The 110,824-nt window shown below is 35.9% G+C and overlaps 6 protein-coding genes across 14 annotated transcripts; 2 read left to right on the top strand and 4 right to left on the bottom strand.

The window, feature by feature from the left end:
* Window positions 1–2,036: 2,036 nt before the first annotated feature.
* On the bottom strand, window positions 2,037–21,899 carry LOC306872634 (kelch-like protein 2). Its single transcript, XM_079421284.1, has 15 exons — window positions 21,587–21,899; window positions 21,164–21,289; window positions 19,720–19,826; window positions 19,272–19,393; window positions 14,066–14,228; window positions 13,824–13,933; window positions 12,144–12,260; window positions 11,906–12,055; window positions 10,477–10,594; window positions 6,335–6,532; window positions 6,053–6,154; window positions 4,627–4,755; window positions 4,413–4,553; window positions 4,176–4,319; window positions 2,037–2,211 (listed from the first exon to the last, which is right to left on the bottom strand). The coding sequence occupies exons 1-15, from the start codon at window positions 21,601–21,603 to the stop codon at window positions 2,183–2,185; spliced, it is 1,773 nt and encodes a 590-aa protein (XP_079277410.1). The 5' UTR covers window positions 21,604–21,899; the 3' UTR covers window positions 2,037–2,182.
* Window positions 21,900–25,943: 4,044 nt separating this feature from the next.
* Window positions 25,944–64,693, bottom strand: LOC306872628 (rap guanine nucleotide exchange factor 2-like). Of its 6 annotated transcripts, none has more exons than XM_079421274.1 (29): window positions 64,021–64,693; window positions 48,598–48,668; window positions 48,460–48,516; window positions 46,060–46,143; window positions 45,893–45,968; window positions 45,642–45,809; window positions 45,221–45,238; window positions 41,839–41,961; window positions 41,209–41,386; window positions 40,967–41,103; window positions 40,716–40,874; window positions 40,231–40,383; window positions 39,517–39,681; window positions 39,319–39,426; window positions 39,009–39,212; window positions 38,284–38,392; window positions 37,954–38,197; window positions 37,580–37,740; window positions 32,872–33,112; window positions 32,398–32,781; window positions 32,011–32,222; window positions 31,795–31,918; window positions 31,133–31,156; window positions 30,231–30,448; window positions 29,739–29,867; window positions 29,485–29,586; window positions 28,493–28,649; window positions 27,836–28,365; window positions 25,944–27,021 (listed from the first exon to the last, which is right to left on the bottom strand). In XM_079421274.1, exons 1-29 carry the CDS (start codon window positions 64,087–64,089, stop codon window positions 26,996–26,998), a joined length of 4,431 nt encoding a protein of 1,476 aa, XP_079277400.1. In that variant the 5' UTR covers window positions 64,090–64,693; the 3' UTR covers window positions 25,944–26,995. The 6 variants fall into 6 exon arrangements, with proteins under 6 accessions (XP_079277400.1, XP_079277399.1, XP_079277402.1 ...); XM_079421273.1 differs by having other exon boundaries at window positions 25,950–27,021; window positions 29,485–29,589; XM_079421276.1 differs by lacking the exon at window positions 31,133–31,156 and having other exon boundaries at window positions 25,950–27,021; window positions 29,485–29,589.
* A 12,461-nt stretch (window positions 64,694–77,154) lies between these two features.
* Window positions 77,155–85,238, bottom strand: LOC306872639 (neuropeptide Y receptor type 1-like; the record flags this gene model as incomplete). The annotated part of the gene is made up of 2 exons (XM_079421294.1): window positions 77,155–77,571; window positions 84,513–85,238. The coding sequence occupies 2 exons, from the start codon at window positions 85,236–85,238 to the stop codon at window positions 77,155–77,157; spliced, it is 1,143 nt and encodes a 380-aa protein (XP_079277420.1).
* Window positions 85,239–93,802: 8,564 nt separating this feature from the next.
* LOC306872642 (mediator of RNA polymerase II transcription subunit 28-like) lies at window positions 93,803–95,718 on the top strand. Its single transcript, XM_079421297.1, has 4 exons — window positions 93,803–94,050; window positions 94,383–94,449; window positions 94,536–94,648; window positions 94,806–95,718. The coding sequence occupies exons 1-4, from the start codon at window positions 93,889–93,891 to the stop codon at window positions 95,001–95,003; spliced, it is 540 nt and encodes a 179-aa protein (XP_079277423.1). The 5' UTR covers window positions 93,803–93,888; the 3' UTR covers window positions 95,004–95,718.
* On the bottom strand, window positions 95,290–100,217 carry LOC306872638 (transmembrane protein 144-like). 4 transcript variants are annotated; one of them, XM_079421292.1, is made up of 12 exons: window positions 99,960–100,217; window positions 99,713–99,874; window positions 98,774–98,896; window positions 98,595–98,694; window positions 98,429–98,509; window positions 98,207–98,285; window positions 97,705–97,781; window positions 97,317–97,435; window positions 97,121–97,240; window positions 96,572–96,669; window positions 96,432–96,485; window positions 95,290–96,330 (listed from the first exon to the last, which is right to left on the bottom strand). In XM_079421292.1, exons 1-12 carry the CDS (start codon window positions 100,036–100,038, stop codon window positions 96,247–96,249), a joined length of 1,176 nt encoding a protein of 391 aa, XP_079277418.1. In that variant the 5' UTR covers window positions 100,039–100,217; the 3' UTR covers window positions 95,290–96,246. The 4 variants fall into 4 exon arrangements, with proteins under 4 accessions (XP_079277418.1, XP_079277419.1, XP_079277417.1 ...); XM_079421293.1 differs by having other exon boundaries at window positions 95,459–96,330; window positions 99,713–99,871; window positions 99,960–100,188; XM_079421291.1 differs by having other exon boundaries at window positions 96,156–96,485; window positions 99,713–99,871; window positions 99,960–100,186.
* A 4,747-nt stretch (window positions 100,218–104,964) lies between these two features.
* On the top strand, window positions 104,965–108,930 carry LOC306872641 (membrane-spanning 4-domains subfamily A member 4A-like). The gene is made up of 7 exons (XM_079421296.1): window positions 104,965–105,009; window positions 105,480–105,651; window positions 105,846–105,959; window positions 106,035–106,091; window positions 106,583–106,696; window positions 107,919–108,056; window positions 108,528–108,930. The coding sequence occupies exons 2-7, from the start codon at window positions 105,493–105,495 to the stop codon at window positions 108,534–108,536; spliced, it is 591 nt and encodes a 196-aa protein (XP_079277422.1). The 5' UTR covers window positions 104,965–105,009; window positions 105,480–105,492; the 3' UTR covers window positions 108,537–108,930.
* Window positions 108,931–110,824: the final 1,894 nt, after the last annotated feature.

Below are 110,824 nucleotides of genomic sequence, written 5' to 3'. Positions count from 1 at the left end.
GATCGTCGTCGTCCGAGAAACCCCCACTCTAAAATTTAAAAGACAACTGTATCATTTCTTATATAAAGAATTGAAATAGTATAAAAAGTATATTATAAATATGTCTATAATATTATTTGGATAATATTTAGTGTCTATTAAGTTAACTTATTACGTTTTTTTCCCCTACTCATCATAGTACTGTAATGTTATAATGCTGTATTTATTTATTTTATAATATTCTATTATGCATTTTCTTATTTTGTATATTTTTTCAAATGTGAAAAATGTAAATAAATGTCAACTATTATTTGGAAAAATGTAGCTTCTCTAATGTAGAGTACTTTTATAGTACTGTATTTTATTTATATATTACACACACATACATATATATCTCATTTATTTATATATTTTTTTATCCACCCATTCATTTATTTTGGACAAATTTTTATTTATTTGTTTTAATCTAATCTATTTATATCTTATGCGTGTTGATTTATTTACTTTATTCAGGGCATTATTTTTGTTCATTTATTTTAACCTTAATCTTTCACATTTATTTTTTACTTTTTTTTTTCTAAAAGTGGAGTGTTAATAATGGTCTAGTCAAACAAGACCTTCTCTCACTCTCATTTCCTCGGCATTATTTAATACAAAATACATAACTTAAGTTTTTTTTTTTTTTTTTTTTAGTTATTTCACACATTACTCTCACATTATATTGTATTGTGCTTCATGCAAACAGACTCTCTCCCACATACACACACAAAATCTTAACATTAGGCGTTATTTACTAGAAGCATGTTTATTATTAATGATATAAAACAAGTTATGAAACTTCAAGAACACAACATTCCTCTTGACTGACAATTAATAATACACTGTTGTATATATATATATATATATATATATATATATATATATATATATATATATATATATATATATATATATATATATATATATATATATAAATATATATATTCATTAATAGGCTTGGTGACAGTAGTTAAAGAGAGTTAAATACTAAACAGCAAGAGCAGAACAGAGAAAACCATTAAAGTTACAGAAAACAAAGACCGAAAAAAAAGAGAGTGAAGAGGAAGAGAACAAAAAGAGAGTGAAAGAGAAAAGAAAGTAGTACCTTTATACCTCTTCAGTGTTCAATACCGCTAGTACAGAGAGCACGTCACGTTGTTTAGTGAGTACAGCAGTAGTTTAAAGATGGCACACAAACATCAGTATTTAGAACCATGCAAAGCGGTTTAATACCAAGCAACCAGCATCAGTCCACAGTATCGTGCATGCCGAAGCATTCATGTTAACGTTTCAAATGTCAAAGATCGCAATTCTCCAACGATTAGACCACAAGAAAAAAGCCAGAGGATATTAAAAGAAAAAGAAACAACAACAGAGTTCAAACTTTAAGACTTCAAATGTTGTTCGGCAAAAAATTGAAAAATGTAAAAGTTTTTTTGTCTTCAACAGAGACCCTTAAAAACGAAATTAACATCATCATCATCATCATCCAATCTTCATAATGAAGACGGAGTCCAGTGACTTCATAAACATCCTTCCAAGAGGCAACAAAGTGCTGGTCCGAAACTAGACACATTTTCCCTCAAACTTTATTCGAATAACCAAAAACCATCAAGAGGCTCCTTCAGATCAAAAGATCAAGCAGCAAAAATCACTGGCCATCCCCTCGGCGCAAACGCAGGAACGCTTTGTACACGTCACAGATGCGCTGGCCAAATATTTGCACCAGTCTTTTCTCAGAGTGTTTCGATTCTGCTTCGTCAGTGCTCCTCAAAGTGCAATAAACGTCATCATTGACTACTCTCAAACAAGAGAAACAGAAAGAAAAGAGATACAGAGTGTGTAAGTGTATATACTAGAGACAAAATGAGGTAGTGTGTGAATGCTTGTAGTTACGTATCTGAATGAGTGTGTGAATGTGTGTGTGAGAGAGAGAGAGAGAGAGAGAGAGATACAGACAGAGAGAGAGAGAGAGAGAGAGAGAGAGAGAGAGAGATACAGACAGAGAGAGAGAGAGAGAGAGAGCGAGAGCAGTATTCTCCAGGCCACGTCCATGGTGAAGCAGTTCCAGGATGAAGCCTCAGCCGTGGTAAGAGCTTCAGTGTGAGCGAATCCTCTGCTGTACGTCAGCTTCAGCTCTAGTGTTCAATAACTCCACAGCTTCTCAGAGAGGCTTATCAATGACGGTCACACCTGCAAAATTGCCAAATATGAGTCTATCATGCCAAATGATTGAACGTTTGTGTTCTATTTGGTACAAATTCCACTACACTACACAACCACTAGAAGGAGCTCTTCCCCACTGTTCTGTTCATATTTGACCCATTCCATAAAAGAATTTTAATTAAGCACTCTATGATAGTGCTCTTAGAAGGTGAATGTTACCTTATTCATAACTGATGAACGGATGATATTCTAAACGGTTCACTAAAACGGTTCATAAAAGTTTTATGACTCATTGATTAACTAGTAATAAACAATGTTAAAATATATCTTCTGCTGTTTTTCTTTTTTATTTGCAGATGTATGCACAAAGAAAGTACTTTTTTATACATATATTTTAATATTATATCATTATATTAAGATGAAAAATAATATTTTTGTTAGTTGAATTGGTATTTGTACTTAGATTTTGAAGACTTTAATTGCATTCCCCCTCTACATAAAAGAGTCCAAGTCAGAGTTTAAGACAAGTAAAAAGAGGAGTTGAAGAGTATGATGGTCTTGTTGCAAACCACACATAATCATAATTACACAAATGCGTAAACATAACAGAGAGACTGGTTCGTTTTTTTAATATTACTGCATGATAATTTTTGTAGCCAGACAAAGTTTGCCGGCCAAGTTGCATAACCCTAAATAATCAAATATACAAATGCTTAAATATAACAGAAACACTATAATTTATTATTTTTATCATATTACTGCATATTTTATTTTGCATCCAGACATAAAATCGTAATGCTTAAATATAACAGAATATACACTGTATTTGATTATTTAAATCATATTACTGCCTATGCATTATTGGTCAGTCTATCAAATCACAAATACAATCATTATCTATAAACATTTGAATTATCTCTCAGAGGCAAATATATATATTTAAATAATTTCCCAAACAAAAAATGCACTGCTTAGTACAACAGTAATATTTACTTTTCTGCATGTTTACATTATTCTGCAACTCTAAGTAAATAGGGGATGTAAAGTATAATATATAAAAAAAGTATAATATATAAAAAGTATGATAATAAAAATGATATATAATATACCATTATATAATAATAACATATTAAGATGAAAAAGAATATTTTTGTTAGCTGAATTGGTATTTGTACATAGAATGTCTAGAATTTAATTGTATTCCCCCTCTATATAACTGCTGATTTCTGTTTGTGTTTTTCTAAATAAAATCTATAAATGTTTTCATATTTCACTGTCATATCAAATAATTAAGTCAAATAATAACCTTGCTATTAATCAAAATTACATTACATAACTGCTCAAAAGTTTGTTGTCAGTAGGTTTTTTTATTAATTTATTTTAATGCGTTTCTTATGCTCACCAAGGCTGCATTTATTTGATCAAAAATACAGTAAAAACAGTAATACTATGACTGTTCTCACACTTTAAAATAACTTTTTTTTCCCATTTCAAAATATTAAATTTTTTTATTTATTCCTGTGCAGCAATTACTCCAGTCTTTAGTGTCACATGATCCTTTAGAAATCATTCTAATATGCGGATTCTAATATGATCAACAAACGTTAATGTCAGTGTTATCATGTTTTATTGTGTTAGTTAGCTGTATTGTTTAGTTATTTTTCAACCTAATCAAAATAACCCAACTGCTGTTTGATTGATATATATTGGAATGTACAATGAAAAAATAGAGTTTGTATCTGTTTTTGCAAATGAACTCTTCAAATATTTCTTATTATTATTAACATTAAAAACAGCTGTGCTGCTAAATTTTGTTTTGTGGAAACAATGATACTTAAAAGAAATTACTGAAAAATTAACTTTTGAATAAAGAGTACACAAAATATATGAATAAATGAATGAATGAATGATTGGAGGCATTTATATAGCGCTTTATTTTATACCACAAAATGTAGTGGTTTGCCATTTTGAACATAGCCTCTTTCTCTGACCTGCGTAGCTGCGTCCTGTGCTCATGCAGGTGGGCAGCAGAGTCCATTTATCAGTGTTTGGATTGTAGAACTCCACTGAAGCCAGGTTGCATGAGCCATCATCGCCACCAATCACATATAGCAGGTTATTTACGGCACACACACCTAAAACAGACAAATTTGATTGAAACATCACAGCTAGAATTTGTGTGTGTGTGCGCGTGTGTCAGCTGATCAGCAAAGATCTGACCAACTCACCTGCGTTCCTTCGGCACATATTCATATCAGCCACCTGTTTCCACGTGTTAGTGGCAGAGTCATAAACCTCACAGCTCTTTCTAACCAAGGGGCCGTCATGCCCCCCTACTGCATACAGGAGACCTTTTAACACACCTACACCTGTCCAACACAAATATTTGTGGTTTACACAGACATACGTTGCCAGCATACATGAAGGTATTGTGTGTGTTACCTGCACCACTACGGCGGGTTCCCATCTCTGCTGTATAAGACCATTCATTGGTGTTGGGGTTATAGGCCTCAACTGTGCTCAAACACTGACGAGTTGCTCCGTCATACCCTCCGACTGCATAAAGCAGACCTAAAAACATAAAATATATAAAAATGCATTTCAAAAAAATATTACGCTAACTTCATCCAAAGCTAAAATGATCAAGCTTAAGTTCAGGTAATGTTTGATTATCAATCCCAAATTAAAATGTATTAAGTACAATGATATGTTTTAAATATTAATAATGTACACCTAAAGCTAAAAGTTTGGTAAGATTTTTTTTAATGTTTTTTAAATCTATTATGCTCACAAAAGATGAGTTATTTGACCAAAATACACTAAAAACTATAATATTGTGACATTAAATACTATAAAATATATCCTAAAATGTCATTTATTCCTGTGATGGCAAAGTAGAATTTCCAGCAGCCATTACTCCAGTCTTCAGTGTCAGAAATCCTTCTAATATGCTGATTGGTACCCAAGAAACATTTCTTACTATTATCAATGTTAAAAACAGTTGCACTGTGTAATATATTTGTGGACACTGAGATACATTTTTCGTTAGGATTCTTTGTTAAACGAAGAGTTCAAAAGAACAGCATTTACAAGATTTTTTTCACCCACTAGCACTTGCACTCTATTCTATTTCTGTTCTATCTACTTGTTTTCTCTTTATTTATTAAAAACATTACCCTTTAATACTAACACTCTCTATTCTATTTCTATTCAATCTACTCATTTTCTTTTTATTTATTAAAAAATTTGACCCTCTAACAGTAACATTCTCTATTTTTATATAAAAATAATAATAACTTTGCACTCTAACACTAGCTCTTCTCTATTCTATCTACTTTTTATTCTTTTTATTTATTATTAAAAAAAAATAAAAAATAAACCTTGCTATGTGTATTGTGTTAGACTAACCGGGACTTGTCACAGCACTTACATTTTGTTGTCTTTTGTAGGTCTGATTGCTTCTATTGTCCTCATTTGTAAGTCGCTTTGGATAAAAGCGTCTGCTAAATGATTAAATGTAAATGTAAAAGTCTTTACTGTCACTTTTAATCAATGTAATGCAACCTTGCTGAATCAAATTGTTAATAATGATTTTTATTTTATAATTATCCATCTTATTTTAATAGCTTTACAATGTAAGCACTAAGCAGCATCAAAACAAAATAGGCAAATACACTAATATGGCAATATACTCGTTATTACGAAATTTGTGCAGTATATAATGGGGTCTGATAAGGTTGAAGACCCCTTTTTTAGGCCCTTTTTTAAACTCAGAATTCATCAATATCAAATGCAGAACAGCCATGCACGTCTATTGGCTGTGGCTGTACATATACAGACGGAGATTGGCTTCTTGGCAGTCACTAACCTCCAACAACGCCAACTCCAACACTGCTACGTCGCGTGTTCATGGGACTCACGTGGAACCACTCATTGGCCTTAGCGTTATATGCCTCTACAGTAGCTAAACCTGCAAACCAACATCATCATAATGGTCACAGATGTAGGAATACAGTACATGTACCTCATTCCAGGTTTCATTAGTATCTTCATAATAATGATAATAATGAGCATTTTTACCAGACCAACATAACAGCTATGCACGTCTCCACGTAAATGCAAGATAATGCAAGATCAATTAATATATTACCTGTGCTACCATCAAAGCCCCCAACAGCATAAAGCAGTCCGTTGAGGACAGCGGAGCCAAGAGTTGACCTGCGGTCTTGCATGCTGCTGACACAACACCACTCGTCTTTTACTGGGTCATATGCGTCCACCGTCCTCACTCGTAATGACCCGTTAAAACCCCCGACAGCATACACAACACCACCCATGTACACCACACCTACACATACATAAAAGAAAAAAAGTGAACTCTATCTTTCAAGCATCTAATATTAAAAATCAAATAATCAATTTTTTGTAACATCTGTTGGGTAAACGAGTCGATTACATTTTCATTGAGGCAAGTTGTCACATGTCTTTTAAATGTTATGTGCTTATATATTTATTAATTACATTTATTAATTACAAAAAAAGGTTAATTAATTATTTTGTATTTCATTATTGATTTTAAATTTTGTCAGAATATACAGTACTGTTCAAAAAGATTTTTTTTAAAGGGGTCATATGATGCGATTTCAAGTTTTCCTTTCTCTTTGGAGTGTTGCAAGCTGTTCATGCATAGATAAGATCCCTAAAGTCGCAAAGACTAAAGTCTCAAATCCAAAAATAAATTCTTTATAAAAGACTTGTCCATGCCCTCCTAAAACGGCTCATTTAAACACGCCCCCACATTTCCACATCACGGAGTGTGAAGATTTGCATAACACTGCCCAAATGTATAACCAAAGAAAGAGGGCGTGATTTTTATTCTCGCTGTAGTACTGTTGCTGCCGCCGGCACCATGTCCTGGAGATGCTCGGTTTCGTTGTGAAAGCGAAAGTACTTTGTTTGGGCTTCCAAAAGAGGACACAATTAGAAATCAGAGGTTACGTTTTATTTACAACACTGTTCCAGAACAGTTCAACCCAAATATTAGAGTGTGTGCAGCGCATTATACGGAGGACTATTTCCTGAACCTGGGAGTAGCCTGCCAGCTGTGCACAAAGGCTGTTTCTATAAAATGGGGCAATTCCAACTTTGCAAGGACAGTCTGGTGCTTCTGACTCACAGCCTGTAATTATGTTTTCATATTTAAAGAATTTGCCACTGACTATTAAAACGCGAGTTTTGAGCAGTGTAGAGTAGCACTTGTTGTTGGTCGTTTCTCCACTCACAAAGGCAGACATGGTAATGTTTACACAGCGCGTAAAAAGACAGTAGAAGTCATTATAATAAGTAAGTATGTCCCCACTGGATGCAACAAATGCCTTGTTTATAATGGGTTTTATTGTTTTGGTCTCGTCACGCCAGGACACGGCATCACAATACAGTAAGGGGCGTAACATTTCCGTCGCACGCTTGAAGTATTCGGCCAATCACAAAGCACTGGATAGCTGGCCAATCAGAGCACACCTCGCTTCTAAGAATGATGAGCTTTGTAAAAATCGATGCGTTTCAGAAAGGCGAAGCATAGAGGAGCAACAATAATGTACAGTATGTGGAAAATAATGTTTCAGTATGTGGAAAATAATTCGTTTTTTTTTACCTTAAACCACATAAACACATTGCATTAAACTAAATACACAAAATAATGTACTTTTAAGCAACGTCATATGACCCCTTTAAAGGAACACTCCGCTTTTTTTGGAAATAGGCGCATTTTACAAAAGTGAACCAGTTGAGTTTTACCGTTTTTGAATCCATTCAGCCGATCTTCGGGTCTGGCGGTAGCACTTTTAGCTTAGCTTAGCATAGATCATTGAATCGGATTAGACCAATAGCATCTTAGCATCTCAAAAAATGACTAAAGAGTTTCGATAATTTTCCTATTTAAAGCTCGAGTCTTCTGTAGTTACATCGTGTACGGAAAATGAAAAGTTGCAATTTTCTAGGCTGATATGGCTAGGAACTATACTCTCGTTCCGGCGTAATAATCAAGGAAATTTGCTGCCGTACCGTGGGTGCAGCAGGCGCAGTGATATTACGTAGCGCCTGAAAGTAGTCCACAGCTAGGTAACTAGTTATGATATATTTGGGACTGCTTTCAGGCGCTGCGTCACCCATGGTACGGCAGCACATTTCCTTATTACTCTGGAACATTCTAGATGTCTTTATATGTCACTTCTTTTCAATTTAGTACATTCTTGATGAATAAAAGTATTAACTCCTATTAAAAACTAATCAGTAACACTTTAGTATAGTGAACAATTTTCACTATTAACTAATCACTTATTAGCAGGCCTATTATTAATATATTTGCTGTTTATTAGTACTTAAAAAGCACATATTCCGCATCCCTATTCTTGCCAAATACCTAAACTTAACAACTGAATTACTAACTTTTAATAAGCAGCACATTAGGAGTTTAAGGCAAAAGTTGTAGTTAATGGTTTGTTAATAGCAAGAATTGGATCTTAAAATAAAGTGTGACCAATTAATCTCTTAACTTGACCCCAAACTTTTGAATGGTAGTGCATGTTGTCACCAAATGTTGTGTTCAAAAACTGTATCCTTTTTTCTGGGACAATAAGTAGTCAAGACTTACAGTATACAAATAGTTAAACCCAATTACTCCAGCACCCAAATTCATGTTTTCTGTATAAAAATATTCATGCCACATAAAAAGTCTATGGGGTATATATTCCACTTAAGCCACATGTGTGATGTAAGGATATCACTAAACTAGGGCTGGACCAGAATATTAGATTATTCAGTAATGATTATTCGAATATTCGTTCGGTGGGTTGGTATTCGATTTTCAATTTTGAGATTCGAATATTCTTTTTTTCTCTCTCTCTCTCGAACACCTGGCATCCCCCGCGAAATGGTTCTCAACTTGTCCGCCTGGCTGAACATCACCAGCAACAGACCGTTCACCAATGAAAGACGTTCGTGCTGACCTATAGCATGCATATATGAGACCGCTTCTATTATGAGCGCGCTTGCTGCACATCTACATTTGAAATAATGAACTTAAGCGCGCAAAAGATGCGACATGTGAACGGACCCGCTGCAATCACAAAACCGAATGCGATGCATGCATTTTCTTTCTGTCAACTGTCCCGAGATGCGAGCGAAAGTCTTGGGTCAGCGTGCAGTAGCTCTTGTAGTGCAGACAAGATGCACCGATGTGAAGCCGCTTTGAGGGAGTGAAAGAGAGAAGACGCGGTCCAGCTGAATCACTCACGCTGTTTTCAAATGACTGATTTAATCTGATATTTTATGTGGATTTCTTTACTCATCTAACCTACATGATATATTCAATAAATGTTTGCAGGAATTTCCCTCATTATAAACTCAAAAGCTGCGGGAATGAGTAAAACTATGCGATATACACACAAATTCAGGACCTGATTAAATATAACTGTGTTGAGATTTGTGAAATAAAATTCCATGACTTCTACAAAACTTTTCCAGGCCTAGAAATTGCTTTTTTAAAATTTCATAGCTTTTCCAGGTTTTTCATGACCGTCCGAACGCTATAAAAGCAACTGCACGCTTTCAATCACTAAAAATTGGTCCACTCCCTCCTCTAATCACATACCGGATCCGTTACCCCGCTTTATTCCGGGACCTCTCAATTTACAAATTAAGCACTGGGCTACCTTATTAAAAGTATTGCTCTTAACAGACCTGTGTGTTTTGTATCACTAGTGCAGTGTCCGTTCTTGGAGCATATAAGCCCTGCCCGCGTGAATCGCGCCGCTTCCGGCCTTTATTAATTATGAACGTGTCGCGTGTCCATATTGCACCAAAATGCAACACTGCACTCCCTTGGGTCCGCAGCAACACACCTGCCATGCGTGAAGTCATTGGATGAACGGTTCTCAACCGCAAATGCAAACAGACAGACAGACGCACAGAGATTCCTGCCTTTATTAGAGAGAAGAATATGTTCAGCCCCTCCCTCCGAAGCTTCGAATATTTGGTGCTGATTACTATTGAAGCCTCGAAGCTCAAAAAATGGTATTCGGACCAGCCCTACACTAAACATTTTATTAGGGTAAACAGCGACATGTTTTTAGCAGCATACACATCACAACAGATTCTTCAGCAAATAACATTCAACGCATCCAAGAGTCTCCATTATTTTCAGTTTGTGTTCTAACATGCAGAGCTGTTGAATGTGAGATCAGGGTGAATCATTTTGCCAGTCATTGTGAATGATATGAGTGTGCAGCTCACCTGCTCGACATCGTCTAGAGGGTAATTCTGCCACTTGGAACCATCTCTCCTCCTCGAAATCATAGCACTCCACACCGCGGATGGCTTTAGGGGCCTGTCCCCCCACCACCATCATCACCTTTAACACACATGAGAAAAGACTCCAATCAAAACCCTCTAGAACACGGCTTCTCAAACTTGATCTAGTTTTTAATAATTTTGTTAATGTGGTTTAAAACATGTACATACTCTATGATTTTTAAACTATAACACTTTTACTAAAAGTTTAAATATAATAGCTGTACAAAATGTCACGTGTTGTCCATCAAGTAAAAATAATGTAGTATCTAAATTACTAAATTGTAAACATAAATGCATAAACTATATGCACTTTTTGGGGAGCTATGTAATTTTTGTATAATTTATATGCTATTATATTTCAAATTAGTTTTTTATATATTTTCAGTTTTCATTTTAATTACACCTTTAACACACACAAGAAAAGACTCTTAGACACTGCTTCTCAAACTATTTATCTAGTTATTAATTATTTTATTAATGTGGTTTAAAACATTCCAAGTTCTTAAAAACATACTCTTTGTATTCATGTTTTATATGAATGGGAGCTTTATAATTTTATATACTATTATCATTTTCTTAATGTTTTGAATTAGATTTTTATTTTACTAATTTCAGTCTTCATTTTAACTTGAATTAAAGTGACCTTTAATACACACAAGAAAAGAGTCCATATAAACACCCTCTAGAAGCCTAATCAAAACCCTCTAGACCCTCTAGACTCTCAACCTTTCTGACCTCAAGATATTATACATTTGTTATACATTTATATGACTTTTCAAAGTTTTCCAGACTAGGTTATATATCCTGTTTCTTCAAATTAGAAAAAAAACAAAAAAAACAGTTGTTGAAGGGGTGAATAAAATATATATAAATAAATATATATATATTTTTTTTTTTTTTGTTGTTGTTGTTGTTGTTTGCTGAGGACCCCTAGTTGATCCAGGCAGTTTTTTCATTCAGATTTACTTAATAAATATCTGTCAAATCTAATTTTCTTTTTGATGTAGGTATAAGCTCTATTTGTATAAACATCTATTTAGAATGTTTATCAATATTTTAATGACATTTGTACATACCATATTGATATTATGGCATATGACATTCATTTTCTTGAAACCAAATAACATTTCAATTGGTTGGTTTAATAAAAAAAAGATGACTAAAATGTCTACAAAACACATCAGAGACATGGACAAGAGATTTGCCACCGTTATTAAACATTAAGTTGAGCCAAGATGCTCAGATGTGTGACAAGAGTTTGAATCCGGCTTACATTATATTCCCCCATCTCCATCCAATGACTTCCAGCTCATTACAGCTAATGAAAATGTAAAAAAAAACAATAATAATCAAGACTGTCCAGACAAACCTTTGGGTAGCTGATGGGTGTTCTCACTCTGGTGCGGATGGTCTTCATCATGGAGCGCTGCTCGGCAGGCAGCAGGTGGTACTTCATGGCTTCAATTAGGTAGTCTTTACACGCGCTGCTGTTCTTCACTAAAGTTTCCTCCTCCACCCTCTATATACACACACATACAATTAAATTACAATTAAAAGAACTTCAAAGCAAATATTCACTAATGCATTACTCATGCACGCACATGTACCTGTACGAGGTATTCTCTGGAAAGAAGAGGCAAGCGAACATGTTCCATCAGATGAGCCATGTGTTCCTGACGCACATCTTTATCATGCGTGACCCAAGCTATGACCGCTTCAAACACCTATAAACACCCAGGGAAAGTTTAATACCCATTTCATCTGTTATACCTGCGATTCAATCACAAATCATCAGCATGAAATACAGGTGTAAACAAGTTACAAAACATTATGAGATGTGATAACTGCAATCATAGGTATATGTATAGGTAGATGCCACATTCGACCGCTCCAGACATGCTGACGCATCTGCCATCTGGGAACGGTCTATATGTTATCATTCACGATAAAAATCAATGAGTTTCAAGATGCAACAACACTGCGCAGCATCTGAAAACTGACTAAATTTAAATTCCTGAAGAAATTGGATGAAGAAACAGCCTCTAATAGGGCATGCAGCTATACATATCTATGACTGCAATCACATACAGAGAGTCAAAAATACATATGACCGCATCGCATTAGTTGTAGTGTAATGTGAACACTAATACATCAAAGCACCACCCACTCATCTGTCAATCATTCCCTTGCACTGAGAAATGCAAAATGGCTCCACAATAAAGAAAATAAACTTCAAAATAACTTCAAAAATCTTGTTTAAAACAAGTGGTAAATTTTTAGAAACATACTCTTTGTTTCTGTTTTGTATGTTTGTTTAATTTTACCATAACAATATAATGATTCTAAAAAAAATGTAATGTGGAGCAACCATCAAGTAAAAAGTAATAACATATTTCCATCATATTAACATATGTTTTTTGCTTCAATTAGAATTTATATTTCCAGTTTTATGTTTTTAATGTTAGTAAGTTATGTGATTTTGTCATTTTAATTAGTTTTTGTTTTTTAACATTTACTAATTCATTGTATTATTTAAAATACAGTTGCCGAGGCAAGTTTTTCAACTTATATTTACATTCATTTTAATTCAGCTTTATTTCAACAAAATTATAACAAAACTTATTACAAATTTTTTTTTATTAAATAGTTTTTGGATTAGTTCATGATTATAACACTGTTGAGTAGTTGCATAACACAAACTAATCTTATAACCTGAATTAATCTTGCCTTGTAATAACAAGGTCATTTATCAAGAGACTTATTGATCTTGACACATAGTCATTAGAGTTTGCAGGGTTCTTCTGTAAGATATTGTTTGCTATTATACGCTTCTTTTATTCAGAAATAAGCATTCGTTCAAAATTGAAATGCATGTAGTCAAAATTAAAAGCATTCTCAAAATCTGTACACAAGTGATCACAGGAGATGTTTCTGAGATGCGTGTCAATACCAGGTTTAAAAAGCATTCTAGAGACGGATGTTAATAACAGGTGGAACAAGCCAGCCATAGAACTGAAATGAATAAATAAAAACATAAAAATATGATATCTTTAGAAGCTGGTGTTGCCATGGCAAAAAAACAGCATGGTGCCCACACCTTGCATCTTCCAGCTCCTGTTTCCATGGCGACCAACAAACTCTCATCAGCAGCTACAGCTATTCCCATAGTAATATTGTACCAGCAGTATGTTACCTTGGCAACAGAGCTGCTAAAGTCTGCATGATAAAAACACCTGTGTGCTGCTATAGTTACAGCAATACAAGCCTCTCATCAAACGTGATGCTACCTTTTCTTCTGATGGAATGGTCAGTTTGTCGCTTGCTATGAGGCTGCACACTTGCTCCATGCCCAGATTGAGGAACTCTTCACTCTGCACAACCTCTGAGAAGTGTTGCTCTGTGAGTGTCGATGAGTGGGAGAGAGATTGAGACTGTCAAACATTACAGACACACATCCAATAAGGAACATAACTATTATGACTATCGTGTACATGAATTTCTCAGTTTTCTTTTATGGATGGACACACACCTGCGTACGTGTTGGCGAGATTGAGCAGCTCCGTGCAGGCGTGCAAATCAGCAAAGGCGCGGATACCGAGGCAGTTGGTTGGGTGAAGTTGAGTTATAAGAAACTCGCAGCAGGCCTTTTTAACTTCCTGTAGCTGTAGCAGACCTGCGGCGGGCAAGAGCACCTGAACACACACACAAACAGAAAAGACCTCACACACGGCTTTAAAAGAGCCCTTTAAGAATTTTGTCTCCTGTATTTTATATAAACCTATATACAGGCGCTGGTCATAAAATTAGAATATCATGAAAACGTTGATTCATTTCAGTAATGCCATTCAAAAAGTGAAACTTGTATATTAGATTCATTCATTACACACAGACTGATATATTTCAAATGTTTATTTCCTTTAATTTTGATGATTATAACTGACAACTAATGAAAGTCCCAAATTCAGTATCTCAGAAAATTAGAATATTGTGAAAATGTTCAATATTGAAGACCCCTGGTGCCACACTCTAATCAGCTAATTAAGCCTTTAAATGTTCTCTCAGTCTAGTTCTGTAGGCTACACAATCATGAGGAAGACTGCTGACTTGACAGTTGTCCAAAAGATGACCATTGACACCTTGCACAAGGAGGGGAAGACACAAAAGGTCATTGCTAAAGAGGCTGGCTGTTCACAGAGCTCTGTGTCCAAGCACATTAATATAGAGGCGAAGGGAAGGACAAGATGTGGTAGAAAAAAAGTGTACAAGCAATAGGGATAACCGCACCCTGGAGAGGATTGTGAAACAAAACCCATTCAAAAATGTGGGGGAGATTCACAAAGAGTGGACTGCAGCTGGAGTCAGTGCTTCAAGAACCAACACACACAGACGTATGCAAGACATGGGTTTCAGCTGTCGCATTCCTTGTGTCAAGCCACTCTTGAACAAGAGACAGCGTCAGAAGCGTCTTGCCTGGGCTAAAGACAAAAAGGACTGGACTGCTGCTGAATGGTCCAAAGTTATGTTCTCTGATGAAAGTAAATTTTGCATTTCCTTTGGAAATCAAGGTCCCAGAGTCTGGAGGAAGAGAGAAGAGGCACATAATCCATGTTGCTTGAGGTCCAGTGTAAAGTTTCCACGGTGATTGATGGTTTGGGGTGCCATGTCATCTGCTGGTGTTGGTCCATTGTGTTTTCTGAGGTCCAAGGTCAACGCAGCCGTCTACCAGGAAGTTTTAGAGCACTTCATGCTTCCTGCTGCTGACCGACTTTATGGAGATGCAGATTTCATTTTCCAACAGGACTTGGCACCTGCACATACTGCCAAAGCTACCAGTACCTGGTTTAAGGACCATGGTCTCCCTGTTCTTGATTGGCCAGCAAACTCGCCTGACCTTAACCCCATAGAAAACTTATGGGGTATTGTGAAGAGGAAGATGCAATACGCCAGACCAAACAATTCAGAAGAGCTGAAGGCCACTATCAGAGCAACATGGGCTCTCATAACACCTGAGCAGTGCCACAGACTGATCGACTCCATGCCACGCCGCATTGCTGCAGTAATCCAGGCCAAAGTATCCCCAACTAAATATTGAGTGCTGTACATGCTCATACTTTTCATGTTCATACTTTTCAGTTGGCCAACATTTCTAAAAATATATTTTTTTGCATTGGTCTTAATTGATATTCTAATAGATATAAAGATACTGAATTTGGGACTTTCATTAGTTGTCAGTTATAATCATCAAAATTAAAGGAAATAAACATTTGAAATATATCAGTCTGTGTGTAATGAATGAATCTAATATACAAGTTTCACTTTTTTAATGGTATTACTGAAATAAATCAACTTTTTCATGATATTCTAATTTTATGACCAGCACCTGTATGTGTGTGTGTGTGTGTGTATATATATATATATATATATATATATACATATATATACACATATGTATGTATGTATGTATGTATATATATACACATATGTATGTATGTATATATATATATATATATATATATATATATATACACACATACATATATGCATATATATATACATATATGCATATATATACACATATATACATATATATATACACACTCACCTAAAGGATTATTAGGAACACCATACTAATACTGTGTTTGACCCCCTTTCGCCTTCAGAACTGCCTTAATTCTACGTGGCATTGATTCAACAAGGTGCTGAAAGCATTCTTTAGAAATGTTGGCCAATATTGATAGGATAGCATCTTGCAGTTGATGGAGATTTGTGGGATGCACATCCAGGGCACGAAGCTCCCGTTCCACCACATCCCAAAGATGCTCTATTGGGTTGAGATCTGGTGACTGTGGGGGCCATTTTAGTACAGTGAACTCATTGTCATGTTCAAGAAACCAATTTGAAATGATTCGAGCTTTGTGACATGGTGCATTATCCTGCTGGAAGTAGCCATCAGAGGATGGGTACATGGTGGTCATAAAGGGATGGACATGGTCAGAAACAATGCTCAGGTAGGCCGTGGCATTTAAACGATGCCCAATTGGCACTAAGGGGCCTAAAGTGTGCCAAGAAAACATCCCCCACACCATTACACCACCACCACCAGCCTGCACAGTGGTAACAAGGCATGATGGATCCATGTTCTCATTCTGTTTACGCCAAATTCTGACTCTACCATCTGAATGTCTCAACAGAAATCGAGACTCATCAGACCAGGCAACATTTTTCCAGTCTTCAACCGTCCAATTTTGGTGAGCTCGTGCAAATTGTAGCATCTTTTTCCTATTTGTAGTGGAGATGAGTGGTACCCGGTGGGGTCTTCTGCTGTTGTAGCCCACCCGCCTCAAGGTTGTGCGTGTTGTGGCTTCACAAATGCTTTGCTGCATACCTCGGTTGTAACGAGTGGTTATTTCAGTCAAAGTTGCTCTTCTATCAGCTTGAATCAGTCGGCCCATTCTCCTCTGACCTCTAGCATCAACAAGGCATTTTCGCCCACAGGACTGCCGCATACTGGATGTTTTTCCCTTTTCACACCATTCTTTGTAAACCCTAGAAATGGTTGTGCGTGAAAATCCCAGTAACTGAGCAGATTGTGAAATACTCAGACCGGCCCGTCTGGCACCAACAACCATGCGACGATCAAAATTGCTTAAATCACCTTTCTTTCCCATTCTGACATTCAGTTTGGAGTTCAGGAGATTGTCTTGACCAGGACCACACCCCTAAATGCATTGAAGCAACTGCCATGTGATTGGTTGATTAGATAATTGCATTAATGAGAAATTGAACAGGTGTTCCTAATAATCCTTTAGGTGAGTGTATATATATATATATATACCTATACACCTATATATATTAACACATACACCTATATATATATATATATATATATATATATATATATATATATATATATATATTTTTTTTTTTTTTTTTGTATTACAAAAACCTTTACAAAATAATTAATTACAGTTCAATAACCAAATGTTTTTTGAATATTCTGTTTTACTCATAAAAATGTCAAATTACATAAGTGCAAATTTAGTTTCTTGACGTGCAAACACAGGACGCCCTGTGAACATTTATTGGACATGGGGTGGGCGATATGACCAAAATCTTATATCACAATACGAGTAATTTTATGTAACAATATATATCTATATCTATATATATCTATATATTATGATAGTTATTTTTGCTTTAAATAAAGATTTTAGGATATCAAATTTTAGATACCATAAAAATTTCCTAATTCTTTTCACCAGTGTCAATATAAAAACAAACTAATACTAGCCCAAATTAAAAACAAAAACAAATAAAAAATAAATAAACAGCCAGCGGTTAAATAAGAATAAGATAACAATTACAAGCAATAGGACAAATAATACAGTAGAACATATAAGAAATGCTACATAAATTGTATAAAGTAATCAAATGTATAAAAACACTGCATAATCTTCACTGTGTAAATTAAATATATATTTCTTCTTATTAAAGTTACAAAAGTGATTTAGTCAAGAGCAGTGAGAGATGATTTCTCTGTTTTGTTGTTTGATTAACATGAATGAAAGACAGCAGGAATATCAGACAGCTGTCACTTTATGAGCTGCCCGGTTCTTTGTGTTTTCTTTCTCAGCTGTTTGCTTTCACTTAAGACCTAAATTACTGTGCATACTTGCAAAGATGGGCATTTTGACACATACAAGTGTGTATTTAAAGGTCCCATGGCATGAAAATTTCACTTTATGAGGTTTTTTAACATTAATATGAGTTCCCCCTAGCCTGACTATGGTCCCCCAGTGGCTAGAAATGGCGATAGGTGTAAACCGAGCCCTGGGTATCCTGCTTCGCCTTTGAGAAAATAAAAGCTCAGATGGCCCAATCTAGAATCTTCCCTTTATGTCGTCATACGTGGAAAGGTTCCCTCCCCTTTCTCTGCTTTGCCCGCCCATGAGAAAATGAGCTACTAACGTGCGAGGAGAGTGAGAGACACACCCACCCTCCACCTTGCCCCGCCTCTCTCCTCATCATTAGCATTTAAAGCTCCAGACGGCTCGTCCTAAGGAAAGCTCATTGTGGGACTGGCTCGTAGTGGCTGAAATTCTGCACCAAGGCTGAATTTCAGGAACGAGACTTCAGATACAGTACTAGGGACCACTTAAGCCTATATAAAAGCATCCAAAAAACAGCATGTCATGGGACCTTTAACAGTCCAAACCCTATAAAGCAGCAAAAGTAACTCTATGAGCACCGTCTTCACATGCGCACACCTCTCTTGACAGCGTTCAGAAACAGTCTCAGACAATGCGTGCATATAGGGAAATGAGTTCTCTTTCGCTGCTTATTGCGTTTAGTGCTATCAAACGATTAATGCAAATGCAAACTGAATTGACAGCATTAATGATGGACCTAGCAGGTTATGGTACCATCAGGGTCATTCTTATTGTTAAGCCTTGCAGCAAAGTTTGGATTCGAGTTCCTCCCATAAAAATTCAGCCTCATTTTAACACCCTCCGTCTAGTCAACTGTGCAGACATAGACATAAGCTACTGACACCCACCCACACAACACACACACGCACACATCCTGGATGTGATTTTCTGTCCTCTCAGAGTAATACCAAAGAACATACATAAAAAACAAAAAAAAAACAAATTCAGTCAACTGAGTTTTAGGTCATATTTTTATAGCATGCAAAAAACAAATGTGGCGCTCAAGTCACCCACACACACAGTTACCTGCACATTCTCCTCCGTCACTTGGATCTCAGCAGTGTAAACATAGTCGATCAGCATTCCCAGAGTCCAGCCGTCAATCTCTTTGATTCGAACCTTCTTCTGACGGCTCTCAGTCATCTCTCCTACAATCACAAATATATGTATATATAATATTTTATAAAAATGCAATGTACTGGTGTTTTTGTGTTAGTGGATACTAAACATTATAATCTCCATTCACAGTATGAAAAATTTATTTATAAGCCTCAGAGGATAACATTGGGAAGAGTACAGAATCTGAGTGACTCATTTCATATTTGACTTCTAGTGTTTTATGCAATTACACACTCAAACATAAGATATGTATAAGGCATTTTTTTATCCCCAGACTCTAACTATAGCCCAGCAGCAGATGGACTGCCCTAATGTGACCCTCCACTGTAGTGAATATGTGTGAGTGTGTTCTCACCTGTAAACATAGCGTGGAAGTACGGACACCCCGCAGCTAAGACGACTCGATGAGCAGCTATCTCCACATCCTCCGCAATGATGGTGACATCACACAACACACTCTGACTGCAGAGAGGGGAAAGATTTCATACGTGCACACTGATCAGTTCTTACACACAAAACTATTTGGCCACACAAAACTATTTGGACTAAATGTCTGAATGACACTGCATTAGACATTACAAACGCCAAATACAGGAAGTAAGACCACAGAACTAACTTCACTTTTGTGATTTTGCAATGATTTTTAAGCAGCTGGTGTCAAGGTGATTTTAGTGGATTTTTCTTAAATTATGTATCCAATCCAATAAGCATGTGTGTAAGGCATTATTTCTAGATAATTACTACGTTCCAGTGACTCTGAAAGGATGAGCAGCCAGTCAGTCTTCCAAATGTGAGCTTCCACTGATTTGTCTTTATTTTTACCCATATACATGCTGTTTTATATTTTGAAACTCAATAAGTTTCTGAAATATTTAGCTTGAAAATTTGGGGTACAATTCTAAAAACAGAAATATTTTAAAATATGAATACGATTTAAAATAACTGTTAAACATTTTAATATATTAATAAATCATAACAATAAAATGTCATTCATTCCTGTGACCGCAAAGCTGAATTTTCAACAGCCATTACTCCAGTGTCACATCTTTCAGAAATCAGACTAACATGCTGATTTGGTGCACAAGAGACATGACTTATTATTATCAGTGCTGAAGAAAATTGCACTGCATAATATTTTTGTGGAAACAGATACATTTTTTCAGGATTCTTTGATAAATAGAACATTCGAAAAAACAGAATATTTGAAATAAATATCTTTTATCACTTTTGATCAACTTAATGCAGTCTTGTTGAATAAAATATTAATTTATTTCTTCAAAATAAACAAAAAAATCTTTGAAAAATACAAACAGTTACGTATATCGGTGGATTTCAAACTTGTTCCTCGGGACCCACAGCTCTGCACATTTTGCATGTCTCCCTAATTTACACACCTGATTCAGACCATCAGCTCATCAGGAAAGAGCTCCATGAACTCAAATGAGTGTGTCAGATAAGGGAGACAGGCAAAATGTGCAGAGCAGTGGGTCCCGAGGAACAGGATTGAAAACCACTGACGTATATTGTAAATAAATGCCATGTGTGGTCTGTGATTTGATATTTTGCTCTAAAATGCAAGGTCTTTTATCTGTTTTTAAGTGTGGTTAAAGCATCCAAATACTTTCTGTGGCAACTGTATTATTATAACTCTAAATCAACATTTTAATACACATAAGAGCAAAGAGCATGTCTGTTTACTCATCCTCGTATCATCTCAAAATTCTGTGACTTTTAAAAACAGTAATTAGCTACTGTTATAAAGAGGCACTGCATGATTTCCACCAGCATCTCACACACACCTGCGGAGCTCATTCATGATCCTGAAAGCTTTCCTCATGTGACGTGGATTGATGGAGACTGCACTCTGTTTCTCACACACATCATCCTTCAGCTCCACAGCTTTATGATGGCAAAGCTTAGTGCATCTGAAATACAAACACACACACAGTGGTACATCATCACACACCATAGTACCATTACACAAGAAGTGACCATATGGCATAGTCAAATCTGATATCAGTTCCTAAACATGTGACATAAAGAGTGTTGGAGGTGTGTGGACAAAGACAGAGATGTCATGTGATCTTATGGCTGAACAGATTTACTCTTTATTGACATTACAGTAGTGTGAGCACAAGCATGTCTCTCTCTCTCTCTCTCTCTCTCTCACACACACACACACACACACACACACACACACACACACACACACACACTCTTACAGTGGATGAATCTCCATAGCGCTGGTTCCGTTCACATCAGTCTGCGTCTCTCCATCTCTGGTCGGGCTCTGTCTTTTAAATCCCCGCTGTGTCCCGTCCACCGAACCGAGCCGAACCGGGCTGGACTGGGTCCTGGTGTGCGGGTCCAGCTCCGCTAATGAAAATAAAAGAGAAAAGCGGCCCCACAATCGGTGTCAGTGTGACGGACGTGACCGGATACTGAGCGGTAGACAGGTCCGTTGTGTGGGTGAGGACAGGACACATCCAGAGACTCTCAAACAGTACAGCTCACACACAAAAACAAGAGTGAAGGAAAGACTGACACACTCCTTCGGCGACAAACAAAAAACACAAGCGGCCCCACAGCGCCCGCTTCTGCTGGAAGACCTCATGACAGACTACTGAGAGACGGTCATGTGTGTTTGGTTATATTTTAAGACAATAAATAACTGCTTTGAGTCAAAGTGTATTTTAAAGAGGACATCCTTTTTCTAATTATTATTTATAGTATTATACATTGGGGTCGGTAAGATTTAATGGTTTTGAAAGAAATCTATTATGTCCGCAAAGCTACATTTCATAAATATAAATAAATACAGTAATATTTTTACACATAACTTTTTATTTTTAATACATTTTAAAATGTAATGAATTTTCAGCAGCCATTACCGCAGTCTTCAATGTTTTCCTTCAGAAATCATTGTAATATGCTGATTTGGTCCTCAAGAAATATTTCTTATTATTATCAATGTTGAAAACATTTGTGCTTCTTCATACTTTTGTAGAAACAGTGATAGAATTTTTTTTTTAGGATTTTTTTATATATATAAAGTATATATATATATATATATATATATATATATATATATATATATATATATATATATATATATATATATATATATATATACACACAAAAGGACAGCTTTTATTTGAAATAGAAATCTTTTTCTAACATTACAAACATACTTTCTGTCACTTTTGATTAATTTAATGTATTCGGAGACAGTAATATATTGGACCGTTGTTACAGCACAATAAATAATGCATATCGCTCCATCCCTAGAGCAGCTTTGGGGCTCTCTGATCACTGTTTAGTTCATCTTATACCGACCTACAGGCAGAAACTGAAATCAGCTAAACCTATATTAAGGACTATAAAAAGATGGACTTATGAAGCAGAGTGGGATTTATAAGTTTGTTTGGACCTCACTGATTGGAATGTTTTTGAAACTGCTACCACTGATCTGGACGAGCTCACAGACACTGTAACATCCTTTATCAGTTTCTGTGAAGATATATCAGTTTCTGTGAAGATATGCATTCCTACCAGGACCTATTTAACATACAACAATGACAAACCATGGTTCACTGCAAAACTCAGACAGCTCTGTCAGGCCAAAGAAGATGCTTAAAGGAATGAGAACAGAGTCTTGTGTAAACAGGCCAAATACACACTGGAAAAGGAGATCAGAGTGACAAAGAGGAATTATTCTGAAAAGTTAAGGAACCAATTCTCTTCCAGTGGCTCTGCATCAGTGTGGAAAGGTCTGAAAGACATCAACTACAAGACACCATCCCCCAGCACTGTGGAGAAACAACAACTGGCAGACAATCTGAATGAGTTCTATTGCAGGTTTGAAGAAACACCATTAACATCTCCAGCAACCCCCCTCTCCTGCACTTCAGATCAGTGAAGATGATGTGCGTCAGGTCTTCAGAAAGAACAAGAGAAGAAAAGCAGGCTACACTTTATTTTGATAGTCCACCAAACTGGTGCTGGCTTATCTAAAGGACATCACTGGACACTATACTGGACCCCCTGCAGTTTGCCTACCGAGCAAACAGGCCTGTGGATGATGCAGTCAACATGGGATTGCACTACATCCTGCAGCATCAGGACAGACCAGGGACTTATGTGAGGATCCTGTTTGTGGACTTCAGCTTTTAACACTATCATTGCAAACTGACAGGAGGTTGAGCAGCTGGCTGTTTGGTGCAGTCTTAACAACATGGGGCTCAACATGCTCAAAAAAGTGGAGATGATAGTGGACTTCAGGAGAAACCCCCCCACTCAACATCATGGACAGCACTGTAACAACAATGGAATCATTCAGGTTCCTGGGTAAAACCATGTCTCAGGACCTGAAGTGGGACATTCACATAGACTCCATTGTGAAAAAGGCCCAGCAGAGCTTGTACTTCCTTCGTTAGGAACCAGGAAGTATGACCATATTAGCCCGGTTCTCGCCGGTTTAACCTGGCTTACACATAACACACTAGTACACTTCTATTATTCAAATCCGTTAAAGGATTGTTAGGCTGCATTAATTAGCTCAACCGGAACCGGGAACACACGATGTACTCATTACACTGAAAGAAGAATGGCATCTATGCTAATATTTGTCTGTTTCTTTCTTATTATGTTTCTCAGTCCGTGTCCGGATCAGATGGTGGATCGGCGCCAGGAGATGATGTCTGAGGCCCTGATTGTCGGCGGAGGCCAGGACACCTGGATGAGCCCAGAGGACATATCCCCAGTGAAGACCTCAACTTAAAATACAATAAAACTAAAAATAAAACAAAATAACTAAAAATATAATAAAAGACCTAACTACATAATACTATTATTGTTAGAAATTGCAACAATATATTAAAATAGAAATATAAAACATTTATACATTGAAAATTTTAATTAAAAGAATAATATATATGAAAAATGAATACATTTTAAAATAATAAATAGTATAATATATATATATATATATACAACAGAAATATATTAAATGAATTAAACTATCAATTAAAATGATAATTAACAAACAAATATATATTATAAAAAGACCGAGAAACAATAAATGCATTAAACTATACATTACAATTATAGCAAATGAATAAATCATATAAATGAAAAACTTAAAATAATGAATAAAACACAAATATAACAAATACATTAAATTATAAATTAAAATGCCCCATCGGGACAAGACCATGGGAATCAGATAAGCCGTTTGCACAATCTTACATGGCTGGGGTTGGAAGTGAACTGCGGGTTTCGTCTGGCCAGAGGAGAACTGGCCCCCCAACTGAGCCTGGTTTCTCCCAAGGTTTTTTTTCTCCATTCTGTCACAGAGGGAGTTTTGGTTCCTTGCCGCTGTCGCCTCTGGCTTACTCAGTTTGGGACACTTAATTTCTAGCAATTATCGTCAATTTGATTTCACAGATACTATTTTAACTAAACTGAGCTAGACAATGACATCAATGACTTCAACAACGAAATGCCTTTAACTGAAAATTGAGTGTTTAATGTGTAATAAGATTACGGACACTCTATCCTCCAATTTGATACTGTTAAGTGCTTTGACACAATCTGTATTGTTAAAAGCACTATATAAATAATGGTGACTTTGCCAACTGAGGAAGTTCAACCTGCCACAGGAGCTGCTGAAACAGTTCTACTCCGCAATCATTGAATCCCTCCTCTGCACTTCAATAACTGTCTGGTTCAGCTCAGATACCAAATCTGACTTCAGAAGACTGCGTCGGATAGTCCGGACTGCTGAGCGAATCATTGGTACAACCCTCCCTACTCTTCAAGAACTATACTCATCCAGAGTGAGCAAAAGGTCTGGCAAAATCACTGTGGACCCTTCACACCCAGCACACTCCCTCTTTGAACTGTTGCCGTCTGGTTGACGCTACAGAGCATCAGAACGGCCAGGCACAGGAACAGTTTCTTCCCTCAGGCAATCCATCTCATGAACACTTGACAATAAACGTGGTACACACGACACTATTATACATTAATTTAACACACATACTTGTTTACACTTCAAATTTGCTCCCAACATACTAAATTGTCTATTTTGTATATTGTTTTTGCTATTTTGCACATTGTCTATTCTGTATATTATTCTTTTTATTATCTGTGTCTTGTCTTGTCACTATCATTCTGTCGCACTGTGGAGCTTGTCACTAAAACAAATTCCTTGTATGTGTAAACATACCTGGCAATAAAGCTCATACTGATTCAACACATTTTATGAAATAACCAATTATTAGGTATTAAATTTCAATTACCAGGCATAACATTTCCCCAATAACTGAAAGGAATCAATAGAAATAGGTGTCCTAAGGCACAATAATTTTTTTGTAAACGTAGCACGACATATTCCGTAAAAAAGCAGAGAAGAATCTGATCACAGACCACATGTTAGCCAATCAGAAAACATGGAGGCAGCTCTTTCTGCCAAAGGCGTGAGTGTTGGGCGGAGTTACCTGTTTCTTAAAATAATGTGAAAATACTTTTTATACAACATTAAAGCATTAAAAGTAACAAAGTTGGAGATGAGACATTAGATTTCATTGCTACAGTGTTTATTTTCCCTCAGTCATTTGTAGCTGAATTGTCCAATAAACAGAATAAGTCTCTGAAATTTTTAACAAAATATAACCAATATTTACAATAGTTGTATTAAAAATACAAAAGTAGTTACAGACTTTGCCAGTTGTCTTTGTAAAAGACGTAGAAATACATGTGATTCTTATAGATTTGGCTGGGTAGAAACACAAGCGATACATTTGAACTATCACAAACTCATGACATTCTAAGTAAAATATACTGTTGTAACCATTTACTGACCATATTATGACCACCTATCATCTATGTAACAACTATAATTTATATATTCTTGACTACAATCTCTTGCTTCTGAAAATCTGTGCAACAATTCATGATTTGTGCCATACACTCGAATAGTCAGAAACAATGCTACTAACAGATAAAATTAAATAAAAATACAAAACATAAAATCTTTTCAAACAGAAACGTGGGAAACATTTGGAAAGTTTTTGGGGACATGATCAGATGAGAAAAGGCATTTTAAAACTGTCATATACTCATGAGTAACAAAAACACTGATATCAGCACAGAGAAGATGTTTGAGACTACTGAGGTTTGTGAGAGGCAGCTGCTCAGTCTTTTCTTTCCGTCTTCAAGTGTCCGAAGAGAACTACGTCTCCCTCTGTGATTGATTTCAACACTCCCTCTCACAAGCACAACACACACACGCATAGAGTGTCTTTAACACGACATACTAAAGTAACATTGCATATTAAAACTTCTAATGAAATAATACTGTTTCTATGGTTTTGTAACACTGATCTTGCATCATGTGCAACACCTCTCATCATGCTATAATTAAAATGAGACTGTGACTTCCATCTTGTCTTTGTTTTGCAGAGCTTATGTTAAAAGTGCCAACACTTTATCTGCTCCTGTCCTCTTTCACAGTGATCTCTATGAAGGTCCGAAATGCTTTGCTGTAGTTCAGTACATGGCCATGATTCCATATCCACTGCCATATGAATGTTATCCAACTTTGGGAAAGAGATACGAAGAGTCTCTGATTAAACTGCAGATATTTGCTCATTTTCTGTAAAGAAATAGACAAAATAAGAGCTTGACTTATTTCCAAACATTTCAAAAAAGTTAAAAATAATAAAAAAAATATTAGTGTGAAACAAACTTATATATATATATATATATATATATATATATATATATATATATATATATATATATATATATATATATATATACACACATACATATACATATATACATACACATACATACACACACACACACACACATACATATATATATATATATATATATATATATATATATATATATATATATATATATATATATATATATATATATATAACATTTTCATTATTTGAAATAAAATAAACAATTATCTGAGGGGAAAAACAAAAACTATATAGATATACATAAACTATAGAAATGACAAAAATTATAATAGTTTTTCAGTGATACTAAAATAGCACTGCTCATGAACAATACAGATTATTTTCATATTTCATTTTACAATTAGCAATGTGCAGAATTGCTTTTTAATCATTTTTCCTGTTCAAGAAACTATAGCAATAAACTCAAAATATGAATCAGACATTTTATTTTCTGTGCAAATATTTTAAGCCATGTAATTGTTAAACTACATATTTCTTTTTTGGCTGTTATTTAATAAGTTGAATGACTCTCAAACAATAAATTAAATAAAGGTATGCATACTGGTAAAAGTATAAAATTAAAAGTATAAAAGTATTATATCTCTAGCAGATTTTAACAATCCAGCCATTAGTTTTAGCCTATTTCATTCATTTATTTATTTTTTCTTTTATTGGATTGGATTCATTTATTATTCGTAATCAAATACTCACCATCTGGTTGTGGTCGTCGTGGTGACTGGCAGTGGTTGTATGCTGGCAATCTACTGGATGGGTGAAGTGGAGGAGGATCACATGACCTTTTAAGGAATCGAGACCTCTGCAGAGCCGCCGTGTAGTCTGGTGGGCGTCGCCCATGTGCATGACTGTGACTGTCTGCCTCAGCCAATGACAGAGCAGTATAACCAGGTGGCGTGGGTGGTGGCTCTCTAAAACGTCCCTCCCTCCGACTCGCAGTATTCTTGTTTATGTTTGGAGTTTCATCTTTTCCACCTCTGCGTTTTATCGTTCCTGTGTCTCCTTCCAATTCATCAGCCCAGTAACCAGTAGGTGTGGTCATGTGACTACGTCCCATCCCTTCTGACAGCGTCTCCCAGCTGCGGTTGTCATAATAACCCACACGCTGTGGAATACTCTGGATGTTATCATGGGAACCACTGGAGCAGGACGTCCAGCTGCCACGGCCACTGTCTGCTGCGTCCAATGATGCACGGTCACACTGATCCTGAGTCAAGCAGTAGGATCTGAGAGAAAGAAATATAGAGAGACTTATAAGAGAAATAAGGTACTAAACCAATTGTATTGACTGATCGACATCTTAGACCAACTTTTTAGGTACTTATATGCACATAGGTATATAAAACCTCTTACCCCAAGCTTATTTGGTCAGGTTCAGATCTCCGTGTGCTGAGTGGGAGTGTAATAGTATGGGGTTGAGCATGCGTGTGGTCATCAACCAAGATGAGATCAGAGGAGGAGGAGCTTAAACTCAGTTGATCTGATGCTTCACTCACCACTAACTGTGGAGCTATAAAAAAAGCATAAATAACCAAACAATTAAATACATCCAAGAATTTATTACTCTTTAGAAATGTGAATCTGAGTTCATTTTGAATTGGTTTTCAATTTTAAAAAATCCCATTCAACACATCTGAACAGGGATTCATTTCTTACACTGATTCATTAAAATATGCATTTCTTTCTTTCAATAACTTGTTAAATAATGCAACAATCAGTGTGATACGATAATCAAGTAAATCGTTAAATCAAGTAAATCAATAAAAATTGAAACATTCACAAACTAAAAATTATATAACCAATTCCAAACAGAATTTCCTATAATTTCATGCAATCTTGATCAGATCATACGTTTTTTTTAAAGCTTCATTTTTTTAATTTTGAAAGCCATAACTTATCATATTTAAACATTATATGCCAAGTTAACAAAAACTTAATTGATTTTATAGCATTTTACTATAATGCAGTTCCTTTAAAACAGTCAACAGAAAAACATCACTGCATCAAAAACTCATTAATTAACTACATGTACTTTCTATATGGTTAGGGTTAGGATTTGCCTTAGGATTACTTGCATGTAATTACGCATAATTTATTCTTATTATAACAGTAAGGACACCTTAAAATTAAGTGTTACCTTATTTTGCAGTATGTGCACTTACAGTGTACTTAAGAAACGACTGGGTAACAAGGGAAATACTTGGACTTAAAATGGTTCAAGGTTATGTTCAGGTTAAGTACCTAGTTATTAAATAAAAAATAAAAAACATGTAGAACAAAACACTGTAAAATATAGTGCAACCCAATATTCTTAAACTGATTCAATACACATCATCAGTGCATACCTTTTCTAGGTGTGCTGTGAGGCGAGGTACGCGGAGAGGAGAGGAGAGATGAAGCATTTGACTGGCCGTCCTCAGGCAGCTTTCGTTGTCTGTCCCGCCCTTCTTCTGAGAGAGACAAAATCTTATGAAGAGACTGGGCACAGACACAAAAACTTCATCTCACTGCAAACAAGACTTAAGTCACCAGCAGAGGGTGCTCGAACGACACAAGAATTCAGATCATTTGTGAAAGTAAAACGAGAGAAAGCTCTTACCAAATGGTGGTAACTCTTTGCCAAGTGATTTCTTGCGACCGTGATTTCCATTAGTCTGCTGTGGAGTGGTGCTTCTTTGACTGACAGGAGATGCATCCACTCGTCTCCTCTCACCTGAGTTCTTCAGAGCTGAAATCACAAGCGCACACATAATTTTTTTTACTATGCTATTCATCACATTTTGGTGTTTATACTAAATTACTTATAAGACTTATTGAGGCTTTCATGTAGCTCAAATAGTAGAGCATGGCACTAGCAACGCCAAGATCATGGGTTCGATTCCCAGGGAAAGCAAGAGCTGATAAAATGTAAAAACTGTAACTTGAATGCAATGTAAGTCGCTTTGGATAAAAGCATCTGCTAAATGCATAAAATGTAAATGTAAGACAACATAACAACAACATTAATAATAATTACAACAACATGCATTATTCTAAGATGAAAATTGAGAACATAAAAGATGATAGTTTTCAAAAAATGTGTGCTACTCACTGGAATTGTGGGCAGGCTCACACTGCAAAGAAAGTTCGTGGAGCTTCTCCTCATCGCTCTCGTGTGTTTGCGTGTCCAGATACTGCCGCACGCGTCTGCTCATCATCTCCACCTCATAGAGTTTCTTAGCATTGAGAAAAGAGCTCCGCCTCCCCTTCCTCTTCCCACCCATCGTTCCAATGTCAGAGAGAGAAGAGCTGCTCACCTGACTTAAAGACCTACACGCATTACAAAACAAAAGACACAATCAATGTTGATGCAAAATGTTATTCCTGAACATGTCAAGTCAACCGCAGAAGTTAGCAAGACAACTAGATAAATCAGCCAGAGAATTTTGCTGGGGAATTAACATGAGCATTTTTAACATGCATGAAGAAAATGATTGAGACAAGTGACTATTTTAGAAACCTACAGGTTAATGAAATATTTACATGTCTAGAAAAGTAGGGATGTACTCATGTGCAGGTACTCATTCTGCAACTTAAGCAATCAACTATTAAAATACTAATCACATCATTTTTAAATGTTTTTATTTTGCACTAACTGGAAATAAAACTAAACGGAACTAAAACCATTTAGTAATATTAAACAAAAAAAAGTCCCTGCAACCATTGAGAGTACTCCACTACAATATTACTCAATGCCCATTCCTACTTAAGCAGCAAAAATACTTTTATACAACCATATAAATCATCATTGAAAACACTCATAAAAATTCATGCCTTTCTAGAGAATGACAATGAGCATTCAGTAGAAGGAAGTGAAAGATGAGATTTGACACATGCAGCACAACTAAAACAAGCTAGACTGCTGAGGGAAGTGTTAGTGTTATTTAGTATCATGCAGCAAAAAAATAGTTAACAGAAAGTGAAAGAGAGAAAGACAGTAGCAGTCCCACTTACCCAAGACTTCTCCACTTTTTCTTCCTACAACAGAGTGCCACGAAGAGCCAGAGAACAAGAAAATTAATAGATTGAGTAAAAGGAGGCATAAGACACAAGTGCTTAGACAGTGAAACCCACAGAGCAAAGGCCCAAAAACAAGAAGTCCAGTAAGACACCAAGCACACAAAATGACTGTGAACAGAAACAATCAGCATTGGATATATGCCACACTGTGCAAGAGATTAGCTCGGTTCCAATCCCTAGTGAGCTGCCTACATAGGAAACATCTTAAGGCATCAAAAATATGTATCTAAATGTTGCTGCAAACCCAGAACACTTTGCCACAAATGGAAAATTCATTCAAAAATTTGGACAAGGTAAAAAATAATTATTTTTCATTAAAAATGTTGAATAAGGTGAAAAGATTATTTTACCCTATGTTTGTTTGTATATGTATTTTATGCTTTACATCGAGTGTCTCGTATGGAACACTATTTGAGTGGCATGCACTTGCCCATGTCGTGCATTTCAAATTGGTCACTAATAAGGTTGCATTACCTGTGCTGCTCAAAAACAGCTAGTGTGCCTTTGTAATTATGATTTTATCTCAAGGTTTTATTGAAGTCATGTGTTTGTGTTTATGAAATATCATTGCTGAATAAGTGTACAAGTGAGTGTACCTAGTCTTAAAAAGCAATGCAGGGTCCATGGTGATGGAAGCCATTCGAACCACGTGTCTGATCTCTCGTGCAATCATCCTCAACTTCTCAAAATTCACCAGACCGTCCACCTTGGAGTTATTGCCTGCAAGCACACAGGTTTGACAGATTCATACTACATTTTCAAACCAAATTCCAAATTTTTAGGCAACAAGAACAGAGAAAGGTGTAAGTTACCCTCATGGAGGAAGGTGAGGTCTTTCTTAATGACAGGAAACAGAGGGATGACCGGCGGCTGCAGGTTGTGCTTATTGAGGAGGTTGCGGTATTTGGCCATATTACGAGATGGGTCAAAAACGTCCTGTAATTCTGCCAGAAGCTTCTCATATTTTCCAGGCAACCGTTCCCATGTAGATCTCAACCGAGCGACAGGTGCTAGATTGAACCCACTGCAAAAGATACACAGATACACTTGACATTGTACAGTGGAGAGAAGATGGACTACTCCTAGCATTAGCAGGAACAAACTTAACAAAATTTTGCAAGGAACAAAAGCACACTGACATGTTTGTATGGTAAGAAGCATGGAAACACACATTTAAAAAGATGGCACATAAACTCTACCTGATTATGGCGAACATGGAGTTGAAGTTCTTGCAGTCACGGCAGTGAAGGGCAATCTTTATAAAGTGCTTGATGATCTTCACTCGTTTGGCCAGGTTGGTTTCTTGTACTACCTCTGTGGCGACCCAGAAGGTCTCCTGGTTTACAAGACCCTCAAAGTTCCGTAGGTTGGTAGGAAGCTCTTGTGGGTGAAGCTTAAAGAGGTCACTGATGTAATCTGTTGGTTCAATGCTGGAGAAGAGCAGATAGTTTCGTGCTGACAGCTGATTGGCTACCTCCATGGAGCTCAAGGACAACAAAGGGACCACAGACTCTCGCTGCATCTCCTGTGCTTCTACATCTGAACACAGCGTCTCTGTCTCCATGTTACTCTTCAGGTAGTACCTGGCAAAGCAAGCAGAAAAAATAACCATCACATAAGATTAAACCACAAAATTGCCAATTTAACTTCTCAAATTTAGCTCAACACCAAACCTGGCACTCAGCTGTATCCTGTCAGCCAGTTTAGAGAGTTGATCGGGTAGTCGTCTCTGTTTGATAACTCCCTCCTGTGTGACTGACACCTCACAGAGCGAATAGGCTTCAGGACTTGCCGTCAAGCCAAACTCTCGCATCGCCTGATTGGCTGCTTCTCTAGCTGTGGTGTCTCTATTGATCAGTAAGTAACGACTTTGTTGGTCTGCCTTGAAAACACGCAGCACCTGGTCTTGCAATTCTGTGGATGAAAAACATCAACAAACCATAAAACAACTGTATATAAGTAGTATGTAAACCTCAATCAGAACTAGGATCCAAACATTCCTGCATAGCACAGATTACATGCAACTTCTAGAACTATATTAGGTAAACAGACGTGGTAGATGCCTATGAGGAAGATGTAACAAGTCACAAGTCAAATGAAAAAGAGATGAAAGGAACTCTAATAACAAAGACAGAGGTTAACTGGAGATCCAGATCAAGCAGAAGTCAGAGGACATGTCTTATCTTATGCAGAAGACAAAACTTTCAGAGTTTTATTGGAAAGTAGAGCTGTCAAAAGTACAGGTTCTTCAGTAACAAGTTAATACTAAAATAAAAAGATTTTCCGACTACTATACAATTTATTTTTGCTGGTCGATGATATAGTTTAAATTATCTGATGATATTAGCAGTCAAGCAGTTTATATTTGCTAAAAGTATATCCATTTACCTGATATAAGTGGGTAAAGTCGTATATACTTATAGTAATTTTGGTTCGGAAGTGATAATTTAAGTGGTGATATTAAAGGGATAGTTCACCCAAATTTTTTATTTTTTTTTTCCCCATTCACTCACCCTCATGTCGTTCCAAACCTGTATGAGTTTCTTTCTTATGTCAAACATACAAGAAGGTATTTTGAAGAATGCTGGTAATCAAACAGCTGATGGCTCCCATAATATTTCTTTCCTTACTATGGAATGGGGACCAACAACTGTTTGGTTCTTCAAAATATCTTTTGTGTTTAACATAAGAAAGAAACTTATACAGGTTTGGACGACATGAGGGTGATGACTAATGACTAATTAGTGATGTGTATCACGGCCACAGGTAAATTAATTTGATAAATTACAGGGTTAAGATTTCGATCATATAGCCCACCCCTCAGCATTTTAACTGAGGAGTTAATTGGAAGTCATGACAAAATAATTTTTTTTTTTATTGACAAAATTCAAGTTGTTTTTACTGAATAGATAATATTAGTCCCCTGTAAACAAAACAGCTTTGGCTGTCAATATGCTACTCAATTGTTCAAACGTCTTGTAGGACTTTCTTCTTACCATCAGCGATCTTGGTAATTTAGTCAAATCTGTTTTCAGGTATGATGATCAGACAACCATGAGTATACCTCAAAGCATTACAATTAACCTCGGGATAAAAAAAAAAATGGTGTGCAAAAATAAATTATCTAAATATAACTGATTTTTTATTTTAAACATTCTAATTTGTATCTTTGTTTTACTACTTACTTGAATAATTACATTAGAGCTTGCAATGCTTAATTGAAAACATTGAGAACCAATGTTTTCTTTCGGAAACCCTTTCAGACAAAGCTAAGCATGAACAGAAGCAACAGAAAGAGAGTTGTACATAAAAAGACAAAGCAGTAAGAGTAGTATATCAAAGTCTGAAAAAAGAAAGGTAATTTAATTACATGACCTGGCCCAGTGGCAAATGGCACAAAAGTGTATTAATCAACACAGACAGGCCATTGAAATAAACCAGAAACAACGTAATAAAATGTGTATATAGTCCCACAGCCTTAAGGCGTGTTTAATTTGACCCAGAGCATGAGTCAGGCTTGCCAGACAACTCGCAAAATACAGTCTTAAAAAAAAAAAAAAGACAACAGATGCTGCTACATCTTACTTTCATGAAAATGAGAACTTCCCATAAGTCTTTTTTTCTTTTTTAATCAGTGACAGATTATCCATGATGATGCCATCAAAGTGAAACTGTTGCCACTGACTCAAGTTTGCAAAGATTAATAATATCTGTACAAGAACGATACTATACATGGATAAAAAGGTCAGCAGAACAGAGAGAAGGAAATACAGTCAACTAGATAAAAACTTTATTGCAGATTTTGAGAGAGAGAGATAGACAGGCAATTACACAAGACGGGTATCTAGGAAGACGAACAGCTAATCTAGAGAGACGAGTAGAACTATACGTGAGGTGTCTAAAAAGACGAGCAGAACCGCAGCAGTGCACAAATACTCACGAGTGAATCCAGGTGCTGTGAGCAAGGAGAGGGTAGCGGGATCATTAGTACAATCGCACAAATATAACAAAAGGAAAGGAACAAAAGAAGCAGGAGTAGAGTGGAATGCATTTATGAGCAGAAAATTATAGTGAAGGTGCTGTATGTAGAATATAGCCATGTCATGTGCAGCATTATATTGTGGGTTAAAAACAGCAAACAGTTATTAGGTTGTGAAGTTCCGATGTAAATGAAAATCATTATTTTTGTGTCTATATGTATTTTGTGTGTATACATGTACATACACATATACATACATACACATATATATACATACATATACATACATACACATACATACATATATATATATATATATATACACACACACACACATATACATACAGTTCCCTTCAAAAGTATTGGAACAGTAAAGTCAAAATTGCTCTGTTGGCTGTGGAGTCAAAACATTTACAAATATGATTAAAAGATGAATGTAAAAATGTGGAGAAAAAAAGGGAACTGCAATGATCCCAAGCATACAGCCTCATCTGTAAAGCATGGTGGAGGTGTTGTCATGGCATGGGCATGCATGGCTGCCTCTGGAACAGGCCCTCTCATCTTTACTGATGACTTAATGTATGATGAAGTGCTTCATATTGCATCAGAACAATGACCCAAAACACCCTGCCAGTTCAGTCAAGGAATTTATAAGGGCAAAGAAATGGAAAGTCTTAGATCGCCCAAGTCAGTCTCCAGATTTAAATCTGATTGAACATGAATTTCATCAGCTGAAGAGGAGAGTAAAGGCAGAAACTCCCCAAAACAAGCAACAATTGGAATTGGCTGCATTAAAGGGTGGGAAAAGTATTTCAAAGGATGAGACCAAGAGTCTGGTGATGTCTATGGGTCCCAGACTCACTGCTGTGATTGTGTGAAAGGGATCTGCAACTAAATAACAGCTTTTAATCTTTTATATCTGCCTTATGTTCAACTGTCCCAATACTTATGCTCACATCAATGAGTGGGATGAACTCTAAAAGTGCTGTTCTTTTTATTTGGTAAAACGTGTGTGTTGAAATGGCTAATAATAAAATGTGACATTCTGTAGTTTCTTCTCATATTCATCTTTTAATCATATTTGCAAATATCTTGACTAGACATACACACACATACATACATATCATATCGCCAGCCTGTGAGATCGCCGATACACACTATTATCATGCATGGGTGGGTAGGGGCAAGGGGACCGCGTGTCCTACTGTGACAAGTTTGCTGCATCGGCGCGGAAGTTATCAGTCTAAAATCAGTCAAGGTGAAAATCAAAAGTAGATTGATTTTAAAGACCAACAGTTTAACACTAAATATTGGACATAAACGAACACGTTAAAGATAAAAGTATTTTCAGGTAAGTTCATATTTTTGGAGTAAAGTTAAATTAAACGGATAAATCAGTCATACAGCGTTTCGGAACGCGCGCCCCATGACGAACCCAGTTTTAGACTGATAACTTATTAACTGCGTATTTTTTTTATAATAACGATGATGAAGAATAAGCATCGATGTTTATTGTTAATGTGCTGTAAAGAAAACGGTGCAGTTTCGTCATGTTCATTCATAGCTCAAGTCAAGTCACCTTTATTTATATAGCGCTTTTAACAATACATTGTGTCAAAGCACTTAACAGTATCAAATTGGAGGATAGAGTGTCAGTAATCTTATTACACATTAAACACTCAATTTTCAGTTAAAGGCATTTCATTATTGAATTCAGTGATGTCATTGTCTAGCTCAGTTTAGTTTAAATAGTATCTGTGAAATCAAATTGACGATAATCGCTAGAAATCAAGTGTCCAGCTACGAGCTGTTCAAAAATATGTCTCTTTTTGCACTCTTGACATAGCCTAATTTGTAAATAATCAAGTTATCAAATAATAAAATCAAAGTTCAATTTTGATGTGGGCTTAGTTTTAGAGTCCGTTTTTAAAACATTTCCAGTTAGGAGAAGCCTAATCCTCATTTGCGCGTGTGTGTGAAGTGCGACGCTGAGCTGAAATAGCGGGGCAATTTGATAATACTAGCCCAATAATAATAGGCCGCCTAATAATAATAATAATAATAGTTTTATACATTAATAGGAGAATGAGCCCAATATCATCTTGATTATCGACAGACATCAGCTGTCGGCGATATCTCTGCCTATCATCGATACACGATACCATCGTCTATCGGCACAACCCTAACACACACACACACATATATAGACACACACAAACATATACACATACAGTATATGCGCACACACACACACACACTACTGATATATATATATATATATATATATATATATATATATATATATATATATATATATATATATATATATATATATATATATATATATATATATATATATATATATAGGAGCACGCATTTGTGTATTCTGGATGCATATTTACCTGGTGGCTGTGTACTGTAGTCAATGATCCTTTGTTGGCCTTGGGCCAGGTCTGGGTTACTGGATGAGAGATTTCCACCGACTGCCATTGTGGGCTGAGTCTGTTTGTTCTGTCTTAATCCCACAATGCTGTCATCCTGAGTCTGCCCTAACCCGAGGTCACTATACAACAAAAGCACTATGACTCAGCATCACTCAGTATGAGGTGAACATCAATAAGAATTTAACATGCGTCTAAAGCAGTGGATGTGAAATAATGCCCTTCTGTTTATGAAAATATCACTAAGATGACAAGATTCGTACTGATGTTCTTTCTCTTTCAGGACTCTTAAAGTCAGCAATAGTGTCAGAAGAAGAGTTTGTGTGCTTGTATACCTGTAAGGTTTCTGAGGTAGGATGCTCATGCGTGTCTTGTCTAGAATCTTCATGAGTTTATTTCGGCCGCCCACAGTATGTGCTTTGACCTTCTTGCTGACCTTTTCTTGACCTATTACATCAGAACCAGCCCCAAGTTCAGGTACAGAATAACGGCTATTTTTCTTTCCGTCACCAATCTTTGGAAGATGAGGAACGCCATTTTTTCTTTCCTCTGCCACCCTGGCCACCAGCTCCTTGAAGACTGAGAAGAGTAAAAGTGAGTAAAAAAATTTGATATTCATCAACAGCCTGTGTGTATTGGAAGGTGTTTCCAGGTAGGAATCTCACCCAGGAGGTTGGTTTTGATACTCATACAGAGCTGTGTGTTGTTTTTGAGAATTTCAGTTGCTTTGGACAACTGCACATTCTCAAATGTCTGCCCATTCACCTCCAATATCTGCACGAGTGTGAAAAAAATGATAAGACAAAAAAAAAAAAAAAAGTGTGTGTAAAGAACATGTTTTAAAGGAACACTCCACTTTTTTTGAAAATAGGCTCATTTTCCAACTCCCCAAGAGTTAAACAGTTGAGTTTTACCATTTTTGAATCCATTTAGCCGATCTCCGGGTCTGGCAGTAGCACTTTTAGCGTAGCTTAGCATAGATCATTGAATATGATTAGACCGTTAGTTTCTCGCACAAAAATGACCAAAGAGTTTCGATATTTTTCCTATTTAAAACTTGACTCTTCTGTAGTTACACTGTGTACTAAGACTGAAGGAAAATGAAAAGTTGCAATTTTCAAGGCAGATATGGCTAGGAACTATACTCTCAATACGGCGTAATAATCAAGGAACTTTGCTGCCGTATTATGCTAACGGTCTAATCCGATTCAATGATCTATGCTAAGCTACGCTAAAAGTGCTACCGTGAGACCCGGGGATCGGTTGAATGGATTCGAAAACGGTAAAACTCAACTGTTTACCTCTTGGGGAGTTGGAAAATGAGCCTATTTTCAAAAAAAGTGGAGTGTTCCTTTAACACTGTTTTATACAGATGTTTGAAAGGTGTCACCTGGTCTCCACGCTTAAGCCCCGCTTCCTCTGCTTTGCTTCCAACTTCCACGCTGCTGATAAAGAGGCGCGTTCCTCGTTCAGCTCCTCCAATCAGTGTGAAGGGGAGGGACATCTCTCGAGCAGACCTAGTTATAGTAATCACTCTGGGTTTGGCTTTAGCTGCACAAGCTATGTTGAGCAACCGCAACTGACCTGTCATTTTCTTTTTAGATAAAAAGAGGAAGTTAATAAAGATGCTTGTCTGATAAAGTGATGAATGACAATTATTTTAAATCTGTATTAAAGTAATGCTTGAATGCTGTTTATACCTCTCTTTCCAGATTGCTCTGAAATTCCTCCAAAAAACCGGTCATATCAGGATCTCCTTCAAAGTCACTGAAGTGATTGTTAACCCATAACAACACAACTCGGGTTACCTGATTAGAGGAGAGAGGGAGAACTGTGAGTACCGTTCAGCTGAAGCTTAATGTAGGTTTCTTTAGAAAAGGTTGATTCAGTCACGCTACCTTGTCCCGTAAACTGGGGTCATTAAACCAGTCCAGAAGTCTCTGTCCCAAAATCAGAGGACTGGGCAGGAAGGTACGATAGGTCAACAGGAAGTCCTCAATATATGTAGGGTCGACAACTGAATGATCCTCCACTAAGTGCTGCATCAGCCTTTCAGCAGTGCCCTAAAAAGTGTACATCAGATTTTTCTTTTAAATGACCACCTAGTGTACTAAAGTACTAAAAACCACACATTTTAAATCAAATTAATTTAGATTTTTTAACATTTCTGAAAGTAGTATCCTATTCTCCCCAAGACTAAACTTATATGATCAAGATTGTGAAATATTATTACAACTTACATTAACTTTTCTTTTAAAATATATTTTTAAAATGTAATTTATTCCTGTCATGGCAAAACTGATATTTCAGCAGCCATTACTCCAGTCTTCAAAGTATTTAATGTCACTTTGGATCAATTTAATGCATCCACAATTTGAAAAAAAGAAAAGAAAAGAAAGATCTTTAAAACAAAATGTGGAGGGGATGTTCAATTGTTAATTCTCAAAGGCATGTTGTACTAGTTCTATGGGCTATTATATTTCACATAACATATAAAGTCAGAGATTAAAACAGATCAGATTCATCAACTTCAAGACTGTAAAGCCGAAATCTGATTTCTCAGTGGGAGTACTTTTTCAAGTCAGTCAGATTTTTCCAAAAAACAAAATTACCTTAACAACAATGTGTCCCTTGCGGGTGCCCGTCCGGTCGAGTTCTCGGTGTTCTTTTACCATGACGATTTCTCCTTCCTCTTCCACTCGCTGTGTGTTCTGCTCAACCTGATTCAGAATGCAGCAGTAGTCCTGCTGGGCAATACACACAAACTACACACACACAAATAATAATGTTAACTGGCGTTTTTTGCATCAACATTTTATGCATTATTTGCCTTACAAATAAAGCTTGAACAGGGCTTTTTATTATATACACTATCAACACCTTGAATAGGTATTCAATTTGAATTAAAGTGCATTTCTAATCTAAGATACTAATGTTTACAAAAATAAAATCTAGATTAAATTTACAGACATAAACAAGCTGCTTGATGACTAGTTCACCATTATGCCTAGTTCACCATTATATCTTTACTATAAACACACTTACCTGACAGTTATCACTAGTTCACCATTTATATCTTTACTATAAACACACTTACCTGACAGTCGTCCACTTTGGTCCTCATGACTCCAGTCATCAGCTGTTTTTCCATGGAAGGGGAGACACCAAAACTTCCACCCATACACACACTCTCACTGCCGCCATCTGGATAGATCACCTCTACTGCTCCATTCAGAATGACTGACCATGAGTCCAGCTAAAACACACACACACACACATTTGCCTGTTATCAAGCTGTTAACACAAATGTAGAGATGAAATGCTGCAAAAGGACCTCTTCACTCTCACCTCTTCACCGTGGTTGAGCACGATGGTTCCGGCCCGTTCCACGACCGCAAACACCATGACGGCACAGAGCTCCCTCCGCACCGAAACACTCAGACTGGCAAATGCCGGAAGCTGCTGCACAAACTCCAGCAACTGCTCTGTTTACAGAAAGAGAATGAGAAAATGAAAGTGTAAATGAAACTTAAAATAAAAGTAGCTTAGTGAATTTCCATCACTGAACAATTCAAAGCACAAAAGTGTACCAATGTCATCATCTGTACGGTCCATAGGATCTTTCTCCAGACAGTCTCTCACAATATCTCGACTCATAAGAGGGTCCGTTCCCCTCCCTACGTCCTCAACATCATCATCCTCATCCGAGTCCACTGCTGTTTCAGGAAGCCCACTCAGATCCATATCCCCACATTCACTTTCAGTGGCCTGTAAAATAAATAAAATTTTCAGCACATTTTTGGATAATTATGTTCCATAGACATTTAATGGCTTTCTGTACTTTGTGACCCACATTTACAAACAGACAAAGTGAATCACGTGAATATGATTGTGTGTGTACAGATGGTGTGTCAGTACAGAAGTGTGTGTTGGCACTCTGAGACGACTGTGTTTGTGCATGCGATGGATGTTTGTGTGTGCGTGTGAAATGCTGATCTGTGGATCAAAAGGTATGTGTGCTTGAGGACTGACATGAATAGGTTATGGAGAGGTGACAGATGGACCACAGAGGAGGGTGGGGGAGTCCTCTACAGGATTTAAGTGTGTGTGTGTGTGTGTCCCAGATGTTCACAATAAATCTCTGTCAGGATGCGCTTCTGTTGCAGATTGTGTAAGGAGATTGCTTTATAGAGGGATAGAGACTCAGAGTCTCTTATCACCTGGTAAATATCTGATAGGCTGCTACTTCCTGAATCACTGGCAATGCTGGAACGTGATTGGCTGGAAGTCATATTGGAGTGGCAACTGTCGGAGGGGTGAAGCTTTGAGAAGTCGGCAGGAAGCTGCAAGAGAAACATACACTGTTACAAAAAGAGTGATAAACAGATAAACAAACAAACATGTAAAAAAAAAAATAGATCTAAAAAATAGTCTAAAAAATAAATATGAAATATTAATAGGATTTTAGATAATGTATGTAAGGGAAATTTAATAGTTTTGGTGCTGTAATTGGTCATTTATTTTTTTATATACATTTTAAATACCTTTACGTTAATCTAAATTGTACTGCCATGACAAATACATTTTTAAAAGTACAAATATTCCACACAGACTTTAATTAATATGAATTAAACTAATATAATTGTACTGCATGTATAATTATATTTAAATTGTTCAAAATAGTTTTAGCTGGAGTACTGCACGTCACATTACAAGACACTGCTGTCATTGCTTTAAATGTCAACTATGTATATACATAAAAACAATATAACAATTCTTCCCTAACACAAGCTTTTGAGCATTTGTGCGAATAAAGTGTTTTTTTCCCTTCTAGTTAATCAGGAAACCAAGGATTAATTTTAAACCCCTGTGTGAGTGTCGGCACAATTACGTTAGTGGAATGGATAAAGTGTTGTTCTCACAGGCACAAGTTCAGCTGAACAGTGGCATTTAAAACATCTACTCTGAATCATTTTAGTCATTGGTCGATAAAAATAAAATAAAACAATGAAGTATTATTGCTAGCATTGTGGCATGTGTCCACCCTTTCCAGGCCTGACAATCACAATTCTTTTATAGAAACAAACACACAGTACCATAAAAGGGTACAAAAAGTAAACAATTTAATGGATTACTGACTGAAGTTTATCACATAATAAACCAAAGTAATTTTTAAATCTGCTAACACACACGCCCTTACCAATACCCTACTGTACAACATTCCCTGAGGCTTACTACAGTAAAGTTGATGGGTTCATGTACTGATGTCCTAGATCAGATGGCCTACATACAGTGACCCTACAACAAAATCACATGTAGAATATACACACGCAACTCAAACTCAATAATGTAACCCCTTAAACAAATCACTGATATGACTACATGTAAAATGACATGTATTAAACAATGACAGGAAAACAACTGCAAAAACTAATAAAAATCAAATAAAGTATTAAGTTGAATAACAATCAAAAACAAAATGATGCAGATTATCAATGTGAATAGAATTAATGGAAAATAATCCATTTTAAATTAAATTTAAATGGCACAACAAAACCAGAAAAGCATGTAGATTAATAATTAAAACAGAATTCATTAAAAATAAAATGATAAATATAACTAAAATTAGATTGCAGACCAAAACCAGCAGTCCAATTATGCATATAATTTCAATAAAATATTTTATTAAAAATAAATTAGACTTTAATTAAAATTACATTGACAAAACTATAATTCTCTACCAATTCAGAATATATATACATTTGTTCACCAATTGCTCAATTCAAACTAATACTTGTCTGCTTGTATACTGTTAATGTCAAAACTTACTACACCCTTTAAATTCAGCTGCTCCCTAATATGCATAGCTGAACAAAGAATGCATGCATTTTTTTTTTTTTACAGTTAATGCATGCTTGTTATTAGCCTGTCGTTGCAAAATAATTATGCATGTTTTAAAATATGCAGGCCTTTGTGTTTCTCAAGAGTGTGTGTGTGTGAGAGAGATACTCACAGTCCTGGTCTCCTGTCTCCTGACTCCATAACCATTAGACAGGACTAGCTGTCTCATAGCCTGCAATACTGAATGCCCAACCATCCTGTGTGCATTTAAACTAACCTTTAAAACACTATCAGTCTCTTTCTGTACCACACTGTTATAACTGCACCTATTTACTGTTCAAATATCTATCTCCCCAATGCACTCGCTCAGAGAGCATCCCTCTCTACTGAAATCAGCCCATCACCACAGTAACAAACATCACTCTGGAAGAGAGTGATGTTTCAGCAGACACAATTTTCATCAGACCCTGCCCCTCTGTCCCATTCACTCACACACACCAATGCGAGATCATGGGATTATCAAGAGGCTGGTATTGTTTAAGCAGAGGGGGGTGGGGGATGGTTGACACCCACTGCCCTACTAAACCAGTCACCAGGGTCAACCCTGCAATGACTGACAGCTCACTGAACAATCAGGATGGCACATATATCTGTTGAGAGCCCGCCTTCCTGCTGTCAATCATAACCAGGCCTGTTACAAGTCAGAGGATAATAAAAAAACGAATGCAGAGAGACAGAGACTATAATGCTCAAAGTGCCACAAGGGAGAAACAGAGTGATAGAAAAGAAGATAGGGAAGCTTTTACCAGATTAGATTTGCTAAGAATGTAGCAAAGACTATGGCTCTGTTCCAAAACCTAGCGATTGCTATCTACATAGGTTATTTTCTAAGGTAGCACTCTCTAGAGAGCAACTCTGTGGGACAAAGGCCCTGCTTTAACCAAGTATATTTGATGTTTTTGCGGTGCTCAGCCGAGATGCATTACCATTTGCTCTTAACATGCATTTTAGGGTATGTTTGCGTGACAAGAATGTACAAAAAACTAAAATATTTTTCCTATGTATTTTTGAAAATCGCCCATTCACATGGATCCCTGAAAATGTCTAAAATCAATGTATTATGCATTTTTGTTAAGAAACGCTAAGTGCCTGCCCACAGATGCATTCTTTAAGTGCTCATGCACACCTACAGAGTGTGCATGTCTTCACAGTTTAATGAGTTTTCGACTACTTTTGGAAGTGGACAACCTCAAAGCGTTTTCGTGTCTTCATTTCTGATCAGATTTATGAAAATGTCTCTTAATTAGGTGTAAACATGGCCAAATAGAGCTCCTAAAGTGAGATTGTCTAGTGAACCTGTGTTTCGGAGTGTTCAAGTCACTCTAACATGCACTAATGTCTTCGCAAAAGTCTGCATAAACACAAAAATTTGGGCTGCAAGCAGACAAAGATTGAGGACACGAGCAGACTGTGCTGATGATGAAAATGACATCACGCAGACTGTCAGTGAGCCAGTGTGTACTTTTCTGTGTTTCCATCAAAATAATTGAGAACGGATGTTTTCAAATCTGAGAACTTGCATCAATATGCCTGTATTAGAACATTGTGCTAGAGTCATTTACACCTTTTGAGGGAATCAACATATGAATGGTTTACTTAGTTGTTTTTTGCATGCTGACAGAATATAGCCTTTTAACAAAATAAACAAAAAAAACACAAAGTAGCTCTGAAGATATTCGATAGTATTAAAAGGTAAATTACCTGGGATTTTGAGCTTTCCTGCAGCAAAACAAAATTAAAAACAAATTAATATGCGTTCCACATGTTTTTTTGATGATTAATAAGCTCCATTTTGTGTTACGATGCACATGCTGGCATTAAAAATGAAATAATGTGTATTAAAGTGCTATGGTGCAGTCACAATTAACTATGTTTGGGAAATTTTCATAAAAATAGAGTAATTTTAATAGGAATCTAATATGCTAGTGAATGAAAGATTTCACAACTGGTTCAAGTCGGTCACACATGTCGCTGCACCGACCAAAAGAAAGCTTTCTCTATGTGAGAAGCTTTGAATGAGAAATTTTGCTAATGTGACCGCACTTTAACAGTTGCAACTATTTGTATATTCATAATGTAATCAAAAGGGCAGATTTAAAATTGCATATATGTGTGAACATACTGAGTGGTTTCCTGGTGGCAGAGGGGGCTTGCTGACTGGATAATGATCAACCGTATCAATTATAGTCTGTCGCTCTCCACGCTGGTTTATCTTGCGGAATCTTCTCCTGGACTGCCGATGAGATGCTTGTCTTTGGAAATACTCATCGTTGTCATCCATGTAGTCCACCTGGCAGAGACAGAGAGTGGTTAAGTGTATCCCCATCTAACTGATACTGGATTATTGCACATTTACAGGCCTGTGTAACTCACCACAATCATTTCTGAAGCCTCAAGGACGATACACTCACAACCACGACGTAAACTACCCGCAGAACGTTTACCAAAACTGAAATAAAATGGCATACATCACACAAAACACTGAACAGGACACACAGAGGAAATAATGGGGCAAATCAAACACAAACAAACACTCATACCTGCTGCGGGGCAGAAACATGGACTCCTTTATAAAGACTGAGCCAGACAGGAGGATATACCAGCAGGTCCCAATGTCATCAGGACTAAAACACACAAAAGACATATATTGCACTACCCACAAAGACACAATGCTTCTATTTTAGTCCATTCTTACTATTATATTCCGGGTGGAGCAGTGACCTAACAACACACGCCACGTTGGGCAAAGGAAACAAATGTAATGAATCATACAAATGTGGGCGAATGTCTTGGTAAATTCAGTTGTTTCCAGAGCAAAGGGGCACCAGTGGTTTGCTAGCCTCGTGTAGCCAGACTTTTAACTAGGTCTTGCTGCAGAACCATCCAATTAGACAGGAAGAGTCCATCTGACCAGCATTTAAAGTGACCAACCACAAACTTCTTTATGGATGCAATATCAAAAATCTGTTTTAGAAAGAACGGGTGTAATCTGACAACACTTTAAAGCATGTCTCATTTTTAGGACAACTTACATTGCACGCTTTTCCCACATCAGGTCACTGAGTCTTCTGTTGTTGTTTTCGATGTGTTTGCAACAAAGTGTATCTCTTTATAAATTGATGGGAAAATGTTCAAATATGTGTACTGTTACACCCTGTTACAGTATAAATGTGTTATGTGATCTGAATTTCTCTCCAAAAGTATTACATTCGGGATATACACTATTGTTAAAAAATACTGTGGATTTTTCAAATGCTTTTGAAAGAAAGTTCCCACGTCAAGAACACAGTAAAACAGTAATATTTTGAAAAGGTATTACAATTGAAAATACCTGTTTTCTATTTTAATATATTTTAAATTGTAATTTATTCCTGTGATGGCAAAGCTGAATTTTCAGCATCATTACTCTAGTCTTCAGTGTCACATGAACATTCAGAAATCATTCAAACATGCTAATTTGGTGCTCAAGAAACCTTTATGATTAATAATAATGTTGAAAACAGTTGTGCTGCTTATTACTTCTTGTGGAAACCATGATATTTTTTTTTTCAGGATTCTTCAAACAGAATGTCCAAAAGAGAGCTCTTCCTCAGAAGCCAAGCACTCAAAGATGATTTTGTTCCTCAGACTGAAACATGCCAGTTTGAGAAAGCACTTGCCATTTTTGTGCGCAAAAACAATCAGAGAACAAACTGTTGGTGGTCCTCAGGCATGTCATCTGAGGTTGAGACTGGTGGGTTTTAAACTATGCTGAGGAAAACCATATGAGCCTACGCATTTTGCACAACACAATTCCCAGTGAAAAGAAGCACATGACTGCTTTTGTGTGTTTAGGAAAGCACAGACTTTGACAGCCTGGTTAATGTAGGCATTGCACCACAGTGATTTACTGCAGATAATGGGAGGTTACAGCTAGAAAAATGTGGGGGGAAAAATGGGGGAAAAGTACATAAGTGATGGGGTATGTTCCAGGTTTTCATGAGCTAGCATGACTTCACTTTTCCATAAGAAATTTTGGCCAGACTATGTAAAAGGTTTACTTGAACGTTTAAGTATGAACTGAGAAAAAAAAGGAATGTACTAGATTCAATACAAATTAGGCTCAATCAACAATATTTTAAAAAATAAAAGTAAATGTAAAGTGCAAAATATGAGGTTTGTATTTTTGTTGAATCACAGACCATTTAATAAGATCCTGACTTCAATAAGTCATCCATTATCAGGTGGGAATACTTTTCTAGGTGGATGAATTTATTGTTATGTGTTACTGTTGTAATGTCAACAAGTGCATGTAAACAGTCCCTTTCTGGCATGCTTACAGGCTAACAAAGTCAGCTTGGATGTAACAAACTTTACACAGACAAAAATCAGTAAATGACTTTATCACACTACTCTCATGCCAACATGTATACTTTTTATGTCCTGTGGTTGTACTTTTGAAACAGTGTGTATTTTAATGTCCATTGCCTGGTTCAATGTGCTTAGTGTAACTGCTTTTTCTTTTTTTTTTTTACCCCAAAACATTTTCTGTAATTGATATTATGTCACTAATTCTGCTGATAATCTTTAAATATACCTTTAACTCCTTTAATTATATCAGCGGTAACCCAAGCAAACAGGGGGTTCTGAACAGAATGTTTTATTTTAATAGGCAGAATGTGTGTCTATATTCAAAAAGCCTTTAGAAGCTTAATCCCTGTCTGTAGATGGACGTTATAGATTTAAATGAACTGAGCACCAGACAGATGTCGGTGTGTGTTTGTGTCTGAGACAGAGAGAGGAGAGAGGGAGAGTAAGCAGATGTGTGTGTGTGTGTGTGGACAAAATCATCCTTGTGACTTTGATGTAAACCTCTGATAAACTGACCTAGATAGAGATACATTTTCTGACAGCCTTTGTGAGAGTGTATTGAGTGTGTGTGCACGCGTTTGGATACTCACTAGTATAAAACCTCATTAGCATCATGCTGTTCATATCGAACTGTCTCACACATCAACCTGCAAATGAAATAAACAGTGTTAAGCACATTCACTCTGTAATGTAGTAATGAAAATACCCTCACACAAACAAACTGGTACCTGAGCTGATGTTCCCTCAAGTTGGACAGCGCTTCCATGCCATGGAGGTACGAGTACACGATCTGCAGATCCTGCAAAACAGAGACATAGAGAAGGTCACGTATGTGCTGCTTTACAGTGATGCCACTTTACATGAGCTTTGGTATTTACAACCAAAAATTTCACATTTAGCATTTCTAATCGTTGTGACACCCAAGAAGTCATTTCTACCTTTTCTAGAGCATGGCATGAAGACAGGCAAATCATCTTATTTCAGATTTCACAACTCAATGCGTTTTTTAAATGTTAAAGATTTTTTGTTACATAATTAATTTGTTTATTCTATGTTCATTGATGGAAAAATAAATCTATATTTAAATATATCACTCTCAAATTTTGTAAACATGGCAAACCTAAAAAATGGTTAGTTATACTTTAAGTTAGGTGAGGACAATTTTTGAAAAGTAAATTTTTTACCTGCAATTTTTAGTTTTATGCAAACCAAACAGTAGGCACAACAAACCCTGATTAAACCTGCCCCCCCCCCCTTAAGTCATTTAAAACCTGCCTGTATGTACACCAAAGCACCAGTAGGAGGTGCCCTATGTGAATATATACACAAACAATAAATACACATCCTATACCAAACACAAGCCTACTTAATCACTATTTAACTCCGCCCATCTTAAGTTACACAATAGTGTTTAACAAGAATGGAATGTTTGCAGATACTCCATCATTCACTCCTTCACTTTCAAGTCTCTTTTTTACTCACTTCTGTTTTTCCTCTCTACTTCTGTTATTATTCTGTTCCTCTATTGATAAGATAAAAGACAATATTGAACTATTTAGCAGTTCATTATGTTAGCCCAAAACATTGCTGAGCAAATCTTAAAAATATTTAAAGCAAGCTACCTGAAAAGCACCACTTTTGTTTTAATGGCAAATACATTTAAGGGTTGTTGTTGATGTTTGTTACTGCCACAGTAATGCAATGTTAGGTATACAACAGGACTGTGTGTTTGCAACGCACTGGTCAAGAATTGTGTCTTTGTTATACAAGTTGCTGGTCTAATAGACACTTGTCTATGGATGATTTGGTAAGCAAATTACAGATTAGGAAAATCTGGTGGGAGAAATCGTTTTGTGGTCAAAGACTGTTCTGTTAATGCAGCTAAACAATCATTCTTTTCAATGAGGTTAGCTATATGAACTTATTATGTATGCAAGGGCATATCGGTTACCAGGAAGAGGAAAGTGCTATACACAGCAGATGCAACCACATTAATGCTAATATAGAAACCCTTTATTCACACTTCTGCAATGCGAGAAAACTGCGAGATGAAAAAACCTCAAGCCAAGTACAAGCACCTTCAAAGACCCAAAATTATTTTCATAACAGTATCTAAAAAGTGACTACAAACTAGTGTTGTCACAATACTAGAAGTTCTTGAACTTCGATACAATTCCACATTTTAGAAAGCCAAACATTTGAATGATAATAATAACTTTATATTATTATTACTACTATACCCAAGAAAGAATTATATTATGTTGTAATACAACTGCACTTTAAAATGAAAAATAATATTTTATAATTATATTACTTTAGTTTATTGTGGTAAAATTGCAATGCGTGTCTTAATTTGTTCATTTGCCAGACTTACACCCTTAGGCATGGCTCAATGCCAATTTATATATTACACAAAAAATCCTATAGGCTAATTTATACAAAGTTCAAACATTATTAAGTGAAGTCAGTAATAAAATAAGAACAAATAAATTACAACCAATGACAAACAGAATAGAACATACAAATTTCTCTGTCTTTTGTTGTTTGAATTACATTAATATAATAACAGAGCTCCTTAAGACTGAATGGATCTATAATGATACACGTGATTCCTTCCTTAGCTGTTTAGGTTTCCTTAAGACATAATTGACTGTGTTTTTGACATATTTTGACATACCTTGACATACTTATCCATTCAAGTGCAAGAACACACAAAATAGAACTCAATTCAGCATTTGCACGTTGACAGAGACGCTGGTCTCTGTATGGGCGCACAGATGTAACGGTGTGAAAATTTCTTATGACGATTATAGTGACCAAAATTATCACAGTTATCAGTATTACCACGGTATTGTTAAAATGTGCTGGAGATGTTCAAAAAGTACAGACACAAATCACTCCACCAAGTTTCATATTTAAACATCAACAAGCAACAAATAAAATGACTTTTTGTTTACATAATCACTAAAACAATAACATTACCAATGATGTTCGGATTTTAATTTACAACTTGACTGACAACAGTTTAATAGCATGTTCAAATATCTAATGTAATTGTTCAAAAGCACATTTCAGCCTTTAAATAAAGAAAAGGGTCAAGTCAAAATGATAATTGATCAATAAATTATTATATGTATTTTATCTGCTCCATAAATAATTCAAGATAACTAATCTGAATTGTTTAAATTTGTACAATCCACATAAGCGTTTCATCAACTGGTCAAAATTTACAGCAGGGCATGCAAATTCGGTCCGTTTTTGAAACTGCACACAGGCTGAATGTAAATATAAGTCTCTATAAATCCACTCTCTGACACTAGGTGGCGCTTATGGAAAAGCAGAATTACAGCTGTTTCCCGTGAACTCCGTGGACAAAGCAGTATTGCGATTAAGAACCCTTCTTTTAGGTATTACATGGAGCGAAGATGAAAACAAAATGCGATTGAATCATTTCTGAAGACAGTCTGAACCTTCAGAGGTACATTCATATAATTAATTCATTCATATATTCATTTGTATAATTCCCTCAGCACTCTCTTAAAACCTCTCAGGTTTTCCGCCCTATTTTCACTCAAAATGAAACTACTCTGCTGCTGTGCGCACGTGAGACTGTTACTTAAAACTGTGCTTTATGCTGGACTATTTATTTATCGTGAGTTGTTTAAATCGCAGTAATCGAATACAGTTTTAATTATAAAAAAAGGAAACGATAATACTAACCGTGGGGAATTTTAGCATGATTTATCGTCAAACCGGTAATCGTTACATCCCTAGCACAGTAAACAGTGCGCGAGTACAGAGTTCTCTATTGCAGGTTGTTGCACTTGAATGTTTAAATAGACAAGACTTAAACACACGCACTGGGTTTTGCAGCGTCAACTGTGAACTGGGCCGCTGATAACACGGATAATGAACAAAGTGAAACAGTGACAGAACAGATTAGACCAGGGGTCACCAAGTTCAGTCCTGGAGGGCCGGTGTCCTGCAGAGTTCATCTCCAACCCTAATTAAATACACCTGAAGCTGCTAATCAAGGTCATACTAGGTATACTTTAAACTTCCAGGCAGGTATGTTAAGGCAAGTTGGAGCTAAACTCTGCAGGACACTGGCCCTCCAGGATCAAGTTTGATGACCCCTGGATTAGACTGTAGTGGGCCGTAACACCATAACAGAACGCTTCAACTGGATCAAATGAGACAAGTGTCTCTGAGTGAGTGACAGGTGACGTAGACATGTGAGTGAACTCGCTAGAGCCCTGCACGGGCCTCAAATTTAGGCCCTAGCCCGGCCCTGGCCCGAGACGCTCAGGCCCTAGCTTATCAGAATTACCGGCCCGAGTTCGACCCGAGCCCGTCTTTTTTTTCCCCCTTCTCCTAAAACAGTTTATACTACTGTTTCGGCTATTAAAATAGTTCAGTTTTGTGTGTAATGGCAAAATTATTATATTTCGTTATAGTTAATTTAGAAAAACGTTTGGGGCATTTTTGTTCGTTAAATAGACTATACGTTTTTGTAAGTAACGACCAAGCGGCCAGCGGCATGAACTGATCATAGCCTATGTTTGATAAATTTAGTCTTCCCATATCATCAAAATCTATAGATATACTAAAACAGTTCAAGCATATAACAATGTTTAAATGTTAAACCTGCACTATAATAATAATGTGCGCTAGCCTATATCTGAGTTTGGAGAGAGAGTGGAAGCTAAAGCGCGCTCTGCAGGACATGGAGGCACCAGCTTTGGATTTTTTTCAGTGGAAACAAATTAAAATAGCCTGCGCCGTCTTTTTTCTTTTTTTTTGATAAAGGTAAGAGTAATACATCATTCGGACCTGTAAAGGGTCTACTTGTATTTGTGTGCACTCACAATACCAACAAAAGGTAGTTCTTTTATAAAACAAAGAAAACAAACATGATGTGCTTTCTGCCGTCTTGAACAGGAGCGCTTCACAAAAATGAACCGAAGCTGAGCGAAAACATGCCTCACAGACATGATAAATATATCTATAGAAAGCTTTAAATTATCACTTAACGAAATAAAATAAAAAAATCGAAAACAAAAACTCTTTTATTATAATCTTAATCATAAACAATAAAGATGCATTTCTCTCTAAAGGCGCGTCTAATGAGGAGACGGCTAGTCAGGATCAGTAACTTCATCCTTGCGACACAGACTCAGAAAACATTAGTTTATTAGTAAATAATTCATATACTATCTCCTTACTATTTCCCGCAGACACATTCATGGTTATGTTTGCTGGGATTTTGCAGCAAGCTTTAGCCTATTGCATGCATTTGAACGCAGAACTATTCTGCTGCGGCTGCGGGACACTAAACACCATCGAGCTGCTCTCAGTCGCGGCACGGTCTCGTGTTGTTTCCACCAGCGCGCCAATTTTTTCCATCACTAATCGATAGACGTCTACAATATAAAATAAGGAGAAACCCAAAACAGGCCCGATGCACGGCCCGGCCCGCCTCTGAACTATGACGTGGAAATTGGCCCGAAGCCCGGCCCTAGAGGCGTAAAAAAGTCGGGGCCCGTCGGGCCCGGGCCGAAATGCAGGGCTCTAGAACTCGCTGTTAGAGAAAAAGCGCAGCTGGTACCAGAATATCGATAATGCAAAAACGCGATATATCGATTCAAATATTTCAGTATCAATATGTAGTATCAAAAATGTCAATGTTTTTGACAATATGTATTTTTGGCACAATCCTTAATTTTTAGCTTGGTTTATCAACTTCTTGGCTTGCTTACATTCTTAAAGGGATGGTCATGCAGTCCTGTTGATACAAGTTTAGTGTTACCAACGAGGCATTTTTAATTTGTCAATTCTGAAACGGATTAATTCCAGGTTTAAAACTGAATTTGAATCCCAGATTTTCAATATGGTTTCAGAGTTTGTGTGAAGTGAAGTGTGGAGACCTTTAAAGGCCGCAACATTCACACATAATCTGTACCATCAGCTCTTCACAGTAAACTCACTCAAATGGGAAATCAGAGGCGTCCCTCTTTCCTTCTCTCCTCCCTGACATTCCAACAACCTCTCTCATGTTCTTTGACTCAACCCATCCATCCATCGTTCCCTCATCTGCACTTACTAGAGTCAAATGAAACTAAATTCAAACTGCCCAATGGGTTCCAGTCAGGGGTGGTGTGCTGTGGTCCGCAATTGGTTGATTTGAGTAGAAGGGCAGGGATGTTTATTCTTGGACTATGGCATTTCCTCTTTGAGAGACAGACACGCACATAGAATTCTGATTATGGCAATGGACTGAGTCCTCTGAGTCAAGAGACCAAGGTCACATTTCAGTTATTTCTAATTATGTAAGTGTAACTAAGTTACAGTTCCTTTTCAGTGAAATAGCAACAGTTACTGTTCATTTCCATTTTCTCACAGCCTGGCAGAAGAAGTTTCAAATCCTTAAACTAGCCCTACATGGATTTACCAGATAATCACTGACTAAATCTGAAACAAAACAAAAATGACCCATTATAAACAGGGTTCTCTCACATTTAGACAATTATATTTCCACTATTTCTTTCCAATTGTTTGGAATAACTGAATCATTCCAATTCAGACAATTTCAATTCAAATTCAGAAGCATACCATAATTTATCTAAAAACCAGTTTAACTATTTACTGAATAAAAATAAACGCAATTTAGCTGACAAATAGCACATTACTCATTTGTTTCACTCTACTAAACAATATTAAGCTGATTAAATATTAACAGCTACAAAAACATCTTCAATATTTTACACAACTTTTAATATTTTATTAACATCTGTGACATTTCCAGGCCTCAATAAATAAATACATAAATAAAGTTAGTTAGTTAAACTATGACTGTGGGAATACTCAAACACGATTCTTCAGGGAAACTGAAATACCTTCTGTCTTCTGTTTGACCCATGTGACAGGCTTTTCAGCACAACTTACTTCTCGTAAACATGTTTAAAATCAGATCGATTTTCATCAAAATTCAAGGCCACAAAAGATATTTACTTTCTATAATGAATCCCCTGAGCTTTCTTTCTCTTCAGAGCTCTTAAATCTGTTTAAATTTTTCCGTCTAAAAGTCTTGCACCACTCCTCCATCTGAAAACTAATAGCCAAATTACTGGTACTACACAAAAACAACATATTTCCTCATAGATTCCGATTCTGTCATTTGTGTAGTTGAGGACATCTGTATCAGTACGCTGTTTCAGTCGAAACCTTTAATGAAGTTCTCAGTATCGACTGTTGAAATGTGCCAATGTTCCTCTACATTAATTAGTGTACAAGTTCTTCTTTACCCTGCTTCCTTCCTTCTTTCCTGCACATAAAATTCTTTTATTCACACAGCCACCTCAAAATCAAACACCACAACACATGCTGCAGAGAAAGAAACTTTACACCCGCTTTCTTTTCAGTTCTCTCATGGATTTGTGCAAAGGTACATTTTAGGAAAGCCATGTGAACGGTTATACAACTAACCGTGAGTCACTAATCAGTAATCACACAAATTAGCAAAGATTCAGAATATTATTACATCAGATGCAAATACTAGTATTAATACACTATGAACACACATTATTACTTAAAACCAAAACATTACCGCCATACACCATGGAAAAGAACAAAAAAGTACCATGGAAGTACCACATGTAGGACACACCATGGTTCTTTGAAATACTTTGGAGTACTATAAACCCTATGATATTTACAAAATACCACAGTTACTGTCTGAAATTATTGTAACATTACAGCCACAGCACATTTCATAAAGGGACAATTATATGCAACATCTATACAAGTATCAGCTTATAATGAAGATCTGTCAACAGCAAAGAGCAGCATATCAGCTTCGCATCAAATGTTCTTTTCTAACTGTGGAAGATTGATCAGATCCTCTTTTGTACCACTGGCAACCAAGGTAGCCAAGTCTAAACACATTGGTCACCTATTATATAATTGATGTCTTTTTTATGGTCCAGAACAAACAGCTTTTTAGCCCTGAGAGATCTTTGATGACACAACATGAGGGAAAAAAACGTCCTTGTCAATATATGACTTAGAACACGTTTTCCTATTAAGCGAACTAAGCCAACAACTATTTTCAAGTTGTTTTCCAAAGAAAGTGTCTGTGAAAAAACAAAAAAATGTACAAATAAAACTAAAAAGCTAACGGTTGCCCAGCATCTGTGTTTGTGTGGTTTCTGAGTTTCACAACGTATTCTGTGCAAAGCGTGAAATTCCCCCCACCCCGGTGTCTCGGTGGCAGGGTTAGCAGGTGGGAAAAACCATTATAGCCAGCTGGGTGAACATGACGAGGAAGGATTTAAGAGCAATGCCACAAATGAGAAATGAGTGCTGCTAAATTGAGTAAAGCATTGTCCGAGCTACAGTTCAGATAGTGAATAAGCCATTGTTAATGCACCAAATATCCATATGCATCTGGTATACATAAATTTTGAATACAACAATTGCCTAGGAGGACTACACATAAATTCAGATTCTGACCTCTGGCCCCAAATTACTCACATTCCAGTTAGTCCATTAAAAGCACACCAACATCATATAACTAGACTGCTTATGCTGTGTATCTGTGTTACGGGAATTCTTGATGATTCAAATTCAAAACACAATAGACCAGATTTATTCTTTGCTTTTAAATCTAAATATGTACATATTTATGTTAAATATTCTCTACTCTCGCAGCTTAACGTGCAAAGATAATTATAAATCTGTCGTAGGGTTGATAAGATTTGTTGAGCATCTCAACCAGTAATTTCTGAGTGCAACAGAAATTGCACTTAATGACCCTGAAACAACTTTTGATTCCAAGTAAACATCCACTAGCAGGCAATAATAACTATGAGGCAATACTACTCTGCTTCATGTCTTTCCATAACATCCACAAACTCCTTTAAGCTATCAGACTCTTTAAGGTTATCAGAGAGGTGATCCACTCACACTAAAAACATAATTACAGAAACAGGCAGGCTTTGCAAAAATGTAAAAGATCCCACACACTTACAGTGAGGGCCTGTCATACCAGAACTAAAGTAATGAAAACACCCGCCTTCGCATTCCTGCTGTTAGCCCATTTTTAATTTAACTAAACATGCATTTATAAAAAGGCTACAGTAGATTTTGCAGTCATGATTCTGCTCAAATGTGTAATAATGTGTGTGTGTCCATATCCACATTTTGACAAGTGAGAAGTTACTTCAGTTCTGATTAATGCACAGGATTGAGAAGAACTTGGAAGGAGGAGAGGAAAAGCTGATAAGACATTATTATTAATACAGCAATGTGTGCCAATGCACTTATCAGCACTGACACATCACTTTAATGAAGGGAGAGAGGAACAGAAAAACTTATGTCAGGATCGGAGAAATTACTCTCACTCCCCCTCACATGCGCAGTGGGCCTAAATGGGGTAAAAACGGAAACATCCTTTACTAAAAATACTCCAATTCAGTTCACCATTGACCTTAACGATGTCACCAAAGTTCTGGGAAAAGAATAAAATGGACAGCTGAGAATTTGGCCCCAGACTCAAATAAAAACATTTCCAACCCATCCAGCAATTTTTTTCTATTAGGTTTCAGAGAGGTGTACTTCAAAAGTAGGCATTCATCTGAGCCAATACAGAACATAATGCTCTACTTACATCTAACACCAAAAACTTATTTCTCGATAATGGTTCTCAATATAGCCATTTTCCTCTCATTTTGTTATTAAAAATAAGAACAAAGAAGCAAATTACAAACAATAGGACAAATACAACAGAAAAATACAAATTAAAAAGGTTTTGCAGCTACAGGTGGTTTATTTACATGTAGTAAGAAATACTACAGAAATTGAAGAAACAAATAAATAAACACTGCATAATCTTCACGGTATGAATCAATTATTAAGTGATTCTTATTAAAGGGGGCCTAACACACACTGTTTCACCCAATCTCATATTAATCTAGAGTACCTATAGAGTTGTACTGCATCCTTCATATCTCCAAAAAGTCTTTAGTTGTTTTATCATATTAATAAAAGAAAGATACAGCTTTACAATTTTCTCCGGAAAATATCTTTAGCTGCCATGTGGGCGGAGCTAAAGAGTGACGAGCACTTGTGCCGATCGCCAACAAATCACAGACATTTGATGCTGTTTCACTTACCATCTACAGTTCTGAATCATGACCGGGATCTTTTATAGCTGGGACTGCTCCATCTTTCAGTATTAAACGAAGTGCAAATCCAGCGTCGAACTGGACCTTGTTTATAAAACGTTCATCAACAAAACACTTGAGAAACTCAATTGCTGCCCCAGAACAACAAACTATATGAACAAGGTCATCTTTCCCTTACAACCAAAACCACACTTCTTTAGAGACATTCTTCCCGAGGGAGTCCTGTGCAGTGCTGCCGAATGAAACTTGTTGATGGGCGCACTCTCGCTCTGGTCGATGCGTGCACAGACTTTGTCCATGCTTAGCATGAGAATCCAAATCTTTAACAGTGTAAACAACTCAATGCATGAAACAGCATTGTACCCCCCCCCCCCTTTAAACATAAAAAGTGATCATGTGAAACATCATCCATGTCCCAAATTCGCGACCACCTGCTTTACAGGCGTTACAGACATACACTTTGTTTATGTGTGTCACTGCAAGGTGGATCAGGTGTAGACCAGAATGACTCCTAAGCAATTGAGGCGTTTTGTTGTTGGATGTAATAATGAATACAGCAGTCGTCATTAACTCCCAACATCTGAGCTGCTGAAGACGCAGTGGATTACTTTTGTTTTTGAAGGGAATGCGCCCCTGATCAACCTAAATGCATCTATGTTCGTGCGAACCATATGAATTTTGCAAATCGCCTTTCCTAATAATGTGCTAGTTAGCAAGTTTCACGATGAATGCGGCTATAGTTTACAGTCTCTCAGAAAACTGTGCGTCACACCATGGAAGAGAGGTGAGGGGTGAGCAGAGCTCATTAGCATTTAAAGGGAAATGCACCAAAATGGCTTGCTGTAAACATGAGCTGTTTTTGACCGGTTAAAAGGGTGCTGTTTTACATTATCATTGAGAAATTGTAACCAAAGTATGTCATAGACTTTTCATTAAGACCCTAAAGAATCATAACAACTTGGAAAATGGGCATCTGATGACCCCTTTAAACTAACTAGACACTAGTAAAACAATAACTAGGAATTAATTATATTACCAATAACTAGCACCAACCATTTATATCATAGGTATTTGATGTGTTATCAAGATCAACTGGTTTTTGAGTCTTGTGGTATTACAAAGGATAACAGTGAAGAAGTGTTTTTATTGTTTAAAAACTCAAACAACATGTGATTCTGCACTATTTAAAACTCAACATGTGATTCTGCAATTTCTCTAAAAGCCCTTCCAGGAGGTCTCATTCACTAATGGCTGATTCGCTACTACACAATCCAGGCAGGAGGGAGGAAATGAAACCATTGTTATGAAACTGCAGGGCTAATGGGTTTCGGAAGAATGTGAATCAATTCCAAAGTCAATTTTTTTACACAATGCGTAAGTAAAATTAGACTGTATAAACATTGTTCTTTTTTCCCTACAGATCACAACATCAGACCTTCACAATGCAAAATTATTTTTTTTACATGTGATACAAATCTGTTTTTGATGTCAGCTTTTTCTAACTGCAGTGCAACAAAATTCAGTAAATAGAAATCAGAGTATACACCGGATCATTGGAGAGCTCAACATTTTCTAAACCTTCTTGCTGTCCTTACACAGCCTGAAATGCCCATAATGGATCAAAAGTGAGCTGAGCAGATGGTTCTTTTTGAGATTTGCTGTATGTTTCCAACACATCAGCAAGCTCAAAAGATTTAGTAAACCCTGACAGATGTCTCACATTAAGTCATCGTGCAGATGAAACATGGCACTTTTATGGCTTGGAGGAAAAAAAAATGATGGGTGTGTGGGTGGCATAAATGTCAAGATTTTTTTTCTGCATGTCACAGTTTTTGGTAAATGGAAGAAATGTAATGTCATAATTATGGAACATGGGTAATTGTCATGGAAACCTCAGAAGCAGGGGTATCAAAATCATTTTCGGATGAGTTTTGTTTGTTCAACATTAGTGTATATACACACACATGCTCTTTTGGAGCTTATATAGAATCAACAATATGGACAATTAAAGGCAAAAGACTTTAGATGACATTTGCAAATCTGGCAATTAGCAAGCAATAAAGCAATAAACTGACGAAAGAAAGAAAGAAAGGAAGACAGACAAAGAAGGAAAGAAAGACAGATAGAAAGTTCTGGGCTGGATAACTTTAGCTTTTAACTGCAGCTAAAATATGAATATTTTATACAAATATTAAAAATGAATGTGAAAGTTTTTAAATGATAATTTATTAATTTTCCTTAAATTAAAAGCACTCTAGTCTGAAATTATTCCTTCGTAGGTTTTATTCAGCTTGTGGTTCGTATATTTGAGCCCCTGCTCTTAAAGTATTTTTGTGAATGTATACATTAACAATAATCATATTAATACATGCAAATCTGTATTTCCAGTCTGATTTAAGATTTACAACACCTTTAGCCTTACATTTAACTCTAAAACCGGAATAAAGACTAAGTTTTAGTGCCTAGATTTCAATCTCAATCAAGTTGTTTTCGCTTTTCTGTTTGTCTCTCTTGTTCCCTCTTCCTCCTTTTCTTCTACTTCGCTCCTATCTCAGTACATCTCATTCTTCTGCTCTTTTCCTGTTGCTCTCAGCAGCAAGCACACCAAGGCAAGGGTCATTACATGAGGAAGTAACACCTTAAAACTCCAAAGCCCCTGTTGTACACACACTTGTCCTAATGTGTGTGTGCACATGGGCATAACCAATTGTCTGTGTACCCCTGCCAGTTATTATGTTTTATAAGCCTGTTATGTAAGGAGAGAATGGAGTCTCTCGAAGGGGCAAAGCCTCAATATCCTGAAATATTTACAAATGGATAATAGGAAACGGCACACAAACACACTTCCTTACATACAAACACATACACCACAGTTGTGAGAATGTTGTGTACAGACACAATCATAAGTAAGTTTCAGTGTGGCTTTCCGCTCTCATTGTGGGCATCTGGTATCTTAACCATGTATGAGACTGAATGAGCGTGTGAAAAAGAGAGAAAGCAGGAAGAGAGAAAAACACAAGATTGAAAAGATATAGAGGCAAAACAATTGATTATAGTGTGAATTAGGGCAGGATAATATTCTTGTTACAGTCACAATTATTTTACTTAGAAAAATTAAGAAATGCTTATAATAAACAATAAAAAAGAAACAGGAAAATTACAAAAAGAAAAAAAAACGTGGTTAGTCCTTATGGATAACTACATCAAATACTATTGGCATCTTACCAAATTATCGCATATTCTATGTTCCTGTCCTTTCTACCACCCAATAATATACTACCTGACAAAAATCTTAATGAAAACCATATTACCTCTTTTAAAGTCAGCATTAAATGACAATTTATCCTATCTACCTTGTAAATGCATGTCACAGATCTTATCGTGAATGATTTCTCCATGCGTGCTTCTCATTTTTCTGACCTCTTCATTTAAAATAATAGTGAAAACATCTTTCTGGTGACGAATACAAGACCCTTTCAAAACTGACTACAAGTTACCTTTTTTGGGCACAAAACAGAATCGAAGAGATGTTGCTACTTCCATTTAATCACAACTATTAAATAAAAATGTTATAAATAAAATAACAATAAAAATAATAAAAAGGACAAAAAACAACAACAACTACATCTGGTTCAAAATTGTTTTGGGATCATGTTAATGGATTTAAATTTACCACATAAATCAAAAGGATTTTTGTGTATAATTTGATATAATATTCATTGACAATCTTGTCATCTACCAGTACATGTTTAAAAAAAACTTTAAATAATCATACAGGGAGGCTGGGATGGCTACATTTCCAATATAGTTCTACTAGAACCACAAATGGGTGTATTTGTCACAATCATCACTAGCCCACATGCACAGTCTATGTTTGACCACCACATGCACAGTCTATGTTTGACCACCACAATAAATTAATGAAAATAAACAATCCAATGAGAATGCTACAACAACAGCACTCTTTGCACTTAACATTAATTTACACCGTTGGGGATAAGTAGTAGATTTCTAAATTATTGCAATTTGTAAATATGGGAATGTTACTTCAAACTAAAAAAGAGACAACAACAAAAAACTCTCAAAGTTATAGGCATACACTAAAGGCACAAGTGAAATTGAAGAACGAACTGATGAAATGTCATTTCGAACAAAACCAGGCCAAAACAAAGTTTGTTTGGCGTTTCGAGAGTTCAAAACATCTTGACACAGAAATCTTCTCCAGCTCATTTCTACTGTTCAGTCCGAGATCAGACGTCCATGAGTAAAAGCAAGAACACATGATCTGTAATCCTAATTGAAAGAGTCATCGATGCAGTTTTTTAAATACTATAAAGCTGCTTGCTTTAGAGCAAGCAGTATGAAGTGCTATATAAATAATTGTGGTGTGACTTGACTGGATTGCCGAATTGCAGAACTTCCAGAATTTACATATATTAACCTAAACACGTTGGGATGTTTGCTATAGTATACCACTGCAAAGGTATTTTAAACTTCTTTTCACCCCTAAATGAAGAATGAAAAAGAACTTTGTGGTGAGTGAGCATACCAGGGCCTTGATGAAAACACTATTTTAACATGCTAATCTGATTACCACAATGACCCACATTAAAAAGCAACTGAAAATCGCCTATCTAGTGGATTAGTCTAATATTACTACTTTACCATTGACCTGATACTTATCCAAAGTAAGTTACAAAACACATTTTACTGAAAAAACAACAACAACTGGACACTGGAAGCAAGTTGCTTGTTAAAGCACACAACTGTAATAACTCATAGATGAACCCCTTTCGCTTATTTGCCCAGATTTTTAAACAAACAGGTTGCAGTCAGAGACGCAATGCAATTACTGCATTATGCAAAAGTCAGTACACAACATCAAAGCTTCAATAATGTGTTCAGAAGGTGTTAGTGCTTATCTCTTCATTTATTTCACACTAGGCCAACAGTCACCAGCACACATTCAAACAGTGGCTTTTGGGTTTCTCTCAGCTTGAGACTCCTGATAGTCAGAGGTCACAGAGCCTGATCCATAATCATTATCTAGGCGACAGAGTATTCAGTGTACCTGAACATATCACACTAAATCCTTTAAGGAAGTGCTTTAATTGTTTGTGGCAGCACAAAGAGGCCCATATCTTAAGGGCCTACGCTATAAACTACATTCCTCAAATTCTTTTGATTTGTTAAATTCCTGGGCTGGAGACTCACAACCCAAAAATCCCACACACAGACCTCAAACGTAGTTTTAAGTGACCACAGACAGCAGATATTCATACAATGCTGGTAGTTTACAGAGCTGAAACTCTAATGAGCTTGTGGTCTGGGGCTAAATGGTGCTGTGCCATTTGTTTATTTCAGATGCTTTAAATGAGGATGATCTCGTCTGGACTGGAGGGCATTGTGAGGAAATACTCCCTTCCGACAGATGAGTAATACGGGTCTAAAATACCACAGAAACAAGGTCCTACCAACCCTGATGAGTGTGACTACTATCTTAAGAAACCCTGTGGGCTCCGATTACGACAAAACTTAGTGTAGATGTGGAACAAAATAGTAACTTAGTTTGGTTACATACTTTCCCCTAAATGAATAGATCTGGAGCTTGTGGTGCCTTTAAACAAGCTGGTCTAAATGAAACCATGCATTTAATGTGTGATGCAGCTATGAATTGGCGACACTGTTTTATTCGGACATGTAAATCAACTGTATACGAAAACGTCTACTTTATTTATACATCGCAAGCTGATTTGTGTTTAAAACGTTTAAATTAAACAATTAAGCCAGCTTGAATTGAATAAACAGTTTTCTAGTTGTATAAACTTTCTTTTAGACAGTCTACAGTTTCTCAAAACAATTGATGTTATCTATTGTGTAGCAGCGAAGTATGTAAACAATCACAAACACTCAAGATGCATCTCAAACTCTAGTGTGTTCCCCATCTAGGCCACAGTGGTCTCTTACCTGTTGCGTCCTGTCGGCAGGATTCTTCATGATCGCGTGCCGAAAACTATTGTCCACATATGACGCCATTCCGTCCGCGTGCAATCACGTGTAACAAAATATCTTCTTTATTACAGTCCGAGCATTTCCTCTAACGCTCCCGACTCCTTCGTTTAACCAGAGCAGTCATTTGTGAAACCCCAAAACGTTCCCTAAAAGACAATTGTCTCGTCGTGGGCCAATTTCTGAGCCCCGGGCTGGAGTTGTATTCAAACCACGGGTACCAGGAGATCCTCGCAGCGGCGGACAGGGGGCAAATATTTACACCCTTAAAAGTTTCTGGCGTTCAAAAATCTCTTCCCAAAGAGATCCTAATGACTACAGGGCAACAGAATCACGTTTCGCCGAGTAACATCACTGAAACAACGATACAACAACAAAACACGTACACGAATGTCTGAGCATTGTCTTGTTCACGGATATCACGCTACAGGCGTTTCGGGGTCGCTCCGCGTCCGGAGAGTCTCTTCTGACGCTAAACGTCCGTTAATCCGAGTTGGAGTAGTTCAACAAAGTGACATGCGTCCATAGCGACTACACGACGGACACCGGACGGACGGGCGGGGTGAAGCTGGACCGGTGACAACGCCGTGATTCACAAGAGTTGAAGCAAGATATTAAACGGCCGGTCTCTAGCGCCCCCAGTGGACCATAAATTCAGCCAAATTTTGAGGTAGAGCTGTGATCCTGGAGCGGCATAAAGCGGCGACCGGTGGACAACAACATAACCAGAAAACATCCAGAAAAAATACTTTATATTTAAACGCTTAAATGTTTTCTATTCAAAAATCAATTTATTTAAAACCAACTGTTCTTGGTTCACAACCGGTATAAATATCTTATTTAAATATAAATATGTGACACAGACACAGTAATCAACAACGAGCTAGACTTTTAGACATCATCAATAACACTTAGCCTCATTATTCATTTAATATTAGGCTACATATTGATAAACAATAAGATGTGAACAACATTCTGAGCAATATAATTAAACCTTTACTAAAGCTATAATTTGGGAGGTGTTTTATAAGGCATTTAAGATTAATGATATGACGTATTATTAAGAATATAAGAGAGTTTTTACATGTTTTTATAGAAGTGAAAACTGTTATCTTTTTGTGTGTTGAACCTAAAACGACCAGCAGGTTGCGCTAGATTACTGTACATTTAGTGAATAACCACCAGGTTTATTAGGGAACTACGAATGGTTCGTGAGCTCGAGAAATTCCAAACAAAATAAATAAACAAACAACAACAAAAAACACATTTTATAAATTATATATAGGCTATTATATAATTTTAAAAATGTATAAAATAAAATGGAACTACAATTTATTTATTGTTTTATCTGCAGTAACGAAGCGGTAGGCTACATTTATTAGGCTATTTATTAAAGTTAATTTAATGAAAATCTCAGTAGGTATTCAAAGTAAATAATTTACATTTTACATAATTAGTGTAGAAGACAGAAACGTCAAGATCTCTCATGTGCATGATCATATTTACGGTGTTTATACAGTTTTATTTATGGACAAATGTCTTCCCAGAAGTGAGCTAAATCCAAACCTCCCTTTGGGACAACCATGAACGTCCTTAATTAGATTAAACAATTCATAAATAAAGCATAAATAAAGTTCTTTTTAATATTCTAAAATATTAGTCCATAGTCATTATAAAATACAGTATACACAATTCCAAAATAAATATATGCATGTCCCTGTTTAGATATGTAAGCTAAGTATCTGTGTGTGTGTGTGTGTGTGTGTGTGTGTGTGTGTGACTATCCTTGTGAGGGACAAATTCTTGAAAATATCTTTCACAAATAGTAAAATATGTTAGAAATATGCCAAAACTGTCTTATCAAGACATTTGAAGTGGTTCTCAATTTTTTGATAGCCTCACAAAATCCTTTAAATTCAATAATGCCAACAGGTTTAGGGGTAGAGTTTAGCTTGAGGTTTACCATTGATTGTGTCCTCTATCATATAGTGAAACCTGTGTGTGTGTGTGTGTGTGTGTGTGTGTGTGTGTGTGACCATCTATTATAGAAAGCATTAATTTGGTGCTATCAAAGGATCAGTAATGCTGTACAAACAGCAATACCCAATTGTTTTTTAATAAAGTGATAGAGAATGTATCCACTGCCTGCACCAGACAAAAACAAATCACACATAACACACGCCTACAGAGATGTGATGCAATGCATGAATTTAAGTGTACATAAACAGGGTATATTCAAGCACTCAGACTAGGTACTTAGATGGAATACAGGAGTGGTGTAAATCACGAGACCAGTAAGATATCTACAACAAAACAGCTGGGAAGCATTAGATACATACACAAAGAGAAAAGAGCAAGAGTATGATGAAAGGAGTGTGGGATGGGGGGCTGAGAAAAAAACAGGGCAGAGAGAAATTCTTCGGTTTGTGTAACAGTCCTGTATATCAGAAACAAGGGTCACTAACATGTGTGTGCAAAGATCTATATGACACTAATTACCACCATGGGGAAGGGTGTTAGAAGTCTATGACTAACAGCAAGGGTGCTAGTTTTCTGTTCCCTTAGCAACAAAGAAGTACTGAAAATATTTCTGTTTTATCTATCTAATCTATATAGCCAGATGTTTAAAGCTACGTTATGAAAACATGGGTGTGTGTGGGTATATAAGGTATCTGAGTGAAAGTATTTATAGGTGCTTTCTTATGCCTTGATTTATGGCTGCTTTTGTATGCTTACTGTTCATGAGTAATTTCAAACCTTTATTAATCTTGTAATTTACATTCACAATCAGGACTTAACAACATACACAATATAATTTTGTCATCCTGTAAAGCAAACACTACGCCCACCTATATGTGGTTTTGCTCTCTATCCTTTCCTTCCATCCTGGTACTCATGCAAATATTGATCACGAGTACTGTATAAAAGTGGCTTGGTTCCTTCATCATTATTCAGGGCTGCTCTCTGATTTAATTTAGGTAATGGTTGAAGAATGATTGCTATAGGGAAAAACTAAGGTTTTAAGGTTCTATACACTCACGCGCACACACGCGCACGCACACACGCGAACGCACGCACGCACACACACGCACACACACACACAGACAATGGGATGATCGAAAGATCCAGAATTCATTTCAGTAAGGTATCTATCTTAAATGCATCTGTGCTTACAGTAAGTACTGTTTCACGTGTGTGTGTGTGTGTGTGTGTGAGAGAGAGAAAGAGTGTGTCGTGTTGTTCAACAGCTGTTGTCACTCTTCTGTCCAATTGCACCGGTCTCTAAAGATAAGCACATATCAGCACTGTTTGAGGTAACACATGAACGGACACAAACACCTGCACCTGCAAAATCTTCAAACAGGATTGTGCTCATAATGCCATCAATTATTGTTATGTGACTCATATTATGACTCACAATATACACAACATGACCAAAAGTATGTGGAAACCTGAACAGCACAAAATATGTGTGTTCCAAAGCTGCACGATTTTCTTTCCTCTGTGAAACACAAAAGAACTGTTTTAGCCAATTAATTAAAGTCAGTGGGGTCCAAAGCAACAGGTGACCCTATTGACCTTTTTTGTATATGGCAAAAACAAACAAAAAAACAGACATTTCTCAAAATAAATGTGCTGTATAGATCACTTGCTAATATTTTACAACTTTGTCACTGTAAACACTTAGCTTGTACTAAATCCTTTAAAATTTGTTGCCACTATAATTTCTCTAAAAGCCAAAACTGTCAATTTAAAGGCGTGTTTTGTGGTGTATAAATGTACACATTTTAGTATATAAATCTTTTTCATAAAAGGTTAGGACTTTTATTTTTATCTTTAGAAACCTGACATCCCCTTTGAAGGATTTGAATCATATAGTGTTTGATCCTCAAGAGCAACTGAGCCGGTTGCATATGAAAATAATGAGCTGGGTCTGTGATTTGGGCAGCACTTCAAAGGCATCTGAAAAACTGTCTTCTCTGTTGAGTCTTCCTCAGAGAACCTTATTAAACATCCAACATGCTCAAACTTCTTTCTGCTGTTGCAGACATTTCTTTGTAAATTATAACCATCTTTGGCATCTTCTGAAAACAATATCAATTTATAACCTCATGTTCAGTCAAAGGGCCAAAGACAAAAAGTGTATCCCCAGACTCAAGAAGAATCAGCAGATAATAAAAGGTTAAACATTTAATTAAAAAATAAATAAATAAATAAAATGATTGTATTATGAACATCAATGGATAATGCTATATTGCGACTTGCAGTAAATAATTTGCTTTTGTGGTGTCTTCTCTGAATTGGAATAATTACTAATTGGAATATGTCCCAGAATTTAACATTCAATAAATAAATAAAATTCAGTGTTCTACATAAAACACTATAGGACACATTATAGGTGAGATTTCATGATTAGATGAAGCTTTTCGCAAATAAAACAACAAAACAAAACCTACCAACCTGTGGTAAAGCATAAATAACTTCTAAAACTGGCACTGTATACTTACTAGGTCACAGCATGTAAGGCCACCCATTTTTATGTAGCTAGATAAGATAGCTACTGTTGGTCTTGTTGTCAGCAGTAAAATAACTAGATATTAAACATGATTAATGTTTTTAACCATATAAGTCCATTTTTTGTCCAGTAGCCATGAAACTATTTGAGTCCAAGTATTTTCCTTAAGATTAAGATTGTAGGAACAACACACTTTATCATATCTCAGTCTGGACATGTACAGTCCCTCCACACACAAATACACCCACACAAAGAGATGCCATCTAGATGAGCCTTGTTAATCTATAGGAAACACTTCCTGTTCAGACGCTGTGAAGAATAAATCACAATCAGTTTAGTAAATCTCTAGATGTTAGCAATTCTACATAGTCAATAAACACGCATTTAATTTTGCAATGCATATCCCAGTCAGTTAATATATCTTTCATTATTGGCATCAAAAGTTACACGGGTGTTTTTCAAAATATAAATACTTTTGAGCCTTAAGACATTTAGATAATAAACTCTATTTGGCTTAAATGAGTTCAAATTAACATATATTCAACATCTATATAACTTTAATTATAATTTGAAAACTTTATTAATGTCAAAATTGTTATAATGGTGAAAAACCATTGTGTATTTTTCGCTTCGTTTTTAAATGTCTAAATTAGAGAAAGGTAAAGAAAGAAAGAAAGAGGTAAGGATTATTTAACAAATTGCTAGTTGCATGTTACAAATAAGAAAAATGTCTAGATGATCTCCAAATATGATTTCAATATTTGAAAACTTTTTAATATTTTGTTGTGATGAAAATGGTCTACATAGTAGGAATGACCCATATGCCAGACATGAACATATCTGGCACATAGCAACACTTTATCAAATGAATGCAGTCAACACACACACACAGAGACACACACACACAAACACCACAAAGTGAATACTCAAACCAGATGGGAAACTGTACACTCCAAGAAAAAACAGGGTGCTGGTATTATAAAGGCACTGTCTCTTAGGATACTGAGTAGCCCATTTGAATTTCCTTGCCTCAATACGTTCCTCTCTCTGTCCTCTTCATTATGAGCTCACTTCATTAAGATGGTTTCTAATCCCTTCAGTTAATAATAATGCACCAAACTGACTAAGCACTTACAGCACGCAGAGGTCTTCAACCCTGCTCCTGGGGACCCACTGTCCTGGAAAGTTTATTTCCAACCGGCTTCAGCAACACCTGCCTGCAATTTTCAAGCAGTCTTGAGGGGCTTGATTGGCCGCTTCAGGTGTGTTTGATTAGGGTTGTAGCTAAACTCTTCAGGATAGTGGGTCCCCAGGAACAGGGCTGAATACCTTTTGGTCTAGAGGACCTTTATTCATCCACTTCCACACAACATCATTAAAACATCCTGGATGTAAGATGTGGATGAGGTAAGACTTCTCTTCAACTGTACAAAAGGGGAGAGAACAAAACGCATAGCAATGCAGGGGTTCTCATTATGTGTGTTACGTCTGTTGTGCTCTAATGATGGCCCCTAGTGTTTCTGCCACTGCCACTTCCAGATGCTTAAAAGCTTAATTCACACATTTTTCAGAGTTGAAAAAATTACTTGTATCATTAAAGCTTTGCTGTGGTTTGTTGTTTGAAAGCATAGAAAGAACAGAATAGAAAAGTATTTAGTGCACAAAATAGGTTATACTCTCACCTTAGTACTCACTACTAAATATCCTTACAGCGCTCAGTAACTAAAGGAAGGAGCAAAAAGAAGATGGTTGAGATGCATTTCTAAAACTGACCCTCTCTCACTCATGATGCATCAGTATTGATTACAGTTGGCTCACTTTGGCAGAGAGATATCTCAGATTTTCCCCCAGAGGGTAAATTTGGGTTGTGTGTATGTACAGTATGTACAGGTACAATTTTACTGTACTAAGGACTTGGTTCCATTTGTATTGAAAATATGGGTATTTCTTCCAATGGTAGCAAGTAGGGTATTTTGATATTTCAGGGTGTCATCTCATCACAATTAATTATTGTGAAAAGGCATGAGCTATACCATGTTTGTTACTAATGACTATTTGTTGTTTTTGTCCAAGACCCAGATTTCCAATCTTAAAATCTTAAAATTCATCCAATAAATTAAAAAAGAATTATTACACTTGATCATTATTGTTGTTATTTTTCCATAAGGATTGTTTTAATTGGTAGTGTATCCATTTCCAATGTTAAAATATAAAAAATTATCCAAGACATTAAATATAAATTATTACACTTGATGATAATAATAATAATAATATTTTTTTCCCCAGAAAGATTGTTTTAATTGGTAGTGTATACATTTTTCTTTTGTTCAATTTAACTTTTCAATCCTGTTAGTCTTTTCAAACCCTTGGACAATGGACAATATTGGCAATAGATTTTATACATTCAGTGATGATGTTAGCTCTTTATTACCATCCCATTCTGTTTTATTCGACTTGATGGGGACATTTTATTGCCATTATACAGTAAATAGCCCTAACACTCATAAATAATATTTCTGTTAAGTCATTTTAACAATGTTAATTCAATAGCAAACATGTCAAGATGCATGTTTCAATTCTCCCATGGAGGTGATGAATCAGACACTAGTGTAGACTGCATGTGTATATCTACTTAACATCTTTAATAAAATTGTTCACACAAACTGATTGTATAATATAATAAATTAGTCAATATGGCTGATGCTAAGCAAATGACTGCAAAAACTAAGAAGGAACAGTGTAGCATTTTAAAAACACCCACTGGCTGTGTTGATACACTGCCAATGTCCTTTTTTAATAATGTGAACAAGCACAAATTTGTATATGCAGACTGATAGCTGGACAATTTCCAATCGGCTTAATAATACATCCAGATTAAAAAAAATGTCATTGCCGATATAAGTAGATCCTAGTGCTGCCGTAGATACGTCATCCACAATATACTCTAAGACAGACTGGAAATCCAGACAACACTCTCCAAGATGGTCCTCAGCTGGTTTAGATAATATTTAGAGAGTAGGGATTACTAATATTAACAACTATAAATCTGTGAGGGCCCCTAGGAATTGTGGAGTCCCCCAGGGCTCAATTTTTGGACCTTTTCTGTTCGATCTGTCATGCTTTTATCATCCAAAAGAATTTATTTTTACCAAAGCTATGCAAAATACACCCATATCTACAGAGCTCTATCACCAAGCCGTTACAGTTCCATAGATGTGAATTAGTGAAATTATGCACGTGCATAAATAAAATGAATTTTAAAAGTATAAGAATTACATTATTTGTATCCAAACAAGACCTATAAAAACGTATTCACAAGATCCTGTCATAAGTTTTTTTTCTTTTGTCATATGTCATTTTTTTCTTATACTGTACGGTTATGCATGTTTTTGCATGTGCCTGTCTGTGAGATAGTAAGCTTTTTATATTTGTCAGATCTGCTTTGTCTGATTTGATTTACAGTATGCATACAGAGCAAATCAGATTAAAGCAGATCTTACAAAGATATAAAGTAAGTCAGTATCTGTCCAGCCATTGTACAGGAGGAAGTGAGAGTTTGTCTTATGTCATGTGATTTTTGTTTTGACAAGGTAAATGCAAGCTAACAAAACTGCCATCAGAATATTAACGGTTCCTACAACCATATAATATAGTTGACACTTTCATTCTAATGTGTAAACATACACACAAATACTCTTTATGCCAAAATCCTCCTTTTCATTAGAGGTAAAGGTGCACTGTCAATTTTTACAAAAAAAATAAAATGAAATTACACACAAAGAAATAATTATTACTTTTGATAGTACTTATGGCTGCTTACATAAAAATGTGAGCAAGCCCAATTTCAAAATCTCAAAACATTAAAACATTTTTATTGATGACATCTGTTTCAGGCAAAAGACAAAAAGTTGTGTAAGAACCACAACTTTGTCCCTCTTCAAGATGTCTACCTCTTGTTGCTAAGCAACAAAATTTTGCTTGGGAGACACTTTATTACACCCCGTGTTTTAGAGCTCATTGGAAATGTGAGTTTTTAAACTGTAGTTTCTGGTAAAGTTTTGCATCATAAAACAAATCCTACTGTGTGGCGCCTTTTATCACGGTATCTAGGCCCGTAGCCAGCTATGAGGCCACCGAGGTCCGGACCTCGGTAAATGTTTCATGTTAAAAAATTTAATTTGCAATTTGCAGTTAAACTCCTCCTCATATGAATGTCTGCATGACATGTATAATTCAGTTTAGACAGTTTGTAAGAATTTTAGTGTCCGTGGTTTAAAAATCCAGCTACTATAAACATCTTTGGACTTGTCTTTTCCACTTAATTTGACACTTTAGAAAGTTAATAAAGTAGGAAGTTGTAGTTTAGGGTCAGCGATATCTTTATCTTATCTTATTTGCAAAAGATTTGAAATAATCTCGGTTTATTTTTATTTATTTTTCGTTTTTAATAGATATATCTGGCAACACTGCATCGCCGGCACTCAAACTGACAGTAATCAAAAAAGCCTATGGACATGTTACTGCTGACAGGATACCACATTCGTTAAGGGAAATGCAAAAATATCATGATATTATCTGTCAGAAACGTTATCAACGCTGCCAAAAACAGTATTTAACACTAGTACACAGATCTGTAGAACAAGTAGGTTACATAATGAAATGAAATACGCAAACACTAGCCATGAAGTCTATGCTATATGTCATTCAGTATAGTAGTTACAATTTTCAGAAATCATGTTATAAACATTCATAAGAGCACTAGACAAAGTAAGCAGCTATATAGCAATGGTTATTAATAAAAACTATATGATCATGATCATCCCTCCAAAACAGAGAAAACATCTTTCACAAATATCTACATGTCTGTCTATTTTAAAGTGTTTATAGTATGAGTTGTATTTGTATTTATTTGTTATTATAGTATATAGTATAGTATATAATATTAAAATTTTTACATAGTTACATCTCAAATAATTAAAATATCGTGAAAAACTTCATTTTTATATATATTTTGCATTCATAACATGTAAAGTAAGACATTTCAAAAGTTTTTTTGTTTTAATTTTGATGATTAGAGCTTACAGCTCATGAAAGTCAAAAATCAGTCTCTCAAAATATTTGAATATTTACATTTGAGTTTCATTAAATGACCATTCTCTACAGTATAAATTCAGGGTATCTCTTGTTCTTTGCAACCACAATAATGGAGAAGACTGCTGACTTGGCAATGGTCCAGAAGACAATCACTGACACCCTCCACAAAGAGGGTAAGTCACAGAAGGTCATTACTGAAAGGAGTGGCTGTTCACAGAGTGCTGTATCAAAGCATATTAAATGCAAAGTTGACTGGAAGGAAGAAAAAGGGTAGGAAAAGGTGCACAAGCAACAGGGATAGGAAATTTAGGAAATATTCTTAGGACAACTTAGGAAATATTCTAATATTTTGAGATACTGGATTTTGACTTTCCTGAGCTGTAAGCTGTAATCATCAAAATTAAAACAAACAAAAAAAACTTTTGAAATGTCTTACTTTACATGAAGTAAGACCCTCCCCCACCCCAAATTTTCAAAGCCTGGCTACGGCCATAACGGTATCTATTCATTTCCAGCCATTGTCGTCACTCCTCCTTGTTGTTAGAGTAGCTCATGGCGGCTGTCAGGAGTGTTTAACTGCATGAGGCTCAAAAGAGAAGGAGAGGCGACCATCCTCCCTCTGGTTAGACTCATCCTCACATTCATCACATCCTCTCCTATTTCTATTCCCCTTCATTCCATTACCCTTCACACTTTCTGTCCAACTGTCGGACATTTCTGTTCGATTAGTAGACAACTAGTGACGAATGACTAAAAAATTTATCAACTTTTGAGCTGATAGGCCTTACTTCCTGTAGGTCACAAAGAATTATTTGGTCATTATTTCAGTTTTCCATAACGTAGATCACCGTCCATTTCGATAACTCACTTACTCTTTCAAGTGGGTTAAATACCCCCATATGGCAAAAACAAACAAACAAACAAAAAACCAAGTAGTGTACAGTAACATACATTTTTACATTATATTTTTATTGTTTGTCATACTACAAAGAAATATTGTGTCAGAGGTCATGTGAGAAAATATCACTGCACTCAGTGAAGCAAACATGGATGATTTTTATCTATAATGCACTGCAGAACATCTTATTAGACTTGATGTGTCTTAATGTAACAAAGCGACAATGACAGAAATCATGAAAAACTGCCATAGAGAAAGCATGGATATGGGCAATATAAAAAGTAGAACATCACTGCAGAATCCACAGGATATCCACACTGGCAGTAAAATATTCCATTCAAGTAAAAAACACTGTACAATTCCTTTCGAATATTACAAGCACGGATAACAGACAGTTGGAATATTGAGAATGAAAACAGCAGGTTCTGGAAATACATATTTAATTATTTTGCTTGTTATTTTCCCAGCACACTATTCCCCCTTGATTCCCTATAATGGTGGCAAGAGCATCAGCGCTCACTTACACATCAAAATAAATAAATAAATAAATCCATCAAATGTGTTTGCTTGTGTTGTGATATTTTTGTTGCTCCAATTCTGGCCCTGTGTCGCTAAGCTCTTGTGGGAAGTTAAAGAGCTTTCTCTAACACTGAAAGTAAACATGAAATTATTCTTCCTTTCTAAGAGATGCATTTTTGCTAACTTGTTTGCACCAGGAACTGTCATATTGATGGCAACTACATAAAAATCAAAATAAATAAAACAAAAAATGAAAAAGTTAATTAAACTGTATAAAATAAAATAATATCAGGAGAAACAGTATTGTTTGAAATGTGTTTTCAGTATTGCGCTCTATATTTAGAACATGCAATGGGCTTTTTGAAAGAAAAAAAAGTCAAAAATGAACAAACATGGAAAAACAGAAATCTAAAAAGATTTAAAAATATCTTCAGCAAATGAAATAGTTATTATATATACAGTATATGGAACATTCTGTACTCAAAAAGCACAGTGACCTACCACGCACAAACATAATCATGCCATAGCAAATTTCTATAACTGCATTGCTTTGTAATCTGGGACTCTTTTGGGTTGATCTTTTTGTGATTATGTTGTTGTGGTAATTTAGAACGGATCGATCACTGATGTTGGCAAAATCTCAGCAACAGCACATGATAGTCTGCTCAGCAATAGAGGAGAATGATAACCACTTCAATGAACTTCTATTTATAATTTTGTTATTTCTGAGGGTAATTATCAAAAAATATTTTTGCTACTACACTTTTCAATGACTTCAATGACCACAGTGACCATAAAACAAGTGGTGAAGGCATTACATTGGCAAAACATTTTTTCTTCTAATAATGAAGGAATAAACCTCCAAAATATATACTGAAAATCTGTCAATAAGCAATAGTATATCACACATAACGTAATAGAGGTAATTAATATCAAATTAGAAATAGCAAAGCATCAATTACAATCATTAAGTGAAGTGACATACTGCCAAGTATGGTGACTCGTACTCGGAATTCGTGTATGGGTCACCATACTGATTATCCATCAGTGAAGATGTACATTTATTAAACTATACAGACACATTCCTATTTGTTTTAAAATAACAAAACAGAACAAACAAAAAACTGTTTAAAGAAGGGTTACCCAATCAAGACCTCGATTATCTGGTTCTGGTGTGTTCTAATTCTGGTTTAATTATGGTATGGATTTAAACTCGGCAGGACATTGGCCTTTCAGGAGCAGGACTGGACACCCGGGTTTAAAATAAACCACTGTGAGCAACAGCCCAACAGCCTTGTTCACACTGACAGCATTTAAATGGCTGGAGGTTGTGTGCCGCTCTGCACAGCTTTGTCACATCGCCAAAAGTCGCTGTCACTCATAACATCAGAAATCGCAAAGTCTCTTTGAAAATGAACAATGTCAGGTCACTTTGTTCCTGCAAATTGCTGTCCATGTGAATGCCTCTTTAAAACAGGCTTTTACTTCCCGCAGGCTTGGTTTGTCAAAGGAATAACTAAGAAGAAAATCAATTTAGTTTTGGTTTCAGCACTCAGAACTCAAACAAATTAATCCAGCACAGTAACAGTTTGGAGTTTGTCTTAAAAGTCACATCTGACATTCATTATACATTTAAATCCATCTTTGAATTTCTGACCTCTTGGGCTTTGCATTCATTTTTATTTCTGCTTTCTTCGCTCCAAGTCAAACACACAGCGAGTAGATTTCAACTTGGTGATCAAAGCTCAGTCCACTCGTCTGAACCTCATACAATTTCTGTTATGTCTTCAGACATTGACTCTGACATTGACAATGAGGCCTCACTGATGCCGGACACTGGATGTTTGCAAGAAATGTATTCAGCATCCTTGTTTGATTTTGTATGTACAAATTTACGAGTATACTATAATACAGAGCTTGGAAAACAGTTGCAGCAATAGTCCTGACATCAATCATTATGTTTACTTACAATCACTCTTATTTATTGTAAATGCACACCTTTGAACTAAATCTAAAGAGATGCATTTTTCAGAACACAGACATGAGTATCAAATACAAAACTGTACTAGAGATCTATGCTACTAATTTTCAGTGACATCTTGGACACATCCGTGTGAATAGTCGACATTGCAACCATGTCATATTCATTCTCCCGTGCTGACACAATCTTGCAGAGTCGGAAGGCCCGGAGGTCACGCTGGAAGTTGCGGTTTAGGAACCCGTAGAATACCGGGTTTATGCAGACTGAGCACATCGCAGTCAAGTGACACAGCGAGAACAGGAGATTGTGGGTACAATTCATAGCCACTTCGTGGTTCCAGTCGATGACAGCGTTAAAGACGTTCAACGGGAGCCAGCAAACCGCAAATGCCACGACGATGGAAAAGAGCATGATGTTTATCCGTTTAGTCTCACTGCTACGGTATTTGTTTTCACGGATTCTGTCCATCATGTTATTACGCCGCTGTAGACGTGTGTAGATCTGAGTGGAAGAGAAGAGGGGGACAGATAAACAATTATTCATATTCATATCTCATATATGAGAGTGTTTCTTCAATTACAGTATGAACACGTTTGGACTTCTGGACATTTAGAAAATGATTAAATTACTGTATAATTTTTATTACAATTTCAAATGGTCTAAAAACTAAAACTTCACTGACCACAGTGAACATAAAACAAATCGGCATTACATTGACAAAACATTTGAATTATAAAGGAATAAAATATACTGAAAATCTGTCAATAAGCAATTGTACCTCACACATAACACATATAACATTCAAGCAGATGTAACTAATATCCTTACCAAATTAGAAATAGCAAGGGAAATTTGAGTCACTTTTTTTTAAAGTGATGTTTAAGAAAAGTCCTTACATTAAATATTGAAATGGATTGTTCATTTGATTTTCTGTTTAAATGATACTTTTATAGTTTTAAACAATGTATATTATGATGAATTCTCTTAACTGAATTTACGATTTATGAGTTTATGATTGAAAATCTGGGTCTTGGACAAAAGTAAAACAGTTTATACATAAAAGGCCTTGATAAGTCACAAAAATAATGGTCCAAAGCTTCCAAGTGGATTTTAATGTGATCTTCATCAAAAAAGATTATATGAATACACATTTGCTGTATACTTTATTCAGATTAGCAGTCTTAACTCAACTCCCTCCACCAACAACCACAGTACACAACCCTATGACATGCTCGCCGAAGCTCATAAACTATAGCTGACCTGAGGGCAAACCATCATTAAAAACACAGTGGGGGAAAAGCTGCTCTGACATTTCAGATGATGATCTTTTTGTGTTTGTGTGTGTGTGTGTGTGTTTTCAGACTCTGTGTCTTTTATATTATTGAGTCAACGCAAAGTGACAGACAGAATACAAACAGAAGACTTTTTAAGGACCACAAACACAACATTGCAAGTTAAATAATGGCGTTACAACGTCACTGTGTTATCACATAATGTTAAAGTGCCTCAGTAATCACAATCACAAAGAACTTGCCAAAAACAAATCAAAGCAAATGCATGGAGATTTCTCTTGTCCCACTCTAACAACAAAGAGAAGACAGGTGAAATGAAAAGATGGGCTGGGAGGCAGGGGTCTGACCCAAAAGGTCAAGTTATTGCTGATTAGCATGAGGTAGATATTTGAATTACACTCTGTTCTATAAAGAGCATCTTTCTCCATTGATGACCATTCAACAATATTTAACTCCAACTAAATATTTTTATTTAAAATATTTAATTGTATTGTGATATTTTCAAATAATAATATATCATATGTTTGAGCATCCAGCACTATGTACAAACCATTAAACCATTGCATACATTCAGGGGTCCTGTGCTAGAAAGAGTTTTTTTATTCTTTTTGGTCTAACCCTCCATAAATATTTAAGCATTCATGGGGGCTAGACCAAAAATAATCTATTTAGATCTAGTCAACAATTACTTAAATAAATAAATAAATATTGGGCACATGACAATGACAAAATACAGAACTAAAATAACAAAAACTAAATTAACGATTTAATAAATTTTTACAATTTTGTAAAATTATTTAATAAATATTAAGTTAATTTCAATTATTAATATCTAATATTATATAAATAATACTAAAATAACACTGATATATTCACATTGTTACAAGTTTTTCAAAAATATAAATTACTCTCATTATGTCTTTTACACATCATATTAAATATGCCATATAATGTTAGCTTTTGCAATAGCTTATCGTATATTTGGCTCCAAAAAAAGGCAATTTAGTTCGCACAAGATGAACCACATTTCAACATTTCCCTCAAAATCTCCTTTATAAATACAAATTAATGTAATAATTTGCGCAGCAGCATTAATGTTTAGATGTGTGAGTCTGGATAGCTATAAGATAGAGCTATGCCATTCTCAAAAGCCTTGTCTCTCTTTCCTAATGATGCAAAAACAGTCTGTCCGCTTAGAACAGAACATCTGCACAAGCTCCAGCTCCACCCAGTGCATGTGCATTTGCATGCCTTATTAGCACAACAAGATGAATTAATTAATCATTAGTTCATTAGATGCACACAGATCAGAGTCTTGCAAGCACAACTGACTCCGGCCTTCTTTTCTCTCCTCTTTATTTCTCTCTTTTCCTCCTTTTTTATTCTCTCTCTTTATTTGATGAATGGCAGCGCTGGCACAGAGTCCTGTGACCTGAAATAACTGCATGACACAAAACCCAGAGGCAGAGAGAGAGAGAGAATGAATATGCAGACTGAGATGCATGTGTTCATAACTTATTATTTACTTCAGCTCAGATTTGAAAGCCAGCATTAGCCAGACTGAAACAGTGAATTTGTATACATATGGTATGTCATTTGTAGGTTTGACTCCGTATCCAAATTAGTTCCATGGAAAGCTGGCTTTGTTTAGTGGGCTGATTAAATGTGATTATAGGTCGATTTTACTGACAGCTGAACAAAAAAGAGTCCCTCAGTCATTAGGAATCATGTAGTCTTGGCTCATACACAGAAAGAGAGAGACTGATCTGATGCAATCTGACAGTTGCTTCCCTGACCAGACAGCCAGAATCTTTGTTGGCGTCACATTCTGAAGTATGGGACCGTGGGATGGTTGGATGACAGTAGCACCTAAGGATCCAACTGAATATAAATGCTTTAGTCATACTCTGTGGTAGTGATAGACCAAGACAGACCAAAATATTGGCAAGGGTGATTAATTGGCTGGTACATGGCCATTTTGAGATCATATGTTACAAAATAAATCAAAATCTACTAACAACGTTGTCAGTGCATAGCATATTTTAAATATTGAGTTCAATTTGAAGTAAATGGATTATCAAACAAGTCTGATTGAAAAAATGTGAAAATCTGAGCACATCTTATTTGCCATTATTAAAGGGTAACACTTTTCTTTTTGTTATACAAAGATTTTGGAAACATTTTACAATGCCTCCATTATTTATATTTGCATAGATTTAATTGTTTTACCCTTGTTTTAATCCTTAACTATGAAAATTCAATGTAAAATATGTATTTATTGCCTATCAATCCAATCATAAAGGTATTGACCGTGTAAAAAAAATTCTAATTTTTCCAAAAGTTTTTTGGCAATATTTTACCATGTAGAAGTCAGTATCCTTTTTTAAAAGATGAAGCTGATTGATATGACATATGAAACATGATGTATGTGAAAATATCAATGTAAATATCATTTGTGCATATTATTTTGTGCTTTATTTTAAGATTTAGCAAATAAGCAATTTGCTAAATATTTAATTATGTGTAGGCTATTTAGGAAAAGCTAGCTAAAAAATTGGTCTTGAAATGAGACGAATGAGACACCAAAATATGATTTCCATCACCATCGTTTCCACCACAGTACGTTCATAAAAAAAAATGACAAATGGCTGTCTCCACTGCTCGACAAATTAAATAAAATAGCAAGAGTGTGAAAAGTGCTTTTGCTTTTCTGTGATGCAATTTGGTCCAAATCACAAAAAGCATAATTTTAAAATGACAGCGGCAGAGATGGAAAAAAACGCAAGTGAGGAAGAGGGGAAGAGAAAGAATGAGACAAATTTGGATATGTGTGCATGTGGGTGTAAGTGCTGTTCCATTTTTGAACTAACCGCCCGTGGTTAATTGGGTGTAAAAGTGACAAGCATCCTTGACAAAACTCGGTCATTTCACTTGAACACCAACAAACGCTCAACAGCACTTGACAATCTGAACAGTGAGCCATCGTCATAATGACAGCAGAATGCTCATTCTGTCACCCCACACACGCATTTTAATTTTTACAACTCTATTAGCATAATAATCTCCATATTAAACCCATTACTGAGAAGCGGGAGCTTATCACATGAATCTTCCTTTCCATTTACGCCGTTCTTTACACATCATAAAGTTTTGAATCCTTTGTATTGCAGCATATCATTCGGTTTCTGTATTATTACTACTTCTATTTTTGTATCCTTTGGGGATGAGCCATTATGACTCATCCTTGTGATCTTGGGGGTCTTTGAATTTTTAAATGATCAGTTTTTGCACAGACCCTTTCTTCTCATCTTCTCTCTCCCTCTTACTCATTTATTCTGCCATTCTCTGACCAATCCCACCCTCTCTCTCTTTTCTTTCAAAACCTGCAGCAGTACTGGATTTGTGAAGATTCACTCTGTTTCACTGAGCTATGTTCAAAGCTACTGGATTCTAGGACAAAAAAACCTCAGCAATAATCTTTAGACGATACAGCAGAACGGAAGAGACATGCCTTTTTGTTTGTGAGTGTGTTTATGATTGTATTTGTGAGACTGATTTAATATTCAACTAGTTGTCTCTACTCCTAAAAAGTCAACATGAATTTCTATTTTACTTCTGTAATTAGCAGTATTTCAGAGTAAAACTGGATATACTGTATGACGAGAGAAGGTGTTGGCTTTATCCATTTGGGATTTGACTGGATGATGAAACTTGGGTGTTAGCAAAATCGAGTTATGTCAAGACAACCACTTTTCTTTTTTAAACAATATGTGCTGATGAATCCTTTACAACAAGAACATGAATCTAAATAGTATATAGGTCAGTTTTTCTTTTAGTTGACTTTAAGACCAGCCTCAACTCGTTTACATGACGGACAATCAGTCTGGTTGAAAACACACTACCATTACTTCCTAAAAAGCATCAGCTGAAAGTAAAGCTGAACCCCCCCCCAAAAAAAGATAATGGTAAACCGAGTACAAAAGAGTAAAAAGTCCGACTTACAGAATCTCACGTTGAGTTGAATTCCCAGTCAGCCGTTCGCATCACAGTTACTAGGTCAAACACTGACTGACTCTTGTGCTTTGTTTTGCTTAGGGCTTTATAAAGTATCTTGTTACTGGAATGTATAACACATCATTTACCATGCCGGAAGTATGCTGTGCAAGAGGATGCCTGGGAGTCAGTCGAAAATTCGATAAAAACTGGATTTACAAAATTTATTTTAGGGTTGGCAGGATTAAGATATCAATTAAATATCCTTAAAACAAAATTATTTAACAAATTTACACACTTACCAAATTTGATTTCATTCTGCTTTTGGAAATCATACAATTAATCTAGCTTATTTCATTGTATTGACTGCGCTTGTGTTTATTATATATTTTATAGAGTTTAAAATATATTTTATAGAGTTTAAAATATTTCAAAGATATTTTATACCTCTAGCATTACTGTAATAGTAATAGACAAACTCGAATTAAAATAAATATTTTCCAGCTAATATTTTATAATTAGCCTTAGTAAAATGACAATATAAAAGCTAATAATTTAATTTAAAAAAACATGCTTGAATAATATCATATGATATGTATTTTACTAAGGGGGTCCCTTACATGATTACATTCATCATATTTGGGTGGCATCAAAAAAGTTTGAAAACCCCTGGCCTATAGGCTACTTGAAAAAAAAAAAATCAAAATACATTTTTACACATCTGAATTATGCACATTACTAAGAGACTGATAAAAAAAAGCAGTTCATTTATCACTTTATTACACAAAGCTTTGGGGAGTTTGAGAATCTTGTACCTCTTCTGACGGATAACCACTGACTATTAAATTGAAATCTATCAAGTATGCCAGCTTAACATTTACAAATAAGTACCAAACCCACTTAGATAAGCCTGAATAAATGTCAAACTGCAAAGCTCTCAGTGACGTGTCACCCACCCCTAACCTCCCTGGTCAGACATGAGCTGAACTCTCCAGGGACAGCAAAAGAGCAACAAACATGTACAGTACATATCACAGTCTGCCACAAGAGATGTGTACTAGACTGTGATACAGCAGTCAGGATGTTGTAGGAGGGATTTGTTCTGTTCTGTTCAGACTGACATAAGAATATGGAGTAAATTGGGCTCTCCACAGCCCACAGAGTGTCTTCAAACTGGCTGAGAGGAATGAGCGTTCCTCTAGCACCCCCAAAAAATGATACATCATTCAGTTTCGTAGGAAATTCTATTAATGTCTGTTTAGTGTTTAAGAAAAAAACTAAAAGGGAAAATCTACTTTTCAACTTCAGTTAATATTCTAAAGTAAATCCATAGGAAAGAGAAATAACATATGAGACTTTTATAATACTTAAATGGCTTCATTTGTACTCGCAGAGACAGCAATGAGATTAAACAAACAAACAAACAAACAAAAAAACAGTTTATGAAATTTCTGTCATTACTCACCCTTGTGACATTCTAAACCTGAGTTATTGAGAGTATATAATGACACAATTTTCATTATTTCATTTCATGGAACTGAAATATTCTCTGTATAAATCTCTCTCTCTCTATCTCTCTCTCTCTCTCTCTCTCTCTCTCTCTCTGTACAGTGCACTTATTGTGTACATGCACGTAATTATATTATACTTATATTATACATTGTACTCCCCTGTCATTACATCTGTAATTAATTTCTGTAATTACATCTATAATTATACTGTTTACCCTTCCTTTACCCCTTAAACCTAACAAAACCACCAAACCTGCCACAAACCTTACCCATAACCTTCCTCAATAGCAGCAAAAGTATTTTGCAATTCAACATGAACACAATAGATAGATAGATTGCTGTATTGCTGTGATGGCAAAGCCATGAATGAATCATGCAAAACGATTTACTAACATTTGCACTCGTCATATTACTGGTATTTGCGCCATTATTAATTATTAATTGCGCTGGTCATTATGGAAATGATCTGGCTGCGTCTGTCTTCATTAATGTTCACATTGTTAGTAAAACAGCTGCAGAATTCTCCCCTCCAATCAGCATTTTTATGGAATTGCACACTAACGCTAATTTGCCCTGTTTAGTAAATCTGACCCTTATTCTTTTACAGTATGCCACCATCTCTTCTTACTTGTCTCTCTGGTCTTACCTTCAAGTAACAGATGAAGATGAAGGTGAGAGGAGTGATGTACTGCAAAACCAGCATCCCAGTGGTGTAGGTGAGCTTGATTTCTCTGGAGGGCCACTCCTCCACACACACCACCTTTCCCCTGTACTGCTCCTGAAACACTGAGGGCAGCTGCTTCAGCGGTGCGTCTGTCACCCTGGAGAATAACAGAAAGGGTGTGGCAGTGAGGACGGCCAGGCCCCAAGTGAGGCTGATGCCCAGACAGGCATGGTTCAGGCTCGGCCTCCATCCACGAGGGTGTAGGATGAGCTGGTGTCTCTCAATGGCAATCAGAACCAAGGAGAAGATGGACACCGATACAGAGCAGCACTGGACCAGGCTGTTGAGTTTACACATGACCGCGCCGAACACCCAGTGGTCCATAAAGGTGTAGATGAAGGTGAACGGTAGACACACTAGGGACATCAGGAGGTCCGAGACAGAGAGGTTTGCAATTAGGACGTTTGTGACATTGTGAAGTTCCTGCTGCCGTGCGATGACAAGGATGAGAGCCAGGTTGCCAACAACACCCAAAAGTACCACAGCACTGTAGGCAATGCCCATCACAACAAACAAAGAGTGGCTGCCATAGCACTCATCGCCATATGCGATTGTGGAGAGGTTAGCAAAGGAGCAATTAGATACGTCCAAGGAACAGTTCAGAGCAGTGATTGGTGGAACTGGTGGAGAGAGGGCGGAGTCTGGCATTGTTTCGCCTCCTCTGCAGTAAGTTGGTGTTGGTTTATATCAAGCAATCATAGACTCGTTCCTTCCAGGTAACAACCTTTCCAGGACCATGTTTTAGTCATTCTGACAACACACTGTGGAGACATAAGAAAACATTTCAATCAATACTCAGAAAAGACAAGGCCGTATCTACTGTCATGTTTGATTACGGAACAATCCAGTTATAAAAATCAATAAATGTTCCATTCAGTCATATTTAATAAAGAGTTATTTTAATCTTCTAGCATCACCATTTCTATTGACCTTAGCCTTGTTGACCTTTATATTTAAGACTTACTACACTTTGAAAGGGCAAGTAATACACATTTAATTGTGTAATAATTATAAATTATCCAACAGCATTCCAAAGGCATTGTAATAACATTAAAAAATAATAATAATGCTTTCCATTTCTAAAAGCTGTTTAATTAAGCCTGCATGGTATGCATGGAATTGAGAAGTTAATTAAGATTTTGGCACTCGATTCTTTTTTAAAATTAAGCCATTAAATACTCCTGACTGAGCTACTGACTCATAATATGAATAAAACCATTGGATTTTGGCCCATGCACACACACATCTAGGCATTTTCCACTGACAGTAACACTTTATTTTAACTAGTACTAGGGGTGTTTTAGAAATGTAATTTTAAACGTAAATTTTCAGGGTCTTTCGTTTGGTATGCATGTGTACCGAAAAAATCATAAACATAAAAAATCATTACAAAATTTCAGGAAATTCAAACAATAAATGCCGTTATGCTGCCTTTGATGTGGCAAGACAGATTTCTATACAAACACCTCAGTTCAAAAGGCAGCGCGGAGTGCGAGTGAGCGTTTTCATCCCTTCCTCTTTACTACTAGTTTTAACAAAATAAACATGAATGAACATCTCATGCCTCATCTTATCGCTCAATCAGTGTTTCACTCATGAAAAGACGTCAATAAACGGCTTGTAAATAAAATGTCACATAGGATTTAATTTACCTCAGGCAAGTCATCAGTGTCCACAGCTCGTTAGTTTGCTGGAGAAATGAAGCCTAGAGAAGAGCAATATAAGAGAAATATAAGATCATATGCTCATTATATTTTAATTTACATGTCAGTGATGTCTTAATTATTTAATGTGTGTTTAATAAATAAATCTGTTATGAAACAAGTTATGACAGCAACTGTGTAAATTATTATATTTCAATAATAAATAGAAATTTTATCATTTAGAAGCAATTTTAAAAACTGCATTATGTGCAATTTACACGTTAGCATACAATTATTTTTTTTTTTTAGTTGAGTGTTGATTATTTAAAAGTAAATAGTAATTGAATTTAAGTTTGGGCTCTTGTTAATGGTAACCTTATAGTAATGTACAAAGGACTCCCAAGTTTAGAGCAGAAGCTGAGGATTATAATTTAATTTATTTAATGAAAGAGCAATTTGTTTGTTCAGTAAACCACTGTTTAAAGTATAAAAATGCAATTTTGTTTAGTTTTTTGCTCCTGCTGTACCAAAACCATACGGAACCATGACGTCAAAACGAGGTACGTACCGAACCATCATGATTGTGTATCATTACACCCCTAGTGTAACTATAGAAGTTACATGCAACAAGTGTAACTACTAGGGGTGTAGTTACACTTGTTGCATGTAACTTCTATAGTTAGAACTATAAATTATTCATAAATACAAGCAACTAACTGTAAATCAAACTGTAACCCTGCAGTAGTTAATTAATATTACTCAGTACTTGCGTGTGTAATTACACTGTAACAGCGACCCCTTAAAATAAACTAACCCCATTGGCTTCTATTGTTCTTCTAGAAAGCTAATGATATATTCTATATATCTATATGTCCCTAAACTCTCAAACCTTTCTGGATTTCTACATATTAAGACATTATTTAGTAAGCCATTTGCAACCTGACTCACACATTTAAAATTCTCTTTAAACTTTTTTAATGTACTGTATGAACAGTACACATCATATATTGGTCTTAATTATAAATAATTTTACTTCCAGACATAAGCACAGACATAAACTCTATGAATGACTTGCATTGGTCTATATATCAGAGTGAAAGCAGGTTGTCAAGGTAACAGAGGTGGCAAAGCCTGTTTTTAGGTCTCTGGTTCTTTCATCTCGGGCTCCCTTTTCTTCTGTTTCTATCAGCAGCCAAATTCAACTGTAAATTCACTGGTTTATAATTCAGCGTGTTTAGTTATTGTAAATACATTGTATGAATGTATATTTAAACAACATAAACATCACAGGAAGCCGAGCCTTGAATCTCTTAACTAACCTTTCTCATTCATAGCAGGCCAATACGTTTACAGTACAGTAGTCTCGTGCGCATGAACTGCAATGGGATATGCAGACGCTGGCTAATCCCGATAGACTGAGGCTAAATGGCAGGCTGTTCACATACTCTGTGCAGAGTATTCCCTTGACGGTACCGATCTACAAAGTGACCTTAAGAGTGGGCTACAAAGGGAATACGCCAGCATTTGAAGCAGGCACTTAAATGTCAAGATGGAGCGGGATTCATTCATTTGCCTTTGCAAGTCTGTAAAGGGAAAATCTAATTAGGTGTGCAGAGTATTAAAAATGTATCCCAGAAATGTTAAATTAGATAATAAACTACTGAGAAGTCACTCAAAAAACACAATGTCATTTAATACTCAAGGAATGTTTGAAGGTAGTTAATTATTGTATGGGTATGTTTGATTTATTTTATTTTTATGGACAACAGATGGCAAATGCTATATGACAAATAATACACCCGTAGTGTTTAATGTTCCAACAGAACCTCATTAATACATAAACTGTGTGAATAATAGTCTCTTATCGCACTGACATTTATCTTGAATCATTTAACAGACTCTTTTATTCAAAGTGACTTAAAAATGAGGGGCAATTTTTCATAAGGAGGTGGTAACATAAGTGGTGCCATAAGATTGTTCAGAGAACTACTCACTAGAACAGAGATAAAAGGGAAAAACGGTGAAAGAAAAGTGTTATTGCATTTGCAGGTTTGGGTCTTATTGAGATGTCTTTAGATGTTTTTTGAAAGTTGCAAGACGCTGCTTGGCTCTTCGGGTGTCTTGGGTATATAATGCATGCATAAATCATATCTGGGTTTAAGACTTTGGTACTTTTGCTTCAATAGAATCGAGCGTTCACTGAATGACAATCTGACAGGTCTGTTTGTCTCTTGAAAAGTTCTGTTTAACAGCCATAAAACCTCAGACAAGTTGTACTAAGTTGGTATGAAATGGAATTTCATCCTATCTATCCGTTTTCCAAATTTATTGATCTTATTGTGAATGATTCATTCATATGTTTCACTTTTTTGACCTTGTAAATTTGTATTTTTTTTTATCAAAATGTCATTACTCCATATTCCAGTAAAAACAGCTTCTCTCTGGTGGTATATACTGGACTTTATATTTATACTTTTTCCTCATAAACATCCAATAAACAACCTGTGGATAGAACAAGGTTCCAGCTCTAATTTTTTTAAAATCTTTTTGATAATCCAGTGCCTTGTTTTAGGATCTGACATCTTTTGTTAGATCTAGTGTCCACTGTTTCTTGTATATTGTTGATGGTCACAGAACATTTTTACATTTACATTTTATTCATTTATCTGACGCTTTTATCCAAAGCGACTTACAATTGCTATATATGTCAGAGGTCGCACGCCTCTGGAGCAACTAGAGGATTAAGTGTCTTGCTCAGGGACACATTGGTGTCTCACAGTGGATTCGAACCCGGGTCTCTCACACCAAAGGCATGTGTCTTATCCACTGCGCCATCACCACCCCAGAACTAATTCACAACTGTCCTAAGTAGGCCAGTAGTCCACATTAGTGTAGCGGGATAGGTCACCCAAAAATAAAATTTTTGTCATTATTTGCTTGAAGTTGTTCAAAACCTGCATGCTGTTATTTTTTTCCCCTGAGACACAAAAGACATAAAAGATTTATGTAGCCTAGAAACTTGATGCATCTTAAGTAGTCAATGCAAACTGTGTGCTATATTCAAAAGTTTCTGAAACCAAATGAAAGAATAGTTCTGGGTCTTTTCAGTTAACCAGTAGATTCAGTTAAAAAAATCAGACTGAACAATTTGTTTATGAGTCAGACCAATCTGGTTCAAGATCAAGTTCAATTCACGGACTCTGTGACCAACTTGCAGCTCAAGTTAACACGAAGCCTGTCGGAGGAAACGTTAGTGAACAATAATAATAAGTCTGCTAAATGATTAAAGCTAAATGTTAATGAGATAAGAAATAATTATTTTCATAGTTTATTAATGAGGCTCCACTTGAACATTAAACAGGGATAGCATTTGACATGTTGTCTATAACAATAAAATAAAACAAACACACTCTATTATTCTCACTTTTTATTACAGAGGGTGAAATATTTGTAATTTCATTGGCCAAATATTGATTGTCTACTCTAACATAAAAAATAAAACAAATCTTAGCACTCTTGTGATTTAAATTAGTATGGTTAATATTGCTCTTTTTAAAAAATTATAAACTAAAAATGTAATGTGTTTATTGTGTTTCAATGAATCAGCAGACACTTTTAATGCCACTGCCATGACAATATAATTAGGTCATGGACTGTAGTCTTTCTAGAGCCACATGAAGAGACTCATTGAAGGAACCGAGATGAAGATGCATGTAATGATGCTGATATTAATGGAACACATAAAACCTCCAAATTGGGCCTTTGAGGAGTTTAAAAATTAGTTTATGATTAAAAAAAAGATGACATTTTCTCCAAAATGAGTCATTGGGAGCCATGGGAACCAAACAAGTGAGAAATGCGGTGCAAAAAGACAAGTAGTGAGATAAAGGAGGCGAAGGATGGAAGAACACAGTGACATTGACTGACAGAACATGGCAAGGAGAAAATTGGGAAGGCGAGTCAGATAAAACGTCTTAAATGATATCTGTCTTTTTCAGTGTTCTAGAACTCATATGTGTATACGTTCTACACCAGGTGCTATAAAAACCTCTAATGATGCAAATTTAAAGGCGAAAATATATATCTCAGAATCACAAAAATCAAATCCCCAATCCAAATTGTACAAATCAGCATTAAAATATATATATAAAACATGTCGATCTTTCATAACACACAGTGTTAGACATCCTTCGGCTAGAATGATGACACAAAATGAACTTTGATATTTTCAGTCTGCACCAGAAATTTATAGAGCACCATAAAAGACAAATTCACAGAATATGACAGCAGTTACAATAATATATACATCTAGTGTTGAAATACAATCTTGATAAGACACAAAAAGAGTGGATTTGAGCTCACCAACACATTACCTTAATGTCTCCTCTCAACAATCTGAAATGTGCCATTACATCCTAAAGAGAAGATAAGCCCATCCAAGGAGAACATTTAGGCGTGAGGCATCTCCTCACTGCTCTCTCGTTCCCAGGAGAGACCGTTTCGATGAGAGTATTAAGATCAATTATTGAGCGTTATTAGCCTTCAAACTCCTCAGTTAGGTGGTTTCATCTAGTGTATCATAAGCAGGTCAAAGTCCTGCAGGTACTTTAGTCCTCATAACCTAATGATCCATTTCTTCTTGTCCACCAGCTGCGCTCGGTATCGCGCGTCTGGGCGCGTAAAGTTTATTTTTTAACGCATTATGAAATTGGCAAAACCTATTTATCCTACATTTTCCTGCATTTTCACCAGAAGCCAAAATGTGTTATGGTGAATCGCGTTTTAACGCACAGGATAGCATCAACCATATTGAGGAAGATTGAATCGCACTGCGTTGTTGGTTTTTCTTAATAACATGACATTTTCGTACACGGACAAAAAAAGAAAAAGAAAAAAAAAAGAATAGTGACGATCGAGTGGAGAGATTCGGCATGTTTCCAAAAAGCCGCGTTGCAGAGTCTTACCTGCGGCGCTTCACGCGCGGTCAGACCTGAAGTCTCCATCAGTCTGAATGAGTGAACGTGTGTGTAGCACTGACAGCTGGCTCATCGGTGCCTCTGCACAAGCGTTACTCACGCGGGGGTCCGTGCCGTGGCCGTCCGAAAGCACCAAACGCCACCAATTCACAGTATGACGCTGTGATGCATAGCATGACACTTATTCAAGAGCTGTTGAAAACTGTCTAGTTCTTGTAAATCAGAAAAAAAAAAAAAAAAAAAAAATCAGGTTTAATTAAGGCTTTGTCATTTGATAAATGGTCTTTGCACTTTATTGCCATGGTTCCTTTCCACTGCACAAAAGGTTCTTTATAGTGGAAATATTGTTACATTTCACAGTGCTTTTTCTTTTTTTTCAGTTAGTAAATCCTGAACCTTGTTTCAGCTGCGTAAAGGTTGACATAGATACCACCCTACTGAAACAAAAACAAACAAACAAACAAAAAAAACAATAGAAACCATCACAGAAATTCTAATGATTTCCACTACAAATACCATTACAAAGATTACAAACCATAAACTTTTAACCATTAAAAATGGTTTTCTGTAGTATATTTGTGGGACATATTCCATTAGGATTTAGTGATTTTAACAAGCCACCAATAGAAGGTGAGCAATTACCAGTAGAGGCCAACAGGCACCATTACAGTTTCCATTAAAACCAGTACAATTCCCATTATAACCAGTAAAACCATTACAAATTCTGTGATGTTTCTATCGGGCGGGGGGTCAGCAGGGCACCCAGCTAACAAAAATATGTTCTAAGAAGGTTAAAAAATGTTTTCTTAATATTAGAAATGCCCAGTTTTTATAAATGTTTTTAATAAAACTCATTTTCCTGGTTCTGCAAACATTAGACAAGACACTAAGGAGACGTTGGGTGTGTGTGTGTGTATGTGTGTGTGTGTGTGTTCTGACGTCTCCAGAACGTTAATAAAGACCAGATAACTTTGAGCGAACGTTCTACAGACGTTACTGGAATTTTTATTTATAACTCTAAGATAATATCTTGCCAGAACACAGCCAAAGTTCAGAGGACGTTTCCTGTGAGTCTAAAAATTCCAGTAACACGTGTTGGTTTCAAACATATAGATTACAGTTCAAAAACCCTCTTAAATTTTATAGTATTTTCTGTGAATTCTAAAATTTCAATATTTTTGTAATAGCTGTTAGGTAAACAAGTGAACATAGCCTAAATCACACTGGCATACATTCAGGCATGACTGATGAGAGTGCTGATTTTAACCTAGATGAGTTGTGTTCTCAGGACAAAGACATTTGTCAAACGTGTCAGGTCCAGGCAAATTCAAGCTGCATTTTAATAGCAGGCTATAGGCCTATTTATGCAATTCATCCAGTTACTTTACATTTTAGTTGTTTAGTAAACTGTTTTGGTTCTGCTCGATAATATATTTATATATATATATATATATATATATATATTCAGTAGGCCTATCTTTTTGTAGCCAAAACTTCAAGGTTCTCAGAATTTGGCATTTAAAAATAAACCAACCTGACAAACGCTGTGGAATTAGTTCCAAAACACCCCTGCAGTGTGATGTTGTGAAACCTCTCTTACTGAATGGAGCAGCGCCACCTGGTGGAATACAATAGTGAGAAAACGAGTTCAAGTGCATTGGATAGAATTGAATTTGAAATCCATATGAAAATAGCCGAAAAGTTTTACTGTATTTAAAATGTTTTTTTTAGCTCTCCCTAAATAAATTTTCTGTCATTGTAAATCACATCTTCTTTCTTTCTTTTTCCTTTTGACATGAAACATGAAATAGACAAACATTTGGTAAAACTATGTTGTCCAATAACTGGAAGCCCACAGGTCACTGCAGAGGCTTTGAAACACTCTTCTGACACTTAATGACAACTAGACAGATGCTCTATAGATTTTTCTGACAATTACATTAGAACGAGGTCTGGAGCTCAAGCTTTTTTAAATGCCAGTGAACTTTTTATTTGACCTGTTTGTGCGAGCTGCTTCTTTAAAAGGCCCAAGTTGCGGAAAGGTCGAAATGGCAAATTGAGCTGTTATTCATGGCACGAATTCAGGACACAATGGATACAGAATAAGAATCAGAAAAAGATAAGAACTTTTGAGTGGCCTATACTTTTATGTCCCAAGAATTTTTATTAAAACAGATTTAAATGTTCTTTCTTTTTTTCTTTCTTTCGGTTTTCTTCATTTTGTTATTAAATCTGTCTTGGAGATATTTTGCACGTCTTGAAAACTTTCAAGTTTTTAAATTTTTAAATGATAAAAATCAATGCCATGAATTAGCTATTACCTGCTCTAAAACGAAGAGTAAAATACATAGACATTTGAATAAATACTGTGGACAAATTATTTTTCAAAAATGATGGCTCAGGCATAATTTCCAACACAATGAACAATTTTGCACCTATCAAAGTTTATTAATAGATTAGATGATACGTGATTGTGATTGAGACTTGTGATGTGTAGCACTGTGTGGTGGAAATGTCAAAGCTAATGGCATTTATGTATTTACTTAGTAAATATATGAATAGGCCTACATGGCATGAATTGCATTGCCTGTCCTGTGCACTAGGTGGCGATACATTGCATCTTTAATAGATTGGGACGTCTTTTGACCCACGTGAAGAAGAGTTGTTGTTCGTGGAAAAATGGCGTCGTCCATGAGCGGAAAGTTCCCCGGTCAGCAGCCTCCAGGATCTCATCCACCTACAGGTCCTGGCGGTCCAGGGCAGCCAGGACTTCTCACAGGTCCTCCTGGTAACAGAGGGCCAAATAACACTTTAGTAGATGAGCTGGAAGCTTCTTTCGAGGTGAGCAGATCTATAAAACTGCTGTTGCTTACGTGCCAGTGATAGATTTTTTGTACAATTATACAAATAGCGACGGTTTCTAGATAGACCATCAACTGATTATACACGCACTGAACCCTTTTTATATTTAATATGAATATATTCTTCTTTTATGTTTAATATACATATAAGCACATGCTTTATGCATGCAGTAGAAATGGTTTGCTTGGTCGAAACAGTGTCCATTATTTTATTTTGTCAGTGAAGTTGATATTCTTTTATACTTCAGTCTATATAATCAGTGGTGTTATTATTCCAGATTTTGTCATGTAATCTGTTTTTGATTCCCACAGGCGTGCTTTGCATCTCTTGTCAGTCAAGACTATGTGAATGGAACAGACCAGGAAGAAATCCGGACTGGTAATTCTCGAAATTCTCAAAATCTATGTAATACAGTGGTTTTACTTGTAATGTCTTACCTTGATTTTGCGTGCCATGTATTTCAGGGGTTGATCAGTGTATACAGAAGTTTCTGGATGTGGCCAGACAGACTGAATGTTTCTTCCTTCAGAAAAGACTGCAGCTCTCTGTACAGAAACCAGAACAGGTGGAAAAAGAGGTAAACACATTTTTTTTTTTTAAATTCTCTGCTAAATTGTTTAAAATCCATCATTACATTATTTAAATCGATACCAACTTCATGAAGATTTCCATTATAACATTTGAAACATACAGTATACTGTAGTATAAACTATATGTGCTGTTTGGTGTTTCAGGATGCATCAGAACTGAAGAATGAACTCCAGAGGAAAGAAATGCTGATTCAGAAACATCTTACCAAGATCCATCATTGGCAGCAGGTGTTGGAAGACATCAACGTCCAGCATAAGAAGCCCACAGAACTGCCGCAGGGTCCACTGGCCCTCCTGGAACAGGCCTCAGCCAACATTCCTGCACCCATGAAACCAAACTGAATCATGTACAGAGATCCAGAACACTATCCAGACTGTGTTTCAGGGGCCACGCTCTCTCTCTCTCTGCACCCAGCAAATTGTACAATAAGCCTTTGTTGTGGACTCTGTTAGTGATGTTTTTGTTATTTATATCCATGATGCTTCAAGAGGTGCTAAAGGACGTTACTGCCACTTATCTCTCATGAGGAGTTTGTAGGTCTGCCAGAGGGAGATCATTCTGACCAACTCGAAGGTCTTTGACATTGTCATCAGCATACTTAACACTGAATTCGTTAGAAAATTGATGGCAAGTTAATCACATTTTTAATATTACAAGCATAGATGTTTGTAAAGCTAAAATTACCAGAAATAAGTTTAGTTGGAGATAATTAAGTGGGATAAGAAAAAAAATTTCCCCCATTGTTCATATTTTATGAAAATATCTTTTGTAAAGTTTAAAGTAAACATTTTGTCATTACTGAAAATTGTGCGCTCTCTTGCATTACATTTTCTTTCTCTACTCAGAGTTTTATTTTTCCCCTTTATAACATGCTGTATCAATATAAGCAACATTTTCAGTTCACAAATCCTTTGCACTTGGATTTGAATATTTATTCCCTTTTGGTAAAACCCCTCCCCTCCAAAAACTTAATCTAATAAAAATTAAGGCCTCGAACACAATTTGGCAGCAATAAAACAACCCGTTTGCAATCCAAAATTTCATGAATTTCGTTACAAAATCAAAAGAAAAGAAAAAGAAATTACATAGCACACTTAGATATTATAAACAAGAAAAAACCTACTTTTAAAACGTGGAACATTTTTGCATGGTGACATTCATGACATTCCCCCAGTATTGTAATGCAATATCATTAAGGAAAAACAACAACCATTACATGTGCAAATATACAGTGAAATGAGGTCCATTATAGTGCAAACATGACTTTTAAAAAAAGTTTGTTATTGCAAGTACAACAAAAATATAGTGAACTGTGTTCCTAGTGAAAAAAAATATATATATATTTACAACACGCTGATGTTGCTGTAACATTTCAAGTATCATATATTTTAGGAACATATCCCTCCCTGATATTAACAATATTGTTTATCTTCAATATGTTCAGGTTTTTGTAGCTGCATAACCTGATATGAGAGAACAATCGAATCTGCAAATTATTTAAAACAATGATTTAAAAGATAAACCTAAAATGTTAACACACTCAACCTAAGTGTTTTGAATTTTTGCTCTCGTCTAAAAAAAGGTTTAAACCTTTGAGAATGCAGTCAATAATGCCCCAGATAAAACAAGACAAAAAGCAATGACGAGGACAATGTAATTTCGCCAACCCTGAGGGAGAGAGAGGAAGAGATAAAAAAGTTCAATACAAAAAAAGATAAAAGCAATAGACAGCAGGAACAGAACTCATACACCATGCACACTAGTATTACCTTCACTTCTTTGAACACGACAACACCCCAAATAGCTGCAATCAATCCAGGAACCTGGAAGGAACCAAACATTATTTAAAAAAAAAATCTTACCTGAAAAATACAAAAAGATGTGCACTCTTTTGAGATCTGTAACTCACTGTTGTGATAATAGGGAAGCTCACTACAGCACTGAGGTAGTGGTTGGCCAGGAACCAGCAGCACGTGGCTACACCCCACATGATGCCAGAAAGGAATCCTACAAGGAAAAAAAGCATTATTCTATACAACATGGCATCAGGTATGCGGAAGACTGAAAAATTCTAAAGGAAATGCAAGTTACAGGAATAGTTCAGTCAGCCAAAATCCCCTATAGTGAATGGGTGCCATCAGAATGATAGTCCAAATAGTTGATAAAAAAATATCACAATAATCCACAAGTAATCTGGAGTCTAGAGACTGGAGTCATGTGGATTACTTGTGGAATCTTGTGATGTTTTTATCAGCTGTTTGGCATTCTGATGGCACCCATTCACTACAGAGGATCCATTGGTGAGCAAGTGATGCAATGCTAAATTTCTCCAAATCTTTTCAAATAAAGAAACAAACTCATCTGCTGTACATCTTGGATAGCCTGAGTGTACGTAAATTTTGAGAAAAATTATTTTTTGGGTGTGAACTATTCCTTTAAATTGAAGGGATGGTGTTACCTGGCAGTACTGCTTTAGGAAAAACTTGAGGTCTGTTTTTTTTGATGGCACAGTACAGGATGAAATACACTGTACTGGTGAGGAAAATCCCACTGTATTGTGCAAAGACGTAATCCAGATCTACAAAGAAACATGGTATATATAAACAAAATGCATAATAGTTCATATTTAAGAATTCAACAAATGCTTGATTTACCAAACTGGCTAGCCCCACTGTATTGGCTGTCTGGATCTGATGCATGATTTTTAATATACAGAACTGGAACAAATGATGATCCGTACAGCAGTCCAGCGACAACAGCAAGAAAAGTTCCACTGCAACACAAAGCTCTTATTATATATATTTAACATATTTATATTATATTTAACATATTTATAAATGCATTGTTCTGTTGCAGAGACTCATTTTATTTATATTTTATTGTGGTCAGAGGCCGATAATAAAAACATTTACTCATAAAAAATGTTTATTTTAGATGCTGATGATGTATAACAAATGCAATTATTAATCTATATACACTTATTATGTACGGGAGGCGTTAGAAAAGTGCGTAACGGGTCATGTAAGTGTGATGTGTACATACACTAGCCGTTTTGTGCGTGGTGTTAATGCATCCACCCAGGAATCATCTGTTGCTACCACAGAATCGGAGTTCACAGTCTACGCATGAAATGAATGAAATTAGTTAACTGGATTATTCGAACATGAAATATAAAAAAAAATGTATGGAGCGAAACATGGTGATCAAAAAAAAAAAAAAAAAAAAAAAAAAAAAAAAAAATGTAGAAATGCTTTTCTGTTCCTCTGAGGAACGTTTTATTAACTCTTTGCACTCACAAAGTACAGTATGTGCAAGCGCTTGTATGTTTTTCAGAGGAACACAAAAGCATTGACATAATAAATATTAAATGAATTATTTTTCCTCTCAACTAATTTTTTCCCCCATCACCATGTCCCTTAAAGGCTCCATAATTTATATTATATTTTACTTTATTAGCACAATTTAACAACAACAACAACAATAGTAATAATAACATTAATACTATTATTAATAATAATAATAATAATTAAATACGTCAACATACATGGTCTATTAGTAATGGTGTTTCTTCCGATGTTGCAGATCTTTGAACATCAGTCTTCACAAAGAAAAAAACAATGGCACTGTAAACCAAAAAAAATTTAAGAAATAAAAAGGTGGAAGAAAAAAAAGAGAACAGTCATTATTTAAAATAATGCAACTTAAAAGTAACATCATATTCTGAAATTTCTGACTTAAAAAAGAAGATTAATGCATGCACATTTACCTTAGTAAACAAAGACCTGCTCCACAGGAGTTCAGTACTGGTTTGGAAACAGTCTCGGCACCAATACCAAACCAGCCAAACCTAAAATCAACAGCAAAAATCAGTGTGCCACTCTGTGTGTGTTTATGGCACTAATAAATGGATTCTGAAATCACATTTTGCTTACCTTGAGCTGGCCCAACCCAAAAGCAGATTAAACGAAGCCCATATAAGAAGACCAAGACCAAGCCCAATAGTCTTTACAATAGGAACTACAGTTATATTACCTAGAAGGAACACACAAACATAAGACAGATTTTCACACTGTATATCATCATTAACTGCATATTAAATTATTAATGTTACCAGTAGCCCAGATGGCTCCTCCCAGCATAACAAGAGGCCAAAACTTTGGACTATGTAGAATGATGTTCACCACTAGGGAGACTGTCCATATAGCAGCACATAGAATCCACTGGAAAAACATACCTGCACATGAACACATTGGGGTAAACTGAAAATGAATGGAATAATTACTGAACAAACTTCCTCACTTTATTGTACAGTACATTGATTTATTCTATGTCCTCTACAAAGGGTTATCAATACTCAAGTATAATTTTTAGTAATAGTTGGGTCAAAATAAGGGAACGTACACTAATATTTGTGTAATATTCTGTGTTTGTTGGGGACTCGCCTACAGGTAACATTAATAGTTAAAAAATATAGGCTATATTTCTATGAAATTGGAAGCATTTCTTATGTTTAATTCTAACTGCTATTTTATTGTTTTGCCTAGGATCCACAGAGTATTTTGTCATAAGTTAATTTGTTACTTGACAATATAGCTAATACAATTGCTACATCTGGATGAAAAAAGGACGAAGACAAATCAGCCATCACTTACTCCACTTTTCAAACTTGAATGACTTTCTGTGGAACACAAAATGAGGACGACAGCCTCAGTTACCATTCACTTTCATTGCATCACTTTTCCATGCAGTAAAAGCAAATGGTGACCGACTGAGACTTATGCAGCTGAAATCCTTTCGTGCTCCACAGATTAAATAAAGTGACACTGAGGGCGAGTAAATCAAAACAGACTATTGCAATTACTTACTTTTAACTAATACTATTACTTTTTTTAAACTATTCCCTAACTATTATTTTAAAGGCATTTTTGCTGACATTTGGTAGGCTACCATAAACAATTACTGTGGCACAAAGAAAAGCCAGTTGAGAATCACTAACACAGCGAGACAAAAGCACAATAATGTTTCAAAAATGTAAGAAAAATTGACTAACCATCACCAGTCTCTATCTTTTTCACTGGTACAAAGTTGCTCCCGAAGAAGACTGCTGATACGGCGCAGGATATGAATCCATAAGTCAGATCAGACGAGTTGGTACTGTTGGATTCCTGCTGTAGCTCCACGGATGCGCTTGGACCGTCTGATAGCCACTCTACTGAATCATAGTTACATTACATTGTGTTTTACTCACCAATGTTTTCATTATGCAATGCAGTTAATTCATTTTTTTTATTCGTTACCTGTGTCCAGTTGTTGCACGGCGCCGGTGGAGAGCGCGCACAGGAGCGCAATGATGAGCGCGGGCACGCGAGAATTCATCTTATAGATACACACGCAACAGCATTCAATCAACAGATATTCATAAAAGCTACTTTCAGGCGGAGATCGCTGGAATAAAATATTCCGAGCGATAGCTGCTCAATGAAAAAGTGTGACTTTACTTCCTTGTCAGCTGACAGGCATGATCACATGATTGTTCAAAAACATTTCTTGGGCACGCGTGTGATGAACCACGTGCTTTCGAATATGATGATTACAGGGGCGGAGCCAGATTGTAAACAGTCATTTTTCCCAAATGGCAGCTTTTTAAATCTAAATATTCTCTTTTTATTATGTAAACACACTTATAAATTGTCTTAAACATTTAGTCTTTATAAAAAGTATTTAGGCCTATACTTTTACAGTTATATGCAAAAAAATAAAAAATAAATCAGAAACAAGTTACAAAATAATAACAAGTTACTGGTATAGTGCTGGTCCAGGCTGGTTTATGCTGGTATAGTGCTGGTCCAGGCTGGTTTATGCTGGTATAGTGCTGGTCCAGGCTGGTTTATGCTGGTATAGTGCTGGTCCAGGCTGGTTTATGCTGGTATAGTGCTGGTCCAGGCTGGTTTATGCTGGTATAGTGCTGGTCCAGGCTGGTTTATGCTGGTATAGTGCTGGTCCAGGCTGGTTTATGCTGGTATAGTGCTGGTCCAGGCTGGTTTATGCTGGTATAGTGCTGGTCCAGGTTGGTTTATGCTGGTATAGTGCTGGTCCAGGCTGGTTTATGCTGGTATAGTGCTGGTCCAGGCTGGTTTATGCTGGTCTTGCAGGGTTGAGTGTCAGTAGGCCAGTTGTCTGTATGCAAGTAGTATGGACAAACAGTTTTTGCTTGCATATTTCTCTAATTAACAGATTAATGATGCAACAGGTAAACAATATAAGGTTAAAACATGATATATTGAATTATATGATAACTTTGTAATTTATTTTGCTCCCTCTGCTGAAAGTAGAACTGAAAATTTAAATTGCTTTAGTTATGATTACATTATTAATTAATGTCACAAAACATTTCAAAGCATCAAAGGAATGGTCTCCTGTTTCATAAGATCTGTACACAAATCAGTTAAAAAGAGCCTGAGGACATTGCATAAATTCATTAGTGATATGAAAACCAACAACTGCCTAATAGAAGCTTAATCATAAGCCGTTTGTTCAATAACAGGGGTTATGAGAAGAGCTCTTTCAATGGGACAAATAATAACAAGCTGATAATGAAAGTTCAAAACTGAATGTTGTTATTTTTTAAAGAATGTCGTACTTATCTGGGAAGTCACATATGTCCAAATCCAGCTGTCAGTCACTGATTTCAAAAAGTACACGTAGAAAAAGGTATGTCAGTGCAGCGAGGACCATGAAATATTATTGAAAATAGTGATAGTGCACTTTCTGCATGTGACTACTGAAATAGAGTTAATTCAAACAAAGTCAATGACCAAGTGCCCAACTAAAAGGAACATTAATTACCATAATGGTAGCAGACTTCAGCAACCTTTTTACATGTACCATATGAAAGAAATAAAGCCAAACTGGTTTGCAATAAGTGAATATGGTGATTCTATTTTTGCAGTTGTTTAATCATCATCTGGTGAGATATTGATTTAATCTAAGGCTGTGTTGCTAGTTGTGTTTCTGCTCACCTCTTCACTTTTTTCTATTCTTGCTGTTCCTATTATTCTCAGTGATTCTGCTTGTTAATCATAGGTGTCATAATGCTCAGTCATTGAGCATTTAGAATCATTTTATTTCTCTAACTACAACATTGCTTCAGTGTTACTTTTACTCTCTATAGATGACCATGTGAAAACTGAGCAGTGTTTGTTTAAGAGTGGGGATCTTACTGTGTAACCGTGTAACCAGCAACTTGCATTTTCTTTGTTAACTAATTTATTCAAATAAATTTGGAAAATTGTCTTGGTTTTTAACTACAAACTCAAACCAATTTCAAAAGAAACATGACATGTAACACATACACAAGTTTTGTTGTGGTCTTGCTGGGATTATACCAGCACCCAAAAGACAACAAATACTGGTCCACCAGCACACCAGCATCCCATGCTGGTCCCAGCATGCAAAACATAGCTTATGCTGGTCCACCACGCCTGCTTGTCGTGCTGGGGAACAGCAAACCAGCATCCCATGCTGGTCCCACCTTATGCTGGTGACCAGCAATATTGGATTTTTTAGCAGGGAACATTAAGGATTTTAGACATTAGCCCTTCTGAGACATTTGCACAAAAGCAATAAAAAGGCATCCATAATGCCTTACATGATATGGTAAACTCTCTTTTACCAGAGTAGTCTAAAACCAGCAAATTCAGTTATTCCTGGACTTTTGTACTGATGCTTTGCCCTGTTTGGTGTTCAACAAGAGAAAGGCCTGCTACAAGTGTTGCCATTAAACTGCTAACAACTTTACTAACAAATATTAATCAGAGTGCAAACTGCACAGTTGATGCTTTTTCTCTAGACGTTAATCCCAGTTGTTTTATCATACTGAGACATTATTTTTTATTACCATATGAAGACAATTTCAAAAATGTAATTTAAAAGTTGAAAACACAGGTGTATGCCAGTACTGTATGTCATTTTTCAGTTTTTTCTTGTAATGAATGTGTTCATGCCATAACAGCAATAGCCATTCTTCTGATGCGTATGGAGATACGACTGCTCAGAGAACTTCAAGTACCAAATTTGCCTCTATGGCTACATTCGTACTGTGTATCTGTTTGTTTTTTGAGGTATTAAATGTACAATGTGCAATACTTGTATTGATTTTTAATTTTTTTATGTGCTGTTATACTTACTTAAATGACAACATTTCTGTGAAATAATCTATTACTATAGTCTAAACTGTCTTTTTTCTCTTTTATTATTGAAATGTAGTTCCGCTGCATAACTACACAACTCATTACTCAGTTAAAACCAAGTGCACATTATACATTATGAAAAGCATTTAATAATTATACAGTAAGTCAATCACAACGTGCTTTATTGTAAAGATACATTTTTCTTTTTTTATTCCTAGACTGTTGAAGTATCTGACACAGGAATTTTTGCTTTGTTATTCATCACAGTATAGCCATTAAAACAGTCTTCATGGTGTGTGGATCTTGTTAGTCTCTTATTTTCCAAGGATATTGAATCACACTGAGGAGCATATCATCCAAAGGCTGGATATTATATTGTCATATAATAACATATTGTTGCTCCTGATGACTTAAAAATCATATATTTGTAACAGAACAGGTTAAAATGTTCAAATTGTTGTTGGGGGTTTTTTTTGGGGGGGGGGGGGGGGGGGGGGGTTACTCAAAGAGACTAAGTTTAGTTCCAACTTAATTGCATTATCTAAATTTTCCATCTGGGGGCAGTAGCTCTACGACTGAGCTTTATTGTGTCATTAAACACACACAGAGAGAGTTGGGTTTACATGTTTTAAGGGAACTTTCTATTGACATAATGATTTTTATACTGTTTTATACTGTAATGTCTTAACTTTATACTAAACAAAACTCACAAAAAAAAACAAAAAAAACAACAACAATGTGTGTACATTTAAAAAATCATTTATGATTCATAAGCTCTTTTTCTCATGGGGACCAATGTGTTCACGTCACCCTCTGCATCATTTCTTAATGCTGATGACCAATTTTTCAGAAATTTAAAGAAAGTAAATGGTAAGCCATTTAAAGAAAGTAAATGGTTTTGATATGGCATTTTTCTCACGTCTTCTGCTTCTTCTAATTAGGTCAATGCTCAAAACAAGAAAGGACTGATGTAGCAAAGTTTAAAAAGTCTGCTCAAAGGCAATCTAGTGGTTTAAAAAGGAAATACAAGGCAACCACAAATGTTCCATTAGAAACCACCTTCAACCTGATTGGTTTAGTTCATTTCAGTGCAGATCTAGAAACCTTTCCTTAGACCTTTATTTATTGTAATATGGTGTATTAAATAATCTTTATATGGGCTGTGCCTGTTGCTATTAAAAATGCAGAGTAACTCGGTGTGATTAAATGTAATGTTTGTATTTTGAATACAGACACATGAGCTGGTGCTCTTTTAAAGGTTCTGATTATTCTTATCAGTTTTAGATAAAACAAACCAGAATGACATTTGTAATGTCTAATTAGGTTAAATGAGTTCAGGTCTCAAATGGATTTTTCAGGCCCAAAATGAATGAATTGACGGCGGCTCGCAGAGATATTTGCAGCAGTTTTGTGTCATTTTACAGTGAAAACCCATCATTAATCATTGTGTATTTATGTAATTAGTATTAGAGACAGTAAAATAGTTACCTATAAATATTTTTGTGCATAATTACTGAAATCAATGATGGTCTTGTCTCCCTGGCAAAAGCCATTGGTGACACCCAGCACAGAAATAAACCTAATTCTGTTTTGCTGAGTATGGTGTGAAAAACAGACACCTGCACACTGTCACTAGCTAGTGCCCAATTTAAACATTTTAAATTATTATTGTTTATTTTGACAATTTAACATTTAGATTATTGTCTATTGTTATAATATTGTTTTTTTACAGTTAAAAATTGTATGATTACCTTCATAAGGAATATTCAATAAAATAATGTAGCCATTTAAATCTACAGTTGGAATTAGTCATTATGAAAACTATTAAACATTAATGTTATATGCAGTAGTTTAATACTGTAATTAAACATCTTGTCTAAAAACATTAATTTTTGTCTCATGCTTAACATGAAATGTAAAAAAAAAAAAAAAATGTAAATTTTTGTAGCTGTAGGTTGCCTGCAAAATGTGTATCTTAAAAATGCATTCTCTATTATTTACAGAGATAAAGAGTATTTTTCATCTATGTATAAAGCGATTTGTATTTAAAGAGGAAGGTACATGGCCATCTACAGAAACTTATAGCCCCTCCTTCTTTACAGAGTCCACACACACAAAGATACAGCAAAAGAGCTACCAGACAGAAATCTCATTTCAGGTTAAAGATTTTTTTAAATATATGTATTTTTTTATCAATTAACATTCATGTTAATTTTGTATATTGCCTATGTTTAAAAAATTGTATATAATGTTCTGATTAACATTATCTTTCGTATCATTTTATTGCTTTGTACTAAAAACTAAAACTTTCAATATTAAGATACAAAAAATAATTTAGCCCATCTAAAAAATAATATGAAATACTACATTTTGATCTCTGAGAAAAGAGGAAGATCTCCTTGTCAAAAGTAGCACATACATGTAAATTAATTATTTATCTTAGACAACAAAATTACTATTTATATGAATATGAATGGCAATGTTTTCACAGTGTTTTCATAAATCAGGAACACAAAAATGGTATTTAACTATGAGAAGAACAGATCTTTTTGTCATCTTTAAATAGCCATAATTGTTCACGTTTCTTTATGAACTTGAATAACATTAACATGAACATGCTTATTACAGGGGAAATTATAGAATGGAAACCAGAGAGGTTCTCTCAACCAACAAAGCTACAGTTGTCATTCAAATAAATCCACAGGGAAATGACAGTGTTATTTATGTTGATGGACAGGAGAAGATCAAATACAATGCGGCTCTTAAAGAATTTTTCAAAGCACAACCAAAGGCACTGGGGGTAATGCATTTAATGATGAATTACAATGATATGTGGTTTTGCAGACTCTTGTCATAAGAGTAAAGTGCAAAGATATGTGTTTGATTCAATTTAGACTGAGTACACTAATAATCAATATAGCTTTTATTTTTTGTATATCCAAACATAAATGTTAGGCCATCATGAATAAAACATCCTATATTTGTGTCTTCTAGATTGTCCAGATAATGATTGGAGTAACGGTCTTCTTACTTGGTGTTTTACTCACCAATGTCTATTATTACAAAATTGTTGTCATTAGTGGCATCACCTACTGGGGATCTTTTATTGTAAGTTTTGATTTATTTCCCTTGTAATTTTCATTTCCAATACTAAATGTAACATACCCTGTGTTCCTTTCTCAGTACATCGGTGCTGGATCTCTGTCTGTTGCTGCACAGAATAAACATAATCCACGTTTGGTAAATTCATTCAGTATCATCTACCGATTTCGACACATTATATATTTTACATCATTTCGGATGTATTTCTACACTGATTCTACTTGTGACTCTGCACTTTAACCTCAGTTTATAAAAATGTAGCAGAGGTTCAAATATCATCTGTTAGCAGCAAAGCTTTGAATGTCTCATTAACTTAGAAAAAGATTTGTAAATGAGTTTGTCTCAATTAATTGAGAGGTTGGGGATGGTTGTAATGTAACAATTTTTATCAGGGTGATTTTAAAATACCTGTCTGTTAGACTATAATACTGTCTATTATAGTGCGTCACAACTGTCCAATAGTGGCTGAAAATTGTCCCATTTTTGCAATCTTTGAGGGTCCAATCTGCTTAGACATAATTTTTCTGGATTTTTTAAATTTTTATTATTTTAAAAGTGATGAGTTTTTGCCAGCATTTTCAGTCTGTTCTTTGAATAATTGTCTGAATGTTGTACATTTTTTATTGTAGGTGAAAGCCTCTCTTGCAGTGAATGTGTTCAGTGCCATAACAGCAGGACTAGCTATTCTTCTGATGGCTGTAGATCTGGCAAAAACATTGGCTCATCCATGGGTTCATGCTCAGGTATTATATGCACAATGTGCAATATTTTGTAATAATATATAATGTGTATTCATTTGTTTTGGTCTTTAATTGCTGTTATTTAAAGGCACAGTTATAAAAAATTAAAATGCTGTCATTGTTTACTTAGGCTGATGATCCACGGGGCAACTTTTTGATCAATGTTGCCATCAACGGGCAACCAGTTGAGACACATGGCCCATGACCAATCTAAATTGTCCAGATCAAAATGTGTAACTCATTCTCAATGGGAAAGTGTCCAAGCAACATTGCTCAAAAAAAGTTTCCTGGCAAAATTTTGCCCCGTATCATCAGCCTTAACCTCATAACCCTGCATTACTTCATTTCTTTCATATAACACAAATGAAGAAATTCAAATGAAGAAATTCTGAAAACTGGTCACTCAGTAACATACAGTTACAATGACGGTGGACAGTGCTCAAGTCAGTTCAGTGTTGGTTCAGTTTAGATCAATAAGAGTTCAATTCTGCTATAAATTCAGCTGTAAAGCAGCTCTACACAAGATGCCATCTTCCTACTTAGTTCAGTTCAAGCTCTCTTCTCATCTGATGGTGTTAATCTGTGAAGTCATAGCAATAAATTACTGAAAGTTAAGTACCCCAACTAAGATCCATTGGTAGTAAGGAGCCAAAAAAAAAAAAACATCAGGTGACAGATATTGAGAAAAAGATGTTGGGAGGTACCAGGGGCTCAGTTGGGGGACCAGTTCTCCTCTGGCCTAAGCAAATGAAAACAGTGTGATACTGATCAAGGTATGTCACAATGTCATGAGGTGGGAAAGGAGTTGTAGTCTCTTCAGCAGGTTGGAACATTTGAAGATAGGTGCTGTTTATCCAGTAGACAAATGACTTAGGCCTTAAGGACGCTGAACACCCTTCTTTATAAAAGTCCCAGTTGGTCCTTGCATGACGCGTTCATAGATTACTGTATGGATTAATGTAAGAAAGGCAGCTTTCCTTGAAATGTTCATGAGAGCTCACGAGAGATGTAGCAATGTCCTTTGTACTTCCATTCACAAATTTAGGTTTGTCCATTAATCGGACTGATCTGTTTCTTAAGTTCAAGACTCAATATATTTAAAAAAAACAGCTCACTAGAGAGGCAGATTATCAAGTAAATATAAACACGCATATCAGTCTGTTCCTGTTAACTGATATTATTTCTGGAATTGCTTTTATATATGGGCATGTTGATTGTTTTGCAGAGTTTTATTTTGAGGTCTATTGGAACAATGCTGGTGTTCACCATTCCTCAGTTCATCATCTCCATCTGTATCTCAGCACTTGCCTGCAAAGCCACCTGCAACATCCATTCAACAGTGGTCAGTGTGGAACAAAACCAGGTAAATGATTTAGTTGTGGGAATGCTATTTTTGCCATTACAAGCTTAGCAGTTTTACCTCACTAATCAATGGTTATTTTAATTATTGAAATAGAACTATACATCAATCACAGCCAGTGTTTATTTTAGTACCATTGTTAGTGTTTTTGCCATTTAATTTAAATATGTCTATATGGTTTTTATTTATTTGAGTTTTAGTTATAGTTATAGTTACATTTTTAGTTTAGTGCATCAAGTTAAATTAAATTGAAATGAAAAATATTGCCTTGGCAGCTATTGCTGAAATTCTTTTTTTTTTATTATTATTTTTTTTATTATTGTATTTCAGATAACAGTTGTTTTATTTCAAGTAACAAAGAGGTTTTTGTTGTTGTTGTTGTTGTTTATGTGTGAGAATCTTTTTGACAGAATTAAAATTGATAATGATTCTGAGTCTCTTGTGTACTAACATATCTTTTCTGTTACTTCTCAGGGAAACTAAGTTATGGTGAGGAGATCCTAGCATCCAAAGGCTATACAGAGAATTAAAGTCTCATATTGTTATTTTAGATTTTAAAAAACTGTTCTAGTGTTACAGGCAATAATATTTTTGCATATTTTATAATTATATATGAAATAGATTTTAATATGCTTCTGAATCAGACATGGCCCAGTGTTTTAATTTCATGTTTGACATGGACTAAAGATTGTATTTGTTAACCAGGATCCTTAATGAGTATATCCTGAACTTATATTTTCAACGTTGTGATACAATGAAGCAAACACACACACACACACAGACCGACCATTCTATTCTACATCAGAGAGACCAGTAAACCCAGTGATGTAATTTGAGAAATGAAGGTAAAAAATTAAACGGACTTGATTGTTGACACAAAGACATGCCCTTTTGTCTTTTTTACAATTGTTTTCATAAAAAATTGCTTGCACAGTTTTAATTGAGGTACACCCTGTGAAGCCATTCAGCAAAAATCAAATACATTTTTCACCCCTTTCATTTGTTTACAGGACTTTGATAATATATTACTAAATATGCATACAATTCAAGTCTCCAACGCTTCAACGCTCTATAAAATAAAGATTGTGTCAAAGAAGTAGTAGCAAATTTAAGCTCTAACAAGCCAATAATATCATGAGACAGCTCAAGGCAGTTCAGTGTTGATTCAGTCAAATGTAAAGTTCAACAGTTGTGAATACACACTGCATATACAGTGTATTTTGCACATACATGTACATGTGAGTCCTATGACAAACTACACAGCACACTGAACACGCAAAAGACACAAGATAGTAGTGTTTTACATTTGTCACATTTGTGTGTAGTTTAGTGTATATGGCATAGTAAAATTTGCATAGTAACTGCACAAACATCAAATGATTCGCCATATACACTAATGCAAGCAAGCAGTGTCGGCCCAGATCTGGCCCACATCTGGCCCGCATGGATTTCACACGGGCCAGATGTGGGCCGGATCTGGGCCAACACTATGTTGCTGTCTGATTTTAATAAGAGTTCAAATATGTTTGAAAGAAATCTTTGCGTTTGCAAGAGATGCATAATGTTTTGCATGTTGTGTGCATGTTTTGTGGTTTTGTGTGTTTAGAGAAAAGAAGCCACAGTTTCAGTATTCAAGTATTTATACCCCTTCATTTTTGTTTTTTAAGTTTTATGTTGCTGCCTTATGTTTAACTGCTTTAAATGACTTTTTTTCCACATCAATCTACACTCTATACACTATAATATATATAAAAACGTTTTTAACATCTTTGCAAATGTAAAAAATAAAAAACTTAAATGATTCCATTGCATAAGTACTCATACCCTTATCTGGGACAGTTGGAATTTAGCTCAGGAGCATTCATATTGCTTGTAGGTGTTACTAGACTTTGAGTGAAAGTAACCTGTGGCAAATTCAATTGAATGGGTATGATTTGGAAAGGCGCACACGTCTTAATAAAAGGTCCAACAGCTGATAATGCATATCAGAGTAAAAACCAAGCCCTGGGGTCAAAGGAACTGCCTGTAGAGCTCAGAAACAGGTTTGTATCAAGCCACACATCTGGGGAAGAGTTCAGAAAAAAATTCTGGTTCATTGAAGGTTCACAGAAGCATGAAGTCTCTGTTACCCTTAATGAAAGAAGTTTGAAACAACCAGGACTCTTGCTAGAGCTGGCCTCCTGGCCAAACTGAGCAATTAATGGAGAAGGGCTTTGGTTAGTGTGGTGACCAAGAAGCTGATGGTCCCTCTAGTTGAGTTCCATGATTATACGTGGAGATAGGAGAAACCTACAGAAGGACAAACATCACTGCAACATTTCACCGATCTGGGCTTTATGGCGGTGTGGCCAAACTCAATCCTCTCCTCAGTGAAGACACATGAAAACACACTTGGAATTTTAAAAAAAACACCTAAATGACCCTCAGACTGTGAGAAACAAGATTGTCTGGTCTGATGAACATCAATTCTAAGCATCATGTTTGAAGGAAACCAGCTCTGCTCATCGCTGCAGAGTAGCATCCCAAAAGTAAAGTGTGCTGGTAGAAGTCTCATGCTGTAGGGCTGTTTTTCAGCAGCAGGGACTGAGGGACTCATCAGAGTTGAAGAAAAGCTCAGTGCACCAAAATATTGAGATAGCCTTAGTGAAAACCCAATCCAGAGCATTCAGAACCTCAGACTGGGCAGAAGGTTCACCTTCCAACAGGACAATGAACCTACGCACACAGCAAGAGTGGCTTATAGACAACTCTGTAAATGTCCTTGAGTGGCC

The sequence above is a fragment of the Barbus barbus genome, assembly GCF_936440315.1.
Source record: "Barbus barbus genome assembly, chromosome: 7".
NCBI classification, from domain to species: Eukaryota; Metazoa; Chordata; class Actinopteri; order Cypriniformes; family Cyprinidae; genus Barbus; species Barbus barbus.
This window is presented reverse-complemented; position numbering and strand designations above follow the sequence as displayed.

What these genes read in the sequence shown, in the direction of transcription:
- LOC306872641 (XM_079421296.1), top strand. Translation starts at nt 105,493, where the DNA reads ATGGAAACCAGAGAGGTTCTCTCAACCAACAAAGCTACAGTTGTCATT. An exon ending in CACAACCAAAGGCACTGGGG is followed by an intron (nt 105,652 to 105,845) that starts GTAATGCATTTA and finishes TGTGTCTTCTAG; the next exon opens with ATTGTCCAGATAATGATTGG. An exon ending in ATCCATGGGTTCATGCTCAG is followed by an intron (nt 106,697 to 107,918) that starts GTATTATATGCA and finishes ATTGTTTTGCAG; the next exon opens with AGTTTTATTTTGAGGTCTAT.
- LOC306872642 (XM_079421297.1), top strand. Translation starts at nt 93,889, where the DNA reads ATGGCGTCGTCCATGAGCGGAAAGTTCCCCGGTCAGCAGCCTCCAGGA. An exon ending in AGCTGGAAGCTTCTTTCGAG is followed by an intron (nt 94,051 to 94,382) that starts GTGAGCAGATCT and finishes TGATTCCCACAG; the next exon opens with GCGTGCTTTGCATCTCTTGT. An exon ending in CCAGGAAGAAATCCGGACTG is followed by an intron (nt 94,450 to 94,535) that starts GTAATTCTCGAA and finishes CATGTATTTCAG; the next exon opens with GGGTTGATCAGTGTATACAG.
- LOC306872628 (XM_079421273.1), bottom strand. Translation starts at nt 64,089, where the DNA reads ATGGCGTCATATGTGGACAATAGTTTTCGGCACGCGATCATGAAGAAT. An exon ending in AGAGCAATCTGGAAAGAGAG is followed by an intron (nt 39,213 to 39,318) that starts GTATAAACAGCA and finishes TTATCTAAAAAG; the next exon opens with AAAATGACAGGTCAGTTGCG. An exon ending in CTACCTCAGAAACCTTACAG is followed by an intron (nt 37,741 to 37,953) that starts GTATACAAGCAC and finishes TTTGTTGTATAG; the next exon opens with TGACCTCGGGTTAGGGCAGA.
- LOC306872634 (XM_079421284.1), bottom strand. An exon ending in CTTCCACGCTATGTTTACAG is followed by an intron (nt 19,394 to 19,719) that starts GTGAGAACACAC and finishes TTGTGATTGTAG; the next exon opens with GAGAGATGACTGAGAGCCGT. An exon ending in AACCCGCCGTAGTGGTGCAG is followed by an intron (nt 4,554 to 4,626) that starts GTAACACACACA and finishes TGTGTTGGACAG; the next exon opens with GTGTAGGTGTGTTAAAAGGT.
- LOC306872638 (XM_079421290.1), bottom strand. Translation starts at nt 100,038, where the DNA reads ATGAATTCTCGCGTGCCCGCGCTCATCATTGCGCTCCTGTGCGCGCTC. An exon ending in CACCATTACTAATAGACCAT is followed by an intron (nt 97,782 to 98,206) that starts GTATGTTGACGT and finishes TTTCATGCGTAG; the next exon opens with ACTGTGAACTCCGATTCTGT. An exon ending in CAGTGGGGCTAGCCAGTTTG is followed by an intron (nt 97,241 to 97,316) that starts GTAAATCAAGCA and finishes GTTTCTTTGTAG; the next exon opens with ATCTGGATTACGTCTTTGCA.